General features: G+C 44.7%; 1 protein-coding gene across 1 annotated transcript; it reads left to right on the top strand.

The window, feature by feature from the left end:
• Positions 1–32,240: 32,240 nt before the first annotated feature.
• On the top strand, positions 32,241–141,616 carry LOC119164802 (orexin receptor type 2). Its single transcript, XM_037417008.2, has 6 exons — positions 32,241–32,431; positions 130,076–130,559; positions 132,105–132,297; positions 133,637–133,931; positions 139,980–140,092; positions 141,385–141,616. The coding sequence occupies exons 2-6, from the start codon at positions 130,164–130,166 to the stop codon at positions 141,489–141,491; spliced, it is 1,104 nt and encodes a 367-aa protein (XP_037272905.2). The 5' UTR covers positions 32,241–32,431; positions 130,076–130,163; the 3' UTR covers positions 141,492–141,616.
• Positions 141,617–144,179: the final 2,563 nt, after the last annotated feature.

The following is a 144,179-nucleotide window of genomic DNA, read 5'->3' as shown; positions in this document are numbered from 1 at the left end:
AGTAATATTTACTGAAGAATTAAGAAAATGTAGCAGCTGCAGTGAGAAATATCTGCATTGCTCCACAACAATGAAATGCGAAAAGAACAGAAATGAGCAAAAGGAACAACCTGGTGCTACCAGTACAGAAGGTACGTGTTTGTACCGGCAAAGGACACCACTAGAAGCCGAAGTATGCGGAGCAATAAGCGTCTCAATTGGTAGAGCATCGGAGAGAGCTATACTGCGCTCCAAGCCCACACCACCAGCACCACAAATGACTACGTCAACAACTACACAACAGCAAGTGCATAACTGTTTGCCACTGCATAGGCAATTAGCACATTTTCTTCGCTTTTTTTAAACATGGTAATACACAGCTCGCCGAGCATGCAAGGCACAGAAGGCAAGAACGGGTTGCTCACGGATTACGCAAACGTGAGAAGGGAAAAAAAAAATCAAGACAGCTTATCGTGCAATGGGTTGCCCCGTGGTTCTTTCGAACTCTCAGCGAACCCTTCTAACCTTAGATAAAAACACGCAGCGGCAAATTACCGCTGGCAGCAGCTGCCGAGGGGATTCGCGCTTGGAGATTCGCGCTTGCAACGTTGTTTACGGTGCCTCCCCACTGTAGCAGAGTACCAGGCAAGGAAACACTAATGCCTGTTCAGTGGTTTCGGCCCGGAAAATGAGCGCAACTACAACCATCGAGGATAATGGTAAACAGGGAGGCCCGTAAACATTAAAGAGGGAAATGTGGGGAACTGTGCCGTCGACGCATCAGAAACAGCGCTGTTGCTGCTCCAATCTACGTGCAAAGGGGGTGGGGGCTTCTGCTCATCGCGGAGAACAACACAACACGGTGTACTTTGGGAACATCGCAGTGATGAGTGTGAGGTATACCCACTAGCTGCTAATGGGTAAGATTTAATTAGGGCTGAAGCTGGCGACGTGATGCACTTGTATTATATACGAATCGATCGCATGCTTTGGTGGTCGAGTGTGGTAGTTTCATTCAATGCACTTGCGGGTTTGGTATCGTACTTCGTTTGTCTTTTCTTGCCTTGCCAATAAAAAAGTAAAGTTGTTGTTTTTTCTTGTTGATCAGTTAACATAATAGCCAATGAAATACAACCGTAACTTTACTCGACCTTGGCCATCATTCGAACCACAGCGGTGACTGCATGGTGGGAGCGTTTGCTTTCAATGTGGGATGTAACAGCTTTGATTCCCAGTGTCGACCGGGAACTCAGTGGTTTTTAAAAATGTGTAGAGGTGCACACCACCATGGCGCTCGGTTGTTTGAGTACTCATTCCGAAATGTAACCCTATAAGGTTCGGTGAAAAACCCTGGGCGTTAGGAGGAACCCGAGAATTGGGAGGGCACCGAACCAGTAAAAAATGTGCGGCATAGGAGGGCCAGGCCTAAAATTAAGATCAGCCGCCTTTTTTTTTTCTTATTCCAGAAGATACCCGCACGTTGAGGTATTCTGGCAACTGATAAAACAGATGAAAGTGCATGCAAAGGTCAACAGAACCAAAATTATGTGCGAACTTATTTCGCTAACTCTGATGCTTCTTAGCTGACAAAGAGACTTGCTTCCGAAGAAAAGGAGTGGAACCTTCCAAGACGTTATTCAGTTTTTCTTTACTTTAGCGAGCAACATCTCAGGACAGAACTCACATCTATATTTCAACATCTGGAAACTCTGTACCACAGTCTTCGACTATACAGTGCTTTTGCAAACAACCTAGGGTACCGCTTTGTTCAAGCCGAAAATTCGCATGGCAGTAACTGTGGCTCCGTAGAAATTGTTATGCATATTTTGTTTGAATGTCCCGCGTATTCCCATAGATAGGTGTGCACTCTCTGAACGTTTCACGCTTTCCTTCACCCAAAGAACTTCATGTATTGACTGTGTACTGGTCCGTTTATCGTGCCTTGCGCGAAAGAAACATATGATGAAACTAGTACTTAGCTATTTAGAGCATGTAGGTCAGCCCGACAATCTTTAGTGGAAGCTTGAAAGCACGTAGTAAGTCACTCTGTCAGCACACGTCCTTGCACAAAACACGTAGTTTGCGTATTTACTTCTGTTTCAATATATTTGAACTTTTTATATCGTTTTTGCTTTCTGTGTCTTTTGCTGTCTTACAGTCCATAATGCAGAGTAGCAAGTCAGTGATTCGCACACCGTGGCGAAAATTTCTTATCTTCAATACCGAGCTCTCTCTCTCCCTAGATGTATGTTACAAATTCACCACGGCCTCAGAACTCATTCTTATGCTATGTGATCTGCAATAAGGTAAAGTTACCTAACTTCAATCACAAGTATTGCACAAACCTCTGTCAACCCCGGTAGCATAATGGAACAGACTTCGGGTACAAACAAGACACCACGCAGACTCAGAAAACAAAATCGTTTCGAAACTTCGAAACCACATCTAAGAGATTGAAGGCGAAGGCGTTAGAAGAGTTGGGCAGCGTACAGACAGGAGATTGAGAAATGTAGGTGTGAATTTTTATCTTTTCATCAAAGCACTACGGCGAAGTATATTTCTCAAGCGACACTCCACGGCAAACACACAAGCGAACGAAAAAGTCCCACAAATAGAACAAGGATTAGTTCAAGAGCTTAAAGAAAAGCTCGACCAGCTTGACTCGCAACATAATAAGTGCTCGGGGGGAACGTTGCTCACTGCTGACGCGAGCGGCTTTTGCGATGCGATGGGAAGTATAGGAACAAAATTGAGAGCAGAACGGAAAATCTCATCTATTCTTAGACCTGACTAAGTGCGTAGCACGGGCACCTAGAGATTTTCGTTCGTAGAGATCCCACTGCTTCGTTTACCAAAACATCTATGAAGTCAGTGTTTCAGTTAAGCATGTGGGGTTTCCAATGAATGAGTAGAATCTTGTTGTAGAGGTTCGTAGACTCGGTGTGTGGCGTGCACGCTACTTTTTAAGACGGTAGTCTTTCTTGAGATACTTCAATGCAGGAATTCCAGTCTGTCTGTCTGTCTGTCCGTCTGTCCGTCCGTCCGTCCGTCTGTCTGTCTGTCTGTCTGTCTGTCTGCCTGTCTGTCTGCCTGTCTGTCTGCCTGTCTGTCTGTCTGTCTGTCTGTTGGTCTTCCAGTCCCACGATTCAGGCACCCGGCAAAAGTTTAACCCTTTGCTTTACTCCCACTCATTTTGATCTGGTGGCTGCGTTCGTGCTAGTAAAAAACTATCGATCAAAAAACAAATATAGCGCATGTTTGAGACACCACATCAATACGTAGGTATTGGGTAGTGTGTTCTTTAATAAGAAAATGCATGGATGCGTTATTCTAAATACCGCAGTGTTTATTACGCTGCGCTGACAATGCAACGCTATCAACGAAAAAGCACGTGTTACCTACGCTTCGCTGGATGGATGGATGGATGGATGGATGGATGGATGGATGAATTGATATGGCTGTACCCTTTAGATCGGGCGGTGGCTAACGCCACCAAGCCGTCATACTTAGTGAACCAAACACTAGATTTATTTTTTTTCTTTTTAAATAGTGAGGTTGAGGGCTCGTAATTTGCAGTGAAGGGTTTAATTTTCACTCGTGCCTTGACTTTAGCCACCAATCAGATAACCTCCTTCTAGTTAATTCTACCCTTTAAAGTCTATTTTGCCCTCCCTGTCCCTAAACCTAAGTGCTTTGAAGAACTCTGCGCCATCATCCTGAACTACAGGGTAAAGCCTTTTACAGAACATTATCAAGTGTTCGGCAGTTTCTTTTTCCTCTCCACAAGCACTGCATACCGTGTCTACCCTTTCGTATTTGGCCCGATATGTCTTCCTTCGCAATACTTCCGCTCTCGCCTCAAACAGTAGAGAACTACCCCGAATATATTCATAGATCCTTTTCTTGGCAATATCCTGCTTAAAAGTTCGAGAGATCTCTAGTGCGGACTTTTTAATCATGCCAATTCTCCACATATCGGTCTCAGCTTCCTTCACCTCCTTAGTAACCGATAATTCTTTTTAGTTTGGCCCCTGCTGTTTTTAAAGTATTTACCAGTCAATTTTTTGGTTCGCTTCTCCATTTTGTGTCGCCATTCTTCATATACAAGTAGCTGAATACCTTCCCAGCCCAACGCTCCTCCCCTCTTTCTCTCAATCGCTTCTCAAATTTTATCTTGCTGCTAGCTTCCCTGCCCTCAAATGATGTCCATCCCTTATCACATTGTACTCCTTGATTCGGTGTATTCCCGTGAGCTCCTAAGGCAGGCCTACCTATTCCACGTTGCTTAGTTTCTAATCTTGCTTGAACTTCTGATCTCATGCACAATACCGCAATGCCGAAAGTCAGACCAAGAACCATGACCCTTTTTCATATTCCTCTCACAACGTCATGCCTATTGTAGTTCCACAGTGACCTGTTTTTCATCACCGCTGCATTCCTGTTACCTTTATTCGTCACGTATATTTCGTGTTCAATTGTGTACTCAGCCCCATTCTTCATCAATACGCCCAGATATTTGTATTTATCTGTTATCTCTAGCGTGACCTCCTGTATTCTAAGCTCACTACCTTCATTATCATTACAAATCATGACTGCTGACTTTTATTTATTGAATCTTAAATCTAACCTCTGTTCCTCATAGCCACAGATGTCCATCAATCTCTGCAAATCTTCCTTGTTGTCGGCCATTAGTACTATATCATCTGCGTACACCAATGCTGGTAGTGCCTTTTCAATGAGTTTTCCTTGTTTTACGGAAGAGAGGTTGAAGCCCAGTCCACTTCTTTCTAATTTGGCCTCTAATACTTGTAGGTAAATCATGACTAACAAGGGTGACAGAGGACACCCCTGTCTAAGCCCCCGTTTTACTTCTGTAGGATTGGATACCTGTTTTTCCCACTTTATAACTGCCTTGTTACCTTCATAGATATCCTTTAAGAGATTAGTGACTCCATCTTTCACACCTAGTGTGTCTAATTTTCTCCACAAGTTCTGTTAAACCACGCTATCGTAAGCCCCCTTGATATCCAAAAACGCTAGCCACAAGGGCCTGTGTTTCTTTTCTGCTATTTCGATGCACTGCGTCTGTGAGAACAGATTGCCTTCCAACCTCCTGTGTTTCCGAAACCTATTCTGCAGTTCCCCCAGCACCCCTTCACCCTCTATCCATGCCCGCAGTCTTTTCTTTATAATCTGCATCGCCAGCCTGTAGACCACAAATGTCACTGTTATAGGACGGTTCTTGTTTATGTCAGCTTTGTCCCCTTTTCCTTTAGAGATCATGCTCATCCGGCTAAGTTTCCATCCATCGGGTACATCACCATCGATTAATATTTTGCTCACTGCCTCTCTGAAAGCCTGCTTAGACTTCGGACCTAATGTCTTTATCAGCATAATTGGAATGCCATCTGGGCCTGTTGATGTACTACTAGGAACCATCTTCTCAGCCCTTTCCCACTCTCGTTGTGAAAATGAAGCCATTGCGCCACTTGATTCATCCTTGTCTATTGTGGTGCATAAAACACTTCTTTGTTGAAATTTTTCTGTCACCCTTGTTCTTATGTATTCAATAGCTTCGTCCCCTTCAAGCCAAGCACCTTGAGCTGTAGTTATAAACCTCTGCTCTAGGCTCGTCTCATTTCTTAGGGAGTTAAGATGGTTCCGAAAATTCGCAGCTGCCTTTCTATCTTTTTATGTACTTTTGCCAGCCACTGAGCTCCCTTTCTTCTAATTTTTTGATTGATCAGACGGGATGCATCCCATCTACAGCTTAGAAGAATTTCCTATTTTCTTTCAACATCATCTGTCAGTTAACCCCGCTGCTAGCATGTCTGTGTTCCCTAGAGGCTTCTTGACGTTTTGCTATGGCTCTCTTAACTTACTCATCTCACCAACTCTTGGGTTTCTGTTTTCTTTCCTGGGGTGACTTGTCACGTGACTTAGCAAGCTCTAGCTCAAAGAGTCCAATTAGATTCATGTATGTCCACACTGTTTTATTATCCTCAGTGATTACTTTCCTAATTTGTTGACTAGCGATTTCTATTTGCCTTTCTCAATAAATCTTTTCCTGTAGTTGCTCATCTTGTCTCCTTCTCACTTTCACTGCTCTTCCAAACCTTAGCTTTATACATTTGTGATCACTACCCAGACTTCTGGAACCACCTTCATCTATGTGCATTCCCCTGAGCTAATCATACATCCTATGTGACATCAATGCATAATGTCTCGTCGACTGCAGCCGTCCTACCTCCCATGTTATTTGCCCTTCAAACTTCTCGGTACTGTTGCAAATGATCAAATCATGCCTTTCACACATATCCATGATCATTTTGCCTGTTGGGTCGGTATACCCATCTATATCTTCTATGTGCGCATTCACATCTTCTAGTATTATTAACTCGCCCTCTTTTCCTAAGTGCTCAATGCCCTTTAATATACACTCTACCATTGCCTGGTTTTCCTCTCTGGCCTTTGTTCCCGTCCACAAGTACACTGAACCAAGGACTGTCATTTGCCCTGCCCCTTTCCCTTTTAGCCATAAATGTTCCTTGCACTCCTGCTGCCCCCTTCCTATTCCCCCAGCGTAGGGTAGCAAACCGGGCACGTGCCTGGTTAACCCTCTGCCTTCCCTCTTGTTGTTTATCCCCCCCCCCTGCTTGACCCTTTGCCAGTCTGTACTTTTATGAATGAATGCCCCAATACCACCCCCCTTTCTGCTGCCTTCTGTTCTACTACAATATTCCCACGCGTAGTCCGGATATTTAGGAGGTTGTTCCATGTCCCTAAGATGTGTTTCTACCAAACCGTATACCGTCGGCCACTCTTCCCTTAGCTGTTCTTCTACCTCTTTCCACTTCAGTCTGTTCCTGCCAGCCTGCATGTTAATATACCCTATGTCTGATTGGCTCGGCGCTCGTGCCTACGTTCATTTCTGCCCCGGACTAACCTATCTTAGATACTGGCACCACTTTTATTCGTATCTGTCCATACCACCTGTCAAAGAGTCTCCCTGGTTGTTTTCCTCGTTAATAGCTATCCTGTACCACGAAGGGCCCGCGTGCCCCCCAAAAAAGCTACTGCGCGTCCTGCAAGTCGCCAACCCACCTCATGACCTAGCCGCCCATCGGAGTGAATTCTGCCTCGTTGAAAACCACCCCACCTATGCACCTCTGTTTATTTCCACCACCTCAAAATCTTTCTCTCGACTAATCCGCCATATCTCTTGGTTCGCGTTGACAACCGCTCTTGACAGGTTGCTATCACGCACCGGTACCTCTAGTATCGTGCATATCACTACCTGTACCTGAGGAGAAGTGGCGCGCATCTCATAGTCCCTTTTCGCCAGCGTGGTCGCTAGTCCTACAATATCTTCATTTAAGACACCGTTTTGACCACCTGAAATTATCACGAGGTTTCGTCTATCAGCTGTAGTTTTGAGTTTTGCACTTGCTTGTCTCATGACTGCTTCCAGCTTGTGTCCTGGGAATGTCCCTACTGCATTGTCCCCTCTTACCCTCTCTTTGATTGCTTCTGCGCATCGATTTAAATTCGAGTCCCCGGCGATTATCACATGCTGTGACTTTTCAGCTGGAGTGTCCTGCAGCTGGGGGTTATTTGCACCTGTGACGCTGGCTGCTTTGTCCCCTCCCAGCCCCACCACTACTTTGCTGAAGCTGGGCCTTGGGACAATTGTACCGGCTGAACCTGTTTTTTCCAAACTTGCTTGCTCTTTTGTCTCCGCCGTTCTGGTTGCCGGCGCCTTACTGTTCTCTCCATCGGCCGCTCCTTTGCTCACCTTGGCTAGTGCTTCATCTGCAGACTTCAGCCTTTCTCCCATTGCCCTAGTTTTCCTTGCTCGGCCGCCAACGCAGTCTCAAGCTCGGTGGTTCTCAACAGCAGTTCCCTCTGGGCAGCCATCATTTTCTCCATTTTTTCTTCGACCTCACATTGCCTACACTTCGCGCCAGCCTCCTCTCGATTTGCTTCTGCACTTGGGTCCATTTTCAAACTCACCCTGCGTCCTGAAAACTTTACAGTCTATTTAACCATGTTTTTATGACGCCAATTGTCCTTAATACTTGTCTCACTCAATATTTAGAAAACAGGGTCCCTGCCCTACGAAAAAGAGAAAGTCTAAGCTCTACTAAAGAAAAATTGCGTGTTCAATGTACGTGCACCTCCCTTACGGGGTGGCAAAAGAAAACACACACACACACGCACAAAGTAGTAAACACCTGGTGACTGACCCCCGAAAAGCCGTACACTGTAATAAGTGCTACAAAGATTTTAACTGCTGCATTATTAACTATAAAGGCAAGCTCAAAACATGCAAAACCACTTATCTGCGCATCGATTGGGAGCGCTCAAAAACACGTCCATCCACCGTGCCAGTCCGAACTGTCCTTAGGTTAGGTTAGGTTAGGACCCAATTCTTCCCAATGCTGCCACCTACCGGTGACTCTGCGTTCTAAAAACTTCCGTTTAATGACCTTACTGCCAGACGGCGTTTGTATCTCACGCAGCGCCTCCAGACAGAAGATTATCGTCTTTCGAAGTCCTTTGCAGAGAAGTAATCAGATACGCTGCCAGTATTTTCCTCGCACTTCCTCGACTTCCTCTTAGTGACGGCAGTTGTAATACTTGTCATTAAAAAGTTCCCTCAAGTTGGCTCCCCTTTGATATGTAGCGAAGAAGACGCCAGAGAAGCGCCGGTGGGAGGAGTAATTACACGCATGTCGAGGTGTTGGTGCTCTCTGGTTTGCGTAGCGGGTGACATACACAAGTTTCTCAAGCGTGTTTAGTTATAATAAGTTAATCCTAATGACTACACCTTAGTTATTTCTGGTAATTGTATGTTTTTATATGTTGCTCATTCATTTTTATATGGTTTCATCATCGGAAGCTGTGTTTCAGGTCTCCATTGACCAATTGTATTTAAACATGACCATGACATGTGTAATATACCGGTGGACGACACTCAACAAAAAAAAAAAGATCTGTGTAAAATGGGTGTCTTTTTGTCCGAAAACAAAACCATAGTCCGACTTTCTTGTGCTCCCTTCCTTGAAAACTGAACGTTCGCTACTTCCTTATCAAGAAAGCTATGTCACGCTCATAACACAAATGCCATTCATGAACTGAAAGTGGCGGGCACATGGCGAGAGTGGGATGAAGAAAACGCAAGCTAGATGACGATTATTGTTGAGGAATAAAATAACCCCACATCAATTAAACGCTTCATTAACTTCTCCAGACTCAAGACTACCGTCTTTCTATGACATTTGCAGTGAAACACGCAGATATGGGGCTCACTTTTTCTTTTAGTAAGTTCGTACACCTAAACTGCTACGCTCTTGAAACTACGCTGCTTTGACAACCGATGATTCCTTGTTCTAGTTTGATGTTCCGTGTCGATGGTCTTTGTTATGGATGTTAAAATCAAAACAGCCACAACTTCAGACTGCTCCATACAGGTCCTTGCTCACGAGTTTCTTGACGGTAGGAGGGAGGGTTAAAGGAGAGGACACAATAACGTATCTTTTTTCCCTCAGAAAATCGAAGGCATTCAAAGGCTGAAGTAGAAAACTCTTGCCTGTTTTAACTTGCAATTCCTAAACTTGGTTCAAAAAGGGTATAACACAAAACGTAATTTAGTATTTCTAATGACATGATAACCTAGTCGATTAGGTGCTGAAACGCTTAGGTCTAGATTGTAGGTTCGGTACCAACAGCACCAGCCCCACTTTTATGAAGGGGACCTTAAATCCACCTTTATACTTTAAATTTAGCCGCTTACATGAGATAAACCTTACTGCAAAAAGTAGACAGTTTTATAATTGGGCGCCCCAAGACACTGGTTCCTCAATTCTCTGCGCAACACACTGTACGCAAGTTGTAATGCGTATAGGTTGCTTTTGCATTCGAAGGATGAGCAGAGTTTGAGATTTAAGTCAAGCGTAAAAGCCATTGGGTCATATATTTCCTAAAAAGCTAAAGGGGACCCTGTCGCTGCGATCGTTCAACGATCGCCAGGAATGATGGGTATAGTACACGGATTTGCCCAGTTTTTGCACTTGTGGGTGGCAAATTGCGCTTTTGGCTTCGTTTATTGCTTTGTGTTGGTTTTGTTTCTAATGAAAGAACAGACACTTTTGAACTTCATGATCTGATTTGAAATGGCAAGCTTAAAAGAATGCGGTGGTGAGACGCAACCACTGAATATTTGCTGATTTTCGTTTCGTGGGAAAACAGCTCCGAGCCACACGAAGCCAGATAAGACAAATCTGTGTACTACCCATCATTTCTATGCTCACTGAAGCGCCATGCGTTGCAGCTCCCTTAGAAACTAGCGCCAGAGTTTTCTCTGGTGTATATTTAGTGAACCCCATGGTTGGGTAATGGCCTCCGAGATTTCGGGCGCGCGGCGTGGTTCTCTCTGGCCGTCCCAATCACCGCGCTCCCCAGCAAAACCAGCGAGTATCGCCTCACAAACTTGACTACCCCGAGGAGTCGCGTTTAATGTGGGTTCATAGAGTGGCGGAGACCACGGCAGAAAGCCGAGCGCACAGGTTTTCAGCGTGCACAAGTTCTTTTTTATCTTCTCTCGCGTGTGATCAATTTTTACCGACAAATCTTCTGGCTATCCTGAAGGAAAGTATTTTTTTTCTGTTACTGCTTTTATTTTTGTCCAATTGGCGAAAAAAAGCATGTCAACCACTAAACTTTTCTTATATAGATGATTGCAAGGAGGTATTATTTCGTCTGTGACAGAGCCATTCCAGCATTCCTCCTTTATGGAGACACGTATGTGTTTGAACACTAGGCTAGCTATTGTCGTTGAATCTCAATGTCCTCCTAAGGTTATAGATGGTATTACTATTTTATCGCGTAGTGATATTTGTCAGGTGGTCAACCGAATTTTCCTAAGGTTCTAGATAATTAAGTGCGCTGATCGTGCCACTTATTCATGGGATAAGTATCTTTGCAGAATATTGTGAAAGGCCATGATTAGCCAACCTACATTTACTCCCTAGGTCCTTCACAGTGAAAGTGCTTGAGTTATCAACGTCTCCTTTTTTCATCATCTGTATTTTGACTACGTTTTAGTAGCACACTTGCAATATTAGTATTGTGTTTATTTACAGTTATCTCTACTGCATTCAAATCAAAGGGTCGCACTTGCGGCCGAACGGCGTCTTTCATAAAACCAAGTATTCGTCAAGGTAGACTACTGAAGAATAAAAAGTGCGAATTGTCACTGCTATGTAACTCGCAGTGCTTCATAGCAGATAAACAGAACTCTGAACGTGTGCGGCGTTTTTCAACATGCAAAAGATTTCGATGTTCGTTCTTACATTCCCTAACATATCCACTGAACACGATAGAACTCACAGTGCGAATGGCCGACCATAACTGACCAAAGAGCGCCTGTAACCAGCCCGTGGTCATGGCATAGCCGGTTACGTTCAGTCTAGACGTAGTCTAGACCTCCTCCTTGTCACCTGCTTCTGTGGCGCCATGGGAGGTAGTTCGGAATAGAAACTGGGGAAGCTTAGCGAGCAAGTGCGAAGCGTTATACGCATTGAGAGCACGGATTTCGCGCCAGACATGACGGTGTCGGCACATTGCGAGGAGAGAGCAAGACAGTTGCTGATGCTGAGGGCCGAGTTAGGTCAGCTCAGCGACCATTCCTCTCCAGTGAGTGTTATGTCTTCATAGCGCTCTCATGCTGCGGCGTTCACGTGGTTATCTTGCGTGCGTGCGTCGCTGGCATTCTGCATAGAGGACATAAAATTTTGGAGTAGAAGTTAAAAGGAATGTTTCATTCAGTAGTAGCGATTTACAAAGTTGCCGACTGGTTACGCTTCATACAACTGATGCTAAGTCAGTCCTGTTGTTTTTTTTTGTTTGCAAGAGAAAGTGACGCCAGGTCTTGTTTCTTAAATTTAATTTCATGATTATGTCGTACTGCTGGGTGCCCTTCTGCACGTCAGATAGGAAAAAAAAATAGCAGCATATCCACGGGGTGAATGATGCAGAGCGGGACGAAGCATCCGTCCATCCATTCATTCTTGCTTCCATCCGTCCATGCGTCCATCTGTGTGAACGTCCGTGCGTCCATCCGCCTGCCTGTGCATGCGTCTGTTCGTGCGTCCAAACGTCCATCCATGCGTCCATCCCTGCGTTCGTCCATGCATCCGCCCCTGCATCCGTCCATGCGTCCATTCGTCCATGCAGCCATCCACGCGTCCGTCCATGCATCTGTCTGTGTGTTCGTTCGTCCATGTAGTCAACACTCCAAGTACCCCCATCTCGCATCTATTCATCATATATTCCGCATATAAAAGCACCGCCATCCAGCAGACATTCCATAGACTAAACGAGAGGTGGCACACGCACACTTTCTTACGGCTCGCGCTTCGTGTCTACTTCCTACTTTTGACCACCTCGATTTCACAGTATATACTCGTCCACTGTATTCATGGCACTGCGGCCCGACGCTCACTAAACCTTTCTAAAACCTAGGAGGTTACGCCCAGCGAGTATAACGTAGCCACCTTTTCCTATCAGATAGTGCTCAATGTACATGCCGATGGCTGCTAATGGGGAATGAGAGACAGGAGAATTCACTTTTTAGTTAACGCGCACACTGCAATTTTTTTATTGTTCAGCAACGCACATGAGAAATCTCCCACCGGCACTTTCTTGCAGGTCAAAGCGTAAGACATGTTACGTACTACGACGAGGGACGAACGGGTGCCACTTTAAAGGGCCATTCACCAGGTTTCACACTTTTGAGCTGACAAGCGCAATGCTTAGACGAGGCGTTCATGATCACGTCTGCCAAGATTTGCAACGCTACGTACCGCGGAAATGGCTCAAATTTCAAGATGAAAGCTGAACCCTCTCCCCTCTGCCAGCGCTCGCGTAGAGAATGAGGGCATGACGTAGGCGTAGGAATGCCCCTACGTACACGGCAAATGCAGTGACGTTGGTCCTCTACGTAGACGATTCTGCTCTGACGTTGTCAACAGTATACCACGCGACATGGCAAAAATTATTGGACACAACATGCGTAGTTCATGTATTTGTTGGTTTAAGAGATGAATAAAACTTGAAATGAATAATGAGATTCAATAAGAAATTGTGTGCGTTTTTTTTGCATTTTTTCCGTGAAATCCTACGAGATGCGGGGCTAATTTGCCAGCGTTTCGCATGCGTTCGGGTCCCCACGGTCAGCGCATTGAGCAGACGACCGACGTGAAACGCTCCTACGCGTTCGCTCACTCATTGTGCTCATCTACTCTGCCGCTTCTAAGCCAGCGTTTCCAAACAATCCCGTAGAAACAGGCAGAAGACCACAAAATAACGCTGGCCAACAAAGCAACGCCGTTCGCGTGCACGGGGGCTGGGCTTGTTCGTGCACGTCATGCGCACGTCACCTTTTGGTCGTATGCCGGAGAGTGTAGGGAAGAGATTTGGCTTGCGAAGGGTACGCGGAGGAGCGGCAAGGGTTTCGAGATCGCCTCCTCTCACCCTCGTTTCACGACGCTTCAAAAAACCTGTTCTCCGCTCGTAATGAACCAATTCGAGAAAATTTTTGTGGCAAACGTTCCTCATCGGACACCAAACAACTTCCACTGGCTAACGAAAATTCGGTATGGGGCCTGGTGAGCGGCCCTTTAAGGAGCTTCGCCCCTAAAAAAAACTTGGGCACGAGACGGCAGCATGCGCAATGGTTGTGTCAATGGCTCCACACACGCCAAATTCGCGAGTATGGGTGACTATAAAATGCTCCACATTTAATAAAAACTGACAGCCCAGTCGACAAGCTAAATCAGAATACCACATTCTGTGCTCACGGGTTACATGCAAATAAATGGGTCACTTTCTTGTTCCTTTCGTGGAACTACCCCTGATTTTGATTGTAACGCTGTTTAGAGAATGATTACAGGCGCACTGACGTAATCACAGCTGCGACGAGTAGCGCGGCGTGTTGTATTGCTTTTAGGAACAAATCTGTTTATAGCCTTATAGAAAATAAGAGAAAAGTAAGCCCCGTATCTGTTTGCATCAGAGTGCGACACCTCAACAATAGCTCCCAGAGATGGGGTAAGGAGGGATTAAAAGGATAGGATTAAATGTATAGAGTTAGGGAGAGGAAGGAGAGAACGAGGTGCAGGGACAGATAACGACAGATAAGGACAGAAATAAAGAGGAGATAGGAAAGATGAACACGGTTGCAGGAGTCCAAGAACGGGGCACCAATCAGCGAGAGCTCTTGTCGGCGGCAGGAGATGACGTAGGCTGAGCCAGTCAGCCAGAGCGGCGCTGTAGTCGGAGATCGTGGGAGCACAACCTGTAGGCACGAAATTCAGAGAGCGAGTCTCTTCATAGCACCACTTGGTTCGTCGTCCTTCTAGCCAGCGTAGCCAGCATGTCCACGGAGTGAATGATGGGATGAGTGTGGTCAAGCGTCGGTCCGTCTGATGCGTGCTGTAGTGTGATAAGAGTCGACGGATGCATGTACGAACGAATGGACATAAGGACGGACAGATCGACGGACGCTTACCCCCCTAATCATTTATTTCATGCATATATGCCGTGATTTTGTTTATTTATTCCTCGCGCGCCGAACAGCGTTTTGCTACTCGTTGAGAAGTCTTACTGAACGTGCATCATCTACACGGGAAGTCTGACTAGTTGTGGTGTGGCTAGCTACAAGGGAGACAAGTTGTGGCTGGCACGGCTGCACGGCAGGCGTGCCAGCCTATAAGAAAAGAAGAACACTTTTAAAAAGCAATAAAACTACGTCGTGGCGCAGCTGTGATTACATCACGACGTCTGCGGGAATTCTCGAAACAGAGTTACATTGACAAGCACCGCTAGTTCAGTGAGACCAAAAGAATCCCTCTAGTCGAGTGTAAAAACCAATCAATGGACGTCGAACACAGCACACTTCTGCCCTCGCTTGCGGATCGGGCTGCCATTTTAAATGCGAAGCATTTCTTAGCGAACTTCGGCGATTTTGAGCGTATCTATCTATCTATCTATCTATCTATCTATCTATCTATCTATCTATCTATCTATCTATCTATCCGCGTAGGACTTTTAGCTCTCCTGACCGTTTCGATAATGGTATCGATACCAAGCTTGGTATGACACAACATGACTGTATGAGGAGCATATATGACTAGTCATAACATGAAAATCATGATATACAATGAATGTCATAATTTACCTTTCATGGTCTTGCTGCTGTTTCGGTGGTCTCGTTCACATGACATATTGCAAAACTGGTATGGTATGACCTGATTGCATGGCAAACACAAGCGCCAGACCCTAATGTTGGAATCATGCCATGCATGTCATGTAAGTCATGAGTCATGAATGACCACAGGCCACGCTCATGATGCGCTCGCAGTCGTCTCGCTAGCTTCACATATACCAAATTTGGCGTTACGTGATGCGAATGGATGACGAAGGTATGCGACTGGTGCAAACATGATAATCATGAGATGCGTGTCATGTGACTGTCACAGAACGAGCGCTAAACAAGAGCGCGCCGCCAAATCCTTGCGACAACGGGCGGCAGAAACGCCGCGAGGTAAAAAGAAAAAAAAAGAAAGCAAAAATCCAGGGCTCCCGGGCGCGCGCTCTCCCCGCAGAAGCACGGCTTCGCAGACGATCCTCCTCACCCCACCTCGGCGGCCAGCAAGACCGCGATTTTTCTAGAACGAAGGAGGCGGGGTCAGACCGAGTGAATCATCCTCGGGAGAGGGCAGTCGAACCGTCTCGTGCCTCTCCCCAGCCTTCGCTGCGTATCGCGCCGACGAAATGACGAGAAACATCTGGAAAGTCGCGCGCAAGGTATTTAACCAAGCAGCCGAGACGAGAAATCAGGAGGAGACGGAAAGTTAGCGCCGGAGCGCGTAGGAATTCCGCCGTGTAGTCGGCGAAGGTTCTGCCCGTAGTGACAGAACAGGAGGAGACGGAAGTGAGCGCCAGAGTGCGTAGAGAGTCCGCCGTGTAGTCGGCGAAGTTTGTGGTCCGTAGGGACGGCTCGAGCTACAGGCAAGAGTGTGTGTGTTTACCGCTATCGAGCGAAGACCCGTGGCAACCGCTGCGAGTGTGAAGCCGACGTGTTCCGGCGAAGAAGTTGAAGTTTGAAGAGTGGCCAATTGAAGACGGGAGGTTTCCTGGAAGAGAACTTCGAGAGCTGCGGAACGACAACAACGCTGGACTTTGAGTGAGTGATTCTCGGAAGAGTATCATTCAGACTTTTGTTCCAAGGACTTTGGACTGAATAGGTTTTATATCTCTTTAGTCTTTAAGTGTCTTGGTTGTTCATTGCATGCGACTGCATTGTAGTGCGTATTGTTGTCTGTGTCCGTTGTTTCAAGTGTGGTTGATTGTACTGCGTAGTACATTGTCTGTTTGGTGACGTATTGTATGTAACTATTGTGGAGTGTGCATACGTGTGTATTGTTTTTGATCTGCCGTTAATGAGAATATAATTTTGTTTGTTTATCAACTCTCGGCTCTGTCTTGTTCTTTGGACCACAGCCGGCGTCCGCTGGCGCACCAATAAGGACCACTTCTAAATTGTCCACGCTTTCGTGGTGCGGTTCGGGGGGCCGATACTTCGGCTCTTGGAATTAGCCCGGCGATCGCCTCCCTAATAAACGGGACAGGTGTGACAGTGACATTATGACTACAAACCACACTCATGATGCCCTCGCAGCCATTTCGCTAGCTTCACATACACCAAATTTGGTATTACGGGACTTGAATGAACGACAAAGGGGTGGGACTGGTGCAAGCATGATAATCATGTGGTGCGTGTAATGTAACAACATGACTACACGCTACGCTCATGATACGCTCGCGGCCATCTCGCTAGCTTTCCATGTACCAAATTCAGGATTAGGTGACGCAAACGGGCGACGTATGTAAATGAGATGTTCAAACATGATAATCATGACATGTGCGTCATGCAACAAACAACGACTACATGCTGCACTCATAATGTGCTCGGGGCCGTATCGCTAGATTCATATATGCCTAATTTGGTATTACGTCATGTGAATGGATGACGAAGGTATGGGACTGTTGCAAATATAATAATTAAGAGACGTGTGTCATGTAAGAGCATGACTACATGCCACACTCAAGGCGCCAATACACTTAGACGTGACCCGGTGTGCGTGTGCTCCAGCGTTCGTTTCGTCGCGTCATGCCGGCGATTCCACGCCAGGTGCTGATCTACCTGGCATATACTCGCAGGCACGCGCCGCACTGCGTTGCTTTGACGCATGCGCGTTTGAACACGCCCGGCGTCCTTTCGTCAGAAACTAGGCTGACGCGGTGCATTCTGGGTAACGTTGTCGGTGTGAAAAGCAGCATGTCGCATTTCGCACCGGTTGCTGCCGGACTGCGCTGACAGACGCTGGTCGCGTCTGGCGTCAGACTATAGAGTGTTCACGTTTCGCTAGCGTAGCGTCGCTGCGCCCATAGAGTTTCCCACAATATTTACTAGAGGGAACTCTGGCGCTAGTGTCTATGGGAGCTGCAACGCACGGCGCTTCAGCGAGCATGGTAATGATGGGTAGTACACACATTTGTCTAATATTCGTACTTCTGGCCTGACTTTGGCTCCGTGGGTGTTCGTGTGGCTTGGAGCTGTTTTCTTAGGAAACAAGTATTAGCAAATGTTCAGCGGTTGTGCTTCACCATTTTATTTTTTAGTCTTACTTTCCAAATTGGCTCACGAAGTTCAAAAGCATTCAATCTTTCTTTCAAAACAAAACTGAAACACAGAAATAAACGAAGCCGCAAGTACGATTCGCCGCCCGCAAGTACGAAGACTAGGCAAATGTGTGTACTAACCATCATTCCCATGGTCGCTGAACGATCGCAGCGCCAGAGTGCCCTCTAGTTAATTTTGAGAAACTCTATGGCTGCGCCCAGCGTGCGCTCGTCAACGTTACGTCGCAGTACTATGGACCCTTCATGATGCTGTCCACGCCGTTTCGCTAGCTTCACACATTCCAAGTTTGGTATTACGGGACGGGAATGGACGACGAAGGTATGTGACTGGTACAAACATGATAATCATGACATGCGTGTCATGTAACAACACAACCACATGCCACGCTCATGCTTCGCTCGCGGTTGTTCTTCTAGTTTCACATATACCAAATTGGTATTGCATGACGTCAATTGACAGCGAAGTTGAATGACACGTCCGAACATAATCATGATATGCGTGTCATGTAAAACATGACAACATGCTACGCTCATCGCACGGTCAAGGCCGTTTCGCTAGCTCCACATATACCAAATTTTGTATCAGATGGCGTGAATAGATGGTGTAGGTAAATGACACGGTCAAACATAATAATTATGACAGGGAACTTATGTACGTCATAATTTAACTCCGCCTCGTAACGTTGTTCTGATTTTAAGCTGGCAAATAAACCTTCCTCATTCGTGCTTCGCATATCATTGATTCCCTCTGTACGTGGGATCTGCCAATTTTTTTTTCTTTCTTTTTCGCCAGTGCCGCGCCACCCCCCCCCCCCCCCCCTACTGTACAGCCCGCAAACTTCGAAATATAGTTTTGAGCACATGCGGATTTTTCGCAGAGGCATTGCAATTTTAAGTGTTCTAATATGGGTGGTGCCATTCTACAGCAGAATAAAAACCCCCACTTAAAAATAAAACGCCCCAGTGCTAACTTTGCCTCTCGTACTCCTTGCCCGACATTTCTAAACGAACGCAAAGTTGTATAAAAGCACAAATGCAATGTTTTCTCGCCACATTGAAGCTTCGCCAACAGCGCGGCAGCCTTTTCGACCGAAAGAAAGGGCACCGCGGTGCGGAGAAAAGAGCGAGCCATGCCCACCTTTGGAAACACGCACTCTTGGTCTGATTCGGACGACCGGAGAGAAACCCGCCGTGCGCCCGCAATCTCAGAGGCTATGGTTGGGTCAAACGCAAAGGGTGTCACATGTGGCTTAATTAATGGTATGCGTGAGGCCAGCCATACGCACCTTGGCACGCACTGCGTGCGCTTCGTCGCCCTGGCTACCAAAAATGCTTCGGGGGCCCACGCTAGTTTTCGACTTTTGGGACATGGGCTGTGGTCCTGGGTCCAAAAGAACGCAGGAATTCAAGTTTGGCTTCGGTTCTGCGAATTTGCCCTGGAGGGTCGAGAACTTGATTGATTGATATGTGGGGTTTACCGTCCGCAAGCCACCTTATGATTATGGAAGAATCCGTAGTGGAGGGCTACGGAAATTTCGACCAGCTTGGGTTATTTAACGTGCGCCCTAATCTGAGCACACGGGCATGCAGAGTTTTCGCCTCGTCCGGAAATGTAGCTGCCGCAGCCGGAAGTCGATCCCGCGACCTGCGGGTCAGCAGCCGAGTTCCATAGCCACTAGACCACGTCGGCGGGTGCTTCAACTATTTGTGGCCCCAATTCTCAAACTCTCATACATTCACATCCCAAAACACCCCATAAGAAACGCCGTACAGCAGGGCTTCGGAAATGTTACCATCTCGTGTTCTTTGACGCGCACTGACAACGTACAGTACACAGGCCTCTACAATTTCGCTTTTACCGAAACGAGAGCGCTCCGACCGAGATCAAACCCATGTCCTTGGAGTCAGCAGCTAAACACCGTAGCTACCATTCCACCGAGTTGGGCGAGATACAACGTGCTACAGAATTATTCTGGTATGTCCCACAATGGCATAGATTGTACTAAACTAGTATTTATACGTACGTAAAAGTGAAATATTTGTTCTCAAGTTAACCTCAATTTCAGGTCACAAAAACCCCATTTGAGTGCATGACAGTTAAATGACATTTTAGCAAACACCAGCATCAGTATGGTAGTTTAGTTACAAGTGCTTTGTTTTACTAAGGACAATTGAAAACCTGCTAAGGTGCAGCTAAACAACATTGCGGGCTACGTATTGCGTTTCCTTTTTATAAATCGTGGCGCATCCCAAGAAACACGTTCGACACTACACCTTTATTTTCATACATTCATCCACTAATTTAGCTAACAAAACACCAAGTACAATATTCCTATTATCACAGAGTGACAATAATCAATATATCTCTCTCTTTCAACTTATTTGCATAATATATATGAGCCACGAGTCAGGAAGGGCTATAGAAAACAACACCTACATATGCACCGTTCAATGCCAGCCTTGCTGGCGACTGGAGGAATAAGCCACAATTGGAGCTAAGCCTACGAGACAGGTTGGGGCACTCTGAAACTTTCATTAGCTACAGCTGGTTGAGTGACAGACTACTTCCTCCGCCATGCTGCTGTAGGGGCGGGCCACGTTGTGTGACCTGGCACGTTCGCGCTGGTTGTTCTGTGTACGCATTATTTATACCCGTCAGCAGTACAGAACAATTGTAGTGAACCTTTACCTGGTTGACAAGTGCATGATAGGGCGCATTATGTCACTGCAGTTGGTGGGATCGTGACGACAGGGCACCGCTGACGGGGTCCGGGCCAGCCCCTTCTCGAATTTGTCTGTTTTATATCGTAGGGAAATATCCATTGAGTGAAATGGGGCAACAATACTTAGGTCTTTCGAAGTGTGAACTAGCAGGTAGAAGGAAGAAAAAAAGAGAAGGTGTGAGAGAGAGAAGGGGAAAGTAAATTAAAGGTACTTGTAGGACGCTCCATCTTTGGCTTTAAGGTAGAACGCGATAGAGTGACTGGCTCTGTGCGCAGAGTTCTCAATGGCTAGACTTACCTGTCTTTCGTTTTCGATTTTTCCCCTCCCATTTCCCCTTCCCCCGAGCAAGGTACCAAACCAGGTTCAATCAGGTTAATCCGCCTCCCGTTCGTTCGCTTTTCTTTCTCTTTCTCTGGCTCCAATTCTCGGTGAATGTATCAACCCTGCCGTAAGAAAAACGAACAACTATGCTCATGACCACGGCCATTTCAAAGTAGGCTAGAATGCTTTATGCAAGTACACTTGTTAAGTGTTTAATTGAGTGTCCGCTTAAGGTAAATGCACTGGACACTTGTTAAGTATTCAGTGCAGGGCCCACTACCCATGCGCAAGGCAATCCGCGGACCTATGACAATGCCTGACCTTTGGTAATAACTATGGCAGTACGCGAAGTGTTGGAAACACCGCATGCGAATGTGGTGAGGCAGTATGGTAGCGTTCCTATTTTCCCACTCGTTGGGCTTTTGCCGCATTTAACTCCATAGCGACCGTGTTTCCCCGAACTACAGGTGTCTCATCCACGAGAATGACAACAATGAGGCATGAAAAGCCTACTGGGATTTTTGACAAAAACATTTTTTCTTATGGGGCTTTCCTCACTAGCACATTGCCAATGACCGGTGAAGAAGTAGCCCTGCCATACGGCAGTGGATTTGCGTACTGTACTTATGTAACTTGGTATACCTTTGTAATGCCATTGCTGCTGGTGATGAATAGATATGTAGGATTTCGAAGGGCTTTTCAAACACCCAGTATATGAGCAATTCACATAATCTGACAGCCTCAGTGACTTTATGCCTCTACCAAGCATGTTACATGAGTTTAAAAGAGTCCTACTCATATGGCGGGTTTTATTGAACACAAAAGTGTTTTATGACGCGGTTCCGCCGACGTACTTCCGTCATGGAAGTGACGTTGAAAATTGTATGCCAAGAGATCGCGAAGAAAAAAAAAGCAGAAGTAAAGCACCTGTCACGCATAATCGAGCCAGCAACCTCTCGAATCTCAACGTGCGGCGCTAACCACTACTTTTCAAAACGTGCGTTGTTTGCTGCGCCAAAGGCAAGTCATTTATATACAGCATACACGATTTGGAAGTTCTCAGAGCTTCAAAAATTAAGAGCGTTTTCACCATCAGTGCGATATGGCACGACGGACTCGTGTTAAGCGCGCTCTGAAAATTGTCGCCTCCACGACGTGGCACCGCCAGAGAGCGTGGTTTTTTCGGAAGCAGTTTCAAACAGAAGCATCGCGCTACTGTAGAACAACTCCATGCACGCAGGTGATCTGGGTTCAAGTTGGATTCGAACCACATATATTTAAAAATAATTTCATTTGAATCTTTTTCAACATTTTAGTCACCGACAAGATGATTTGTCGGTCACGATCAATAACGCTGGCGCCAATGCCAGCCCCAAAATTTCTTTAACACGAACTCGTTAACACTATTGCATTAAAAGGAAGAGGCCAGGGTAGTTGACCAGATACTTATGTCTGGATGGCTGCTCTACACTGAGGAGCTGGAAGAAAATGATCACAAAAAAAAGAGAGGCAAGCCGCAATAACTGCGCTGGCACGTATGCGTCCGCTGCACTCTACAAAAGTCACAGGAGTACACAGGGCCTGTCCTATTTCAAAAAGAACAAGCGCTTTTAGGGGCGAAGCACCTTATGGCATGTGTAATAAAAACCGACTTTGTGTGCACGTCAAAAAAATATAAGGCAGTACAATGGATGATCACCAGTGCCATCCATCTGTCCACTCCTCTGTGCACCTGTCCGTCCATCATGCGTCCACCCATCTATTCACCTGTCCGTCCATCTTTTGCGCAAAATGGCGACTTTAGCGTAGGCATTAGACACCTTAAGACCTAGCTTTGCCCACTCGTCATCATGCAACTCCTGGAGATATGTGTTTATTAAACTGCCTTTTGAGCCGAGAGAGATGAGAACGGTGATCCAACAGTATCTCAACGAACAGCGTTCAATGTAACAACTATCGCAGCTTGTCAGAAAATTGTCACCTTCAGGAAGAAAACTGAGAGCAGCGCCATATGCATGTCTACATAGGTGCCACATACCCCGAATACCACTTTGTCGATAGTAGAATTAGTGCTCCGTTATCCCGCTACTTTCCACTGCTGCAATATAATAATAATAATAATAATAATAATAATAATAATAATAATAATAATAATAATAATAATAATAATAATAATAATAATAATAATAATAATAATAATAATAATAATAATAATAATAATAATAATAATAATAATAATAATAAGTTGAGTTCATGTCCCAAAAACCCTATCAGATTATGACAGAGGCCGCAGTGGAGAGCTCCAGACATTTTGACCATCTGGTGTTCTTTAACGACAACACAGAGTACACGGTCCTCTACCATGTCGCTTCTTTCGAAGTGCGACAGCCGCAGCCAGGAATGAACCCGTGACCATCGGCATAAATAGGAGAGTCGACAACACTAAAGAGACGCGTGGGCAACAGGAATAGGGCATATGAAACTAATCACTACTGCTCCTCTGAAATAAAGGGAACACATGAGCGGGAAATGTAATTAATAATCCTGAACAGACATACGCAATAGTCAAAGAAGACCTTAGTGAACCGTCTAGATTAACCCAGAAAAAAATAGAGGAATAAACTGAGGCCATACGTTAACTCAGTTGTTTAACTAAGTGCAATCAGAGCTCGGACAGAGCTTTTTTTTTTTTAAGGTGAACTGATTTAGTAAATGATTCCTTGTCTTTTTTTTTCTTGTGATGAAGTTTATCTTCTTTTTCTTGTCCGGTAAACTCGTTAACTCGGCCGGATATGCCGCACAGCAAATGGGATGCTCCACTACCGAGTAAAAGGGAAACCAGGTTTGATCGCATGGACAAGTCCCGCCGATCGTGCAAAAATCCACTAAGCTGGAACGCGTGTTCTTCGTCGTCTTCTTCTTCATCTTTGACCAGGCTCTAAGATTGAGTGCGATCATTTTCCCGGCCTTGAATGCAATATCTCGAGTTGGCAAGATAACGAGTACAAATCGAGAGGAAGCAATAAAAAAAATAGGGAAAGACAGAGATAGAAAAACATAAATGAAAAAATAGAGGGAAATAAAGAAATAATAATGTAGAATGATATAATAAAAAGATATAATAATAATGAACTATATGATAAAATGAATGGAAAGAAACAGACAAACAATAAAAACACAGCGAAAAAAAACAAAATGTCGAGAAACAAGGAACAAGAGAGAAGGAAAAGAAAAGAAAAAGGTAGAAATAAAGATACAGCGAGGATTATAGACAGAAAAGGAGGGACGAAAGAACAAAATGGAAAGATCAAGACACAGAAAGAAATAGATGACGAGATAAAGAAAGGAATGAAAAAAAAACAGTGATAAAAACAATAAAAACTAAGGAGAAATTCAAAAAAGAGCAGAAAAAAGGAGTAAAAACAAGCAAGGCCACCCTACTCCACTCTTCCATCAAGGGCCACTCAACAGGCTTTCCAAATGCAAAAAAAAAAAAAACCCACAGCACATTCACAGAGTCAATGATGACGAATGGGGCGAAGCTTCGCGGGCTTTCGACTCAACTCGTCCGTCTGCCCATTCAGCGGCCTCTCTGTCTCTCTGTTCAACAGTCCGTCCGTACGTATCTCTGTCCACCATCCTATCAAACCCCTATAAAACTAAAACACACGCAACACTCGTCCACGCCATCCAGTGATCGCTTCACCTACTGCAGCAATTCAGCGCCATCTAGTGAACAGTGTGAGAAGTGAGGGGTGTTTACTACAGAGGATGGACTGAAAAACAGCGTAAAGATCTTCACCCCTGAACGAGCGCGATTTTCTCTCCTGATACTTTTTTACATTTCTTCTTGTGCAGTACTGTGACGCAGACTGTAGCTGTTGTGACGTCCTAGTGCGCATGCTCTCGACCGGTTCATTATCACAAAATAAGAGACGTGATTTGTCTCTTGCACTGCATCGCCATGTAGCCTCACATTTGTTGTTTCTTGTTTCACATGAACACCGTGCGGAATCAACCGATCACATTTTGTATGTTTACAACTGCGCAAGTGTAGATAGCAGCGTGTAGACCAGAAGTGCCAAATCCTGATAGGCACCAGTGCTGAGTGCTCACGTTTCCCACGTGCTTAAAATAACTAGGGCCGAGGCGGATGCATGGCATGTGCGAAAGGTAGCGAAGTAGAGGAGAAAACCACCCCCTCCCCTTTGAACGCCTGGTGGTGACGGGCCTTTTGAGGTCTGGCATCTCTAGTACGAAGCTTTCTGTTTGTTTGTTTATTTGGTTGGTTGGGTGTATAACCGGCTGATGTTTTGATTGATTGATATGTGTGGTTTAACGTCCCAAAGCCGCCATATGTATACGAGAGACCTCGTAGTGGAGAGCTACGGAAATTCGGACTACCTGGGGTTCTTTACCATGCACCCATATCTCAGCACACGGGCCCACAGCATTTTCGCCTCCATCGAAAATGCAGCCGCCGCAGCCAGGCTTCGATCCCGCGACAAAAGGATCAGCAGCCGAGTACCTTAACCACTTGGCCACCGTGGCGGAGCCGGGCCGATGTTTTTGCTAGATAGCTGAAGAACACAATTAAACCGTTCCCAATCAAACGGGTTTTTTTTTGGGGGTGAGCATTGGAAGTGTTGTGGCTGTACTCCCGAATTTTAATGCGCATAGTTTCTTTGAGATATTCATGGGGAAAGACAACGCTGAGCGAAATATTGTGGAAAGTTTTTCATCCATAAAGCAAGTACAACTGTGTTAGCAGGCCTTCCATCGTTTCATCAGACGCTAAGGTTGATCATCGCGAAGGCTCTATTTATTATTCGGTTTTACTGGCACACCTTCGTCTCAGACGTCTGCTAATTTTGTCGTCATGTTCATAGTTTTTTTTCCAAAGTGTCCTCCTGTGCTGACGTCTTTTGTTTTACTTCTTATGGTGCTCTTTGATTCCTGCACGCATGCTTCATGTAGATTTCTCTGCCAGCAAAAGAAATAGTTACGATTGTTTTCATTCTCTTTTGTTAAGTTCAATCAAAACGTGATTGTCACAGTAATTTTCGAACAATAATGACACACATATGTATACCCTGAAGAAGGCAATAGAGTCACTTGTCAGCACCTTTCGCGTTTACTGCGGGTTTTCTGTTCACTTGTTTCGTAGCGGTGTACCCCGAAAGTTTGACTGTGGTGGAAGGCTCCTGACTCTTTCACTATCTGACGTTTCTTAAACTGCCTTGACATGGCACAGAACAGGCCTCCAGCATTTCGCTTAAATTGAAATGAGACTACTGCGGCTGTGATCGAATCTGGGGCCTTCGGGTCAGTGTCCAAGCATTTTGACCCCTACGCCACAAGGACGGGTAAGCGTTAGTGCAGGCTTCATAAAAGTAAAAGTGGTAAGACAACGTTTCTTAAGTTTTCTTGTGTTCTAACATATAGACACCAAGCACCTTTCCAGGACTATTAGGCGAAGAGTGGTGAGCAAAATTGCATGAACTTTGCGTAACCACAAAATGATGACAAAAAGATCGTGGCGAACTTCTGTAAGTGGAGGAGGGGTCGTAGAACACCAAGAAATAATTTATTTAATTCAAAAACTCGCCAACTGCTAACACTAAACGATGCTGGTAGTATACGAGCTAGTTTAGTAGCATTCACATGAGCCAGATCTTTTTGTTCGAACGTTAACCATTTTTTCAAATGATTGTTTAGTCCTGACTACAGATCGCTAGAGTAATTCCAAGTTCTTTGCGTCACATAATTCATACTAGTTTGATACCAGTTTTCACTCGCAAAGCGTTTCACTAACTGAAAAAAAAAACTGTTTTCGAAACAACAATTTCTTTTCCACAGACTACTTCGTATTTCGAAACGCAGCGCCCAAAAAATGCAACATAAAAATGTGCTCCACGAAAAGTTGGACCAGATAGCAACGACGAATTGCCGGTTCATGGAGCGGCACACTGATCGATACGCGACCCTCATAACACCACAGACTCCGTTTCATACAACCACTGACGGGAAAGAAAAATATTGGCCAAGTGCGGTCGTTCGCTTCGGCTGTGCTACGCATCGACCATCTCCAAGGCCATTGCCAAAGGCCCTCAGTACTCATTTTTTCAATGAAGATGGCACCAGAAATAGGCTCACTGCCTGCCCCAAAGGAGCGAAATGCATTGAAAAGCTTCAACCAACAAAAACGACGTGCATGGCTATATAAATGCAGCAAGGTAGTCACAAAAACAAACTAAACTAGGGTGTATTATTTGTCAAATTCACGATGTAGCAAAACCATACAGTCCTGCTGGATTTTGACAAAAGCGGTTAATTAGCAGGTAACTGAACACGACTGGCCTTGTAATTCGACTCCACCCATTTGCAGCCGCCCTGTACGAAGATAGATCACGTGCTCTCGAGATTAGTGGGAAAGCACACTCGGCCGACAAGTGGCCATAACAGGAAAGGTATTAACAGGCAAGGCTAAAACAGTTACGGTAAGGCTGGTATCTTTCATCACATGTTTCACCGTTTTTATGAAGGCGAAAGCTTTAAATGCCTCATCAAACACAAAATCTGACCATCGGCCTGTCATGGCGTCAGGAATGAGCAACGCCAATAATCGTCATCACGATCATCGAGAAAATGGAGAATAACACTAGGTGCAGAAAGGTTTAGGAGAGTGGCAGGGCAGCACCATTGGATTGGCTGAGAGCAAACAAAGGTATTAGCTTTTGCCTTCGAGTAATCCTAAGTGAATTCAGAACCCGACGAGTTTAGTTTTTTGCTTGATCTCGCAAATGGGCGAGAAACACAGAAGAGAGTAAGAAAGGGAAGAAAAGGTGATGAGGACATTTTTAACCAACACGCCCAACTGTCCTTGCTAATTCAGGGAGGGGAGAGAATGCAATAATGACGACGAGAAAAATGAGTACGAGAAGAAGTAAAAGAACAAGTAAAGCATAACACGGACAAAATGCTAAGAAGGAAAATAGTGTGAAATAAATAGACAAACAGAAAAACAGAGTGACACAGAGACAAAGATAAAAATAATAAACTGAAGGAGCAGGTACACAGAGAAAGAAAGAAAATAAGATAGAGAGAGACAAGTTAACAAAAATGGCAGATCCCACGTACTGTGGGAATCAATAATATGCGTAGCACGTATGAAAAATTTTGATATGTCACTTTAGAATCATAACAACGTTACGAGATGGAGGTAAATGATGCCGTACATGACTTCCGGGTCATGATTATTATGTTCGAATGTGTTCATTGCCTTCGTCATCTATTCACGTCACGTGATACCAAATTTAGTATATGTGGAGCTAGTGAAACGTCCGCGAGCACGTCTTGAGAGGGGTATGCTGCCATGTTCTTACATGACGCGTGTGTCAGGATTATCATTTTTGCACCAGTCATATATTTCGTCATCCATTGACGTCACGGAACACCGAATTTGGTATATGTGCAGCTAGAAAAACGGCCGCGAATGCATCATGAAGGGCCCAATATACTCCAATGTATTGGCACCTTGACTGTGGCATGCTGTAATGTTTTCACATGACACGCATCTCATTATTATCATGTTCGCACCAGCCACATACCTTCGTCATTCATTGGCATCACGTAATACCAAATTTGGCATACGTGAAGCTAGCGAAACGACCATAAGCGCGTCATCAGTGTGACATGTAGTAATGTTGTTACATGACACGCATGTTGTGATTATCATGTTTGGATGTGTCAATTGCTTAAGTCGTCACTTCGCATCACGTAATACCAAGTTTGGTACATGTGAAGCGAGCGAAACCGCCACGAGCACATCATGAGCGTAGCATGTAGTCATGTTGTTACATGACACGCATCTCTTGTTTATCATGTTTGCACCAGTCACATACCTTTCTCATCCACTCACGTCCCATAATATCAAATGTGGTGTAATTGAAGCTAGCGAAACGGCAGTGAGCGCATCATTAGTGTGGCATGTAGTCAAGTTGTTACGTGGCACACATGTCACGATTTTCATGTTAGGGTCTGTCGCTTGTGCTCGCTATGCAATCACGCCATACCATACCAGTTTTGCAACATGCCATGTGAAGAAAACCACCGCAGGAGCTGATGAACCGTGAAATGTAAATTATGACATTCTTGACATACATATCATGATTTTCATGTTATGACTAGTGAAATATGTTCTTTTTACAGTCATGTTATGACATACCAAGTTTGGTATTGATACCATTATCGAAACAGCCAGGAGAGCTAAAAGTAGTTGGTGGCCAGACAGATAGATAGATAGATACACTCAAAGTCACTGAAGTTTGCTAAGAAAGGCTTCGCGTTTAATTAACTAAAGAAATAATAGAAATCAACGTAAAAACAGACGAAAATGAGCGAAAAAGAAAACAGAGCGGAAGGAAGAATTCTTTCTTTATTGTCTATGTAATTACGTAGGCGCCTTTGCGGTAACCACTGCTTCAAGTTTTATTGGCTCGGTTCCATCTCAGTATTCCCTAATGCATTCGTCGTTCCACGTGATGGTAAACAGCATGCTGTAGCAGCACTCATTAAGTTGTTTTTGCCACACAAACGTGACGCTTGCAGTGATGCACTCTTTACACGAACACATGCGCTTGGCATGACTACCGCAAAGCTTGTTTAATTGTTTTTGTTGTCTATTTATTCGTTATGCGCGTTCACGGTTACCTTCGCTTCAACTTTTGTTGGCACCGTTTCATCTCAGTATTTGATCAAGCAGTCGTCATTCCGCCTGACGGTAATCAACGTCTTAACGCAGAGCTCGGGAAGTTGTTTTTGCCACATAAAGCCTATGCCCACAGTAATGCATTCTTTAGAGTAACACTTGTGCTAGATTCAAGTACACGCGGAGCATGAAGCACTTGATTTTTAACGGCGGAAAAAAGCCCAGCAACGTTGTTTCATATGAATATCAGTAGCCATTTTACAGTCAGCTGTAAAGATGACGTTACTGATAATAGTAGTCCTATACGTCTGGGTTTGCGTCAGTTACAAAAAAAAAAAAAAAGATCACTCTTTTCGTTAGTGGGGTCTGATCCCGCAACATTCGTATATTACCGAAAAAAAAAACGCCAATTTTTCATCCACTTCATTGCTTTGAAGCTTTCTTATAAATCATTACAGTACATTAAACAAAACATAAGTAACGGTCCTATGATTTATTTGATGTTGTGTGTTTAGAAAAAGTGGTTAACGATTTAGAGTACTTAGTACTCTACAAAGAGCTTAGGCTCGATGTTCCAAGTATACAATTGCTATCACGCACTGTGTGTTTGTTCCATTACATGCGTATAACACAAAAAAAACTCAGGTGTTAAGTACGGATATGCACTTTACTAAGAAGTTGATGATGAGGCGCTTTTCATCGCAGCTAAAACTCAAATGCTGGAGCATCTGATACGTAATTCACTGCTTGTGGGCTCTGATCCTATGAGAAATAAAGGTGAATATCATGTTCTTTAATTCATTAGTACTTGAGGAGGTACTGAAACGAAATTTTCTACCTATTAATCTTTGTGTCAAATGATATGCCAATCCTGCGAGAATGTAAAAAGAAAATGTACCGGTAAGCGGGAGTGTGCCATGAAAAACTAATAACAGAATTTTTTTTAAAACTAGTTTGGTTCCTACCGTACCCCGACGTTATGACATAGTATGAATAGCGCCACCATATGGTAGTATGCGCATGCGCAAGTTTTCTTGGCGTAGCCGCATCCACGCGTCTCTTCTTTGAACAATTCCTGTGCCCTCTGATAAGCGTATATCTTGTATTGGCGCACATAGAGTCAGCGAAATCTTTACCTATCGTAGAGAAGCGACAGTTTTAGGCGCGAAGCTTCTTAAGCCGTGGGTCTGTACATTCTTGTCTCTCTTGGTACATAACCGCCTAGTTCACTCAGCAGGTGTAGATGAACGGACGGATGGATGGACGGATGGACGGACGGACGGACAGACAGACAGACAGACAGACAGACAGACAGACAGACAGACAGACAGACAGACAGACAGACAGACGATGGACGCACAGATGGACAGACGATTCACGGTTTACCGATAAAACCTTCCAAAACTTCGCCCCACTCCGCATCATTCACTCCATTGATACGCAGCAATTTTTTTGCAGCGAAAGCTATTATGAGATCACAACTCGGGTCACGCGAAATTGTCCACCGCCGTCGCCTGTGTCCGTAACCACAACGCAAGAAATTAGCAAAATAAAAACCTAGCACCGAAAACACTGTGGAGCTCGAAACCCGGGTCTGCTGAGTCCCATTCGCTGGCACCCAGTATAGCGAATACCGGCCTACTACCCAAAAGTTTATGATTAATGCTCTTGTGGCTATCAATCAAGTGCGCTTGCAGTAGTTACCCAATGGGCGCTTTGAAAAGGCTCTGAACGGCTCTTCTAGCATTCGCCGTGACTGTGCTGCGCCTTTCGCGCAGGCCCGGTGTTTTTCTGTGTATCGTTGTCATACGACTAAATTAAGTTCCAGTTGACTTAAGCTCAAAGTTATGCCCATAAAGCTCATATAACGGAGCAATATTTTGTAACATTGTTCCCTAATATGGCGCTGACCGACAAAAAAGTCGCCGCTGTACACAAGAGCTGAAGTTTCGACCGACTGTACGCTGATTTGTATGGTAGAGTAAACTTGCTTTCGAAAGATAGGAGTCAGTACCTTTCCAAGTGCCTATCTCTGTCATTTCACCTCTATCGAATTGCGGCCGCCGCCAGCGGGAATCGCTCTCGCAATCTTCAAACACTAGTCGGTCACCGTAACGACAATACCATCTTGGGAGGTTACCATCACCATCTTGAGATTTAGCACTGAAAAGAACGTTAGGTTTAGCAACATCCTGTTCAAAACTTGTGAAAATCATCACTTTTCTTTCATTCGTTTTTTTCGCTCCCCCACCCCCTTCCCGCCACGGGTCGCGTCACATGCGAGACACCAGGCAGACACGCAGAAGGCGCAGGCCTGATTTAAAATGGCTGCGCTGTTTCAAAAAATAAGATAAATGTAAGGGATTGTGAAAGCAAAAGAACAGGGTACCAGCATTGAAAAAAAGTGATATTGAGTGTGGGCGCGGGCGTGCGCGCGAGAGAGAAGAGGGAGAAAGTGAAGGGAAGACAGAATGCGCGTTGAAACAAGGGGAGAAAGGGAGAGCCTAGGCTCCGCCTCCCGGCGTTGAGGGAAACGGCCGTCGAACTGCGCGCTCCCGGCTCGCCCAGAGCGGGCTCCAAAAGTTGAGCGCGCGGCAGCGTCTGCTCTTCTCCCGGTGTCCAAGTCGGCGTGACGCTCAGGGTGCTCTGCCGAAAGTGAAGAGTCTGCTCTTGAAAGTTTTGCGAGCTTCAGAAAAAAAAAATACGCTGGTGCTGTCGTGGGAAGACCAAGAAGAAGAAATGGGAGAAGGAAAGTGCTAAACACCTTGGTTTGTTTTATAAACCTAAAGCCCCGTCAAGTTTGGGACTGTACGTTGACTTCTCAGATTCTGTGACTATACCCGTGGAGTTTGAGTGTTTCGCTAGACGACTTACTCTGGGAAAGCACCGCAAGAAGAAGGAAACGCTTCTTGGGTCGACCGGAGAAAGGTAAGATTTCTTTGTGTTTTTATAATAAATAGCGGTCGATTTCGTTCACTTCGAAAAAGTAAGAAAATGTGTGATGCATGGAGTGATAATCTGTAATGCAACGTTCACAGTCGCTTAATCAGAACAAAAAAAAAAAAGCGGGAGCCGTACTGTAGGGAAATACTTGCAGACTCTAATTATGGAAAAAGCTCTCTATAGTCTTTTGATGGCCCCTTTAACTCGTCAATGATAGGATATGATAAGCTACAGTTACCGCCTCATGCAATCTGCATCTTTGAATCATGCGGCTATTTATTGAAAAGCTCGTTTTTATGTCAGTAAATTTTCTCGTGCGCATACACTGCAAAAAAGACGACCATATTTCTGTTATTGATGTTTGTTTATTATTATTAGTAGTACTATTAGTATTGTTATTATAATTTTATTGTATTGCGAGACTATTATGTTAAGCTTTGCAAGTGTGGTTGCGCATTAAGGAATATACCTGAAAAAGTGTGCATAAGGCAAAATCAAGACAAAGGAATTTATCATACAACTATTTACAAATAAATCTAACGACATACAAAGACTTGTATAGCAATATGCAAGTTACGCACGAAGAAAAAAAACACGATATTGCGCATGCATTCTTTTTTTTGGAAACTGCTTCAAGTATGCGCACCAACATCTTTTCACGTTTGGTTATCTCACGTGTTAGATAAATGAATAGTTCTGGTGAGTTTGATTTTTTTGTTTCATGAATAAAAAGTGTTAAAACAAGCCGAGCATTTACATGTGAGGTGCATGAAAAAACGCGTCCACAAGCGACACGTCTGTAAGTGAGGCTGGGTTCAACGCTACAGCCATAAATAGCTCGTTTTTCAAGAATTTCGAAGTCGGTGTACTTCGTTGTAAGCGAACAATTTTTGTCTTGTTCATAACCAAAAAAGTGAGGAAGATGCAAATGAAATAAATAAACAAACTTTAAGTACGAGCTGAAATCACACCCAGGCTGTCTGTGTGGTGAGCAGGTAATTTACCACAGAGCCGCGATATTACCAGAACCTTCCACGGGGAAAAATTTATATGTATGGTATGAAGTGGAATGTAATGGGTAGTCCTCTAAAAGGTCCCCTTGTGATGCAACGCACATGTTTTGACATCTAAGGAGATTTTATTATTCTGCCACGCAACAATACAACCGTTAAAGGGACCATAACGGATATCTTACCGGTTGTAATATTGTGTTTCAGAGGCATATTATCGCACCAGACATCAAAACACGTGAATCACACCATGAGTTAGTGTTATAAAGGCCCACCTATTACAAAGTGCTCTGACATAATAATCAACAGCTGCTAAAGTGTCGAGAAAGTGGGCAGGTTGACGCGTTTTTTGCCCTTTTCGCAAAGTGAAGATATACGGCTCAGTAGGCTATTAAATAAGTTGTTATTGCCCACTTCGCCACGCAAACAATATTCTAAAATGCCAACTGCAAGTACATATCTATATTTGCAGTAGACATTCAGTAATACTTTGAAACTGCTAATGTTACGTGCACAATCGTCCTGTTTCTTACGACACTAAAGTACTCTAAACACTAAAGTCTAAAGTACTCGGCTGCTGACCCTCTGGTCGCGGGATCGAATCCCGGCTGCGGCGGCTGCATTTCCAATGGAGGCGGAAATGGTGTAGGCCCGTGTGCTCAGATTTGGGTGCACGTTAAAGAACCCCAGGTGGTCAAAATTTCCGGAGCCCTCCGCTACGGCGTCTCTCCTAATCATATGGTAGTTTTCGGACGTTAAACGCACATATCACCAAACTCTCCTAATGTAACTTTTACAAGCACACTGTCTGGGCACCCACTGAGCCATAAATAATCATAATTATATTTAATTCAGTAGGTCAGCATTTATTATGCGATCCTTCGTCATTTTCGGGAGAAGCGTGGTATCCGCTACACACTTGCTAGGAATTTCGTGAAATGCTTTTATCCAGTTGCTGACGACGATAAAAAATTATGCCCAAGTGGATATGCGCCATAGTTATTAGGTGATCTAATGTTTTAAGTTTTTTTTATTGGGTTGGAGCTTATAACGACCCACTCCTCAAGCAATTCGCATTTTGTGACGCTTGATTGTTCCTTTGATGTTCCGAAACGCCTTAGTACTCATATTTACGCCAATCTTTCCCGAAATCAAGCATGCTTAAGGTCAGTTTAGAAAATAATTTCCAGCTGCGGTGCGGCTCAGTGGTAGAATACTGGGCTGGCACGCAGTGGAAGTGGGCTCGAATACCATTGTGTCCTTGGTGTGTTATAATTGCTATGTTTTTTTTTCTTATTTCTTGCGGTACTGGTTACGTACACCGGCGGCAGCAGCGCCATCTACGGCACCGCACGTGAGCCGTGTTTTGATCTCGTAACAGCTTTCGCTGTAATTGAGAGCCCTTTCACTGCTGCGAATATGACTCTGAGGGGTGAATGGTATACAGCATATTGCGCTAGTAACTTTATATGCTTTCGTTACTTATCATAATGAGGAATCAAAAAGCCACATACTCAACGATCCTCGCTTTTATGTTGCGCATTGACTATGCTATCACACCGGCAGGAACCGAACGAGCTCTAAAAATTAAATGCTGTATTACACAAGAAACGCGCTTGTTTCGAAACTACAAAAACTGGCGTGATGTTTCCTTTCTATGCAAACGGTGTCACCTTTGAGGCAAAATTGTTCAAGTCATTCTGCCATTTATACGAATTATTATGCCTTTTTTCCTTTACGCCCTCATTAAAACCAGTGCATGCAAGAAAGTTTGTCTTTTAGAAAAATTTGTATACGATTCAGAGTAATTACTATTCAGGGTTTACGATTCAGAGTAAGTATACCCCACAAGCGCTGTCTGTGTGTTTAGAAAAAGTGGGTAACGATTCAGAGTACATAGGTACTCTACTATTAGTTTTTGTAAAAGGTTCTTTCGAAGTACGTCTTCTGGTTTAAGAGAATTTTATTTCCAGATATATCTTGCATAGCTTATGTGCAAACAGAAAGATAGACAATGATAATCATGCATATGTACAGTGCCAGCTGTTATATACAGCAAAAATAACTTGTGTTTAGAAAAAAAATTTTAGCATATCCACGGGGGGAATGATAGAAAGTGGGGCGAAGAATCCATTCGTCTGTTCGTCCTTGCTTCCATTCGTCCATGTGTCCGTCTGTGTTACCAGCCATGCATCCATCCACCCGTCCGTGCGTGCGTCTGTTCGTGCATTCGCACGTCCATCCGTGTGTCCATCCCTGCGTTCGTCCATGCATCCGCCGCTGCGTCCGTTTATGCGTCCATCCATCTGTGCAGCCATCAGTGCCTCCGTCCTTGCAACTGTCTGTTTTGTCCGTTTTCCATCCAGTCAACACTCCAAGTACCACCATCTTGCCATGTTTTCATCAAATATTCCGCATATGAAAGAACCCCCACGCAGATGACATTCGAAGAACTAAACAAGAGGTGGCACACGCAGACTTTTTTACGGCTTACGCTTCTTGTCTACTTCCCCCCTTTAACCACCTCGAGTTCATGGTATATAATAGTTCACTGCATTCATGGCACTGGGGCCCAACGCTCGCTAAACCTTTCTAAAACCAAGGAGGTTACGCCCAGCGAATATAACGCAGCACCCTTTCTTGTCAGATAGTGCTCAATGTACATGCCGATGGCTGATAACGGCGAATGAGAGACAGGAGAATTCGGCTTTTAGTTAACTCGCGCGCTGCGAATTTTTAATTGTTCAACAACGCACAGGAGAACTCTCCCACTGGCACCACCTTGCAGGTCAAAGCATAAGACTGGTTACGCCCTACGACTACGACTAGGGACGAACGGGTGCCGCTTTAAGAAGTTTCGCCCCTAAAAATGTTTAATGATTTCAAGTACTTCGTACTCATGTATGGGAAAGCACTGAGCTGTCCCGCTAAAATACCAATGCCGCATATAGCGGATAGAACTAGGCGCGGACTAGAATGAGACTGTGTTTAGAGATAAGTGGTCAACGATTTCGACTACTTCGTACTCTATGGGAGAGCAGTGATTTAAGAGAATTTCATTTCCGGATATATCTTACACAGCTTATGTGCACACAGAAAAATGGACAATGCTAATCAATGCGTATGTACAATGCAAGCTGTTATATACAGCGAAAAGAACTTATAGCGTATGCAGTGACGTACAATGCGAAAATTGTACAACAAAGGCAGGACATTGATGACGTCGAGATGATTAAACCTAAATATACAGTAAGGCTACATGGACAAACAAGGGGGGGGGGTCATTCACAGTGTAGGGTGATGTTTTGCATTCACCTGTGGGGACAGTTTGCTCTCGCGCTCAAGAACAATATTGCACAAAAAGGACATGTTTCTAAAGAAGAAAAGGAAAATACGCACTGTAATGTCACAGTGGTACAAGCTCTAGCCCACCTCCTCAATAGGGGAGGGAAGGCATGGACACTCTGTTGTTTTTTACGATAATAAATCGCGTAGACCAGCGTCGGAGGAAAGCCTCCTCTCCCAGCATGACTAGTTCTGCGTTGAGATGCATAAGCATTACGTTTCTGAGCCGATGTAGCAGAGGAATCACTTCTCTCTGAGGGCGTCCCCTCAGATGGGCCAGTCCCCTCCGCTTCCAAAAGACGAAGGCTCCGATAGCCACTAAGATTTCGACGAAGTTATCCCTGTGGCTAGACTTCCACTACATACTTATTTGGAACATTCTGGTAACCATGCGCCAAATGCTGCGCGCTACTATACCTTCATGGAATACATCGTTCAGCGTTTCGACGCGACCGCATTGAGGCCTTGTGGTGGAGGGCACCACGCCGCAAGGCGGTCGGCCGTTGGTAAAGCCTCCCATTCGCTAAGCCAGCTTAGGTCACGGACCTCGGAGAGACGTGTTTGTAAGAGTCTAACATATTTTCGCCCGGCACTTCCGGTGTTGTTCTTCAGATAGGCTTTTCAATGCTTCAGATTCGCTCATGTCGGTGAGGGACATTTCCATAAGTTCTTGAACTGGAAAATCATTTTGCCACTGTTGCAAAGATTTTATAACATGTGTGCAATACGCCGGTGGCTGTTCGGCAGCTGGTCCCATGTCGTTTGCTAAACCAAAAAAAATGTTCTATAGGTTCCTAGCAGATACACTAGGAGTCTCCTGCCTCGATACGATGAGTTCCCTAAGAGTGCCCAAGGTGTTTTTGAGAGCCAACATGCGGCACATTACAACTAGGTTGGGTATGCTGAGCCCTCCCAATTTTACTGGTAGGCAGACCAAGGCTCTAAGAGAGCAGTGAGACTTATCAACTGAAGGCAGTGACAATTTCTAATCACCCCCCCAATGAAGGTTCTAATCATGTCTCTTGTATATGCGAAACCTCGCAAACAGTGCAAGTTAATGACTGCAGGATTATACACTTCATTTCAACACCCTATTGCTTCAAATGATCATACACTCATACACCTTATTATCAGACACCTGACATCATATCCTTATTATCAAACAGCCCATTATTTCAAATGCTTCTCCGGTATCACAGGTACGCTTGTCCATGTGCCAGTTCACTACAGCATTTTATTTCAGCTCCACAGCATAACCACACAGCCGGCCACATAGGCAGTGCAAAGCAATACTACAGTTCAGTCATGCCAAGTTTTCGTATCTACAAGACACCAGATTAGAAGCTTGGCGAGGGGTAAGTGATACAAGTTCATTCGGTCTACAGTGGACGCGAGTAAACTCAACGTCACCGGGCAAAGCCCACCCTAGGACCATCAGGTCAAAGCTGACGGCCTTTGCACAGGCCCTCTGGATGGACAGGGTTTAAGATGTTAGGTCCTGTGCGTTGATGAGTTTCTTCATTTTTTGAGCGAAACAAGGAATAGATAAGGCGTAGCTCTGGAGGACGCGCTCAAAGTCAGCACAAGCACACCGAAAGGGGCAGCCTGGACTTCAGACGCTTGGTGCGGGGTGGTAATGTTTTGTCAGCTCGTCCTTTCTGTTTTATATATCACGTGTTTTGTTTTGTTCAATTTGAAGGTGGTAGACTGCGCTTGTGACGTGTATTTTTTTTTTTCAATTCGTGTCTAGTGTGTGATGACCGGAACAAGTACGTTCCAACTTGTCAACTTTTCTGCGTTGTCTCTACGCCCTGTACAGTTTTTTTTTTTTACGCGAAGATACCAGATTACTAAATTTTATCCGCACGCTACAAGTACTTCCTTATTGCGTCCATTTTTTTGTGTAGCTGATCCTCTGGAACCCAGACGTTAAAGAGCTTCGCTTCAATATTTCTAATTAGACAAATTTATGAGAAAAAGCGTTCTGTGCCCAAGCAATTTTCCGGAAAATGCACGACCAACGCAAAGTCCGTGCTCCCCAACTCAACTCCGGTAAAGCCTAGAAGTGTCGGTTTAGAAAAAAAATGAATAACGATTTAAAGTATTGAGTACCCTACTATAGGAGAGCATTAAGCCATTCCGTGAGCCTCGAAGTGTGTTTGGAAAAAGTTTTTAACAATTTAGAGCACTCGGTACTCTACTACGGGAGAGCAAAAAGCCGTCCCTCGACAGAAATTGCTGAGCTCTAGGAGAGCGGACGTCCAAAGTGGTCTTGCCACTTCCACATGCTTAGTCTTTCGCATTATACATTTATGCTCGAGTAAGAATAAAAGTGATGGCACGCAGGAATATTTACGTACTTGCATATTTTCATGGGCATTAATAACTAAAAAAATATGTGCAGGAAATTGTCGTCTTTTTAACAAATTTTCACTCCTCTCCGAGTACATCACACCAATAAAATATTAAAAGATTTGCAGTTGCTATGCCTGCAACATTTGCTGGCAGAAAAATTCATGAACAAGTGAAGTTTCAAGTACTCTAAGTAATATACTAATAAACCGAAGATGTGTTTCCTAGTAGGTATCTATGGCTGTGGTCAACATACACAACGTTCTATCTAATACTAGCGTCCTAGGCCACCGGTATTTAAGGTAATAGGCTTCCTTTATATAGCATCGCACGCCTAGTTAGAAAAGCTAGACCCCCCCCACCCCTCATTCAGGAGCTGCATATTCTTAGGCAATCGCTAGAGTGGTTCCCTCATATTGCTACAGAATTGAAATTATTCACTTCTTAGATTAGTCGAAGTTAATGACTTTAAAGCACAATAAAAGAAAGCTTTTCCTCGTCTGGTTATGAGACGTTGCATTTCCTTGTTTTTTACTGATACTCGTCGTAGCCTTCGTAATTTTTTTTCATTCCTAATCTTCTTTCCTCTTTCTTCCCACTAATCTTTGTTTCCTCTGTTTCTTCCCTCCTCCCGGAAGAGTGAGCAGGCGTTGTGCCCCTCAAGATGGCAGTTGCCAGCATGCTCTCTCCCTCTTTCCTCGGTATTCTTGTGTATCTGTGTATAATGTATACAAATCAAATAAATAAATAAATAAATAAATAAATAAATAAATGAAGAAATACGAGCTCATATACCTCGCCCTGATACGCTTGAATAATTAGCAGTGCGTAAACAGCCACGGGCTGTAAGAGAAAGGCCGCCGTAGCCTTGTACAGCCAAACTCGAAAAGCTGAAAGGCCTTTTATTCCTCTTTAGTTTCTCTTGCGGTTGGTGTCTGCCTTTTTAATAACTAACGTTTTATGCTGACCATACCAGCTTCCGTGGATTCCTCGACTTCATCCACAAACAACAGATATAAACGAGTATACCTGGCCTCTAATAAACTTGGTATGCCTGCTATCAACCGCCTCCCCCCCCCCTAATCCTGTGATTAGTGATTTGAATAAACAATTTTGACTTAATCCATCTCTACATGTTATTTTATTCTCATACTTAACTAAGGCCTTGGTACTGATGAACTCGACATTAAAATATTAATACCAGGTGAAGACGGCCGCATTCAGAATGAAATGCAAAGGAATAAAGAAAGTAAGAAAAGAAAAACATCAAGGAAAAAAATGTAGAGGGAAAGAAAGTAAAGACAGAAAAAGAAAGAAGGAAAGAAAGAAACGCACCAGTGTACTAAAGCGCATGTTATCGCCACTTAGCTGTGAAAATAAGTGTAGAAATTTCTGGAATGAACTGCCTCTTTTAGCTAAAGTATAACTGAATACATTATAACTTTCCTTTCTAGTTTAATCATGCGGGTTAGCTCAGTGGCTGAGAAGTGGCGTTGGTATACTAGAGAACGCAGGCTGGATTCCCAGCCGGGGCGGCACCTTTTCAGCTGAGGCAGAATTTGGGAGAACACGTGCCCTTAGATTTAGGTGCAGGTTTAAAGGTTGCCAGAAAGTAAATCTTAATACGCAGGCCCTCACTAAGACCAGACTCGTAATCATATCCCGGTCAAAGAAAGGAATCCCCTCCGAAATGAAAAAAAAAATGTTAATAGTTGAAGCTTTAAAAATTACCGTTCTTCAGTTCAAAGCCTAATCTTGATCGATATATGGAGTTTAGCGTCTTGAAATCCCCATATAATTATGAGAGACGCTGTAGTCTAGGACTCTAGAAACTTCGACGGTCTGGGTTTTTAACGTCACCCAAATCTGAGCGCAGGGGCCTACACTATTTTCACCTTCATCGAAAATGCAGCCGCCGCAGACAAGCTTCGATCCCACGAAAGCTTAACCTTGGTTTCTGTGTTTTAAAAGATAACTTAAGATTAAGTGCTGACAGTAGTAAAATCTTGACAGAATTGTTCCGGCGTGTATGCCGGAATTTCCAACACATGTTCGTTCTTTTTTCTTTTTCGAAAGCGTCAATAACGAGTTCACAAATACGAAATAGACTAAGCGGCACTGATTCTGAACTAAGAAATTGCAAACACAGTAAATTATAAAAAAATTTCGCATCAAAATCATCAGGCCTTTTTTGAAATTATTAGACCCCAAGAAAACTACCATTCAATTGTTAGCACTATAAAATTATCGTAGAGAGCTACAGAACATTAGCATAACTTATCTAATATGTGTTATTTAGCGGTGAATGGAATGGAATGAAAAAAAATTGCCCGCAGCTTCCCTCGGGGGAACACTGAGGAGGATGCGGAGCGTAACTCACGCTAGCCGAGGGAACTCGACCGGCAATCAACGACTGCTTGCACGTAGCACACACGACGTAGTCGGCATAGTCGGTGCCCTTTCCAAACGTATCGCAAAGAACCGACAACGCTTTGGAGTTGTTCTGAATGTTGCCGATCCGAGTTAAGTTGTTATCGAACCAAAGACGATCACACACCTTGCAGGTATGGCCGAAGCTTCGGACGAGGAAGTCGCGCTTGAAGCGAGCGTTGGGCGTGGCATACTGCTTGGCGCGCCACGCCGCTACCTCGGCGCGCTTGCGCTCGCGGGCAGCATCGGGATCGGCCTCTCGTCGCCTACGCTTGCACTCGGCTTCCCGTTTTCAAAAGTCCGGGTCCTCTTGTCGACGCTTACGTTTCAAAGCGGCCGAATCTGGTGCTGCTGCTCGACGCTGACGTCTCTCAGCGGCTTCACGTTCTCTCAGTTGAGCATTTTCCGCTCGACGCCGACGTTTACGTTCGGCGTCGCGAGCTCTTCTCCGTGCTGCCTTGTCTTCGGGCGACAAGTTGGTTGCGGTTCCGCCAACACTTTGGCCGGCGCTGGTCGAAGGGACGTCGATCATTGCGACCTCGGTCGTCGACGCGCCGTACAAACCAACCGACGAGCGGCAACTGAGCGAGCGAGCACCTACCTTGAGTATATATACAGCGCGACGGCGCATGCACTGTCAGCTATCGAATGTTCGAGAAGGGGGAGAAGCGCAACGGCGCATCGCGCGCGTCAGCTGCCGATGTTCTCGAAGCGCGACGGCGCATGCGCGCGCGTCAGCTGCCGGCACGCGGTGTGTAGAGGAGGAAGAGTGCACAGATGGTGGAGGAGTGAAGCGCGCGCGGTGTGTAGAGGAGGAAGGGATGCACAGATGGTGGAAGAAGGAGGAGGAAGCTTGCGGACGGCGCCGCACTACAAGCCTCGAGTATTAGATGCTCCGCATCTAAAAACTTTATTTGAGTCCTGCAGGACGCGCTTAGCGCGTAGCGGGCGTCTCCCACGTAGGGACCGACAGGGAGTACCTGGCGGCCGCTTCGTGGGCCTGCTGGACGGCGGTGAAATATTATCTTTTACGATCAGTATCATAAGATGAAGTATTTCTTTTGTAATGTTCTTTCCCGGATATAGATATAATGTGCCTTCCTTTAGAACAGGGCTCTGGAGGACGGCTCTGGAGGTGGTTCGGGTGCAACATAAGGTGACATGACGGGGTGTTTTGGTGCAGACATCATTAGCGTAGATGAGGCAACATCAAGAGGCTCCGGAATCGTCAGTGGCCCCAGTGGGTCTTTGAGTACTGTGATGGGTGCCGCGTGCTGGTCTCGACTTTTAAGAAAGTAGTGCGTGTCAGGCAGAAAAAGAACTGGCACCTCGGTGTTCACACGCGCTGCTAGTCATCGAGGGCATGTCATTGACAGTTATTACTGGACGAAGGTCGTGTTCTCCGGCGAGGAACAATACTCGTGGCCAGTGTTGCTGTGTGCTGCGTAGCCTTCTTCGACGCTCTCTGTTCGGAAGCTGCAGGGCACAACTGTGCCTTCTAAGTGGCTTGCGTTGCAGCTCGCATTCGTGGTGAAGCGAGTGCCGGAGGAGATAGCGTCACAGAAAAGAAGAGGAAATAGGTTTGTGAGCCTGGTACGCGATTTAGTCCAAGATTGCTGATTAGTGCCTTCGTAAGCATGCCATGCCTGGGCGGCATCGCGAGGGTGGTCGATGGCAACGATTCACTTGCAATATTCTGGCAGAGCGAGGAGGATGCCGAGAATTTCATGGTCTCGACTAACAGGAAAACGCCGCCCAGGGTGCCGCAGAACACTGTTACTGCCCAAACAGTCAACAACGGTGAAGGGGCCAATTAAAAACCGGAGTTCACCGACGGCACGTTGCGGACTGGACACAATAGATCTGTAGGCCCATGCCTGAATTCCGCACAGCTTACCGGTTCAGGCACCCGACGAGTCCTCGGGGGTTCATCGGGGAGTGCACGGTGGTCCCCTTGCTCCATGTGGCTACATCCTTAGCTGAGGACACGCAGGCGACGTCCCTTGTAAACAGGTGCGGCAGCAATTGTGCGGAACTGCTGAGGTGGCCTAGACGCCGTCCGCAAATGGTGGTGGCAGTGCGGGCAGGTGAGCAGGTGCTGAGAAGGCTGAGACGTGATCCTCAAATTGCGCTTACTACGGCTGCACGCCGGTGGGTTCCGTCGATCAGGAATCGAAGATGCAGGACTTCGTTTTCAGCGACTGCATCATTGTAAACGAACGACACAGAGACATAGTTAGAGTGTCTGTTCACTACATCGATTGTTCCTTTATCTGCCTTTCTGCCTTCATTCGCCTCTTATTTTCACTAACCGTGTTCATGCCAGTGCAGCAGCACCAATCTTCTGTCATTACAATATATATATATATATATATATATATATATATATATATATATATATATATATATATATATATATATATATATATATATATATATATATATATATATATATATATATATATATGTATATATTTATTTATTTATATATATATATATATATATATATATATATATATATATATATATATATATATATATATATATATATATATATATATATATATATATATATATATATATATATATATATATATATATATATATATATATATATATATATATATATATATATATATATATATATATATATATATATATATATATATATATATATATATATATATATATATATATATATATATATATATATATATATATATATATATATATATATATATATATATATATATATATATATATATATATATATATATATATATATATATATATATATATATATATATATATATATATATATATATATATATATATATATATATATATATATATATATATATATTTTCTCCATGTCATACCTTCTTACATCGCATACTTTACGTCTATTAATCAACTTCGAAAGCTCTGTCAGTTCTATTTCGTCTGTTGTACTTGACACTTTCATGGTTGAACGCTTCTTAATTAGGTTCTTCGTTTTCTGGGAAAGCTTGCCGGTGTCCTGTCTAACTACCCTGCCTCCAACTTCCACTGCACACTCCGTAATGATACTCGTCAGATTATCATTCATTGTATCTACGCTAAGGTTTGTTTCCTCACTAAGAGCCGAGTACCTTTTCTGCAGCGACACTCTGAATTCCTGTACTTTCCCTCTCAGTGCTAGCTCATTGATTGGCTTCCTGTTTACGAGGCACCCTGTTTATTGGCACCCTGTTTACGAGGTGTCTCCTGACGGGAAGGGTACCAGAGTCTTGGAAGAACGCTAGCATCATCTTAATACATAAGAAAGGAGATGACAAGGACTTGAAGAATTACAGGCCGATCAGCTTGCTCTCTGTAGTGTACAAGCTATTTACAAAGGTAATTGCTAACAGAGTAAAGAAAACATTAGAATTCAATCAACCAAAGGAACAAGCAGGATTTCGAACAGGCTACTCAACAATTGACCACATTCATACTATCTATCAGGTAATAGAGAAATGCTCAGAGTATAACCAACCACTATACATAGCCTTCATAGATTACGAGAAGGGGTTTGATTCAGTAGAAATATCAGCCGTCATGCAGACACTGCGGAATCAGGGCGTAGATGAAGTATATATAAACATTCTGGAAGAAATTTACAGGGGATCAACTGCTACCATAGTGCTTCATAAAGATAGCAACAGAATACCAATCAAGAAGGGTGTAAGGCAGGGGGACACAATCTCCCCAATGCTATTTACCGCGGGCTTACAGGAGGTTTTCAGAAGCCTAGAATGGGAGGAGTTAGGGATAAGAGTTAATGGAGAATACCTTAGTAACCTGCGCTTCGCCGATGACATTGCATTGCTGAGTAACTCAGGGGACGAATGGCAACTCATGATTACGGAGTTACACAGGGAGAGCAGAAAGGTGGGTCTTAAAATTAATCTGCAAAAAACGAAAGTAATGTACAACAACCTCGGAAAGGAACAGCGCTTCGAGATAGGTAATAGTGCACTTGAAGTTGTAAAAGATTATGTCTACTTAGGGCACGTAATAACCGCAGAGCCTAACCACGAGATTGAAGTAACTAGAAGAATAAGAATGGGGTGGAGCACATTCGGCAAGCACTCTCAAATTATGACAGGTAGATTGCCACTATCCCTCTAGAGGAAGGTATATAACAGCTGTATCTTGCCGGTACTTAGCTACGGAGCAGAAACCTGGAGACTCACAAAGAGGGTTCAGCTTAAATTGAGGACGACGCAGCAAGCAATGGAAAGAAAAATGGTAGGTGTAACCTTGAGAAACAAGAAGAGAGTGGAGTGGATTAGGGGACAAACGGGGGTTAAGGATATCATAGCTGAAATCAAGAAGAGGAAATGGACATGGACCGGGCATGTAGCGCGTAGACAGGATAACCGCTGGTCATTAAGAGTAATTAACTGGATTCCCAGAGAAGGAAAGCGGGTTAGGGGGAGACAGAAGATTAGGTGGGCAGATGAAATTAAGAAGTTTGCGGGTATAAATTGGCAGCAGCAAGCCCAAGACCGGGTTAACTGGCGGAACATGGCAGAGGCCTTTGTCCTGCAGTGGACGTAGCCAGGCTGATGATGATATATATATATATATATATATATATATATATATATATATATATATATATATATATATATATATATTGTTACACGCAAGAAGTACACGAAAAGGTTGAAAAACAGGCGAGCCTGGATGGTTCGCGTTTACTTCCACAAGGGGTCTCGAGACAGCACACCCAACGTCGTCTTCCTTCTTCACCTTTTGTCTGAATGTTCATTCGCGCTGTATGCGCCGTGCATTGCAACCGCTCGTGACATTTCCCCGTTGGCAGACGAAGCCCGCCGGGCGAGTCACTCAGTGGTTCGTGCATTGCATAGCTTCATGCGAGCGACGTGCGCCACTTCTGTTTTAGCCGAGCGCCGTCCAGTGCTTGTGAGCCGTGCTATGCGGTAGTTGACCTCACTGAGGCGTTCGAGGATAACGTAGGGCCCGACATAGTGAGCGAGAAATTTCTGGTACAGGCCACGTTTCCGTAAAGGCGTCCAGAGCCACACCTGATCTCCAGGATTGAAGTGAACATGTCGGTGACGGTCGTCATAGCGGATCTTTGACCGGTCTTGCGAGGTGACGGTGCGTAGCCGAGCGAGGCGTCGCGCTTCTTCTGCTCTACAGAGAATCTCGTTGATCGGCTCACTGTGATGAGCAGAGTAGGGAAGCATAGTGTCAAGATTATAGCGTGGTGGACGAGCATAAAGGAGAAAGAATGGTGAGTAACCAGTGGTCTCATGTCTTGCGGTGTTGAAAGCATAGGTGATGAAAGGCAAAATTGTGTCCCAGTTTTTGTGCGCGGAGTCGATGTACATGGACAGCATGTTGGCAAGCGTTCGGTTCGTGCGTTCCACTAGACCATTAGTCTGTGGATGGTATGGAGTGGAATGGCGGAAGCTTGATGAGCACAGACGAAGGGTCTCTTCGACAACATCCGCGGTAAATTGCCGCCCACGGTCACTGATTACGATGCGAGGAGGTCCGTGTCTGAGGATAACTTGAAACAGCAAGAAGATGGAAACGTCTTTTGCTGTGGCCGACGGCAGTGCTGCCGTCTCACAATAACGGGTTAAGTGGTCTACGCAAACGATGACCCAACGATTGCCGTCTGTGGATCGCGGAAAAGGGCCCAGAAGATCTATACCAACTTGCTCAAAGGGGGTGCTAGGAGGCGAAACAGGCTGAAGGCGACCAGACGGCGCGTCAGTTGGTCGCTTGTAACGCTGACATTGGGTGCAGCTGGCGACGTACCGTTCGGTATCATTGCGCATCCGGGGCCAATAAAAGCGTTCCTGAGCACGGTAGAGTGTTCTTGTGCATCCAAGATGTCCGGAAGTTGGTTCGTCGTGCATGGCAGATAATACGTGACTGCGAAGGCTCATGGGGACAACCAAAAGGTAGCGCGCACCGGTAGCCGAGAAGTTCGTCTTATATAGGGCGCCGTCACGTAAGCGAAAACGATTGTCTGCAGCGGACTCCCGCGCGGCCGCGAATAGCGGCTGTAAGCTGTCGTCTTTCCTCTGCTCTGATATGAAGGTATCCATATCCGGAAATCCCGTGGACACAAAAGCGATGTATTCATCAAAGTTGTCCGCGTCACATTCAGTCGTTGGGAGTGGCAGGCGAGAGAGACAATCAGCATCAGCGTGTCGCCGGCCGCTCTTGTAGGAAACAACGAAATCATACTCCTGCAGACGGAGCGCCCAGCGTGCTAGTCGACCAGAGGGATCCCGAAGATTCACAAGCCAGCATAGAGAGTGATGATCCGTGACGACAGTAAAGGGGCGCCCGTAGAGATACGATCGAAACCGTTGCACAGCGAAGACGACCGCCAGACCCTCTTGTTCGGTGACAGTGTAGTTGCGCTCGGGGCGACTCAATGAGCGGCTAGCGTACGATATCACATGCTCGCTGTCGCCGACACGCTGAACTAGTACGGCGCCAATGCCAACACCACTAGCATCGGTATGAACTTCTGTCGGTGATGACGGATTGAAGTGGCGAAGAATAGGCTGGGACGTCAACAGTAGCTTTAGCTGCCGAAACGATGAGTCGCATTCCGAGCTCCACTCGAAAGGAACACCTTTTTGGAGAAGGCATGTGAGCGGATGAGCTATGTCAGCAAATTTGGGAATGAAACGGCGAAAGTAGGAGCATAACCCTAAAAAACTTCGTAGCTGCTTCACAGAGCGAGGTGCCTCGAATGCCTCCACAGCTGTTGTCTTTTGTGGATCTGGTCGTATACCTTCTTTGTCGATCAGGTGTCCCAGCACAAGTGTCTGTCGTTCACCAAAATGGCACTTTTTAGAATTAAGCACAAGGCCGGCCTTCCTCAAGCAGTTCAGTACCAAGTCCAGGCGCTCGTTATGCTCACGAAATGTTCGGCCGAAGATCACAACGTCGTCTAGGTAGCACATACAAACTTCCCACTTCAAACCGCGAAGTATAGTGTCCATGAACCTTTCAAACGTTGCGGGGGCGTTACAAAGCCCGAAAGGCATCACGTTGAATTCAAATAGTCCATCGGGCGTTACAAAAGCGGTCTTCTCTCTGTCATCCGGGTGCATAGGGATTTGCCAGTAACCTGATCGTAAATCCACAGAAGAGAAGTAAGAAGCCGCAAAGAGGCAATCGATGGCGTCGTCAATTCGTGGGAGTGGGTATACGTCTTTCCTAGTAACGGCATTTAGGCGACGGTAATCGACACAGAATCGCCACGTGCCGTCTTTCTTCTTCACCAGTATCACTGGAGCTGCCCAAGGGCTAGACGATTCCCGAATTACTCCTTTACCCATCATTTCTTCGACTTGAGCGCTGATGATCTTTCGCTCCGCAGAGGACACACGATATGGTTTTTGACGAATCGGTTCAGCGGATCCTGTGTTGATGCGATGGCGAGTACGGGATGCAGGAATCGATGTGGGGCCGTCGTGCTGTGCAAAGTCGAATATTGAAGAGTGTTTCGAGAGCAGGGCCATCAAAACACGACGTTCATGGTCACTGAGCGATGTAGCTACCATTCCGAGCATGTGTTCGTTTGCGGTGTGCGAGACACTGGTTTGTGCTGTATCCGGTAGTTCTGTAAGCACTGCCATAGGTATAAATGACTCTCCCTGAAACGTAGCAAGTTTTAGGCCTTGAGACAGCACTACGGCTTCAGTGGAGCAATTTAGCGTCCATAGCCCTGCGCATCCATCGGTAACTGAAACCATACAATACGGAACCAACACATTTTTCTTAAGACAGTTTCTATGGACCGGTTCCACCGCAACATCGAACGAAGTACTAACAGAAGACGAACAAACAACAGGAACGCGCATCGCGGATAAAGCGGGCACAACAGTGTCTTCAGAAACACAAAACACACTCTCTTGCTGGGATGATTCTTCTAAGAGCGCAGAGGACACACTTCCGCAAATACTGAGTTCTCCTGTTCGGCAGTCAACATTGGCGCCACACAATTTCAAAAAGTCAATGCCGAGAATTACATCGTGTGTGGAACGCGGAAGCACGGTAAACTCAGTGTTAAAGGTTTGACCACCCAAGGAGACATCCACGTTACACACACCAACCGGGTATAATGAGTCCCCACTCACTCCACGAAAGCTTGTGCTGTGGTCCCAATGAAACATAACCTTGCGTCCCAGCAGATTTTTGAACACCACACTCATGACAGAAACAGTTGCTCCCGTGTCGACTAAAGCCATGGTAGAAACGCCATCAATAAGTACATTAACCTTATTCTTCAGCATGAAGATAGGTGGAGGTATCCGAGTCGGCAGCAAAGATTTTCCAGCGACCTCACCTCCATCGGCCGCGCTGGCTAGTTTCCCGGCGGTGGTGACGCGAAGCGGCGTCGAGGAGATGATGACGTCACACGCCGTCTGGGAGATGGAGATCGAGACGCTCGGAAAGCTGGTGGTGGTGTCAGAGTACGTTCGGAGGCAGGAGAGCGGTAACGGTTTCGATACCTTTCTTGTTCTCCAGAATAGCTGTCCAGAGGGAAGTGACGGCTTCCTTCTTCTCGGAAGTAGCCTTCAAAAGTGGTGTTTCCTGGCCTATTAGTGTCCATTGCACGACCACCGTGTTGCATAAACGATCCCGACTGTCCATTGCTGAATGCCCGACGTCGGTTACAATACCTAGCTATGTGGCCAGGCGTGCCACAGTTGTAACACACGGGCAGAGGGCGAACTTCCGGACGCTGATTGAAATATTCCACAGCGGCCACAGGCTGAGAGTAACTCATCCCCTCCCCTTGGATGTCGTAGGCAGTGCTGGGTCTTCGTGGGCGAACGTCGCGTGGATGCTGATCAAAACGCCGATCAATCGAGTCGTAATGGCGTTGTTCGGTCTGGCCATAATGCGGGTCGTGTCGGTAGCTGTTACAATCCGCAGCATTCACCGAATGCTGCCAAGTAGCCGGAGGAGATGCGCAGACGGCGTCTCGGAAAGCGACGGAGGCGCAACGCGGCACCGCATAACGCGTTTGTTCTTCGTGCCGCAGGAGCTCCTCACGGACAATCTGCCGAATGGTAGCTGAGAGGTCTGTCTGCGGACTCGCGTCAACGCTGGCCACAGTCGTGACATTGGCTAGCCGTCCAAACTTCGGCGTGATTCGGCGAGTTTTCAGCGCCTCGAATGTGCGGCAGTGCCGAATCACGTCTGATACGGTGTTCAGGTTGTCTTTTCCAATGAGGAAGTTATAGACGTCTTCCGCAATACCTTTTAAAAGGTGTCCCACTTTATCTTCCTCGGGCATTCGAGAGTCGATGGTCTTACACAGCTTGAGAACTTCTTCAATATATGTCGTGCAAGTCTCGCCGATCACCTGAGCTCTCTGAGCTAAAGCTGTTTCCGCTCGTTTCTTCTTAGTGTCCGAGTCGCTAAAGCACTTCTTCATTTCTTCAATAAGACTGCTCCATGTAGTAAGCGTGTCGGCGTGGTTTTCATACCAAACCAGGGCCGTGTCCGTCAAATAAAAAACGACATGCCTGAGCTGGCTGGCCGGGTTCCAGTTGTTGCATTGGCTTACCCTTTCGTAATGGGTCAGCCATTCATCGAAGTCTTCCCCTGGCTTTGCTGAGAACGGCCGTGGCTCTCGGTAATGCTGATACAGCGGTGGTCTTGCCGAGGCATTGCTGAGGGGGTCATTTTGCTCCAGAGACATGTCGGGGCGCGATGGCGAAAGTCCGGCAAGGCGACGGCTTCTACGAAGTTCTGGTGCTGACGGCTCCGTCGTAGGTCGTGGGAGGTACCCAGCACAGCTCCACCAAATGTTACACGCAAGAAGTACACGAAAAGGTTGAAAAACAGGCGAGCCTGGATGGTTCGCGTTTACTTCCACAAGGGGTCTCGAGACAGCACACCCAACGTCGTCTTCCTTCTTCACCTTTTGTCTGAATGTTCATTCGCGCTGTATGCGCCGTGCATTGCAACCGCTCGTGACAATATATATATATATATATATATTTTTTTTTATGGGGAAGAATTGTATACTTAAGGGCTCGTTTTTCGGTGTTTGACAATCACATATAAGCCCAATAAAGGGGCTGGGGGGATGATTGTCGTGGTAGCTCAGTGGTAGAGCATCGAAAGCGTTATTCGAAGGTCACAAGTTCGGTTACTGCTCACGGAAAGTTATTTTTTCACCCACTTTGCTTTGTTTACATTTACATTACAATAGGGTCTAATAACTTCCCCTACACATTCCTTGGCATTATTGTCTGTTAGATCTCACATACACACACACACAGATGTAAATATATATATATATATATATATATATATATATATATATATATATATATATATATATATATATATATATATATATATATATATATATATATATAAATATATATATATATATATATATATATATAGCTTCCCAGGAAACGAAGAATCTCATTAAGAAGCATCAAATCATGAAAGTCTCAAGTACAACAGACAAAATAGAACTGGCAGAGCTTTCGAAGCTGATTAATAGGCGTAACGTATCCGATGTAAGAAGGTATAACATGGAGAGAATTGAACACGCTCTGAAAAACGGAGGAAGCGTCAAAGCAGTGAAGAGGAAACTTGGGACAGGCAAAAATCGGATGTGTGCATTAAGGGACACAGAAGGCAAAATAACTACCAATATGAATAGGATAGTTAAAATAGCGGAGGAGGTTTACAGAGATCTGTACAGAAGCCGGGACAACCACGACTTTAATACTATAAGAACTAGCAGTAACCCAGATGACACCCCAGCAGTAATGATAGAAGTCAGAAAAGCTTTGGAGAGCATGCAAAGAGGGAAAGCTGCTGGTGAGGATCAGGTAACATCAGATCTGCTGAAAGATGGAGGACAAATTGTGTTAGAAAAACTAGCCACCCTGTTTACGAGGTGTCTCCTGACGGGAAGGGTACCAGCGTCTTGGGAGAATGCTAACATCATCTTAATACATAAGAAAGGAGATGACAAGGACTTGAAGAATTACAGGCCGATCAGCTTGCTCTCTGTAGTATACAAGCTATTTACAAACGTAATTGCTAACGGAGTAAAGAAAACATTAGAATTCAATCAACTAAAGGAACAAGCAGGATTTCGAACAGGCTACTCAACAATCGACCACATTCATACTATCAATCAGGTAATAAAGAAATGCTCAGAATATAACCAACCACAATATATAGCCTTCATAGATTACGAGAAGGTGTTTGATTCAGTAGAAATATCAGCCGTCATGCAGACACTGCGGAATCAGGGCGTCGATGAAGTATATATAAACATCCCGGAAGAAATATACAGGGGATCAACTGCTATCATAGTGCTTCATAAAGAAAGCAACAGAATATCAATCAAGAAGGGTGTAAGGCAGGGGGACACAATCTCCCCAATGCTATTTACCGCCTGCTTACAGGAGGTTTTCAGAAGCCTAGAATGGGAACAGTTAGGGATAAGAGTTAATGGAGAGTACCTTGTAACCTGCGCTTCGCCGATGACATTGCATTACTGAGTAACTCTGGGGACGAATTGCAACTCATGATTACGGAGTTAGACAAGGAGAGCAGAAAGGTGGGTCCTAAAATGAATCTTCATAAAACGAAAGTAATGTATAACCTCGGAAAAGAGCAGCGCTTCGAGATAGGTAATAGTGCACTTCAAGTTGTAAAAGACTATGTCTACTTAAGCAGGTAATAACCACGGAGCCGAACCACGAGATTGAAGTAACTAGAAGAATAAGAATGGGGTGGAGCACATTTGGCAAGCACTCTCAAATTATGACAGGTAGATTGCCACTATCCCTCTAGAGGAAGGTATATAACAGCTGTATCTTGCCGGTACTTAGCTACGGAGCAAAAACTTGGAGACTTACAAAGAGGGTTCAGCTTAAATTGAGGACGACGCAGCAAGCAATGGAAAGAAAAATGGTAGGTGTAACCTTAAGAGACAAGAAGAGAGCAGAGTGGATTAGGGAACAAACGGGGGTTAAGGATATCATAGCTGAAATCAAGAAGAAGAAATGGACATGGGCCGGGCATGTAGCGCGTAGACACGATAACCGCTGGTCGTTAAGGGTAACTAACTGGATTACAAGAGAAGGCAAGCGGGTTAGGGGGAGTCAGAAGGTTAGCTGGACAGATGAGATTAAGAAGTTTGCGGGTATAAATTGGCAGCAGCAAGCACAAGACCGGGTTAACTGGCGGAACATGGAAAAGGCCTTTGTCCTGCAGTGGATGTAGTCAGGCTGACGATGATGACGATGAATATATATATATATATATACATATATAAGAAAAGAAGTGCATACTTAAGGGCTCGTTTTTCCGTCTTTTTACACAATATTATTGAGATCTAACAGAAAATAATGCCAAGAAAAGTATAGGGAAGATATTAGACCAAGTTGTAATGGGAATATGAAGAAAAGTGGGTGAAATGATAACTTGCCGTGGGCAGGATCCGAACCTGCGACCTTTGAATGACGCGTTTGATGCTCTACCACTGAGCTACCATGACAGCTATCCCCCTAGCCACTCTATAGGATTTATATGTAAATTAAACGTGGGAGTGTCAGTCAGCGCCACCAGTAGCCATGGCGGTGTTATGACCGGCACAGCGGGGAGGTGGCTTGCGGGGGACGCTCATCGGCGTAGCAGTGAAACGCTGTCCACGTCCTGCAGGAAACGCGGGAGGCGTCTGTGTGCGCCGCAGGAAACGCACATCAGCGTCGCTGGGACACACAGCCTGCGTCTGAGAAGATGCACGTGCATGGACAAGGGATATAAAAAGCGTCTCGCGTGTGCGGTCAGAGCTCTCTCTCTCTGGACTTCGCTGGCCCGCTCGTCTCGAGTGCGCTCTGCGCCCTTGCGATGGAAAGGCGCGTCAGTACGCTCTCGTTGCAATGTACTTTTCTTACAAATATGTAAATAAACGCATCTCCTACTTGTTCGTGAGACGCGTCGCAAGAGTCGTTCTTCGCCGGATCCTGGGTGGCAGCCTCAACCCCTCCCCGGGCATATCAGCGGCGAGTTTGGCACACTTTTTTGAGCCTGTTTGGCGTCGTGTAGCACGTGAACTATATATATATATATATATATATATATATATATATATATATATATATATATATAGGCATGGTGGCGAAAATGGCCGTAGCGTTGCAATAAGTCAAGTAGATCCTCCAAGAGAACGGTAACAACGGAAGTGTTTAATTCGACAGTTTCGGCCAGAGTCTGGCCTTCATCAGGAGTCATGGTACATTCTGTTTGCGCTCACATTTATAGTATTTTGGGTAAAAAATGAGAGAGAAGGAACGAAAAAAAAAAAAAAAAAAAAAAAAAACAGAAAGAAAGAAAGAGTTTGAAAAACGAGAGAGGAAAGGATATCCAGAAAGTTCCAGGTTCCACTGTGCTTCGCGAGTGGCGTCGTCAGTGTGTATTTTCTTAGTATTGCGTTCAGTGCAGTTTGGTGGCGGTCCCTTTATTGTAGACGGGGCCTGGCTAAGGTAAGGGCTTGCGTGTCGCGAAAAATGCTTTTTTATTATTATTTTTTATTTTTTATTTTTTAAAGACCGTCACTAATTCGGCGTCGGGGACAGCGTTCCGAGGCTCCAGGAAGTCGGCGCGGGAGAAAATGTTTCTTAAGGCGCTGTCTGTCGTTTTGAATGCTATTTTGCTCTGCGAATCCGCGTTTGGGGGTTTTAATTGTGTATGGGGTGGCCCTTCTATATGTCGGGCTTTGTTGTCGAAATGCGGGAAGGGTTTCCAAACTGCGAGAAAGGACGTTTGAAGTGATTTCCAAACGCGATCGCAGTTTGGAAACCCTTCCCGCATTTCGACAACAAAGCCCGACATATAGAAGGGCCACCCCATACACAATTAAAACCCCCAAACGCGGATTCGCAGAGCAAAATAGCATTCAAAACGACAGACAGCGCCTTAAGAAACATTTTCTCCCGCGCCGACTTCCTGGAGCCTCGGAACGCTGTCCCCGACGCCGAATTAGTGACGGTCTTTAAAAAATAAAAAATAAAAAATAATAATAAAAAAAGCATTTTTCGCGACACGCAAGCCCTTACCTTAGCCAGGCCCCGTCTACAATAAAGGGACCGCCACCAAACTGCACTGAACGCAATACTAAGAAAATACACACTGACGACGCCACTCGCGAAGCACAGTGGAACCTGGAACTTTCTGGATATCCTTTCCTCTCTCGTTTTTCAAACTCTTTCTTTCTTTCTGTTTTTTTTTTTTTTTTTTTTTTTTTTTTCGTTCCTTCTCTCTCATTTTTTACCCAAAATACTATAAATGTGAGCGCAAACAGAATGTACCATGACTCCTGATGAAGGCCAGACTCTGGCCGAAACTGTCGAATTAAACACTTCCGTTGTTACCGTTCTCTTGGAGGATCTACTTGACTTATATATATATATATATATATATATATATATATATATATATATATATATATATATATATATATATATATATATATATATATATCTGTGTGTGTGTGTGTGTGTTTGTGTGAGTAGACGCATAGCTACGCGTATATAGCATGCCCAATAGAAAGCGAAAACTCGTTGATTCAGATTTTCCCGCATATAAAAAAATTTTAGAATTAAGAGATTGCAGACCTATTGAATATATCAAGAGAAAGATAAAAAATTGCCTATTACCACAAAGCGTTTTTATTCCCGTAATGAATACTTAAATCTTGTGTACACATTTTCTCAGCACACCCATCCCTATTTCGTCTATCTGTGAAGCTGACTTTGTGCCCCCCACCCTTCTTATTTTAAGGAAGGTGACCACCCTCTTTGCCTCCGTCCCTGTCCCCCCCCCTCCTCTCCACTTGGGAGCCCGCCTATGTCAGCTGTCGTTTAGATTATTCTACAACACCGTTACCACTCATTTAAGTCACGCACTTGCAGTGGCTGATGCTTCACCCCAACTGGCAAGGATGAATGGATGGATGGAGGAAGTTTATTTGTAGTTCCGGTTGAAACGCGACTAGCACGCAGCGGGGTTCTCCCAGATTGAGACGGGCAGACCAAGCCTGACCGCCGCATGGTGGGCTCTCTGGATGGCTGATTCTCCATGTTGGTGGGGAGAGAATCCTCCCAATTAAGTGGCTTGCGCCCAATTTTGATCGAATCGACGAAAACTTGATGGTATTGAACAATGTGTAGTTTGACTGGGAATACAGAACCTGTGCAAAGTATGTCGTGCGAATCACAAAGGGGCAAATCAAAAAGTTTTCAGAGTAATTTCTGTCACACAAGAATGGAATGTCAAATTATTGTCCACAGATAGAGAACGCTTTCATGGCTGCGTGTAACGCCTGTAGTAATTTGTCCTTATTATTTTTGTATGGGCATATCTGTGAATATTTAACTAAAAAAACTTCCGTTGCAGACGGAAACGCATTTCCGGGATGTGTTCAACAATTGCATTTCCCACATACAGATTTTTAATTTTTAATATATCCGGAGAGCTTCGCAGAGCAATTTACACGGCTACGTTCGAGCACATTCATTGTGGGCCGTAGGACATCGGTCGGTGTTGATTGTTTAGACAGTTGATGAATATCCTCAGGTTATTGAAACAGCTTTTTATTTGTCATAAGCGCTCATCGCTGCAGATATTTGCAATGAATCCTTTAAATGGGGAGGATTCTATAGTTGCACCTACTCGCAAATTAAGCCTCGGCCCCCACTCTAAGCACGTCACGTGTCAACTGAGGAGTCTATACGATGGTATTCAAAGTACTCCAACTCATCTAGTACGGCAAAAGTCACTCAAGTTAGGAATCTCAGCTAAGGGTCTCCTGTGGTTAATTTACAAGAGAGCACTCTTTCTCATCGACGCTTGAAACATCCTTGTGTGCTTATATTAGATAAATTCTTTGGATAATATGTTCCTAATGATGCCTGACATCGCACAGCTCAGGCATCTCTATAATTTCACCTCATTCGGAATGCTGCCAGCGCATCTCAAATCAAACACACCACTCTCGAGTGAGTAACCATGCACCATAACTGTGACCCTAACGTGTCTAAGTCAGGTGTTTCATGAATGCTAACCTAGGGCTGCAGTACTTAGAGTGACGCTACAGTTTGCCAGAACAGCTAAAATCCTAAAAAGAAAGAGCGGTCTGTCCTACATTTTTAGTATTTATTCAAAAGAGCAAGCAAATATTCTTCCAGGGGTTGCATCGTGCAGTTGCTGCTGGTAAGAAGATGTGCACAAATTGTTCCTAATGAATTCTCGGTTAGTTATCTTATGCCCCTACTAAAAGTCGTAAACATAATGAAAAATGCTTAAAGTTGCATCAGTCTACATCACGCTCAAAATAATACATAGGCCGCTCTTATTTTGGAGAAATCTTGCTCGGCAAGAAATAAAGCAAAAAATACAATAATAAAACAGGGCGCGAAGAGATGATTAATTATTATGTGTCCATTAGAATGTTTTGACCTTGTCAATTTCTACAAGATCTCTTGATATATCGTTTGTTATTTTGCTCAGATATACCAATCGATTGTATTTTCAGGGAGCATAACGTTTACTCTACCACAAACATTCACATATCAAGCGTAGCATTTTAGTTAGTTAGCTAAGAAGAGCTATTTAACCACGCATTAAAATAAATGTAAAGAAAATGTTCTTTCCTTAAGATTGTGAACTTGATATCTCACTTTCTGCTAAGCTGAGTGTACATCACTGGCGAGACGTCAGCCATTAGTTATAGAATTTCGTAATAATCATGCCTACGTCGCTAACACAAGTTTGGCTGCAAATCAACAGTAGAAAAACTTGGGGGGGGGGGGGGAGGGTCAGCTAGGTATATTGAATGTTTAGTTGTTCTATCAGCTGTGTGCAGCACTTACTTAACAAAAGAGGGTGCCGTTGCATTCCTCGAGTGTCTCTAACACAATGGCCATACCACAACAAGTCAAGTAAATGTGAACTCTTACTTTCCTTCTCTGCCAAAAGGTTACAGGAAGTACCTTAACAAATCGCATTGCAGGATTAAGTTAGGGTGGCTTAGGCATGCACCGCTGGTGACTCGACAGAGTTACGTCAGTGCAGCTAGATCAGTGAAGACTTTTAGAGCTTCTTTTGTCAAAGTGTCGTGCATTACATTAGCCTCTAAGGCTTCTCCCATTTTAAGTTCAAATAATTATTGGGAATACAACAGTTCAACTCCACGAAGTTTGATGACATGAGCGTACCAATTATAATGAAATGGGACTCATTTACTGCCGTTTTTGCCTGCTGATTTGAATAAGATATATATTTCAAATATAGGAATTATTTGCTGCTCATATAAAGAAGAGATATTTCGAAATATAGAAAGACGACCACGAAGGGGAATATTTACAGCATGTATGTTCCTGGCATGTAGCTATACACAAAGAGGGCCAAAACGAGCTAAACATAGAGGAATCTTGCTACCTGAGTGAATATGTGGCCCGGTTCGTGATTCGAACACAAGACCAGTAGGTTTCAGAGGCTGTGGTGCCAGAGGGTGAGCTAAGCAGTCGGATAGGACAGTGCAGAGTGTGGGTGACTTAACCAACAACTGTAACCGTAAAAAGACTGGGCAATGACTGTCAGCATTTTTTCCCCGAAACCTCAGAATACATTTGGCGTGAGCTGTCTCCTTTTTGCGACCTCGCACCTCGTCCTCAAGCCCGACCTTAACTAGAATATATTCTCCCACTGCAGCAGTTGGATAAGAGCGTAGCTCTTTGACATTTTTTTTGTTTCTATGGCGCCTCATTAAAATGCACCAGTCTGTTCTTCCGAGTGAGCCGATGCCATTCATATTCTGAGTAGAAGTGTAGCACTCTTGTTGAGTGGCGCATTCTTCTACATCTGGGGAAGTTAGGTTTTGTTTGGACAGGGAAGTGCAAGAGAATATAAGTGTAAGAAATGTAGAAAAAGAGGTCATCTTTTCCTAACTTTTTATCTTGCACTGACCGAAACATGAGTGCCCAAGAACACACATTTCGCAATGAACTATTTTGTAAAGCGAATCGCTGTTTTATCTCTCAGCTGGCTTTTTTCCCCCAGACTTTCCAACTCAACGCCAAGTGCCACAGACAGCGGAGTCCGAGGAACTGTCTTATTTCGCTCCAGAAGACCGAGCAAAAGAAGTCACTCTGAGAAGTGGTCGAGTACGGCGTTCTTATCTCTCCGGGGCTCCCTGTTTTTTTTTTTTTTTGCCTCTACCCCTTTTGTTATCTCTCGCGTGCTTGTTTCTTTCTCTTTTGATTCTACGCACTGCCCGGAACACGACGTCAGAGCATGCTTCATTCGCAAGCCACAAAGCGACAACGATTCTTTCACATATTGTTAGCTTTTTCCTTTTTTTTCTGCTAAGAGCCGCAAAGGTGAAAATCAACCTCTCCGCTTTTTGCGTGCCAAATATGCGACCTGAACCCGATGCAGCATGCAGTGGGATGTCCGTCGCGGTGCTGTATTGGCTTCAGTGCTTGGCTGGTCGCCCAGAGGTCGCAGGATTGAACACCGCCAGTGACGGTCGAATTGCCATGGCGCCAAATTGCGAGAAGCTTATGTACTAGTACTGTGCGATGGCAGTGAATGTTAAAGAACACCGTATAGTCGGATAGTCAATAATTTTGTTGAGCCCTCTACTACGGCGTCCTCAATAGCCATATCTTGAATCCAGCACGTAATACACAATATATATATATATATATATATTGGCAGTTGCACACTCATTCTGAACTACAAGAAATTAACACGTGTCATATATCGCCATGCTCTCGTAACGTTGGAGTGTACAGTACTTGAACCAAAAAGAGTTGAATTCTGTGTTCGCAGAAGTTGTGCCCTACTAAAGAAGTAACTATGACACCGGAGCGATAGCAGTGATCACAATAGCCGTCGTCGAAAAATCAATGACTGCCAGAACACATCGTCTTTTACGTTTGAGTGACAGAAAAGTCCAGCCCTGTCAATTCTGTTTTCGTAAGCTCTTCAACAAAGTCGAGTGTAGTTGCGTCATGCGCTGATATTTGTGGAATCAGTAAAAAAAACTACTCCGAAGTTTTCTGAAACATTGCTTTGTTGCTTGAGTCGAGTGCTGCTTTTTTTCACGGCTATAGGCCCAGTCGCAAAAAAAGTAAAGGTGTAGCACTTTTCAATAATATATTATTTATTGCGTGAGTATCTTCTTTTACAGCGGTATACATCGGACCGAATATATTAAAAGCATTAAATAGGCACTTAAGGAAAGAAATGTTCGCATCAAACTAGGAAGTTATTCCTTCACAATTTCAGAATCACCACTCTCATCAAAAGGAGACAGATTTAGAGAGCACATGCTAAGTACTACGCTATTCATAATCAGTACAAATGAAGTTCACAATTCTGAGAGGGGGCCGTGGAATTCACATACCAAGTTTCAGAAAATTTTATTCAGCCTTAAGACATGAAAAAAAGCCCATTGAGATGCGTAACGACAGACGTGGATAAAACGGCATGAATTTTAAACATGGATTTTCAACCTTCCTTTCCTATAATAATAAAACCACAGGGATAAATTATGGATATTAGAGCTTTTATAGCAACATATATTGGTATAAACCAATTGATTGCTTCATTTTAGTGTAAGCGTGTGATGTCAATGCGTGTCACAGAGATATATTTTAGTACTTACGAAGGACTGTTGGAACGTTCGAGGGAATTTTGATTCATTCGAAGCAATTTTCTTCTTGGAATGTTATTCCTTTCACCGTTCTCAACTGTGAGAACATTAGAAGAAATATGTAAATTACTCAATGATTAATATGCGTCCATATCATCGACATTGAATCTGTTTAAGCTAGCTGTAAAACGTCAACCTTGCTGAAAAGATCGGGAAATCCCTACGCTTCGCCTTTAAGAGTTGAACGCGATAGCAATATTCTGCCCCAAGTGCGCACTTGAAACACATATACTCACTACCTCACTACGTGGCCTTCAGGAATAGGTGCAGTAACGTGAGTGCCTTTTGTAGTGGGTGACTGGCTTTAAACCACAAAGTCGTTATGATAATCACGTGTTCTGACGCCTGACGGCAATGCACGCTTGTGCGATGCATTACTACTGCAATATTTCATGCTGTGTCATGAAGCATGTATGCAGGACACAAGTGTTTGTAAAGCATTAAAGCTACTTTCACTGCATCTCCAAGCAGAGAAAGTTCTTTACTCTGTATTTACAAAAATACGCGTGGCCATGTGATAGAACATCCACTTGCCTCGCAAACAATCCAGTTTCTAATTCTATTCAATCCTGGAATTTTCAATTGTTTTATTTGCATCCTTCACAATTTTCTCGTCACGCACGATATTTTTTGCTCCCAACTAACGACACCGGAATTCCGGCGAAAGAGCACATTGAATCTATCGCGTTAAATCTGTCACCATCATAACCGAGTATGTGCTAAAAGATTGGGTGAATCGCACATACTCCCTACTGGTACTGCAAAATTGAAGAATCAACAGTTAGCCCAATAAATGGCTGCGAAGCGACTTCGGCGAGCCGAAGACCCCGGGTGCGCGCGTGTTGCCTCCTCCATTGAAAAGGGTGTGACCCTGCCGCTCCTCTAGTCCGGCTGTGGAGGTGGCCACTTAGTACTACGACGACTACATACATCGCGGACGCACAACCCACGGCATCGGAAGCTTCGCCCCCAATAAGCCAGCGCCACGCACCGAAAAACTATCAACATTTTACAAACAACTAGATTAGGTTTCATAATCGTCCAGGTTCCCTGTTTCGTGACTTACCCGTCTTTATTGCAAGCTTCGCCTTTTTTTTGTGTGTGTTTTTATAGTGACTGCTATGAGCTAATACTCGCGATAATCATTACTTGTAGCAAGAAATCTGGGAACTAAAGGTAAACTAACTGTAGACACTGCAAATAAGAACACGTGAATTGCGTAGCCATCTATTTTCTGTAGATGTGGAAGTGCTCACAGTGCAATCACTCGAGAGAACAATTCATAAATGCTACATATTGGAGGTGCTCACCTAAAGGCCAGAAACATGGAGGCTTACAAAGTGGGTTCCGTTTAAACTGACGAGGACGCAACGAGCAAGGTGTAAAGGAAAACGATAAGTGTAAATTTAGGAATCAAGAAGATAGCAGGGTAGATCAGGCAACAAACGGGAATAGTAGTGATGACGAAAGAGAAACCATTGTCTCGCCTTGAACTCGGCGTGGTTCAGGGAATCTGTAGGGGCCTACATATTATGACGGTGGATCAGGCAACAAATGGCGGTTAAGGACATCGTCATCGAAATCAAAAGAAATAGGCATGGGCAAGGCACTAAGCGTGTAGGCAATATATTCACTGATCATTACGAGTAACTGACTAAATTTAAAGGGAAGGCATCAGGATTGCAGGAGAAATTAGAAAATATTTCGGTTATAGCATGGCTACAACAAGCTTATGACCGAGTTCAGTGGTGGAACATAAGAGAGGCCTTTGTCCTGCAGTGCAGAACAGGAGGAGGAAAAGTGCTCATCGGTCGAACATTACAAAATGCTGGCAGTGGTGGTGCCATTTACGTGAAAGTATGAGCCTACAGGTACGCGTAAAGAACAAAAACGCTCGCTTAAAGGCACTATCTTTTCCTGCACGATATGTTAATTTATCATACCTAACTATACGTCTATGTGACGTTGTTCGCAAGCGACATTAGTTCCTTAGTTTTCCTATTGTTACGTCCTAACTTACGGTCAAGGCAAGTCAAGGTTCCGATGGTAAAGAAGTTATCTGACATTTCTACGACTCGAAGCTAATTTGAACATAATAATGAAGCTTACTCACAGGACGTCGTACAAGATACTTATATAATTCAGTGAAAATTCAATGAGTTATCAATAAAAAAGTTCAGGCTGGTGATACTTATACATGAAGGTCTGTCTAAAATAGATACAGTGTTATTGAAAGCGGATGTTCATTTTGATCAGACGTTGTTTCCGTTACTTTAACGAAGTACGCCTAGAAAAAGAAAATTGGGTGACAGGATCCTGTTATAGTTTTTATAGTACAGTTGTCAATTGAAGCTCATTGGTCACGTAATAAAAGAATATTAACCCGAGGACAACTATTCGTCAATGTTTCCGACAATAAAGGTGCAGCTGCGGCTTGTGCAGGCGTTCACTCCGATCTCACATCTTTCTTAACTCGGCAATGAGTGCAGTCTGAAAAAAAAAATGGTATCTTCGTTAAAGGATCCTGTTCAATCAGAATAATGTATTGCAAACAAGCCAGCTTTATTAGTCAAACAATATTAGGACGCCGTAGACCTGGCTATATTTTTACTCAATATTTCACTAAATGACATGCACCACGTGCTTGAAAAATTGTCAGATTGAAATGCTGATGCACTTTGGCATATCAACGTGTTTCCTTAGTGTCACTTCACCTTTATCGGCTTAGGGCAGCACCTTTTATTCTCACAGTTTTGAACCAACTAGATGGGCAACAATTTTTTTTTCAGATCACTCTAAGCAGTTTAAAATTATACACACTTCCCGTTAAACTCCATCATTCCTCCCATATAAGAAGGCGAACCAGCTCGGTATGGAGGCACGAATGTTTGCATACTATTCCGCACTGAAAAGCAGCTATAACTAACGAAATTCGCGTATTTGGTCCACCACGTAAATGTTTTTTGTCATGTGCGTACAAGAAAAAAAAAAGTCGTTTTAGAGAAAAGTTCACCTGCTTCAAACTAAAGATATAGTAGAAGAATGCTTGTTGATTGCATCGATCTTAGTATCGCGTTTTAAAAATGAGAGTATTATCTGGGGTTTTGCATACCATGACCAAGATATTATTTTTAGGCCCAGCGTAGTGGAGGTGTTATCACCATCGGGTGTTATCGATAGTGTGCACAGACAACGCACATTACACAGACCTCTCATGTATTGCCAGCACCAAAACGTGACCACCACGACCAGCACCATAATTGTATATTGCTTTATTATTGTTGTGTGTATATTACTTTAATATTGTTACTTTGTTGTGTGAATATCACATATTGCTTCCTTACACTTTTTGAGATGTTCAAGGTGTTATTACTTTTGAGCTATGCTGTACTAATTAGACACTCTCTTTTTTCGTTTATTTTTCATTTCAAAGCACTGTGTGTAAATATCTAGCCCTTACAAGTACGTTCTTGCCCCTCCTACTAGGGCCCATGAAGGGCCTGCAGTATCTGTAAAATAAATAAATAAATACATCACACGTGGCATTTGGGTCAGCAGCCCAGCACTGTAACCCAAAATAACCCACGGCAAACTCTTCCCTTATTAAATATTGATGACGAAAATCCCCTTTCTTGCACTGAACAAACACGAACAAATCCGAAAACAATGAAAAAGCATAAACATTGTAAAACCAGTTCTTTGATTAAAAACAATCAAAGAAATGACCGTTGATACAGGTTCCAGCGCTCCACTCATTTCGTATTTGGTCCCCGAGAGATGCAGGCCCCAATATTTCCTGCTTGCGCCACACCCTCTTCCCACGTAAGAATACTGGAAAGATGGCAGTCCAAAAAGGAACATCGCAAAAACTACGAGTAATTTCTTATCGGCATTGCACACGGCCTCAAAAATGGCTACATCCGTAATGCATTTCAGAACCAAAGTGTGATGTAATATTGGGGTTTTTGTTGGGCCCAGGACCGCCAGTCAAGGAATTTCAATCGATTTAAGAGGGCACACAAAGAAACAAAAATTTGTTCCAGTATACTGAAAATGCTAATGACGCATAATTAAAGTTAGGCTGTCCCGTGCAGTCCTATGCTTTACAGAGTGAGCGGCGACCAAGAAACGACGGGCAAACACGGCGAGAGAATTCCACTCGCGCATTTAGAAAGGACTGCACGGGACAGTCTGACTTTACTTATGCGTTATTAGCATTTGCATAAGTTATTGTAAATCTATTTATGTTCGTGTGCGTGCACTCTTTCTTGGATCAAATAATTCCTTGGCTTGTAGCTCTGGGCCCAACAAAAACCCTGATTTTATATTCCACAAAAAAAGCTCTGTGGGTCAATATATATATATATATATATATATATATATATATATATATATATATATATATATATATATATATATATATCCTGCCCACGGCAATTTGTCTTTTCACCCACTTTTCTTCATATTAAGATTATAATTCGGTGTAATATCTTCCCCTACAACTTCCTTGGCATTATTGTCTGTTAGATCTAATTATTATTGTGTAAGTGTAAAACACGGAAAAACGAGCCCTTAAGTATACACTTCCTTCTTTATTATATATATATATATATATATATATATATATATATATATATATATATATATATATATATATATATATATATATATATCTGTGTTTTACACTTACACAATGATAATTAGATATATATTAGATATATATATATATAATTTCTTTTGCGCCCTGTTTTGTTTCGTATTTCTCACTCGTACTCGTTCTGCTTTCCTTGCTTACTCTCACTAATGACAAAGTAACTTTGAGGGCGAGAAGGACACGACAGGAAGCAAGTTAGACCTTTGACATTAGTTTAATTCCTCCCCTGACGAAGAGGATGAATTACGTTTAATGTGAGAGGAAGAAACAGATCCCCCGGTCGTGCTGAGTTTTAAATGCGAATGTATTGCTTAGTCGGGCTATGTAAGGCGTCCGTCGGGATCCGTTTACCACCTCTCTCAAAACAACAGCAGCGGGCGAGCACGCTTACCCTAGCTTTGAAACGTGCAAACTTGGGCAAGTTGATAGGACATAACTCTATATACGAACAGCAAAACTTATAAGTAGGTACAGCGTAACTACGGAAGCGAAATACAAAATTAGAAAAAAGCGCCATTAAGAACAGCGCTCTTTTGTATCTTTGTCTTTTCGCTTCCGTAGTTAAGCTGTATATACTTCTAAGTTGCGCTGTTCATATGTTCAATTAACCTAGCCCCTAGCAACGGGAGCATGAGGTGTGAGAGAGTGTACGAAAGGTAGTTGCAGTGCATCGCCTCTTCTTCTCTCGCGGTTCAATCTCTCTTTTCTCTGCGCCCCACTTTCTCGCGCGCTCGCGCCTCACTTTCGACCGTTAAGTGGCTGGGCGTCTCTCAAAAACATCTGGAAATGTGCGCTCGAGAAGCCGCTGTGGAACGCCAACGCCGAAGTGACAACGTTGTTTGTTTTGTTCACTTCATGATATTTTTTAACAGTGCACGCTATCTACTAGAGCTGGAAAGACATACCGCGTTTCTCGTGACAGAAAAATGCCGCGTGCGGAGAATTACACTATTTGTTGCACGGTGTAAGCAAAAAATTGGCAGATCCCACGTACAGTGAGAATAGGTGATATGCGAAGCGCAAATAAGGAAGCTTGATTGAGTGATATGTGGGGTTTAACGTCCCAAAACCACCATATGATTATGAGAGACGCCATAGTGGAAGGCTCCGGAGGTTTTGACCACCTGGGGTTCTTTAACATGCGCCCAAATCTGAGCACACGGGCCTACACCATTTTCTCCTCCATAGGAAATGCAGCCACCGCAGCCGGGATTCGAACCCGCGACCTGCGGGTCAGCAGCCGAGTACCTTAGCCACTAGACCACCGCAGTTCTTTGGGGCAAATGAGGAAGGTTGATATATTATCCCTTTAAGATCGCCACAACGTTACGAGGTAGAGGTTAATTATGCCGTACATGACTTCCGTGCCATGATTATCATGTTTAGATTTGTCGTTTACCTTCGTCATCTATTCACGTCACGTGATTCCAAATTTAGTATATGTGAAGCTAGCAAAACGGCCGCGAGCACGCTATGAACGTGGTATGCTGTCATGCTCTTACATGACACGCGTGTCATGAATATGATGTTTGCACCAGTCAGATGCCTTCGTCATCTATGAACGTCCCGTAACACCAAATTTGGTGTGTCCGGAGCAAGCAAAACGCCCACGATTGAGTCGTGAAGGGCCCAATATACTCCAACGTAGCGTTGACGCGCGCGCACGCTGGGAACAGTGACGCTACGTTAGCAGAACGCAAGCACTATAGTATAGTCCAACGTTAGGCGCGAACGGCGCGACCAGCGTCCGTCGGAGTGGCCCGATGGCAACCGGCGCGAAATGCGACATGCTGCTTTTCACGCCGATGCGTTACTCAGACACCACTGCGTCACATAACACCTGACTGCGTCTGCCGCTTTTTGTGAAGAAGGAATGCTGGATGCACTGACACGCGCATGCGTCAAAGCAACGCAGCACGGTGCCTGTCATGGCAACGCCAGCGTGACGCGACGAAACGAACGCCCTCGCGCACGCAAGCCGTGTCACGTCGAAGTGCATTGCCACCTTGATTGTGGCATGTTCGTGTTTTCACATGACACGCATATTATGATTATCATGTTTGCACCAGTCACATACCTTTGTCATCCATTGGCGTCACGTAATACCGAATTTGGTACATGTGAAGCTAGCAAAATGGCCGCGAGCGCCTTATGAGCGTAGCTCGTAGTCATGTGTTTATATGACACGCATTTCATGCTTATCATCTTTGCACCCGTCTCATACCTTCGTCATCCATTCACGTCCCGTAATACCAAATTTGGCGTATGTGGAGCTAGCGAAATGTCTGCGAGCGCATAATCAGTGTAGCATGTAGTCATGTTACATGACACACATGTCAGGATTTTTATGTTAGGGTCTGTCGCTTGTGTTCGCCATGCAATCAAGCCATACCATACCAGTTTTGCAACATGTCATGTGAACGAAACCACCGCAAGAGCTGCAGGACCATCAATTATAAATCGTGACATTCATGTCATACATGTCATGATTTTCATGTTTTGAAAAGTCAAATATGTTTTTCATACAGTCATGTTATGCCATACCAAGTTTGTTATTGATACCGTTATCGAAACCACCAGGAGAGCTAAAAGTCGTAGGCGGCTAGATAGATAGATAGATAGATAGATAGATAGATAGATAGATAGATAGATAGATAGATAGATAGATAGATAGATAGATAGATAGAGATAGATAGATAGATAGATAGATAGATAGAGAGATAGATAGATAGATAGATAGATAGATAGATAGATAGATAGATAGATAGATAGATAGATAGATAGATAGGTTTTGTCTACCCTAGGTTTTCACTAGGTTTTGTCTACCGTACTACTTCACAACGTGCTGTTGCCACTACCAAGTGTTTCACTTTTGCCCATTTTCATACTTGCTCGCATCTGTAGTGGTTCGTGACACTATTCTTTGTTTGAATTAGTTTTTGTGATTTCTTCTATCTGACTTTGTTAAAATTATTTATCATTTACGTTTGTGATTGTCGTGGTTGGCTTTTCTATTACTGACTTACATTTACTTTTTATTACTAAAGCAATAAAAATTATATAATATGAACGACTCACTGTTCTCCTAGTTTCCTGTAAACCCCCCTTTACGTTTTGTTAGGAGATCCCCCCGACAGTTTTCACTCCGGGACCTCTGAAGTTGGCCTTCTTGTCTACCTTGTAATCTTGTCAAATTTTATCAAATAATTAGTGTATCCCTGCTTCTCAAGCACTTTTTGCGACTCCATTGTTACGCCGTGTTTACGTTGAGGGATACTGTAAATAGCTGGGTGGATGGATAGATAGATGCATGAACTTAATCGGGTCCTTCGGAACGTGCTTTATTACGTCGCGGGCTTCTCCCATGCCAGAACATGAAGACCAAGTGTCTCTGATGCGTCACGGGCTCGTTGGATTATAAACTTTTACTATAAAAACCTTGCGAAAATAACAGCTATAACGTTTCTGACAAGTCAGCAGAACCATTCATGCCTAATAAACCAGACACGTCCTGAAGAGCAGTGATCGGATGTCTCAGTGATGGACATATCTTTTCGCAGGCTATGTCTGGAATAATTTCTGTTATACAAAAAAAATTTGCTACTTGAAATGAAGCTGTGTGAAGGAGGACTTTTTGCTGATGAAAATCTCAATTCTGCTTTTACATCTCTTTCTATAGCGACCCATATTTATAAAAAAGAGCAATACATGACCTCTTAATACTTGAACTTGTTTTTTTTAAGCGAAAGGAGTCTCCAATTTAACGACCAATGTTCTCTTGTTCTTGTTTTCGTCGTGTGCAACCATTCCCGAACGGCTCCCCAAGTTGTCTACGTTGTTATGGCAAGATAAGAAAATGCTTATACATGCGAAAAAAAAATCGCTTCGCGTCAATATTATTTTACCCAGGGGCACGGAAATTTCAAGTGAGGGACGGCCAAACAAGATATCGCTAAAAAAGGACGATTGAAGCGGACTTCAGATTTCCAGATGTCACAAACATATGGCACAGTGAATAGTACTTGTTTTCCGCTTGACACGGGGCAGATGACAAAGCCTCTTAGTAGTGCAGTCGTGGTATGAAAAGGACAAAAGAAGAAGAAACTAAAAAGAAAATGCATTACTGGAACGCAAGCCACACATTCTATTTAAGTCTTTTTTTTCCATTCGAGAATGAAGTACAGACAAAACGCATCTTATGACAAACATTTCATTTTCCAGCTTAAGCCATTCGCTGTTTCCATAGCAACCGCCACTACAATGGTGTGAAGCTTTATCCTCGGAGCAAATTTGCGAGATGGAAAAAGGAGCCTTTAGGTTGCCGTCGAGTGTGGGCTATTATCGACCTAGGGCGGCACCACATTTCTTCAAATGGCAATACTACAAATATATTGCTGCCACCACATTTTTTTTTCTTTCATCGTAGTGAACGTCTTATATACCTCGCGAAATGCGGAAAATGTCAGCTTGAGCGTCAAAAGGACTGGCGAAAAATCTTTTCCGATGATGTTACCAATAATCCTTATATCATGACGTCATCCTATGAAGTTGTCGCTAGGACAGAGACAGGCCCTTCACAGGGGCCATGTGAAAAAACTTGGCTGATTCCTTTTTTTTATGATTCGGTATAACACGAAAGAGAAACGTGGGTTCATGGAGGCAGTTGAGCGTTTGATTGCCCCTACTTTGCTATGAGGGCAAAGGGATGAATGATACAGCAATAGATTGCATACGCGAAACGCTGAAAGCAGCTCGATACTTGCAGAGCCCACCCGACGCAGAAGGCAAGCAAAATATGAGAATGGGCAGAACGAGCACGGACCAACAACTGTCGCAGCTGACCACTTAAAGTGCGCTGTTCAAACAGAAAGACGCCCGAAACGAACGCACAAGCATAGTTTCCCAAAATTAACTAGAGGACACTCTGGCGCTGCGATCGTTCAGCGACCATGGGAATGATGGGTAGTACACACATTTGCCTAGTCTTCGTACTTGCGGGCGGTGAATCGTACCTGCGGCTTCGTTCATTGCTGGTAACGGTTTTGTTTTGAAAGAATAAATGAACCTTTTCAAACTTAGTGACTTGATTCGCCATGGTAAGCTTAAAAGAATAAGGTTGTGAATAGTATACGGTGAATATTTGCTAACTTATGTTTTCGTGAAAAAACAGCTCCAAGCCACACGAACACACTCGGAGCCAGAAGCAGGCCAGAAGTACGAAAATTAGACATGTGTGTGTACTACCCATCATTCCCATGCTCGCTGAAGCGCCGTGTGTTGCAGCTCTCATACACTAGCGCCAGAGTTCCGTGTGGTGTATATGAGAAACTCTATGCGCACAAGTATACGCATAACAAAGGCGAACAACTGTCACAATTCTGGTGCATTCATGTGTGAGCAGCGTACTCTATCCGGGAACGCGGCCGTGGCAGCGAGTGAAGTGATATTCATGTTTTCCCCAACATCATGGTATCTCCTGCGCCCGAACTCAGCAAGGACCACGCTCCTGGAGGCGGCGACTCATCTAAACACGAAGCCGACGACTTTTGGAGCGCCCCAAAGTGAGCCCTTTGCGCGATCTCGCTGCTGATCACGAAATTGCGCCGAAGTTGATAATGTTCGAGCACAACGAAACAGTATAAGGTGTATATAAATATGTTTACTGTTAGCAATCTTGAGATCGTACGCTTCGTGGCCTATAGTGGTCAGCGCCGCGCACGGCAGAACGAAAAGTCGCTCGTTCAGCACTCCGCGAGAGAACATTACCTTCGTTTTTTCGCTATGTGTTAGCATATAATTTAAAACGGCATATCCGTGACGGAAATGCGTCCGCAGAGCCGTGGTGTATTCTGGCATAAAACACTTTCGTTGTAAAACTAGGTGACGTACTAATATGATGCAACGTCTGCGTTCGGGAAGCAGTATGAAATTCTGTTAGGCGCAGAAGTCTTACGGATGGGTGCTGGGGAGCACTAACACATCGAATAACAAGAATAGCAACAAAAAAGTAAAAGAGATGGGTTTCACCTTAGTGTTAACCGAGGGAACTCGTAAGGAGCCCAGCGATATTTTTCAAATGATAGACAGGAGAGGTTGGTGCCTGTTGTGGCAGAAACTACCACTACTATTTTTCGCCAAGAAAACTTTGTATACAATACTATAAATAAAACTGAAAGGGTGTGATATGCATCACACAGTAGACAGAAGTGTTGCACAAGGCGTCATACAGTAGACAAAGACGTGCACGCAAAGGTGTGCATGCACAGCACAATCAAACAGCACACGAGTGACAACTAGTCGAACATGAAGTCAAGTTGGCAAAATAAGTACACATTACACTTGCAAAGGCAGTTGTCTCATTGGCTTCACGTACACAAGAGAACGCGCGAACATTAATTGTTATCGTCGAAGCTCCATGAGGCTCCGCGGAGCTTAACTCTTGGCGACCAAACCTGGGCGACCCAGCATGCCCATGAGGCGGCGTCGAGGCAAGCCTTGACGTCCCCTCATGGGAGGCCTAGACGCAGCCACCTAAACCAGCTGGTTTCTTATAATAAATTTTGTTCCTCTTGCCTCACATAGCCTAAACGTTATGATCCCAATATTATACAGTTCTGAATATATACAATGATATGTACTGCTTTTTGCTTTCACCATAAAAAGTAGCTTTATATTAAATATATGCTTTCAAGAATTTAAATTCTCTCTTTTTTTCCTAGAATCTAATGAGTCGAAGCGAAGTTTTATATCAGTAGGTGAAGCACGTGAGGTTTTATAGGAGCTGTGGCAGTTCACCGCATGGAGCGGTAGTCACATGACGCAGATAAGAAATTAAAGGTAAAGCTTATGCTAACGCAGGTCTAGTTTGGATCAGATAAAAATTAAGGTTGCATGGGAATCAGGAAAAATTGCTTCCCAGGAGATAAAAAGAAAACTGGTTCCTTACGCAACGCCCACACAGGAGAGTTCAGCGAGTGTACGCTTTTTTATGTCATATATATATTTCCTTCCTTTCAGTTGAGAAGAATTGGGTGTGTTAGCAACACATCGCCGCGTTACGCGGTGGACAGGGCCTCGTCAAGTATGAGGCCCAAGGGACGGCTATATGCTCTCCCGTGGTAGAACAAGCACTCTAAATTGTTAACCACATTTTCTGAGCACACATAACTGCACTCTGAGGCATTTTATTTTAGACCAGTGAGGCATTCCCCGAGATAGTGCGTGGGCTTGCGTTGCGGGAAGGTGTGTTTGCGTAGTACGCTGCAGTTAGGTGAACGAAAGCTCATTTCGAGCGAATTCATTGCATTACGGTTCTGCCGCAATTCGCGGTAGAATTTATTTTGGTTTTTTCTGGTTTTGGGTGGCACTTAACAATTATGCTTCTGATTTTCTCTGTCGTTCTCGTCCCGCGATTCTTAATACGTCCGCTGGAAACCATGGCAACGGCGTGTTTTTGTCGTGTTTGGAAACGACGACGCAAAGGGTAGAACAGAAGGTGTTCAGGTGACTTCGCTAGAACAGGATTTTGTGCTTGTAAGAGTGCGTCTACCACGATGTGAGAAACTTCAGTTTTGCCCGTGAATTAGGAATGAAAGTTTAGCGATGCGTAATGTTTCTGTGATCTCTGTTCTTTTATTTTTTAGAAGGCGAAGAGAGTGATTGCTGTTCACTCACTGGGAACTGGGTGAGATGATGGAGCCTGTTTCGACCATGCAACAGATATCTTTCTCCTTGCTTCTTCACCCCACCCGCCCCCCTACCTTTTCTCTATAACTGCGTTACCTCTGATAGCTAGCTTTATGGTGCAGGTGTTTTATTAGCGTCCTGTAGCCATAAAGAACAGGGAAATATTTTCCTAAACTGACTCCGATATCATTGAATATAAAAAAATAGAAAACCGAACAAAGATAAGAAAATTTACGCCGCTTCTTCTTTTGTAGCTAGTTGATGCGTAAGCGATTCGCTTTCTGTCTCACGAAGACTCGTGTTGTAGAATTCAAGATAGCGTTCATCTTTCACCTTTACCTCGGCTAGCCGCAGGCACCAAAGGTAGCTGTGTGTGTGAAGCACGTCTTGACTTTATCTCCAATTTTGCATCCATTTCGGATCTCGTTTTCCTAGAAAACCAACGAACGGGAGACAATGCAATAAAACTTACTCTTCCCCCCTCCTCTGCGCACTCATGTGACACTTACTAACGAGATTCATCAAGAGATCCATTACGATGACACGTGGTTTTCTAGTGTTTTTGGCTTTATATTTTGGAGTTCTCCGTTTCGGTAGTTTAAGACAGAAAACACCCACCGACGATCGCAATAGTTGACAAGCGTCCTTCCTAACACCTTAGTTTGAACGAGATGAAGATTCATTATCTGCACACTCTGAAAGGTAGCTGTTTTGCGTACATGAGCGTCTTTCCTATTTTCTCCCAACCCTGACAAAAGCCAGAACACAGGGTTGCCTGGAGACCGGAAACGCGCTCCAGGACTTGGCATTCAAAGGTTTGCCAGTATTATTTCCGAAACTATTCGGAACTAGAACGCAGAACACTGCCCCTTCCTTTTTGTCTTTATAATTTCGTTTATCAGGCCACAAGCGGCTCGCCATTCGGGCGTGTTATCTATCTTCCACTAGCTCCTTTGCTTTCTTTTCACGGCGCAGTCAGTGCGTGTTTGTCTGACAGGACAGAGAGATAAATCATACCAAACCACGGCTATGCTAGATGAGAAACGCGCCCGTCGACTCTCCCTTCTAGTCTAGCCATGGCAAAACAAAAAGGTGTTATACAGGCAAAGATGTGCTGTTATAAAACAATGCGTGTTCTTGGAACAAGAATGAAGCAGCGTTTGAGGGTTGGGTGGAGGCACGATCTAGAACGCGTTCTTGCGAGGAATTTGCCTTCATGTCAGCATTTTCTCGTTGGGTATAGACGCGGAACAACGCCCACCTGATAAAGAGAAATCATGGCTATGGATGTGTGGTATGAGTTAGATGCATTCCAAATGAGGTTAACGTCAGGGTTTTTCACTGCCTCTATTGCATTCCAGTATGGCTTAGCTTCTTCAAGGGGAGCGTCAAAATGTGTTATTGAACTCGGTGAGAAAAGCGTATTACATTGCTGAGCTCTTTAGATAAATGTGAACGCAATCGAACCATGTAAATCTTTCCAGATAGGTACGCAAGTTGTCTCGTAATCTTCAAATAAATTAGCATCCTCAAACTGTTATGCTGTACCTAGTTTTTAGCACTTATCGGCATACGTGAAACGTAGAAATCTGGTTCCATGTCGATACCTGGAGTAAGTGTAGCAGAAGTGCCAAGAATTTATGCTTTCTCTGAAGCAGTTGCGTGCAAAGTGAATTCGAATGTAAAGCTGCCCGCGTGATTTTTTTAAAGAAAATTTCAAGATTTTAAGTACTTGACACCGTAGGGTCACAGGCTGTCGTTTCATGCCTTCGATTGGCGTCCCAATCAATGTAACAAAATAGTTTAAAAGAGGCGCTACAGATCAAACCACCATCAAAAGCTATGAGCAGATAGCACCACAGTATCACAAATGAAGGTTTTCTTACACGGCATGGGCGCCAAGTTTAGTGTACATTCGGAAGGCTACTGCACGCTTGCATCTGAGCATCTTTGTCGAGGAAAGAAGAATTCGTCTGTACAAGTCAGAAAAGCGATAGCAAAACGCCAGCGCCCGAAAGTAGATGCAGATGGATGGAAGAGACGACGGGAGGTGAAACAAAAATATCGCATTAGAGTGCAAAAAAATGGCAGCATATGCACGGGGTGAATGATGGAGAGTGGGGAGAAGCATCCGTCCGTCCATTCGTTCTTGCTTCCATCCATCTATGCGTCCGTCTGTGTGATCGTCTGTGCGTCCATCTACCCGTCCATGCATGTGTCTGTTCGTACGTCCGCACGTCCAGCCGTGCGTCCATCCGTGCGTTCGTCCATTCATCCGCCCCTCCATCCGTTCATGTGTCCATCCGTAAAATTCGCTGCCGGGTTGCCTCCCTCAACTTTTACCTGCATAGAGCATGTCAAGCATTGTCTCCTTTGTGTATCTTCTGTAAGGAGGAAGAAACAATCAGTCGTTACTTTCTATCCTGTTACCACTATACGTCATTGAGAAGAAAATTCTTAGCACCACATCTTCAAAACTTGGGTCTGAAAATATCCGAATCAGTTGTTCTATCATTCGGTGCCTCTACTCTGGGCTACAGTCACAGGGATGTTTACTACGCAATAGAGAAATTTATCACTCACACTAAAAGAATATAGAGCTAAATTCTTCATTTTTTAAACCTTTATATTATTATTCATAAATTATTTCTGGTGAAACCTATCCCAAGAGTATACGAGTAGTATTGCAAAAAAAACGAAAAACAAATCACCTAACCCTTGGCCAATCCTTTGCATTCAAATCCCGGCTGCGGCGGCTGCATTTCCAATTGAGGCGGAAATGTTTTAGGCTTGTGTGCTAATATTTGGGTGCACGTTAAAGAACCCCAGGTGGTCAGAATTTCTGGAGCCCTCCACTACGGTGTCTCTCATAATCATATGGTGATTTTGGGGCGTTAAACCCCACATATAAATCAATCAACTTATTTTTTGCACTTCACAGATTCTAAAAACTTCTGCAGTGATCGATTCATGAAGCAATTACTTCTTCAATGAATCCAGTTACCTCTTAACTTGCCAAGTTGAAGCTCTGTGTAGTTTTTTTTTGTATACGTACATCGACATTTTTTTACTTCGACGACCATCTACTGTGCCGCACAAGCGTCGTTGCCCAACGTATTGACACCAGTGACGACAGTCTCTAACAAACACCCTTACCGAATGTTGCACGCTGTGCGCCAATTTATCCAGGTGCAGGTAGAGAAAATCTTAAAAAAAGACGTCATAGAGCCTGCTTTCAGCTCTCGGACATCACTTGTGGTGCTTGTCAAAAGAAGAATAACAGCTGGCACTTTTACATTGACTATCGCCATCTCAATCAAATCAATAAAAAACAAAAAAAACGTCCATCCTCCACATTGGATAGATGACGCGCTCGAGTGCTTCAGTGGTGCCAAGTATTTCTCCTAACTTCATCTTCAATCTGGATAGTGGAAATTTCAGTAGAAGACCGTGACCATGAGAACACAGCATTCATCAAACACGATAGTCATTACCAGTTTAAAGTCGTGTTTTTTTTTTTTGGTGGTGCAATGCTCCTGAAACTTTTGAACGCATAACAGACTGTTTCAAATGATGAACCTGCCTTTGCTATTTAGACGATGTCATCGTGTTCTCACTCCTTCCTCGTCTGTCGGCCATTTTTCGGCGTTTTTCGTCGTGCTGGCCTGCAGCTCAATTTGTCAAAGTGCACTTGTCGGCACCGTCAAGTTAAGCTACGTGGCCACCTTGTCGACGCCATTGGAGTCCAAGCCAACCCCAAAAATGTCCGCGTTGATATATATATATATATATATCCGACAACTTCGCCGATATTGCTTGACCTCTCTCACATTTTCTGAAAAAGAACATAGCTTTTTCCTGGTTGTTTCTTAAGAAAGTGTATCGGGTCGGGACCCATCTAAAAAGTTTTGAGAACATTTGTTTAAGACACCAGAATATAGTGGACACGAATGGGCAGACTGAAGGTATATAAAATTATACCGAAGCTAGCACTCCCAAGCCCACTCTACTTACCAATATAGCACTCTGAAACGCGGTTATGAAAACACAGCGTGGTTTATTAATGCATCTCCGCCATTGTTCCAACAACTACTTCCTCTTTTCTCCTCAGCAGACTACCTACTACTAGCTTATGTCCTAAGTGTGTCGTGCCAAAAGAAGAAGAAAAGTATGCTACAGATAGACCCCCCCCTGCAGACAAGTGGCCGTGGGCACTTGAAGAAAAAAAAATGATCAGATGGAGCTTGTCAGAATGAGTGCCAACTTGATCCTTTCAATGTTCGGATCACGTCCAGGTCACCAATAAATATAGCACTCTGAAACGCGGTTCCGAAAACAAAGCGCGGTTTATTAATGCATCTCCGCCATTGTTCCAACTACTTACTTTTTTCACCTCAGCAGACTACCCACTACTACCTTATGTCCTAAGTGTGTCGTGCCAGAAGAAGAAGAAAAGTATGCCACACCGTAAACGATCGCTCCCGTCGGCCATTCAGAGTTTATAAAGTAGGCGCCTGAAGCTGTTACTTTAAAACCAATGTTTTAATTTGTTGCAATTATTCAAAATAAGTGCGGAGGAGGTGAAGAGAGGACGGTTGGAATGGGAATACTCGTGGGCTTGTCTTTCGGGACACTTAGCTTTAAACGAACACCTGCGCTTCTCATGGTGTAGTTGCATAAGCATCGCAGAATGGACGACGCCGCGTGCAACAGCTTAGGCTCCGTAATTAATCTCGAACACTGGGCAGGGTATCTACGTCCTAAAACGCCGACATAGCCAGAAAAAAAAAAGGGGGATCCGGGTGGTTCAAGTCCTTTCTTTACTGCCAAATTTTTCATGTTTGGGTACACGCGCATGCATGAAAACTTGCGCATAAATATGCACAAAATTGTGGTTGAAACGCCTTCTACCCAAAAGAAAAAAAAATTCTCGCTACACCTCTACCTTAAAATGTATGTTTATATCTCAGTACCTACGTTAATATTTCCCCATTTTGCGCATTTGCATAATGTGTCGCACATGTTTTGCACCCCACCGTGGAGGTCTAGTGGCTAAGGTACTCGGCCGCTGACCCACAGGTCACGGGATCCGATTATGGCTGCGGCGGCTGCATTTTTGATGAAGGCGAAAAGACTGTAGGCTTGTTTGCTCAGATTTGGGAGCACGTTCAAAGCGCGTTCATAGAAATTTCGGCCAGGTGGTCGAAATTTCCCGAGCCCTCCACTACGGCGTCTCTCCTAATCATATGGCGGTTTTAGAACGTTAAACCACACACACCAATCAATCAATCAATCAATCAATCAATCAATCAATCAATCAATCAATCAATCAATCAATCAATCATTCAATCAATCAATCAATCAATCAATAGATCGATTGATTGATCGATCAATCAATCACTTGTTTTGCGTATGCTGGACATTTCGCAACCTGCCATAGAGTAACAAATTTAACACTAATCGTAGTGGCTCCACGCAACAAAACCACCTTATAACTATAAGGCACGCCATATGGGAGGGCGTCAGACTAAATTAGACCACGTAAGGTTCTTTAGCGTACACCTAAATCAAAGTCTGTGGTGTGTTTTCTCACTTTCCCAAACACTTTCGAGAAGGTGTTACCGTTGCCTGGAATCGTACTCATGTCTTCCAGATTAACGAGGTGACGCTGTACAGTCTGAGACAGTCATTTGACTCAATTTGGGAAGTTTTAGCTTGTCCCATTCATTCCTTTTTTTGTGACACAAGAACTTCCTTAGGAGTTTATTGAACTTTCGTGGGAGTCAAGTAATTCACAAAGCAGTGAACGGGTCACTTTAAAGGGCCATTCACCACCCTGATTTTAAATACGGGGGGTGGTTTACTCATCTCCTTTGCTACCCTACCCCCCCCCCTTCGTGATGCATCCTCCTCGCCCCTTTGTTTAAAAAAAAAAGCACGTTAAGAGCAACAGCACCAACCGTTATCAGTATTTCGAGCTTCTCCGTCACACGCTGTTATTGCCGCTTGCGCAGCTGTAAACATACAAAATAAAGTGTGATCGGTTGATCGTGCAACATGTTTATGCGAGACATCAAAAAACAAATGGGTGGCTGCATGGCTAAGCAGTGCAGGAGACCAACGACATTTGATCTTCCACGTGTATGGACCAATCAAGAGCGTGCACACTAAAGACGTCAAGGGAACTACTATCTGCGTCACAGGATTGCGCGAGGAGGACAAGAAATATCAAGGGAGAATATTGCACTCCTTTTTTGCATTGTGAGAGACTGGTTAGTGGCCCTTTAAAGGGAGTTTCACAAACGGCACGCCAGAACTCACCAAAAAGAATAACATGCACTTTATCAAAACGAAAATCTTATATTCCTTGCTAAATGCAAACGTTGATGACCGGCGTAAACACAAGTGATGCAAAGATTATCGCGTGACTATGTAACTGTACGGAATCATAATGACGTCACGCACTACCAAAATGTGCAATTGTATGACAACGCCGTATGATTACAATATCTTGTGACATCGTAGCCAATTTAGAGGTAAACCAACCGTGGAAGAATCGCAAACCCAGAAGAGAGAGAGAGGGGGGGGGAATTAGTAATAGAAGAAAGCCAGGCAGGTAAGCATGAGTGGAGTTCGGCAGGCTACCCTGCACTGAGAAAAGGGCTGGGGGAAGGAAAGATTGGAGAATAGGAGAGAAAACTGACTGTTTGAGCCGAATCGAAAGTTCTGCGTTTGGTGTCGTAAACGGCGGAACATATCAGCCGTCTTGAGGAAACGCCACAGCTTATTTGCGATGCCTGTGATCCTGGAAGCGTGGCGAAAACTTTCGAAGGGGAGGGGTGCCGTGAATACATTGGCTTAGAAAAAAAAGGATGTGGCTCTCCCCTTAAAGTCGTGTCAGGAGAATGCACAAAAGACCACAATAGTTTTGTTTTCTCAGAGAATGCACCAGCCAGAGTTTCATGAAATTCATCAACAGCTTGCGATGCAGCGAAAGTACAACCGGTATTCAAAGAGCTAGTGGACATTTTGTTCATCGCTGTTCAAAACAGTGAACGGCTATAGAGCTGACGACGTTAGGACAGCGGAACAGCAACATGACCCAGCATTCGCAGTAAGACGACGCTGGACGTAAACATCATCAATTCGTATACTGCAACACACACTGCCGCTTTCAGCGACGAATCGCTGCACTTTCGTTGCGGCCCCGTACACACCGCTATCTGGCTCCTACTCCTTCGGTCGTGCCTGTCTTCTCATAGTCAGATTGCGACGTGCTTACGCCCGCAATTTCCGCCTCAGCGTCATCTCGTATTCGTCGAGCACGCAGTCACTGGCCCGGTGTCGACGTAGGCAGGGCCCTAAATGATTGATGGCGCCGCGCAGCGAGAAACGCTACGGCTGCCTCCGTTTGTGCTACCGCCTTCATCCCCGAACGCTCAAGAGCGGCACGCGCACGTCATGACAATCAGACGTGCGAAAGAATGAAGACAGCGTTGTCCCTCGACACGATGGTGTTCAGCAAAGACTGAAGCTTTTGCATATGGACTTTTGTCCGGCGCATAGTGGTTGCTAGGAGGAACGGCAATTTACTACGTAAGGTTCACTAACATAGCATAGTCCTGGCTTTGTTTACTGCTGACCACCATGGCGATACAGTGACTGCTCTGCTCAAGAACTGCTGACCAGTAGATTCCGGGTACGATCCCTCGCAGTCTCTCCCTCTCTCATTCATATATATATATATATATATATATGCACTGCATGTAATGTATACACTGATCACAATATGTACAATGTACATGATGATATATGTATAGAATTTACAAGACTTTGTGAAGACGTTAGCAAGTATATACAACAGGTATTGAGATTCGTGAAAATTTTATAATTTACAGCGTTAGAATAGATCGCACATGTACAACAACTCACACCCATATGGGGCACACACAAACACATAGAAAGAGTAAACACATACAGATTACGTCCACTAATCAGACATTGAAAGGTGACCTGGCTATAGAAACCAGGCTAGGCGGAAGACTAATCAAACACGTCTGTCAACTACGGAGAGAAAGCGGCACGACCATTGTCGTAGAAATTCGTCCTCCGCAAGGAAGAACGGTTCCCCCGACATAAGCGATAGAAGTTCAGGGTATAAGCGTTCCAGAATCGGAAAGAGAGCACGATGACGATTACCTGCCGCAACAGGCTTGCACCGGTTACGCCACAAACAAAAAGATCCCGCATCTATTAGAAGGCGCGCAAAGCGACTACGCGAGCAGCGACCAGATGCAACAAAGCGAACACCTAGGCCATGAAAATCATTGTTAACGGCCTTCCAAAACACCTTTGCAATGGCACATTGCTGCCACATATGCTGGTTAGAATTCTGTAGCGGGCAGTTACGACAAGTGGAATATAGGACCATGTCCCACTTCTCTGGTCTGTCCCATGTTGGGAGTACTCTCCATCCAAGACGCCACATGAAGTCACGGAGTTGACCAGGCGAATACGGGGACGTTATCGCACTCCATGAGACATGTCTCGATCGTGCTAGACGGGCTGGAGGAACCAGAGAAAGCAGAAGAGCCGCTGTTGTATCTACAATGCGGTTTTCGAGAATGCCCACATCGGGACAAACCTGCTGCGCATGTCAATAAAATGCTACTGCCGTTGAGTAAAATGCAGGCACGTTAAGTTTTTGTGGTACAAAATTAAGCCGTACGTCTGGTAGTAAATAACGTATCTTGGTGCCTAGGAAATCGCAGGCAAGATCACGTGCGGGGCACGGATCACCGTGCAACAACCGAAGTAAGAAGAATCGCAGGGCAGGCAGCCGGCGACGAACAGCGAATCTACCTGACCAGAAAAATGAACCAATGGAGGATTGCACTGACCTAGTGATTCGTAATGGGAGCTCTACGACATGAGATATGTACCATGCATGGCATGTGTATTTGGTAAAAGTTGATTTAGAGTGCCTGGTACTCTACTACCGACCCAAGGAATAAGTAGAATGGCGAAAGGTTTACTTTTCCTCTAACGCCTTCGCAGTGGTCTTGGGGTTAACCTTTTCCTAACTGACCACCTGTCTTGATCTGCTTTTACCCTTCATACGTGCTGACATTGACACTAAAAACACAAATATTACGCATATTTTGGCGCAGTATAAGCAAGGGATTATTAGGTAGTGTGTTACTTTATTTCTAAAATGAATATATACGTAAATATAAGCACCACATTGCTAAATACCCGGAGTTGGCAACGCGATGCTATGACCGCAGAAAAGGGTGTCTCTTACGCTTCACGAAAACTACGTGGCGCTGTCAACTAACAGTGACGTTGCATTCTAGCAAAACTTCGTTTCTTCAGGTAACTGCTAGATGGCGCCCATATCTCACGCAGCACCTATTCGCCAATTTTCTTGCGCAGAACGCCAAATGAACGTTTTTATTTTCTCTCTCTCAAGACAGAAGACCATCATGTTACGATGACGTTTGCCAGCAAAGCACGCAGATTCGCCGCCATTAATTTTTCTATAAGCGAGAAAAAACAAATTGATGGTTATGGCTGTCTGAACTAAGCTTATTATTACACAAAATGATTCTTTTTTCCTGAATAGAGCAAAAATATTATTTATAAAACTACCCATTGATATAGAGTTTCCTAAAGTTAACAAGAGGGTACTCTGGCACTGCGATCTCTCAGACACCATGGAAATGATAGGTAGTACACGGATTTGCCTAGCCTTCATACTTGCGGGTGGCGAAACGCACTTGTGGCTTCGTTTAATTGCTGTGTTTTGGTTTTGTTTCGAAAGAAAGAATGAACCCTTTTGAACTTCGTGACCCAATTTATATTGGCAAGCCTAAAAAAATAAGTGGTGAAGCGCAATCACTGAACGTTTGCTGATTTTTGTTTCGTTAGAAAACAGCTTCAAGACACACGAACACACACGAAGCCAGATGTACGAAGATTCGACAAATTCATGTACTACCCATTATTCCCATGCCAGATGAAGCGCTGTGCATTGCAGCTGCCATAGACACTAGCGCCAGAGTTTTCTCTAGTGTATATTTAGCAAACTCTATGCCTATTACCAAATATACTGACCGCATGAACAAATTCATTCGTATAACAAGGCACCGCCCACTTCATGGCCAATCCACAACGGCGGGTTGTGCCATATTCATAAGGGTCAACCAATCCACCAACCAACTATTCTCTGTCGCATCTCCACAGGGCTGGTCGCACGGATTGCCAGCGGAGTTTAGATCTTGCGACTCGGACCCACCAACGAAAAACACAACAATCGAAAAAGCAACGCGATGAGCAGCTAGGAGAAGTCTAATGCGCATAATTTATCTCCCCGAGTGTGCTCGTGATTGTGTGCACCTTCTCATCTTTCTGCAACCTATTTTCTCCCCTTTATCCCTTCCCCAGTGCAGGGTAGCAAACCGGATGTGCGTCTGGTTAACCTCCCTGCCTTTCCTTGCATCTTTATCTCTCTCTCTATTATCCTACTCCTGCGAAAAAACAACTAGAGACAGTGTTTGTCGCTAAAGGCCCGAAGGACGCAGGCTCCCGATTGGAATGACCACATCATAAATGAAGACATATCAAAGCAACACCAGTGGAAGTTTTCCCTCAAGACGCGGTAAACAAGGTCAGTTGATGGTATTTTTTATTGGGAGGTCACGAGATGTCCTGCCAAAGTCGATTGATATGCGGCGAGAAGGGTCGTGTCTGGGGAATGCCTCGTTTGGGAAAATGACTTTTATCTTGTTCTTGTGTGCGATGCCTACTGGCAGTTAGGCGCATTCGCCCTTGTATTCACTCACACCGCTCTGGTGTCAATAACGAAGTCGGACCTCAGTTACTCCTATTCGTTGCCCCCACGAAAGATCGCTAATGAGGCACTCAAACCACGCACAAAAAAGACATTTCTGATTAAGGTGGCAAAAGAGCATCCCCCCAGCCCACTTAAAGGGACACCAATGAGAAAGAATGACTTCGTTTGATTGGCATATTGCACTAAGATAACACTGTCACATATTTCTCTATCATAAGTTCATTATAAATGGAGAAAATGAAGGTTGATGTTTCGCTTTCAAACTTCGCGCTGGAATTCCGCACGTGGCGTGAAAAATTTCAAATGTATTTTTCGTTATTTTGTGATATTGGGATGATGAAATTTAGCCTCTTTTTACGCATGCAAAGTTATGATCTCTTGATCCTACGTTAAGTTTACGGCTTCCAACAAAACTTCGACGAGGTGACGCGACTGCTCTGTGCAGACTATGGTTCGGAGTTGCGTTTACCCGTGCGTACGCATTCCGAATAGAGATGGCCGACACCGCCGCCTGTGCACGCTGCGGAGATGAAGAGACAATTCGGCACATCCTGTGTGACTGTCCGGAGTATAATCTAGAAAGACAATGACTTTCTAATGCACTAAACAATTTAGATGATTAGCCGCTGTCAGAAGAAAATATACTGTGTCATCGTCATGACTCATCATCACAGAAGGCCGTGCAAGCACTACTGGGCATCTTGCGAATTACTGGCCTGTCGGAACGCCTCTGAGTGGACTGATTTTGTGTGTGCGTGTGTGTCTGTGTTTCGGTCTCACCTATTTTTTAACTCTCTCTCTCTCTCTTTCGACCCCGTATTCCCCACCACCAGTGTAGGGTGGCATACCCAATACTAGCATCTGGTTAACCTCCCTGCCTTCCTTTATTTCTCGTTTCTCTTTCTCTCCGAAACATCGTAAGCTAGGTCTATAGCACCCACATATGACAGCGTACTTATGTTTTGACGATTGTAAGCCACGTGAGATCCAGTAGGCACCTTCAAAGCTATGACGTCAGGGTGTTTGGTGAAGAAGTGTCGAGATGGCGTCTGCACCCACATTATCTTTTTGTGCGCGTTTTCCCGCTCACCAAACGTCGCGTCACGGTAAAAGTAGTGTCTTCGGGATTGTATATAATTGTACTTTACTAACATGCGAAAAACTATTTGGCTTTTCAGTTTCCCTTTCATGATGTCCCCGCCTCCACTCCTATGCGGTCAAGCTAATGCTGTCATACCTTCGGTTCCGAAAGGGCTGAAATACAAAAAACGAGAAACCTGTAGATAATATAATATTCGGATATATATGGGTGTCCTGACATAATGGCCCCCGGACGTCCGTCTATGTGAATCAGATTATTGACTGGCTCGCCATCTCAAAGTGAATTACAAGCGTCATGTTTCACTCGCTTGGTAGAGCGACCACATTGTAAAATGTGTTGGCCCCGAGTACACTCTGCCGACACCAATAACTTCTGCCTCAACTACGACACTTTGCTCTTAAAAGCACCTATCATTTTCCGAATTAGATGTGGTAAAAAACAAAGCTGGTAGATACCAATATTGGTAGACACCAATACTGTCTGTTCAAGTTAAGAAACAGATTCGATGACTTCAATGTCAGACCGTAAGTTTTCCTATGATAAAAACAGAAGAATTATCAGAACAATAAGTCAAAAATAACTGCTTGTGCTAAATAAAAGTGCAGATGCTTTCCTTGTGACCAGTTAGAGTGGTTACGACATGGTTATTTCTATATATACACTATAGAGGGAACTCTGGAGCTAGTGTCTAAGGGAGCTGTAAGGCACGGCGCTTCAGCGAGCATGGGAATTATGGGTAGTACATGGATTGCCTGGTCTTCGTACTTTACGTTCCTTTTGGCTTCACATGGTATGAAGCTGCTTTGTTACCAAACAACAATCGGCTAATTTCCAGCAGTTGCACTTCCACACCCTAATCTTTTAGTCTTACCATATAAAATCGGGCCACGAAGTTCAAAAGCCTTCGTTCATTCCTTCAAAACGAAACCGAAGCACACCAACAAAAGCAGCCACAAGTGCGATTCACCGCCTTCTAGTACGAAGGCTATGCAAATCCGTGTACTACCCATCATTCCCATGCTCGCCGAACGATTGCAGCACCAGAGTCCCCTCTAGTTCAATTTAGGAAACTCTATGGGTTACGGCATCTGTAGAAACACATCTCAAACCACGCGTTTCATGGCAAGTTGCCTAAGTGATTCGTTTCAGCAGCGTGAATAGACACTAAATTTGCCAGGCCACATGAACATCAGAGTCCTTGCGAAACCTGTCTTTTGAGTGAATGTTCGCAGCCACATCTCAATTGTTTCTTTTTTTTTTAACACGAAAGTGTTTCATGCCGGGGTTCTTCAGGTACTCAATACCGCATTTATGTCACACTTCAAAGAAACTCGCATGATCAAGTGGCAAAGAAAAAGCTGCATCAATGGAAGTCGAACACATTAGCTTTTAGTCGAAGCTAAAGATTACCGAGCACGCTGTCCACTTCGCCACGTGGGTGACATGATTTTCATGCAACTAACAACGTGACAATACCGTCATTTTTTGTTTCAAAATTTTCTTACCGGCTAGTACCAATTTTGGTCTGCGACAAGGTGAGGTGGTGATTACTAAAGCACCGAGACGTGGGGGGCTGGATATACACGTAGATATAAACGCGCAAAGCGCCCTAGGTACAATGGGAAATGCCCGGCTTTTAGAGGCGACAGCTGCGAATTTATATGGGTAGTTATCAGCCTGACCACGCCCACCAAAAAGCAAACGCCTCTCCCACAATCCGCCAATCAACCCGGTCTTGTGCTTTCTGCTGCCCTGTTATACCTGTGACCTTTTAAATCTCATAGGCCCTTCCAACGTTCGGTCTCCCCTTCGTACGTTTGTCTTCTCTGGGATTTCAGCCAGTTACCCTTAATGAGCAACGACTATCCTGCCTACGTGCTACGTGCCCTGGCCCATGTCTATTTCTTCTTCGTGATTTCAACTATGATATTCTTAACCTCGGTTTGTTCCCTGACCAACTCTGCTCTCTTCTTGTCTCTTAAAGTTACACCTATCATTTTCCTTTTATTTCACCTTATGTGGGTAGTGTTGTAGAACAAATCGGTCGGCAGAGAAAGCGAACTCCGCAAGAAAAACCATGAATTACTCGAGTGGAATATCGTCCTCTCAACTTTAATCGCTACATGTTGCTTCACAATAAGTTTGTGCTATTGCCTCATTACCCAAACCCTTTAAACATGAAGAATGCCCTCCACGCTTACGCAAGCGAACGCTAAATGAGGAGGTGCGCGTGTTACTCGAAACAACCTTAACTGAAAGGCAAGCCAGATCCGCAGCTGAAGCGGGCTTTCAGTAAGTTCATTACTTCATAATAGGGGTCGAAGTACCTCCTCACATAGTAAGACAAACAATGACAGCGAGATTTACGGTTGTCAAATGGTGGTGGTGTCATATGCGAATGCGTGGGTTGCAACAAAATGTCACGTGCAAATCGCTAAATGTGGTGCGTTTTCGCACAGTCCGAAAGCTCTCGCATTTGATTAACATCGTCGCATGTCTAATTTATGACACTAACGATAGAGACCATAAAAGATATCCATGTTTACGCGCAGTGCGTGTTTGTGCTACTTTCATTCATTTTACTTGACATTGTGTAATCGGAGTAGTTGATGTAGAGAAAATGTTGATGGTAATGAACGCGTTGTTAAAATGCGTCCACATCACTGCTGTCACAGGCTCTGTCGCCATTATATCAACGCGTTTGCATGTTTCTGCGATATTGGAAAAAATAAGTAATTAATTAAAAAGATGACGATGTTGATTGCAAGAGTCCTTACTAAATCTTACCTAATTAACAAAATGAATAATGAAGACGTACTTACTGTTTGAAGTATTAAGATATCCTTCATGACAATACTGGTCCATTAAGAATGAATAAGGCAACAGTTGGTTCGAAGAGACAGAGAAATAAATAAAAAGAAGAGACAGGGAGGTTAACCTTGAAGAACTGGTTTGCTATCCTGTACGGGGGTGGGGAAAAGGGTCGGAAAGAGGGTAGAGATAGAGACATATAAAATAAATTAGATAAAAATTCACATGCGAACACATTAAGGGAGTTTCGATCACATTCGTGTGGACAGGTTGGTTGAACGCAAAAAGCGAAGGAGCATCTTCACAGCCTTCTTCTGCGACAAAATGTCCTGTTGGTAGCGCAGGATTCTTTCTTCCGAAAGAGTCTGGTTGTCCAGTTCCCCTAGTGCATTGAAGAGTGACTGTCTCTGCGAGCAGTATTGTGGCCAGTGACATAGAACGTGCCCAGTTGTTTCGTCACTGCCGGAATGGTCGCATGCAGCGTCAGCCATTCCTATGCGGAACGCCTAAGCATTGGTAAATGCGACGCCGAACCATAATCTGCACAGCATAGTAGCGTCTCGTCGGCGAAGTTCCGGAGAAATTCGCAGACTGAGAGTTGGGTCTAAGGTACATAACCATGCATGGATGAAATGTGACTCGTTCAACTGTGACGTGGTGCGCTTGCGAGCAAGCATGCGGAGTTTCCATGCAGCGTCAGTTCTGGAGAGCGGAATTGATATTTGATTGCTTTCAGTATGAGCAAAACGGGCCGCTCGATCGGCCCGTTCATTATCAATTATTCCACAATAACTTGGAAGCCATTCAAAGGCTATTTCATGTTCTTTTTCAATGAATTAGTGAGTCTTTTCTGCAATCTCGAATACCAGCTGTTCGTACGAGCCGTGGCGTAAAGGTGATAGAAGGGAATGCAGTGCCGCCACTGAGTCACTGAAAATTCTCCATTTTTGTGGCTGTTTATCGCTGATTCGAAAATGGCTGCGAAGCAAGGATGGTGAGCTAAAGAACATACGTGTGTACCGCGGCAGAAAGCTAGAAAACGGGAAAAGCAGCGGCGACAGCAAGAAAACAGCGCAGCGATGGAAGGCCTTTGCCAACGACAAACACGGCTGCAAATTCATGACATGAGCGAACGCTCGGTTTGAGCGCGAGTTAGACTGTTTTTGGACTTTGTACATCCATGGCACATCTCTGACTGTCTCTGATTAAACTAGAAGCCATCTGCTCTGAAACGTAGCAACAACCATAGCATCATCTAGATAAAGCCTAGGAATGACACAGAGGGAATGAGTTAAAACTAGAATGTACTACTCTCTGTGCATAAGATGACCGTCCAATGGGGACCTCTCTTTCATATGTGAAAAAGCAAAAAAAGCGGCAAAGTTCGCATTAATTTAAGCCACGCAAGGAAGGAAGGAAAATAGGAGGAAAAGAACGGCAGGGAGGTTAACCAGCCTACAGGCAGCCGGTTCGCTATCCTGCGCATGGGAGGGGGATGGGAGAGATGAAAGATAGGGAGAAGAGAGGGAAGAGAATAAACACAGCACATTAGGCAGCACACGTGCGCACACTCAGTCATAGTCCAGTCTTGTCTTTCGTGGTGTGTTACATTGCTGTTACAGCCGCTTTTCAAGTCCGTGTCACGTAAGAATTTCAACAGTGCTTTTGTCGCCTTCTGTTGCAATGTCTTCTCTCTCGCACTTGAAAGAATAGTGTCCACAGACATTTGGCTGTTGTCGATGCGCACAAGAGCGGACGCCAGTGACAGCCTCTGAATGTCATACAACAGACAGTCGCACAGGATGTGGTGTAGCGTTTCTTCACAATGACAGGCATCGCAAAGAGCGTTGTCGGCCATTCCTATGACAAATGAATAAGATTTTGTAAATGCCGCCCCTAGCCATAAGCAATGAAGAATGGTGGCTTCTCTTTGGTTGAGCCTAGTGGGCATGCGGAGAGCCATCAAAGAGGAGAGGTGGTGTTGACGATTCACCTCGTTGCTTGGTGGGCGCCATAGTGAAAACGTGATTTCACGCGCAAGTCGTCGAAGATTATTGGCAGCATCGGTCCGTGAAAGTGATATGGTTTCTCATGTTCCTTCAAGAGCTGTCTGTGTGGCAGTATCAGCATGTTCGTTCCCTATGACGGCGCAGTGACTTGGAAGTTACTGAAACGTCACATGATGCCCTTCCTCGTGTGAAGTGTGGAGAAGGCATCGAATTTCGAAAACAAGCTGTTCGTACGGCCCCCGACGCAGTGCTGAGAGCACAAATTGTAGGGCAGCCCTTGAGTCACTGAAAATTGACCATTGTTGCGGTGGTTCCCGACTGACCACACAAAGTGCAGCGCGCAAAGCTGCTAGTTTCGCTGGTGTAGATGCCGTGGAGTGGTCAGTCTTAAAGCTGATGGTAACACCTTTCGCTAGGACAACTACTGCACCTGACGAATACTGGCGGTTCGTGGAGTGATCTGAACACTGTCGGAATATTTCTCGTGCAAAAGATGAAGAGACAGTTGTTTCAGCACGAACGATGAACGCTCAGATTTCCTCCGGATCCCTGGTACACTGAGATGCACTGTGGGTCGAATAACACATCAAAGTGTATCGATGGTTTGGATGCAGGAGTGAAGCCCGAGGAAAGTTTCTCGTTGTACTTCACAATCATTTTAGCGAACGATGCTTGGCGCATCTCTGAAGGCTACAGTGCAAGGTGATGACAGGGAGCACGTGCGAAGTGTCTGATGTGCGTTCTCAGGACCTCTACAACAATGTGAGTTTGTATCGGATGGTCACCAGTGATTGCCATTGTTGCCTCTGTTGTCGTACATCTGGGCAGACCAAGGCACACTCTCTGTGCTTGGGCTTGTACTGCTTGTAGAACAGGAACATTGGTCTTGCAGGTATTGCTCAGCATGGGCAAGCTATATCTCAGAAAACCGAGAAACAGCGGAACCGGATGAATCTGAAGACTAACCTGGGTGCTTTTGTGTTGTTTGTATACGCCTTAGCAAGGCGATAAAGGTTATTTCTAGGTTGCTTTTAGGTCGTTCGTAGGCTTTCTATAGAGGGTGCTAGGTAGTTCGTACGTTGATTCTCAGCGCAGAGAAGTTCAAGTTAAACCACAGACAGCTATCGACACGACGCGAACACGTCCTCATCGACGTAGGGTCTTCTGTTTCTTCGACCTCTTCTCACAGCCAGCATTGCCTGTCCCGCTCCCTAGTATTTCCTCGTTGTCCATTCTCGGTGTCGTCGGCTCACCGCCGTCACCTTTGTTGGGTTGACCTTATTTTTTAGTGACCTTGCCTGTCATGGCATATACCTAAGCTCTTTGGCACATACCCCAATATGACTATGATAGATTTCTATTATGACTCGTGCTCACTTGCTTGGCTAACTTGATTTTTTTCAATGAACATCTATTTGAAATACACAAAAAATAAATAATTATTTAAATAAATAAATAAAAGTGGTGAGACTTACCCGACTTCTTTGGCGCATGTTCGTTTTTCAAGATAGCTTTTTGTACGGGCTGAGTAAGAGACAATTTGCTAGACATCAACGCTGTTAAAGTGTACGATCGAGTGTTTTGCTGAGAGCAGACGTCATCAATAAAAGAAGTAGCTGACTCACACTCACCTCAGTATTGTATTTTGCTCTCGGTGCTTACTCGTACAATGACTCACCACTGCGTTCCACAACTTAACTCTCTTAAACACAGATTCACTGATATTTTCCTTATGCGCACTCACTCGAACTCCAACTCCGCAAGATATTACTCCCCTGGGCTCAGTCAGACTCTGACCCACTACCCGATTTGAGTCTGAGGGAGTTTGCCGACTTGGGACTGAGACGAGGGGCGAGACACCGCTACAGTGGGAGCCGCGATCCTGAGTGTCTTGCCATGTTGGTTTCTTCCGCAAGATGATTTCCACACCGTTAGGCACACGTAGCTTAGCGTCACTCTAGCCAATCGTCATAAGATGCTGTAGATGGTTGTGGTTGGAGCTGTTCTGTAGTAAAGCGAAGTGGCAGCAGCAACTCGCAACGCTATACGTGTTACCTGCATCGCTTGGGAACACCAATGAGGATCACAACAGTTTGTTTGTGAAGATGTGGACGCACTCGAGAAAAAAAAGTGCCGTGAGGCTTTGAGGCTTGAGCTTTTTTTTCTGTTATGTTGCGCCCATCCATAGACTGCTTTGGCAAGTGTGTTTCTAGGCAGCTGGAAAGCCGCAGCAGAAAGTAACAACGCAGCCGAGTGAAAATTTCGTGAGCACTCTGGTGATTGTCTCTCAACTACAAAGGCTTTCCCTTGTGTTTCGTTCAGTTTCAGCTAAACGAGCTGACGGTATTTTTTTTTCTAAAGTCAGATCAGCAGGTTGTTATTCTGAAGTTGTAAAATCAGTCTCATTAGGTTAGGAAAGAAAAACGATACTTTTACTTAATGAATCCCGGGTGAAGGGTAGACTGTAGATCTTCCGACAATGTCTTGCCCTTCTGCCATAACTCCTCTGAGCCTTTATTTTATTGCTTCACCGGAAAACTTCCTTGCCGCCGCCTAACAATCGCGCGGGGTAACCTGAACTCACGATTCGTGATCGTTTTCATCGTTAAGACCTTAAAGCACGAAGACCGTAGCAAACAATACCACGAAATCGGTAATGGAGCTGCCCTCTGAAGCTGAAGTTTAAAGTGTATCATTACTTAAACAATTCTTGTTGCATCTATATTCATTCTGCACTTATGAATCTGCTTTTATTTTTCTAAAGTACAAAGCTACCAGCGACTATGGAAATGAGCGTTAGAGGAAGCAGTGTCACATCAATAAAATGGAAGCGTTCAAACTGTAAAACTATATTGTAGTGTTTCGGTAAAGCCAACTGTTACACGACAGAGATATGATCTTCATTCATAAAACCTAACATAAGAGCATCAGCCTCGCATGCAAGAGGTGCGTGGTTCGAATTCCTGTGCCGCGCAGTTCTCAACCAGATAAAAACAAATCTGCGTGGTGAAGGAACTGCAATAATAGGCCTGGGGTTCAGCCTCACCTATGACCATTGCTGGTGACGCACTTCCTCACCAGAGGATTGGCCACCCTGTTGCAGTATCTGGCCACATTCTCCCACATGCGTACGTCAGTTAACTCATGGCCCTCAGTCACCAGCGGCTGAAAAGCAATAGATCCAGGCGGCGGTCAGATCTGCAACCCAGCAGAGGGTGCTATGAATCTCTGGATCCGGACCGGCCGTCATAGGAACCTGAGATTGGCAACATTTAACGCTAGAACCTCATCTAGTGAGGCAAGTCTAGCTGTACTATTTGAGGAGATAGAGGGTGTTAAATGGGATGTGATAGGGCTCAGTGAAATTAGGAGGACAGAGTGGGCATGTCCCTTCTTATCGGAGCTTGGCTGATAGAATAGAACTGGGAATTGGGTTCCTTATTCAGAGGAACATGGCTGGCAACATAGAGGAATACTAAAGCATTAATGAAAGGGTGGTAGGTACTGTAATAAAACTCGATAAAAGATACAAGATGAAGGTGGTAAAGTCTTACACGGCCACATTCAGCCATGATGACGCGTCAGTTGAAAGCTACTATGAAGACGTGGAATCGGCAATGAGTAAGGTAAAAACACAGTATACTATATGATGGGAGACTTCAATGCAAAGGTAGGGAAGAAGCAGGCTTGAGACCAGGCAGTAGAAGATTATGGCATCAGTACTAGAAATGCCAGAGCGGAGCTACTAGTATAGTTCGCAGAACGCAATAATTTACGGATTTTGAATACCTTCTATTGAAAACGAGGGAACCGTAAGTGGAGATGGAGGAGCCCCATTGGCGAAAATAAGAATGAAATAGACTTCATACTGAAAGCACACCTAGGCATAGTGCAGGATGTGGAAGTGCTTGGCAAGGTACGATGCAGTGACCATAGAACGGTACGGTCTGAAATTCGCCTAGACTTGAAGACAGAACGACAGAAATTAATACGCTAGAAGCTAATCGATGAGCCTTTAACTGAGAGGGAAAATATAGGAATTCAAAGTCTCGCTTCAGGGCAGGTACTCGGCTCTTCTTGAGGAAACCAACCTCAGCGTTGACGCAACGAATGAAAATCTGACGAGTATTATTACGGAGTGTGCAGTGAAAGTTGGAGGTTCAGTACTTAGACAGGACACTGGTGAGCTGTCCCAGAAAGCGAAGAATATCATTAAGAAGCGCCAAAGCATGAAAGCCTCAGTACAACAGAGAAAATAGAGTTGGTAGAGTTTTCGAAGTTGATTAATAAGCGTAAGGCATCCAATGTAAGGATGTATAACCTGGAGAGAATTGAACACGCTCTGAAGAACGGAGGAAGTGTCAAAGCAGTGAAAAGGAAAGTTGTGATAGGCAGAAATCGGATGTATGCCGTAAGAGACAAGCAAGGCAAAATAACTACCAATATGGATAGGAAGGCAAGCTGATGAAATCATCAGCTTTCGTTTTTATGGTGTTTGCAAAGTGGAGCTGGTCGTTTTTTAAGGCGAGTTCAAGCAAACGAGGCATTTTCGATTCCATGTCAAAACAGTTCTTTTTGTTTTTTACTGGCACATGCACCGTGGGACACACTCTTTTTTGCTCAAAGCGCTTCCGATATAGCACTTCCTTCCGGTTAACCAAGCTTACGGAAAATGTCCCGCAAAAAAAGAATAAAAGTGGTACAAAATTACCGAGGGTTCTGTTTGAAATCATAATGATATCGTACATATAAGTTATCGAAACCTAAGAAGAAAAGCAGAGCACATTTAAGAGCTCGTTGTCTTTGTTGGACATAATAACAATGAGATCTAACAGAGAATCTGCCAAGCAACTCTTGGCACAACTGTCTGTTATATCTCATTGATATCGAACCACACGGCCACTTGGGCTAAGGTCTGGCTAATTGTCAGAATAAGTAACGTAGTTTAGTTAAACGAGGTCACTGATAGGGCAGACGTTTCTTTTTGACTACAGCTGTGATCGTTGGGGCGCCTAGCGGGGCGGATCTAAACAACGTGCCACCCGCCACGAGGCTTCTTTGATTAGCTTCAGTAGTTGAACGAAACACGAACTTGACCCGGGGAACGCACCAGGACAAACTAACACCGACATGTGAGGGTGCCTACCAGACAATCAAAGGGACATTGAAGAGCAAAACAAGTACAGTTTCGTGATCTCGAAAACACCACTATTACCTTGAAGGACGCTTGGTAGGCCAGAAAACGCGCGTAAACAAAAGCTGGGTGGAGATGTCACATTGAGTTGCCGCACCAAATGTCAATACGTTTTGGAATTTGAAGGCGTCTACTGGGTCCTTCGTAGCTTATAATCAATAAAATAAAAACAATTTGTAATCTATGGGTGCCAAAGGCGTTGCATACAAAGTATAAGAAAATTTCATCCAGCCAATGTAGCCAAAAGAGGAAAGATATATTTTGATATTTTTGACGTGACGCGTGTCAATTTCGGTGCAAAATATAAAAGTGAAACTTCAACGCTGATTTTCGCCACTACTAATGGAACTATTATAGGAAAACAAATGTTATTAGGTTTATCAAAGTGTAGTTTGTCAATCTAAACTAAGTGAGTGTTTCTATTCATTGCCCTTTCGGCCAAGTATTGGGGTCGCAACCGATTCTGCCTAGTCATTGCTTTTGTTTACTGTAAATTATACACGACAGTTCTGGATACAATAACTTCTAGCTATCTGAATAAATATACAGTTGTCGCTGCGTCGTCTTGTCTTTTGTGTGTGCCTTCACTTGCATCCTCTCAGTTCGCGCTAACTCAATCGCCCTTATTCTGGACTTAAATAAACACGTTTTTTATGAAGAATATATGCGCAATCACGCCGTCTTGGGAGCACTTGCTCCCAATTTCGATTGCGGAGGTGTGCCAGGTTCTATGCAACGGGGAAGACACATAAATTTCTTGATCAGCAATTTACGTGGGCAATTCCGCATGTGAGATTGCTTCATTATAGACGAACTTTGGTATGTGTCTACGCAGCATTAATTACAGATAGGACGTCTGCTCACGTCTCACCAGGCCTTAATTAGCTTGAGATGAGGGTTTTAATGATTCTAATGCTTGAAAACGGAGGAACTAACTTGCGAGACGAGGCAATCTCGCGTTATACCGGGTGTTCAAAATTAAGCTTTATGATTTTTTTAAAATTAGGCGCTCGAAGGCACGTGAGAACCACTTGTGCAAATAAGTTAAGCGGCCAGGGGGACAGAAAGTTAGATGATAATTATCGCTGTCAGCAGCCCAATTAACTAAAATTTAATAATTAACTTTTTACTGGCTGCGGTAAGTTGGCATGTTTATATTGAAAAAATGTAGGCAGTGGTGTTTGTACACAGTTTCAGTTGGAAGATTTTTTCTAGCACGCCTGTGTTCCGAGATATCCGGCTCCAAAGTTTAATTGTCTTTCGCACGATTACGCATGCAAGAGGGTGAGGGTCCGCGCAAAGCTCCTCCCTAAAGTGACGCATCTGTTGCGTGTGGTGTTTGGTGTGTGAAGAGGGTGGAAGCGTAGGCATAGGTGATAGCAATTACCCTTGCCCTCTTCGGCCGTCGAAATCAAAAATCGAAGAACGCTTGCAACCAGTGTCGTAACACGCAACTGCAGAGCCTCTAACGATAGTGGCAGATACCATGCCGAGATAATGGTGCGAGCGGAGAATCTGGATGCCAGTGCGCGTGCGTAATAATCACTAGAGAAGCATGCGTGGTCGTTGCCTGGGCTACGCGAATAGCGTGACTGCTGATGTCCGAGTACTGTAACTTTTATTGAAACAAGAGCAACAACTCCACCAATAATAACTGAAACAGTTTTATCCTTGCTAACGCATATTTCCTGCTGCTACATAAGCATATTTCGGTCATGCACAAATCTCATCGAAACTCTTCACCTCTCAAGACGTCAATGCCCCAAAAAGTGTTCAAAATGCCTGCCTTCGGCAGCAACGCAAAGCATGAACCGCTGTCGCGTCGACTCGATGACTCGGCGCAGTACTTCTGCAGGAATACTCGCACAGGCAGATGTTATCCTGTCCTTCATGTCATTAACATCGCTGGGCTCTGTTACGTAAACTCGATCTTTAACGTAGCCCCAAAGGAAAAAGTCGAGCGGAGAAAGGTCAGGTGATCTTGGTGGCCAAAACATCGCTCCTGCGCGCCCAATCCACTGTTGTGGAAAACGTCTGTCCAACCAGTTCTTCGCCCTGGTAGAAAAATGTGGTGGTGCTCCATCGTGCTGAAACCATACTTGGCGCAGGTCATTCAGGGAAAGACTGCAGACAAGATCATCAATGACAACACCTAATATTTCTTCTGTGTACATCTTTCCGTTCAAGTTGTCCTCAAAAAAGTGAGGTCCGATGATCCTGTCCCCGAGTATGCCGCACCACACATTCACACTCCAGCGAACTTGATGCTTGTGCTGCCTCAGCCAGTGTGGGTTTTCTTGTGCCCAATAATGGGCGTTGTGAAGATTAACACTTCCATTTCGGCAAAACCGAGCTTCATCAGTCCAAATTATTCTGTGCAAAAAGTCATTTTCTTGATCAGTTTTGATGAGGCCCCAATTGCAGAAGTCAACTCGCCTTTCAAAGTCCGCCTCATTTAGGTCCTGATGAAGGTAAACGTGATATGGATGGAACTTGTGCTTTCTTAAAACATTTGTGACTGTTCCGATGCTGCGACCGCACTGATCGGCAATCTGTCGGATGCTGAGCTCTGGCATCGAGGTTACGCACGCGACAACGTCGATTTCAAAGTCTTCATCGACGATTGCCTTCCTGGTCCGTCTCGGAAGGTGGACAGAGCCTGTTGTGCAGAAGCGTCGAAACAGGTTTGTGAAAGTGGGCCTTGTTGGAAGGGGACGGTGTGGGTGGCGAGACGCGTAAAGCTCCATTGCTAACGAAGCGTTGCCATTCATTTCAGCCATTGCAAGCACCACGTCTACTTTTACTTTGGTAGAATACCTCACGCCAGAAGCAGCCATATTAGCTCGAAAGGACTCCACGTGGATTTCCTTGGTAGACCTTCAATGCAGAGACGCTGTGCTCTAACCGGAGGCACCCTAGTGCAGGACGGTCCTGCTAACGCGTTCACAAGATGTCTCAGTGTGATCTAAAGTCACGAAAAAACGTCGCGAAAAATGGTCTCCTGTTATCGCGTTCATCAGGATCATGCGTAAGGCTCATGGCGCACCGCGCTGTCACATTTTGATTTCGCCGGCCGAAGAGGGCAAGGGTAATTGCTATCACCTATGCCTACGCTTCCACCCTCTTCACACACTAAACACCACACGCAACAGATGCGTCACTTTAGGGAGGAGCTTTGCGCGGACCCTCACCCTCTTGCATGCGTAATCGTGCGAAAGACAATTAAACTTTGGAGCCGGATATCTCGGAACACAGGCGTGCTAGAAAAAATCTTCCAACTGAAACTGTGTACAAACACCACTGCCTACATTTTTTCAATATAAACATGCCAACTTACCGCAGCCAGTAAAAAGTTAATTATTAAATTTTAGTTAATTGGGCTGCTGACAGCGATAATTATCATCTAACTTTCTGTCCCCCTGGCCGCTTAACTTATTTGCACAAGTGGTTCTCACGTGCCTTCGAGCGCCTAATTTTAAAAAAATCATAAAGCTTAATTTTGAACACCCGGTAGGTCTGTGTTCATGCACTGTCGGGCTTGCAGAGAAGGTGCATACGCTTTCAACATATAAGGCGCTGGGAACACCTGCTCACATTTCGCCACAGTTTCACCAGGACTCCGTGCTGCGCAGTTTTTGAGTGCCACCATGCTATTTATAAATCGAAAGCTCGCTCTTCTCCGTAGCGATGCTTGTTAGATTCTCCGCAGAAACACCCCTTCATTAAGGCACAGATGCACGTTTGACTTCTCCGCAGAAACGCCCCTTTAGTAAGACACATATGCGCCGCGTTAAGAGCCCCTAATAATTTTATCGTGGCCGTAATTGTGAACTATAGCTGACAAAAGTCGATGAGTAGCCATAATACAATAACTAGGTAGCCATCGATGGCCGATAAGTAGCCGTATGACAGTAAGTCATTGAGTGTTTAGATGACAATTGTCGACGAGTAGCAAACCAAGGTTGATAAGTTATAGCCGTTAGAGAAGTAATCGGGAAGCAAGAGGTGGACAAGAAGCGCAGGAAAAAAAAACAAGCTAAAATTATAAGAAGCCAAAACTAGCCTAAAAGCATGTAGCCGAGGTCACATATGGGCAGCTTCTCGAATGCCACTGCTGAAAAAAAAAAGACACCAGTTTCAAGTAGTTTCTTAGCTTGTAAATTACGGATGCACGTAGATGTATAGATGTTTCCCATATTTATTGCAAGAAAAAAAAACCACCAATATATTCTGGAAAGAAGAAACACTTAGAATACACACCAAGCAATGAGCAGTCAACGAAAAAGTCGCAGCTACATGCAAAGAGTAAATAAAACTGAGACCAATGGGAATAATAAAAAAACTAAATATTTTTTCTCATCGTAGTTGTGTTACGCATGAGCAACTTCGGGTGTGAAAATGTGAAAGAAGCATTGACCATGACCTTCAAGAACCGTCCGTGCAGTTCTAACAAGCGATAATGTTCCACATGGCGTAAAATGGAATGAAATAAAGCGAGCGACTTTTCAATTAAGCTCCCTCGTTGAAAAATACGTGTACGTTTGAGCGGTGAAGAAATTCCTAGTTTACGTCAACAACAGACGAACAATATGAAAAGGCTGGTAGTCATAAAACCGGGCAACTCGGGTCACATTCACTTTAAAGAGAACCTTAATATCTTCCTCTACTAAGCTTCCTCGCCTTTGTTTACAGCCAGCTGTTTCACCAAAGTAGCCAGCCTAATTATTCCGCGTAGCCATGTGAATTACTCTTGTAGAAACAAGCTACGCACAAAGAAACCAGCGCCGAAACGGGCAGCGACCCTTAGCAAGTTTCAAACCGAACTCTGTCAGTACGCTACCGATAATGGGTCAATCCCGGGAGACCGGGGACCGACAACTCAACTACAGTTTCAAACTTTCGGTGAGCAGGGCATTAAGTTACCCTACACTGGGATTAAGGCTTCATACCACGGGGGCATCGGCTGGGTGGGGCTATAGGCCATATCACTTTAACCCGGACCGGTAGAGGGACGGGGGAGTTCTAGAAAGGGTGCTGAGCCGAAACTACACTGAGACCAGCCAAACACTATGTGCACATAGGAAACGGGATTCTGCGGTGCACTCCTAGCTGCCTCGCGACTCAGCTGTACGTGACCGGTTGGGCTTGTTGGCGTTCCCTTTGCATATCTGCTTCGGGGAAGATGGAGGGAGACCTTACAAGGATGTTCGTGAATGACTTCTCTAAGAGGAGGACGCTGATTAAGCCTGGCCAGTTCTTTCCTCTTGTTAGGTTTTGTTTGGCGGTGCTGCCCGGTGTTTTCGTCCTCTATAGAGAGCCGCGAAGGAGCGTGTTTGCGGGATCTCGCAAGACGCGAAGGCGCCGTTAGAAGTGGCGGGACTCCACGATAAGGCATCGGTGTTCTTGGGCGGTCGATCTCTCTTGGCGTCAAAGAAAGTGCCGGACATGGCAGGCAGCAGGAGTAGTAGTGGCCTTCCAGGAATGCCGTTTCCTTTGAAGAGAACGTTGGTATATAGGTTTTGTTTCTGGACCCGCGCTGCCAATATGACTACTTGAATATTGGGTTTTCGTGGAAGTGTCTCACGTTTCTGCCTCCAGAAAGACGCCTGGGAGTCTTTCTGCAGAATATACCAAATTTACAAAGTACAGAGGATACACAGAATATACAAAATACAGTGCTTTTTCTTAAATTCCACATCTTTCACGCTCTAAGTCACGATGAATCTTTAGCAACCCTCCCAGTTTTCTATCTTGCTGTAAGGAAGTCCTAATCTCCTAGAGACCGAATTTCTTTTTCTCCTTAAGGAAATCATTAGGGGGCTGTTAAAAACGCTTATATAGGATCAATCAATAGCACTAATCATTCTCTCAATACGTCTTTGTTGTGATTAGAATATACAAAATGCAGAAAGTCAAACGATGTGTTTGTGGTGCAGTATGTCGTTACATTTGAATTAGCGAGGCTTGCTGAGCAAGCTGGTGATTTGCGACATTGAGAAAAGAGCGAACATAGTGCACAAGGTGACGAAAGAACACAAACAGTTCTCGTGTAGTCGTGTGTGCCCCTTCATATTCATGTGCTATTATGTTCGCGCTGTTCTTAGCCTGAGGACTGCATGTGCTTCCACTGAACAAGTTTAGACTTGGTGGCTAAACTGGTCTACAACTACACGGCCAGGCTGAAGAGGTTATTATTCCAGGAATATTATTTTCAATTTAGAGGCCTGGATCGCCACATTCATAGGAGTTTTTGTGTGTGTGTGTTTGCCTTTCTTGGAAGTTTCCTGCAGAATCATGACATGAATGACATATATATATATATATATATATATATATATATATATATATATATGGGAGGCGGCCAATCGCTGCTTCCTCCTGGCTGACCTGGTTCTCTTGACTGACCAGCTGACCAGGCTGACCAGGAAGGAGCCGACAGGCATGACCTGGCGGTCCTCCCGTGGGAATAACCCACTGTGCGCTAAGGCGCCTCTCATAGGGCGTTTTCAGTGTTATCTTGATCAAATGTCATATTCCGCAGCAGAAACCGCAGAAATGCTCCACATGACCGGATAGACAGCAGTAGTAGTAGCTTCGTCGGTTGTTTGGTGTGCACCAAAGGTTGTTCGGAAGGGTGGCAGGATGTCAGTAAAGCGGAACGAGTGGGCCTGCCGGCATAGGTGGCGGGTAGAGTGCATTTGTGGTATGAGCAAAGTCCGTGCCACGCGCCAGCCCATGTGACGGCCTTCTTGCGACGTCAGCGTAGGTCAAGGGTGCGGATGCAGGCGTTGGCTTGTGCGTGGGCGGAAGAGCTTCAGATACTAGTTCCTCAATGGTTTGTTGCAGCGGCTAGGGTATGCCAAGCCAATGTCTATCACCAGAGAGATAGGGTGCGAGAGACAATTTCGCGCAACTTCCTCGTGGATGAACTGCTGAATTTCATGTGTCAATACAATTGAGTCCGGAGAGATGGTGCCTCCGGTTATTGTGGACATTTATTTTTTTATTCATGACACCTTACAGGTTACCGTAGGGACATTGAGGAAGGGGGGCGAGAAAAGTAAACACAAAGTATAACAGAAGGAACGGAGTACAAAACATTACAATGTGGTAATATAACATAACTTACAGAGGAAGGGCATGCAAAAACAATGTAGTTACAATGGTGGTGTCTAATACAAAGTTGAATAAACGGCAGGTACTCCAAATAAATGGTGCCAAAACATGAGTACGAGGAACAAAGTCAGAGCACATTTGCAGATATGTACATGTATACAGAGGTACATTTTTATGGAAAGTAATGCCGGTACACTTGGTTGCGGAATAGTGTATGGTCAGTGGTTGGAACTATTGTGTTAGAAAGATCATTCCATAGAGTTACGGCTGTGGGCCGTGTCGGCACTCGAACTTCGCGTGGAAATGGGCTGCTTGCGCAAGTTGTCGTGATTCTGGCCGTCCAGAATGACCTCTTGAGTCTGAGAGATCTTCGCCACAAGCACATTGAATGCATCGTCCTAGAAGCCCTACATGATATGGCTCATGATACGACATAATATAAAGCAGTTGTGTTCATGACACGATACGAAGCGGCGACAGTGGCCTACGATGTCCTCAATATACGTGATGTAAAACTTTCGCGAGACTGTTGAGCGCGATCACGCAAGCGCTGCTTACTGCTGATCTTGTGCACTGTCGGTCCGCTAAATGCATTCACGAACGTCGCTTAGAAAGAAACCCGGGTAGTAATTTCAACCTCCTTGCTATCGAACCAAAGCTCCCGTACTCCTCAAAGGTAGAACTGGACGCGGCCAAGTTTGCCGTTGTAGCATGCATTCCTGGCTGCGCGCTATACATTCTACAATTTAATAAACAATAATGAAAGAAATAAATATATAAATTTCATTATTTAATTAATTATTTCATTTTTAACCAATCGATGAGCCATCCAATCAGTGAATCAATCTATAAATCAGCTTAAACCATTAGAATGAGTCTAAAAATAAACTGTCAAGTCAAGTCTTTTTTTTTTTTAAAAAACTGCTTTTCAAGAATCCGAAATAAAGCTTCATTTGACAGTGCCTCAGCACAGACAAGATTAACTTCTATATTGGAATGGTCAGAAATTAATTAGGCATTTACGTCTCAGAGGAGAATTTTTTATACATTCTTCGAAATCAGTGTACTCCAAGAGCAACTAGAGCGGAAAAAGAACAAAGCAGTAGTGAAGTATTGTAATTACTGCTCTTGTGTGTGTGTGTGTGTGTGTGTGTGTGTTTGCATTTGTGTGTTTGTGCGCGCGCATTTGTATGTGTGTTTATGCGTGTGTGTGCGTGTTTGTGCGTGCAATTGTGTGCGCATAGTTTTTAATGGGGTTTAACGTCATCACGGTATAATTACTAGGGGCGCTGTATAGTGGTAAGCTCTGGAAATTTCGGCCACCTGCAGAGTTTTCTAACGTGCACCTAAATCTAAGCACACAGGCTTCCAGCACCTTCAACTAAAAAAAAATGCGGCCGCCACGGCCAGGATTCAATCCCGCCATCTGCGCGTCAGCAGTCGTACACCATAACCGACACCGGGGAGGGTCTCGGATAGAGATCGATGGTAGTTTGCCACTACAAAAAACAATAGAAGTTCGTTTGGCAAACTGCAACCAACAAGCACTTGAGAGCTACAAAAAGCGGCCAGTAAAACTCCTGAAAACAGTTAGCATTTGTGCACAATGTAAAATAAGTTTCTTCCTGGAGATTGTAGCGTTGACATCTTTCTATGCTTCATCACTCCTGATCACGCTTCAATTATCTCGGCTCTTATAGGCTCAGCATACCGCAATTTAAAGGTGTGGGTGTATAAGCAAACAGAGATTTAGCCCTTCCTATCATAATGAAAGGCCTGAGAGTATAAGCGGACCTGTAGCTTATGAGCGACTGTGCAGATTCCCAGCACTTGGATTCGATTATTGTCACCGAAGGTCTTTTGCGCCAAGCTATGATAAGTTATTAATTTATACAATCACCTAGACAGATCTGTAACGATGGGGAATCATTGCTGCCACCCGAATTTAGGACGGTTCAGTACAGCGACTCTTGTGAATTGAAACAAATCGCGTTTTGTTAAAAAAATGTTTATTACAGCGGTTAGTAGTGCACTGCAAATGCTTGACTTTTGTTGATTGAGGCACTGTTGTCTTGGCCATATTTTATTAAGGGTATTTTTAGTAGTTTGGCCAGCCAGGTAAAACATATTTGTCGTTGTAACAAAGTTGTAAAACGACATTAGCCTCTGGAAAATTGTGAATTTGAGAACCACAAAAAAAAATCTCTAGTCTTTTTGCAACCGGGTAAATGGGGAAAGCAAACCTCGACGAGCGCGGGTCACATCCATGAAATTTATTTATTTACTTATTTATTTATTTTTTCTATTTAACGAGACGACTCGTTCAATGAGCTTACAAACCTCCCAAAGTCACGTTTGTTGCATGCATTTTCAGGCTATTATCCTGTTACTGCCCTGGTTCACGTGAATGGTCCTTTCATCCACAACACCCGGGTGATTGTTTCTGCCGAGACACAAGATGTATAGATTGAAAAAGGAAAAACCATGGGAGAGTGTAAGAATTGACACATAGTTAAAGAGAGCTGAGCTGGCACAATGCCCTCACGATACTGACTAAAATCTACGCCTGGCGGTTGCCATAGTTTCGTGTGAACACACCCAGGCCATGAGGTTTACTGGGTAAACTAGGGCATCACTTCAAACGCCACAGATCCTCCAAAGCAATTTAGCTAAACCACTTACCCGTTGGCTACAAAGTTTGCATCGGGCAGGCTCAAACACCCGAGACACGGTGTTAGCAGCCCTGAATATTTTGAGCTTAGTCTTCACAAAATAAATTGTTCGACTTCACACGTTAGCTGACTTATCAGGTTATGGTCAGTCCAAAGGAATACTGTCACCTTGTTCTTGTTTGCGCGAGCGCTTTGAGAAGATATACAAGTTCAATACGGGCATAGAAAGTGTTGAACGAAAGTGTTGACAAACTCGAACACTTTGAAGAGAGAGAGTTAAGGTCGCATGATTGGACGTTTGTAAGTGGTTGACTCCCACGTTATTCCTAGCTATCTCTCTGTCTTTTATTTTTAAGTGAAGACAGATACGTTAGAAGCAGTGTTTTCGAACGTCGTACGTACAATCGTGACAACTAAGAATGAAAAGCAGGGGGGGGGGGGGGGTGTAGACGGTGCTTAGTAAACGCCTGGTGTTTGTTTATAAAGTATCAGTGCTGTGGAGGATGGACCTTACTTTTTTTTTTCTTACGTAAAACTGCATGGCGAAACACAATTAGAAAAAAACATAAAGAGACGTCTAATACAACCCTTTTCTTTGTTGTATGCCATTCTTTAGCTCAGTTTGACAAAGGAGAACGCGTACTGGTTTGCCAAAGTTTCTATGATGCATTCCTAACCATTTATGAAAACTCGACAATAGAGATGGGACTGCACTGAATGAAACAGAAAAATAACACACGTGCACATGTTTAATCTTTTTTGGGGACAGAAATAAGAGAGGGCAACACCGCCTCCGAACAACGTCTCTGTCGCTGGCGATTTTATGAATGCCAAGCCAGCGACGTCGCCGAATCGAGACATTAGTTCCGCACGGATGACACCGCCTGCGCTATTGATTTCGAGTAAGGTATCTCCCGATGTAACTATGGCCACTGTTTATTTATTATCAGTTAAGCGTAAAAGGTCGCCCGTATCATAGCAAACGAAAAATTTCTTAGTCTCGATGATGAACCCACAACTGGAGGGAACAATCATTCTCCGCAGCTCAGTTGCTTGAGCGAAATAAACTTGTCATTGGTAACGCATCGCTCATTTATTAAGGCTGGTGTGAGTGAGCAATGAACGCCCCTATTATAATTAACAAGAATGACACGACGAGTAAAGAGAAAATTAAAGCAGGTTTGGCCTAAGTGCGCCAAGCATGCAGGATATGCGAAGTTCAGAAGCTTTTTGTTTTGTTTTGTTTTTCACGTTCTTTTTTCTCGCTTTTTTTCTTTTTCACAGGCTTTCTGCGTTCCTTTTTTTCATTTTGCCTTATTTCTATTATCGGCAAGGTGCTCGAACCATGAGAGGAACAAGACTTTTCTTTTGCGTGAGCGCGCTCTCGAATGGTTTTGCCTCGGTGGCATATAAGTTGGAAAAGCAAGCGAAACAATAAGACAACCCGGTCACCTTGAAGGGATCTGTGCATAAAAGTCCAACATACTGGCATACCGTTAACGTGAAGCTTTACTGAAACACTGTCGTGATTCCGGGAGAATTCCAGGGTGCTGTAGAGAGGAGAGAAAAACAAACTGTTTAGGAAGTAAACTACGACCGAAGATAACCGCAACTTGCAGGCCTTGTTGTCATTATAGGGTATGATGAAATCAGGCGCAGGTTAGTGAACTAGCTTGCTTTCTGTATAACGACGTTTTGCATGCGATTTGAAGACAAGTACTAATATAGGACGAGATACAGTGCGACTTACTTTCATTCTTTCTTTCTTTCTTTCTTTCTTTCTTTCTTTCTTTCTTTCTTTCTTTCTTTCTTTCTTCCTTTCTGTCTTTTTCTTTCTTTCTTGCTTTCTTTTTCTTTCTTTGTTTCTTTCTAACTATTCCACCGTATTCAAGCACACTGAAGTAATTTCACATGATAAAAAAGCAAGAGTGTGCGATAAAGCTTCAAAAGGTAAAGTAACCACGTATGCTTGCGTTTAGTACCATGGAGTACACGATTTCCTTCGCATGCTTTTGATTTGTCAACGAGTTTTTTATATATTTTATTTTTCCCCATAAATAAATACGCTCAGACAAATACGGCAGTGGCGCGAATCTGGAGAGTTCAACGTCATTCACATCACAAAAGGTTGGAACCTAAAAGCACGTAGCTTGAATATTTTGTGTTAGTGGCCTTATTCAGTTATAACGTTTCATTTTACCTCACTCGGCAAATTGATGTAGAAGCTTTAGGTGAAAAGTAATAATTTTTTGTCTGTTCACACGAAGGTGGTGCTCCGTTAAATACGCCCCTGTAGTGTTTTCAAAAAATTTACAAGCATGTTATGCACTCCCAGAATAAACTCAGCCTTCCCGGGTCGGACCTTATTCAACCCTTCTGATTTCATCACAATTCAAATTCCGAAACAACGCAGCTCTTCCAATACCCGAGTATTCTACGGACTCCTGATCAAACTTAAGTGCGTGCTTCCGGAGGAAATCGCATGAAGACAGCATAATGTCTCTATGTGGCAATTTATACCGTATTGTGGGGGGTCGAGCTCAAGCTAATGAAGCATTAAACACGATTGGAAAAAGACTGGTGACTGGGGTGTTCGTTATTACTTTACTGTTAGTCAGACATTTAGTGAAAGCTGGAGATATTCCCTGTATCACACATAATACTGATATTTAACTACATTTTGTGATGCTACAGGCGTACTCTCATTCAGTGAAACCCCAGCAAGGACATACGCTTGAGCTGGGGTTACAGGTGTACTGAATTAGGTGATCTACTCGTAAACGTCTGGAAAGGTGTCTTTTTGTAATGAAATTACTATTAGTTACGCTGATTGTTCTTGAACGTCCCTAAATCCACATTTACAATAAACGTTACAGCAGGAGAAGTTGGCTAAATACAGTCAGGGACAAATAGCTATTTGTCAAGGTGGTATTTTTCCTTGTCTTTTTAGGTGAGGTCTAATTTTGTTCGCATATGTCTGCTTTGTTTCGAAATGGTAAACTTTAGAAAATGCTAATTATCAAACCATTCTAAAAGGCAGAGCAGTTCTGAAAAAATTATCACATGGCAGCAACGTATGCAGCAGTTATTGACATGTAATGAATAACAATATTGGCATAGCATTGAAAAGTGAAGATCACAATTAACATCTAATCTCTCTAACATAAAGAAATAGTACCTACATAGTTCACACAATGCATCTAGATTACAACATAGTTCGTGCTATGTTTATTAGAGCTTTGCGCAGACACAAGACCAAGAATGTCAAACAGCACCTCATACCTATCTAAAGACGAGGTTGTTTGTCTCGCAAAAGCTGCTGTATAAAAATATTTCGACCTAAGTATGATGTGATAGGGTCTATTATTATTTGAGAAGGAAAGACTTGTTTAATTAACAAGTGGTACCAAGCAAAAACAAGAATTACAAACGATGTAACAAGTAAGCACCAATCATAGCAATAAATTACACACGGGAGGCATGCTCGGCGAACACTTGTCTCGAAAAGCAAGGCCAGGTAAATCAATTGCTCATTTAGTGTATCAGATGTTATGGTGACACCTTTATTACCCGCTTCGGTTAGCTGTAGGCTCGTCGCGCACAGAAGTTCTAAATCCGAGAGAAAGAACAACTAAAAAACGGTTAAGTCATTGCGGATGCTTGGAGGAATACGAAACTTATGAGGCGCTTCAAGGATGACTCAGATGAGGAGAAGACCAAGAGAAGGTCTCGGAAAAGACAACGAAGCTATGATGAAGGCGGCGACACTGGACAACAGCAGAGCACACTGGACCGCGCGCTTCCAAAAGGCAGCGTTCGTGTGCAACACCCACAAAGACTCCCGAACGCCTCGCCGAGGTCATCTTAGATGTACTGAAGGAGACCCGAGCGCCTAATGAAATTACTGGACAAAACAAAGCGATCTCCACTTTGTTATGTACGAGCACGCCTTGCTATAGCTGGCTGTCACGCATAGACAGATGCTTCGATCGACCATATGCACTCTGTTACCATCATACCCGGCAACGCTCAGCGTGAGTTACTTGGAATCAAGAGGAGCCTGTACACGTTGTCGTAGACAACCGGTCGATAGCGAGTGGTGCGTCACTTCCTTTTTTTCTTGCCGAGTGCGATACGCGACCTCGAAGGAGATCTACAGGAACACCCCATATACAAGTGTCACACATGTTTATTATTATTATTTTGTTTCACGCAACGTAAATAGCTAGAAAAGCAAGGCAGCATGCTTCGACTGAGGTGCAAGACACTTGACGATTTCCCGTTTTTGAGTGGATGTTCTCCTTGCAAGGAAACCAGACTGATTTGTGACCTGCTATGTTATTGATCGTGAAAACGCGCACGACAGCACACCATAGACCACAAACCCATATCGTTTCAGTTGAAAGCCTAACTGAATCTGAACGCATAATAAGGGAAATATGCAAATGTTCCATACCCGTTAACCTTGGTTAAGCTCGTTGTTAAGATAAAAAAAATTTGAAGGCATCATCTGCAGAAAAAAGTCTTCATTAAACAAGCCTACTTTTTTATCTTTTACTGATTCAACTCACCTCTAACCCTCAATCTCTCCGTGCCCTGTTTCCAATTCAATATTTCACCAACCCCGAATCTGGGTAGCAAGCCGGATTCTATCATTTGGCTATCCTAAATTCATTTCTCTACTGTCTTCCTATTCATCTCGAAAGTGACTTGGCTCTATAGTTTGTAGAACATTTCCGTTTTTTTTTCGCACTCCTCGTCTGCTGCTCTTTACGTTTCATGTATATTTTATTTTCAATTTCTAGGCTCTCTGCTTCCCCTCCTCTTCTTTTCCTCCATCTCATCCCGAATGAATGCGAAGAAGTTTGCCTCAAACACCGCAGGGAGGGATGCCTAAAGGAGAAAGAGGGAGGGGCGTAGGAGAGCACAGATATGGAGGGTATGCGCTTGCGCAGCAAGAAAGATCACGCCGCACACTAGATTCAGCTCGACCATAAGACACCTCTCATCTGAAAAACGCTTCTGCTAGGCCGGCTGAGTTAAGGAAGTAAGTACGCAAATGGCCTAGCAAAAGCGGGGAGTCTATAGGACCACTGAACCTAAACGGTTTCGAAGTGTACGTCGCTGCTAACTGTTTTGCCACGCATTTCTTATGGCTTATAGGCCCTGTGAGTAGCCCTGAGATTGGACTAGAGCCCAATGTAATTAGCACACGTAGTGGTCTATGGCTGCATGAAAATATTCTCTGCTCATGCATTAGGTGCTTAAGTCCTTCTTTATTATGCGGCGCAGATGGCGTACCCACCACCATATTTAAACTCCCAATTTGGTCTAGGCTGGGTGTTCCTGTGTACTGCTCTTAGGTGGGACCAGAGTCACACGGATACTCCGCTATGCTTAAAGGTGGCTTACGCGGAAACTGTTCTTGCGGCATACAATTTTAATGAACCGTCATTTTATAGTCAAGCGTATCTACACACAATACGTGTAATGCTTCCTGTACGAGTGTTGTTTGGATTTTACGTCGGCAAACTACAATATCATTAAGAGAGTCGCCATAGGGGAGGTCTGTGAATGTTTCGACTACCTTGAGTTGTTTTTTTTTACATGCACATAAATCAAAGTACAGTGGGCTGTAGCATTCAGTTTTCATCAATGTGCGGCAGCCATGACCTATATTTGTTACTGTTACTATCCGATCAGAGAGAGAGAGAGAGAGAGAATTATTTTAATGGGAAGCTGGAGAGGTTTGCCTGGTTTTTCACCTGACAGGCTACTCCAGTTGCCGGGTGATGACAGTGATATATACAATGATAAACACACAACACATACACACACGCATAACAGTCACATAACAAATAACGTCTCTCACACGCACTGCACAATTTGCAACTTTTCGTTCAAGCCTGTGGCCCGTAAGAACGTCAGTAGCGCTTTTGTAGAGTCTAACGCACTGTATGTGTTCTGCCATGGGCCTAGAATGTGTTTTAACTCTAAATTTGTGTTCTGTTGCAGTTTTAAGCCCATCTTCAGAGACTGTCTCTCTGATGCGTATGTGGTACACTCAGAGAGGACATGTCTGATGTCTACAATGACGTTACACATTGGGCACTATCCGATCAGTCTAAGAGCATCATAACCACTTAACCACCAAAGTGGGTAATGCTGCCTAAACGGCCTATCAGACAAAGTCTTATCTGTAGCGACGGTTGCTTTGAGTCACTAGTGATAGTTACTTGAAATACATGCATTTTACGGAGTTCACGAAAAAGAAAACAAAAACAGTGCAGCCGCTTCCGACCGTGCTGTTTCTCCGATGAGCAGGCCATACCAATTGGCCGTGGTTGGTTAGCATAGTTACTTGCCCATCAATGCGGCACCTAACAAAATTCGTTAAGGCAATGCCAATTCTTCGACTGATCCGGTACGAAAAAAAAAATGTGCGCTTGAACCGGGGAGGCGAGATAAGACGAAGATATGGTCGGCGTGTCATCACGTCCGAGTTGGTTCCCACTATTGCGCGGGTTGAGATATTAGGTTAGCCGCTCGAACTCCGCTGATGGCCTCACGTTGGGAACAACACGCTGCTCGCATTTCTATAGTACGCGCGAGGATGACCGGGTCGTCGTCCCACGGGTAATCAGGGCTGTTGTGTGGAACATCGCGGAACACCATGACCTACATATATATACGCCCTTTTACGACAACGACGAAATAAACCCTCCCCCTCCCTTCCTTACCTCCCTGACAAGCTCATTGTGAGTGGCGCTGCTTTCACACGGAATGCTGTCACGGCACTCGCCATTCAACCCACACGAGCGACGAGACCAGCGTGACGGCTTAGCGGTTCGCCCATAGGATCGACCCATCAGCACTATAACTTTTGTTACTTAGTCTATTTTTGTTTTATAGGTATACTTCCTGCTCCGTGAATGATTCATGCGTGTTGAAAAGCTACTGCAGTATAGTCTACAAGGCTTCCATGCTAACATGGTAGGTTGAAAGCGTTTTTATTTATGTGTATTCATTTTATTCTATTGTTCTTTGTTTTCAGGTACACGAAAGTCACCCAGGCTTTTCGTTCTCCAAAGAAAAAAGGAGTACTATCAGGATTTCATTTTTTTAGTGTGAAACTGTGTCCGGAAGGTTACCAAATATAATAAATGGAAATAATCGCCAGTAGCTTGGAAACATTTTAATTCTCCTTTATAAAGGGTGGCCGAAAGGGTTTGATTGTGTAAAACATTTCTTACTCTCTCTATTCTTTATTTTCTGTTAGAAAAGTTATATCACGCAATGTGACTCGAGGGGGTTTTGGTACAAAAAAAAAGACTAATTACCTGCGACCACCGTTTGACATCATCAAATGGGCGCAGTAGGCTGAAATGTGGGGCTATAATGTTCGAAGTTTCATTTGCTGGCGGAAACCATTTTCTTCGTATCCTTGGATACTGGTTACAGTTACTGAGCACTCAGCGCATATGCTTAAATGGAATAGCAGCAAAACAAAGCATAATGAACGCAGTATAATTCTAGCGCAATAAAACGAACACGTCGCACTCATTCGCACCTTATACGGTGAACTCACAGTAAGCGATCGATGCGTGCATTGTATCGCAGTACCTCGAAACGTTGTTACCAGGTCGAAAAAAAAGTGCTTTAGGGTGCGAATATTTCTGCCGCTTCCGTCGTACCTAATGCGTGACGTTGCGACGGAGGCTATAGCATTATCGATGACCGTGGTTCGTCCCGGCCCATATTTCTCACAATGGGTGAATCAAAACCATCGACGATCACGTGGGCTATTTTATTTTGTTACTTTTTTGAACACGCAAAACACTGATGCAGACCGTAAGCAAGCCTTGCTCGTTTTTGTTTTTTTACGCACGGACGTAGGAGTACTCACGCTTACATATCGTTATTCGAAGGTCGTAGGTTTGATTCCTGCTCACGGCAAGTTATTTTTTACCCACTTTTCTTTCTTCTTATTTACATATTTACATTACATTGATTTTAATACTTTCCCCTATACATTCATTGACATTATTGTCTGTTAGATCTTATTATTATTGTGCCAAAACACGAAAAAACGAGCCCTTTGGTATACACTACCTTCCCTTATATATATATATATATATATATATATATATATATATATATATATATATATATATATATATATTATATATATATCCTCGGTACTTTTGCTGCAGCTCCCGACAGCCTCGTGTTCTATAATAACTAGCTGAGTTAAAGATGCGTGCTCACGCTCCAGTATTTTCAGCACTATAAGTAGGGCAGCAACAAAACTCTAGTTTGCAAAATATATCACCTGGATGCCAGGATAAATTTTCGATTTCAGCAATTTTTATTGTGACCAACAAGTGGTCTTAACGTAGCTCAGTGGCCTGCTCGCTGAACAGTTATTCGCGTTTTCTTGTGTGGCACTTGCACTACCACATGGCTGGTGTTATGTAGTGCCTGCGTACAAAAATATTTACGTCATTGCGTTCTGTCTCGAGCGCCGAGAAGCAAAGTGGCGAAGCAAGCGCAGGGCAGAGAGGCCAACTAGAAAAGGATTCGTGCAGCTTTCTGAGGCCGGGGGAATCACAGCCGCACATAGAAATATTTAAATAAGAGATATGACGAATATGCTTTGTTTCATATAATATAATAATACTTTTTGTTGCCGATAGCGTTAAAAGTAATGCAAGTTTATCCTAGTATTTCTTTGAGCTCTTTTCTGAATTTTTATGGCCAGATGTCGCGAATTCGCGACATACCGAAAAACTTGGAGCGAGCAAGTCAAGAAATGCGTGACGCCTTTATTACCAGCTGTCAAGTACTCACAGGGTATGTAGCTTTCAGATTGAGAAGTCTAGCGCAGTTTCGTTCAAGCTATTCTAAGCGAGAGCCAATTGTATTAGAGCTCATAGAGAAAAGCACGATCGTGTTCAACAACTGTCACTTTTTTGTTTTTTTCTCGCCTTGGCGCCGTAAGTTCTATATCCAATAATTTGGTTTATTTGGTGTGTGTGCACTTAAGAGATGGTACACAACGTGTTACGCAGTCCTGAAGTACGTTTTTGTTGCTATTTCTTCGCTTCTTGCTAAATAAACTGAGGCTGAAACTGAAACAATTCACGACATACGCAAAAGTATGCATTAAAGTTCAATTTTGAATAATTTACCTGCGGAATCACATATAAGTTGCTACTTAAAGCTGAAAAGTGAAAACAGGTTTTATTTTGCTCGGCGGTTTCAAATTCAGGCATTAAAGGAATGAATTTAAAACGCTTACCTAAAAATTACCTTGATGTTAACTTTGTTTCATATACTGTTGTTGTTTGTCAGAGCAAAAATGTAGAATGTGATTCCAAACATGTATCCTCGATAATTTCTTCGAGGCAGCGCAGGTATGCTGCAAATCAATAAATGAACAAATAAATAAACAATGGGTCTGCTAAATTTGTTGCCACTCCCGAGACTTACGGTTTTAGGCATCAACATCGCGAGGCACGCCATAGTGATAGACTCCGCTTTTTTTTGACGCAGTGAAACTAGTTACAAAAGCGGCACAACCTGCTTGGACTGAGGTGTATGACACTCAACGATTTCCCGTTTCTGAGTGAATGTTCTCCTTCGAGACGCAGTCATGCTGATTCGTGACCTGCTAACTCATTGATCACAAAAACACACATGACCACGCCCAATATAGACCGTGGACCCATACCGTTCGCGTTGGAAGCCTTGAAACAGGCGCTTTCACCTAAACACATGGAGAGGTGAAATGTTCTGGTCATATAAACGTGAAGTTTATTATTTTGTGAGATTTTACACGCCGAAACCACGATGTAAATAGAGACGCCGTAGTAAAGAGCTCCAAAAAATTGGGTCAACACGCCCTCACTTCCCAGAGTATACATACCGGCCTCTATCATCGCGCCTCCATCCAAATGTGACCACCACGATCGTGATCGCACCCGCTACCTTCAGCCGATTACCTTGGCAGCGTAACTGCTACAACGCTACGTTGGAAGCTCCTCTGTCGTCTTAGCTAAGCACAGAGGCGGAAGTTATATAATTAGCAGAGAAACTTCAGCACACTAGTTTAGTGCTTTATTTGCACTCCTTGCCGTAAGACCTCGTGGCAAATCACCCCACCGCGGTGGCCTAGTGGCTAAAATACTCGGCTTCTGACCCGCCGGTTTAAGTATCAAATCCCGGCGGTGGCGGCTGGATTTGCGATGAAGGCAAAAATACTGTATGTTCGTGTGCTCGGATTTGGGTGCACGTTAAAGAACCTCAGGTGGTCAAAATTTCCGGAGCCCTCCACTATATGGCGTCTCTCGTAATCTTGTGGTGGTTTTGGGACGTTAAACCCCACGCATGAATCATCAATCATCGTGGCGATTCGCCCAGTTCGTGAAACAAATGGCTATCTCTACGTATTGGGCTCACGTCGGCTTTATGTATACTTCAAGGAGAACTATATACGGCGACGTAGCGCCACTCCCTCACTGCCATTATTCTGAAAGACGATACGTCGCCACACGAGTAAATGTTCGCCTAGAAGACTGCAAGTATACAGTGTCGACACAAAATAATGGCGAATATCCGAGGCACAACCAAGATTGCTTTTCCTCTGTGATTCCCCGCAGTGAAAGTGCACGAACATCTCTTTTCTATTTCCTGCTTACTATCTCGCTTGCGTGAAGCATGGAAAGGTGGGGCAGCCTCTCTTGTAACAGCAGACATCGCAAGCAAATCATTTTGGCGGATTCATCTTTCGGAGTCGTTGTTCAGCTCTCAGTGGGCACGAGGAGAATGACTCTCCGTAGGGCGCATACCGAAAAATAACACGAGCGCATAGTCTACACATCATTTTATGCCCTCGACGCGTACTGATGACCAGCGAGGTGGCTTTCTTGTTACTTACAAGACCACTGTTATCGCCTTTCATATCACATTCCGAATGGTGGATGGCTGATTGTTTGGTTGTTTTCTTGTTTTTTTTTTTGTTTTTCGCAGTGCAAAACTCATGATAAGAAATCAGTCAGACTTTGTGCAGTACTATGAGAGAAATGACGTATAGTTTTATACGTTGCTTTATTTCGATTTTACAACTGAAAGTTTTGATAAAGAACTTGGAGAAATTAAAGCTTGTTTAACAGGCCACAGCAGCAGATCAGTGATTTCGCTGCTCGGCAGCAGAACCGAAAGACACGGGTTTGATCCTTGCCACGGTGATCACATGTCGGTTGAGACAAAACGCTAAATACCAATAACCGCGTACTGCTGCGGATGTCAGCGCGCGTTAACGAACACCAGGTGGTCGACATTTCCGGACCCTCTTACTATGGTGTTGAGCCTTCAAGATGGCGTCACCACCCACCTGCTCTTTTTGCGTGTTTTTTCCTTACCAGTCATCATCACGTGGCAGCTGTGGTGTTCTTGGAGTTACGAAAGAATAATTTTCTATCATGAAATGAATTGTTTTTCTCTTCAGCCCCAGTCTCTTCAACAAATCGAACTCCAGGTGCAGGTAAATGTGCTTCCTAATCAATGTATCTTTATATTGCCGATTTAAAAAAAAAAAAACACTGGCTTACAGGACGCATCTAGAGTTCCAAGAAAGTACGAACGTGTTATATAAAGACGAGATAAAAAAAGCATGACATGGTCGAGTATATTCCGCCCCAGGGAAGACATCCGCGAAAACTTTAGAGAGTTGTTTACAAAAGCTCAATATTTTTATCGCAACCTTTAAAGTTTTTTCTTCTCCTGACGCTGGGTAGAGTTTCGTCGTGTCGCTCAACCAGGAGCATCGTGTTTGCGCAAGGAACTGCCGACATTGACAAATCGGAGTACGGCACCAGTACTCCGCTCAGGTAAACACCCACCTGCGAAAAACGCAGGCAAACAAGTCTTGTTTTCCACAGTACATTACGGTACACTGTTTACACAGAACATGTGTACGAATACGTCTTCTTGGGCGGAGATTTCCGGAGCGACTACGCACATACTTTCAGAAGGGAGCAAAAAAAGATAGATAGATAGATAGATAGATAGATAGATAGATAGAAAGATAGATAGATAGAAGGATAGATAGATAGATAGATAGATAGATAGACAAAAAAAAGAAAGAAAGGAATAAAGGTCACTGCAATAGAGCATTTTGGCAATGACATCAAAATTATTTACGAAGCTGGCACTGCGCGAGTGAACGGGGCCGTCATACATTCAAAACCAAAAGTGTGATGTAATAGTGTTACAACACATTTCTTTCATGTTTCCTGTTTCATATGGTGTGTCTTTCCTGCTTCGCAATATTTTTTTGTGGCGTACCATTCAATCAAAAGTTCCACAATTGCATGTCCACTGTAATCACGCTTTATTGCCGATTTCTCGAGTAATACATGCTGTGCAGGTAATAAAAAGCAACGGTTTTATATCATATCGATTGAGCAGAACACTGTGTAGTGCAAATATGATCATACAATGTAAACCACAATGTTTCGTGAAAGAGGTGTGGCATGTTTTTTTTTAAATAACTAATGAGTGTTAGTACAGTGATCTCAATACATATTGCGTAATATAGATGGTTCTAACGCTTTTTATCATTTTCACAGTAACCACGCTGAAGGCGGCGCTACCACTCTGTCTCAGTCGTACGCATATAAACGCTCTGTTATGCTTTTTTAGTTGTTATACACGATAGTGAATAATGTTTTCTTAAGCATTTTGAGGCGTACACATAGTTTTTTTTTTCACTGAACTTCATTTCCTCGTGTTGTTCAGCGCTGGCGTAATTTGCAGCATGGACATAGATGCAGAAAAGTCTATTTCTCAAGTTGTAAAGAGACCACACAAGCAGATGATGATGGTCACAAAAATCACAGCTAAGTTCATCTGGCATCCGTTCGTCCGCATAATGTTTAACAACTTGGTTGTCTCTAATGTGCACTTTGGTCTAAGCTCACGGCAGTAGATACATTTCACTCCCCAACCACTTGTGGCTGTATTAGCTGGGAAGAGAACCACTGTCCTGAAGCTTAACAGCATGGCTCCTCACCTGCCATAAGCATGCTCCTATTAAGTCGTTGGAGATCATAAGATGGCAAAAAATAATAAATTCACTCATAGTCACTAAAAACTTCTGCAGATGCCCCGCGCCATGGGAATCGATGTTGTGTTAACCATGAGGCGGAAACATGAAAGTGGAGTAATTTTACTGAGCAAAATATAACAAAATCACACTAATGATATACATATGTTGAACAGTGGCATGTTATATATGTAACCAGTTGTTTACAACTTGCGTAACGGTGGCAACCGCAACATGAGTATCATATAACACAACAATCGGTAAGCTGCTATGCAGTGCTCGTGCTTGGCAGGGTGATAGTCCTAGACAGGGCTGCGTAGACTGGCTTCACTGAGTCCCGCTTAGCTACATCTGACGCTAACTCGATGTCACAACTCTATCAGGGGAGTACATATGCAATGTCTTTTTAAAATTACGTGAACAGCACTGCAACCCCATTTGGCGATTCACCAACATCATGCCTGCATAGGTTTTTTTTTTTTCAAAGAAGTTTCGAGGCCTGGTGTGGCATGCTGACGTAGGATACTTGATCGCGCAGAATACTTGGGTTAGATTGCTGCAGGAACCCTGAATGTTATTCTCTGCATTCGTTTGTTCAGCGCTGCCTATGTTAGCTTTCAAAGGGTGTGCAGTTCACTAAAAGATTCCTCCCGTTTGAAAACTATATTATGCGCTTAAGGTTTACTCGGACTCAGACCCACTATTATATCCATCAATGCGACTCAGACTGACCAAACTTTTCTTTCAACTGGGCTTACTCAGACCTAGACTCACCACTCTATCTGTATTTAAGTTCGAGTGAGTTGCCTCAGGACACAGTTTCTCAATACATGTTTGAGGTACCCTTAACAATATCTTGATTGGACGTGGGCTTATCTTATACTAACTTTATCTTATCGCTCACTATATTCTCATTTGGATACCTGTCCCGTATTCAGTCCTGTGAATAGTATCCGGTCAGAAACACACTCGGCCGAGCATCCGCTGCATACCTTATCAGATATTCCATGCGGCTACGTCAAATATGGCCAATATTTACTGAGCGAGAGGTTGTCATCAAGAAAAGAGTGTGGAGGGGGTGGGCACGCAGAGGCGCCTATACCGCATATCACCAGCACTTCACTCGAGTGCATTGAAAAATGACAGGCCCTCATTCTCAAGGGCCTCAAAATTGGATGCGCATGCGAAAGTCGATGATGTTATTATTCGCCTGTGCGAAATAGATAAGAAACTTTGTATAAGACACCGACGCTGGCGTTTACTCAAGCTGCAAGGTTTATCAGCGCCGTATTGGTTATGTGGGCGGACTTTTTTTCTTTTATTTTTTTTCCTCGAGTGGTCGGATGGCGTGCTTTCAATGTGTCACCTCACTGCCGATAGGCGTCAAACTCCGTCTAAATTATAGTGGAAAAGCGGCATCAGCCCCATCAGCCCCATCAAGGAATGGCAACACCCTAAGCTAGGCTCACGGATTGAGGCCGTTAGTGAAAACTATTTTATTTATTTTTATTTTCAGTCAATTCTAATGGTCAAACCCAATTTAAAAGTTGTGATTTAGGATCCTAGTGACCTAAAAGGTGATTTTTTGTCCCCATTATTTATTCATTTGAATTTGGGGCACAATGACTAAACGAAAAGTTTAAAACCACAGTTGATGTCTCTTATGACTTCCATGTCCTAGCTCTCTGTTCAATTGCAGTGGTTGTGTCCAATAAGCTTAGAGTAGTTTTGAAGCAAAGAAAGGACAGACAGACGGACAGACAGACAGACAGACAGACAGACAGACAGACAGACAGACAGACAGACAGACAGACAGACAGAAAGACAGACGGACAGATAGATAGATAGATAGATAGATAGATAGATAGATAGATAGATAACAAAATCAAACGAAAGAAATTGAATGGAATCAAAAGATGGCAAGGTCTGTGCAGCACGCCGCAACCTGCCATCGTTTTCACCTGGCGCTTAATGAAGATCTACAAAAACCCGGGTAATGTCTTCATCTATGCACCTAAGATTTATCCCCGCGTACACTTTTAAGCCCTCAGGGTTGATCAAATGCTTCTGACATGAGCTTAGTGATTAATCGTCTTGTCCAGAGCGGCCACTCTAGCGACTGCATGACATCGTTCGCTCAGAAAGCGAGCGAACTCTAACGGAGGTTTTAAGGTGGCCTATGAATCATGCAGCGAAGCCTCCGTAATGATTTATGCAGAGCACAGTTTAGGCGAGGCTTCACTGCGTCTCCACTTTAGAGCTAAACTATGCGTGAAACTAAAAAAAAAATATTGCGTTGGACGAACCTACGGGCAGACATGAAGACGCCTCACTTTAGTTCCACTGTGGCATGGAGGCCTTAGTCTAGATATTTTCGTAGTTTTAGGGCTACTCGACACATTAAGTCAAGTGAAATATTTGCAAGGCGTTCCGTAAATTCAGGGCGTTTCGCTTCCGGTTTCATCGTTGACTTGACCTCTCTATATGAACAGATAGATTGATATGTGGGGTTTAACATCCCAAAACCACCATATGATTATGAGAGACGCCGTACTGGAGGGCTCCGGAAATTTTGATCGCCGGGGGTTCTTTAAGATGCACCCATATCTGTGCACACGGGCCTACTACATTTCCTACTCCATCGGAAATGCAGCCGCCGCAGCCGAGATTCAATCCCACGACCTTCGAATCAGCAGCCTAGTACCTTATATAGCCACTAGAGCACCGTGGCGGAGCTCTATATGAACAGGGGGGTGGTGGTATACACAGCTCTTGTAGAGTGAGCTTTTCGTAGTACGTATATCACGGTATTAACGGGGTGACGCTAAAGATAATGTTTCATGAAAATTTTAGTGTTGGCATCAGCGTCGTAGGCTGCGAGCGAAAAAACAACGTTGATCGTGAGAAAACAAAGTCAGATAGACGCTGTTAATGAACTGAAATAAAAAAGAAACACCTTTGAACAGAGTGAAACTCACGACTTTTGCGGGGCAAGCTGGTGTTCTATTACAGACGGACTCCCGTGCATGAAACTGTTTAGGATGAACGCCCTATATACGATATCATGTTGCGCAAGGAAAGTGATAATGCGTGTAATTAGGCAAGACAGCAGCGTGGAATCTTGCAAGGTAGCAATACACGTATATTGCAAAAAAGGTGATTGGTTTAGAGGCCTACCTACTGTTGAGCTTACAGAAATGAATTGTAATTGTCCGCATCAACAGTATTTATGAATAGACTGCTGCGCAGGTGTGGACGTCGGCTTGCGGATGCCTGTTTTATGTAAGTCATCAATTCTCAATATGAAGAATAATTTCGTGGTGAGAACTCGGCGACTTCATTTAAAGTAGGCATTCTCAGATTGTTTGAAGGAGGCTACATTGGGCATTTAGACGTTCTTTTTTTTTCCAGGAGAGTAAAGCTAGGCCGGGAAGCGAGGCCAAGCTTGCAATTTAGAAAGAGAGAGAACACAAAGAGAAAGGCAGGGAGGTTGACCAGGGCTGAGCCCCGGTAGGCTACCCTGCACTGGGGAAGGGGAGAGGGGGAAGGAAAGCTATAGAGGAGGAGAGAAAAGGTCACTGAAGTTTCCACTTTCGGCGCTTTTCTCGAGTTGTCTGTGGCATACCAATGTAGAAGGTTTCAGGAGGAACTATTGCGCGCACGCTCGGCGCCACGGCTGCGACGGGATGAACGACGTCACTCACAAGGCAGCCAATAGCGTACTTCCTTGCGTACGACACTGCGAACAATGTAACTGATAACACAGCCAATGGAGACCGCTCTTGAAAACTCTGCCGGACGGATTTTCGTTTCTCTTAGCTATGTGCAGCCTTCGCTGTAAACACAAAAATCAGGACCGTGATCTCGGTTCGAAATGCTTTAACGTGGAGGCTAACTACCGAAGCTGTCCCATTAATAAATGCACATAATGGTGATTTTTTGAGAGCACCAATCGGTATAATACAACGTCCATCCCCTCAACCGCAGACGACCCTGTAAAGCTTCCGGCGCTGCTACAGCGGTGACTACGGTCTACGACGCTGATCTTGAGGGCCGTGCTTGTTCGCGTTTCCCTAACCACGCCTATTTTGGCCTTGGCACCATATACAAGCTAATGAAAACTTTAACTGTTGCGCTGTTTAAGCTTAGTAGAACACAGAAATTCTTCACACAAAAACTTGAAGGACACTTGAGCTTCGCCTTGAAGAGTAGAACTCCATTGCGTAATCGTGCCCTTTGCGAATTGACATCGAAACTGATATACGAGCTTCTGTTTCCGGTGCATGCCTAAACCGTGTTAAAAAAAACAATGACGATGAGTGTCACATTGGTCGTTTGAAACTATCCTAGAATGCCTACTGCAAGTGGAGTTGTCAAAAAGCACCTTATGTCATAGCTCTTCCTTTTTTGCGAAACAGGGGAAGGTACACTACACGTCCGTAAGGCAACAGACAAGCCTGGGCAGCTGTTCATTGTGTTTAAGACATTGCAGCTGCTGACTATGAAATCTGTCTAGTAGCTTTATATGGGTGGGTCTTCAAAACACCCACTCGTTGCGCAATTTGCAAGCTTCAACACCTGGCGGTACTCTACGCTTTTTTACGCAATATTACAAACGTTAAAGAGATTCCTTCCGCTACATGACATTCGTATAGCACTTTTTTCCGAAGCGGTTTCAAGCAGTAGTGTAGTTGTGTAGTACAGCACATGCTCGGCTTGTGTACTAACTGTGTTCGACGCTCATTCGAAACGAAGGTATTTTTACTATTTATTTTCTCTGAATCTTTTTGCAAACAGTTGGTCAACGACCAGATGACTTTCTGCTTACAACCAATGACACCAACGCCGACACAAGCACCGGAATTTCTTCGAACCAATTGCTTAACACGACTCGCTGGATACGTGAGCAGTATCTACAGTTTGATGCCACGAGGTGTGGGTATACGTTGCTACACATGGTATTAACGTGCCCACAGTACACTGACACATCACACACACAAGATACGTGGTAGTCCCTTCTGCGTACCATCGACTCGGCACAGCAACGCCGGGTAATCCTATGCGCATTCGAGGCCGCTGTGTCCCGAGGATACCCGTTGACCTTCTCTAGGTAGCGTAACCGACCACTGGGTTGGTCCCCTCTTTTAGGAGAAATAAAGTTTTGATCATTATCATCATCATTAGATATGTGCCACAGACGGCACAAACATGCCAAGCAGCTCCTAGCGCAGGGTAGTGATGTTTGTTTATTTGATTTGTAAAATTTTGTCTGCCTTTGACAGCCCGTTACATGGATTTATATGTATATGCCAATAACAAGAGGATCTTGACATGTGTCAACAATTTCTGTTGGGTGATTACTCTTCTGCAGCAAGCAGCCACTAAGGCGTTTGTCTCGACGCAACCTTATTAAAATAAGCGTACATTGTACTCTTGAGATGTAGATATTGTGATGACGTTTATTCGAGCCGAGAAGTCGCAGCGAGGTCGCAACGGAAAGTGGGCGTACGGCAAGTCTGGCAGAGGCGGCACAAACTCTCGCGCAAGCAGAGCACGGGCTTTTTGTTGTCTTCCGAAGGCGCATACGCGTTGGTGCGTATGCTCCACTACAATACCCCCGGGGTGAAGGGTAGCCATCCTGGTGACTCAGGGAGTAGGCACAATGAGGGGGTCGTAGTAGGGCTTGAGACGGTCGACGTGTACGGTCTCGCGTCCTCGACGGCGCAAATCTGGTGATTGTGTTAACGGCTCGATGATGTAATTCACCGGGGAGGTCGCGTCAATGACATGGTACGGACCATGGTACCGGGCCAGAAGTTTAGAAGACAGGCCAGGAACGTGTGGGGGCACCCAAAGCCACACAAGGGAGCCAGCACGAAATGTAGGAGCTATGTGGTGAGCGTCGTCGTGTCGAGTCTTTTGTAGACCTTGAGCCTCACTTGTCAGAAACCGAGCCAACTGACGGCAGTCTTCAGCGTATCTGGCGACTTCCGAAAGCGGGAAGCACTCAGATGCATCAGGGCGGTACGGTAGTATAGTGTCGAGTGGGTGGGAAGGTTCGCGGCCGTACAATAGAAAGAACGGGGAAAAACCGGTAGTCGCTTGCGTCGCAGTGTTATAAGCGAAGGTAACAAAGGGCAATACAGCGTCCCAGTTAGTGTGGTCGGATGAGGTGTACATCCTCAGCATGTCGCCAAGTGTGCGGTTGAACCGCTCAGTAAGACCATTTGTCTGTGGATGGTATGCGGTAGATTTCCGGTGGATAATGTTGCATTCAGCGACGATAGCTTGGATGACCTCCGACAGGAACACTCGACCCCTATCACTGAGTAATTCCCGCGGAGGACCATTGCGTAGAATGAAGCTGCGGAGAATGAAGAGTGCGAATTCGTGGGCGGTCGCTGCCGGTAGAGCTGCAGTCTCAGCGTAGCGTGTCAGATGGTCGACTCCGACAATAATCCACCGGTTTCCAGATCTACTGTGTGGGAGGGGGCCATAGAGGTCTATACCCACGCGGTCGAATGGGCGAGCCGGGCACGGGAGCGGCTGTAACATGCCAGTAAGGTGCCGCGGAGGTGTTTTGTTCTGTTGGCAAGTGGTGCAAGACTGAACGTATTTCTGCACAAAACGATACATTCCTCGCCAGTAATAGCGTTGGCGCTGCCTTTCGTAGGTTTTCAGGACACCTGCGTGAGCACTTTGGGGATCTGCATGAAAATTCATGCAGATGTCAGAGCGCATATGAGTTGGGACAGCAAGGAGCCACTTCCGATCACCAGGCGTGTAGTTGCGGTGGTACAGAATGTTGTCACGTAAGGAAAAGTGGGCTGCTTGCCGGCGCAGCGCTCTCGTGGAAGGGACAGAAGACGGATCGGTAAGGTAGTCGACTAACAAAGCAAGGTATGGGTCTTTACGCTGCTCCGAAAGCATGTCAGTGCTGTCGAGTGGTGACAAGGTGGTAAAAGGGGGTGACAGAGAAGCCACATCTGGTGTTAATGGCGATCGGGAAAGTGCATCGGCGTCCGCATGCTTGCGACCGGAACGATATACGACACGGATGTCGTACTCCTGCAATCGAAGTGCCCAACGGCCCAGACGTCCGGGCGGGTCTTTCAAGGTGGACAGCCAACATAGAGCGTGGTGGTCTGTGACCACGTCGAAAGGACGGCCGTAAAGGTACGGGCGAAACTTCGTAAGCGCCCAGATTATGGCCAAACACTCCTTCTCTGTCACGGAGTAATTCAATTCAGCCTTCTTAAGAGTGCGACTTGCATAAGCGACTACGTATTCGGTTTGGGTGCCTTTCCGTTGTGCCAAAACTGCGCCAAGACCAACGCCGCTTGCATCAGTGTGAACTTCTGTGGCAGCAGTGGGGTCGTAGTGGCGAAGAATAGGTGGCGAGGTCAGCAGGCGGCGCAGCTGGTGAAATGCGTCATCACATGCAGGTGACCATGCAGATATACCTTTGCTGTCGGAAAGCAGACTAGTCAGAGGTGCAATGATGGACGCGAAGTTGCGCACGAAGCGACGAAAGTAAGAGCAAAGACCAACGAAACTTCTTAGGGCTTTCAGTGATGTGGGCATTGGGAAGTCAGCGACAGCTCGAAGCTTATCAGGGTCCGGAAGAACACCGTCTCTTGTGATGACGTGTCCCAAGATGGTTAGTTTCCGGGCTGCGAAGTGGCACTTATTGGTGTTAAGTTTTAGGCCTGCAGAAGCTAGACACGTCAGAATCTCGTGGAGACGACGAAGATGTGTCGGGAAATCAGCTGAAAAGACTACGATGTCATCTAAGTAACACAAGCAAGTTTTCCACTTGTGGGCCCGCAATATGGTATCTATCATGCGTTCAAACGTCGCAGGCGCGTTGCAGAGCCCAAATGGCATGACTTTGAACTCATACAGGCCATCCGGCGTTACAAAGGCTGTTTTAGGGCGATCACATTCAGCCATTGGCACCTGCCAATACCCAGAACGCAGATCCAAGGATGTAAAGTACTCGGCGCCTTGTAAACAGTCAAGAGCATCGTCTATTCGTGGTAGCGGGTAGACATCTTTCTTCGTAATCTTGTTTAAGCGGCGATAGTCTACGCAAAATCGTACGGTGCCATCTTTTTTTCTTTACCAGAACCACAGGTGATGACCAAGCGCTTTGAGAAGGCTGTATGACTCCACGTTTAAGCATGTCATCTACTTGCTCCGTAATGACGCGGCGCTCTTCGGCGGAAACGCGGTAAGGACGCTGTCGCAGAGGCGATTGTGAGCCGGTGTCAATAGTATGAGTGACAGTCGTGGTGCGGCCCAAAGCAGGTTTCTGAAAGTCGAAAGAAGAGCGAAACTTGTTAACGAGAGCAACAAGTTGGCTGCGATGCGAGGGTGGAAGGTCTGCGTCAATAGCATTGTCGAACGCTGGTGAGCTTGATGGCTCAGACGCCTGAGTGATTGCGGCAATCTGACATGGCGTTTCGTCGGGAAGAATAATATCATTGATATGGTCGACAGGTTGCACATATCCTAACGTTTCACCACGAAGCAAGCCAATGGGGTAGTTGCAGTGGTTGGTAACCAGCATTACGCTTAAACCAGACGCAATCGTAAGAACGGCAAATGGGAGCACGATGCCCTTGCGTTCAGTAAAAACAGGGGATGGCGTAAACACCACCGTAGCGTCAGGTTGCGCCACACATGAAAGGCTAATAGGGACTGAAGCTTCCGGAGGCAAGGTGATGTCGTCGTCAGCGATGAGTTTGCAGAGCAGTGGTGAATGGTCGGGCGGTGGAAATTCACAACTTGGCACTAGGGACACTTCCGCACGGCAACAATCGATGATAGCTTCATGACCTGATAAGAAATCCCAACCCAGGATGAGGTCATGAGAGCAAGATGGTAGTACAAAAAATTGGACGATGTACAAAACGTCTTGGATTACGACGCGCGCCGTACACACAGACGAGGGCTGAATGCGTTGCGCGCTAGCCGTGGACAGCACGATGCCACAGAGAGATGTGGTCACTTTCTTCAGTTTGCGACAAAATTTTGCGTTCATCACAGAAACGGCGGCCCCAGTATCAATTAACGCTTGTGTGGCGACTCCCTCAACATTGACATCAACAACATTTCGCGGCGAAAATGGAGGCATTGATAATTGCGCAGAAGTTGCAGTTCTTGCCTCTGGAACTGCACTGATTAGTTTCCCTCCTCTACGACGCATAGGAGATGGCGATCGGCGACGAGGAGATGGGAAACGAGAAGTTGATGGGCGACGATCCGAGTCAGAGTGCCTCTGTTCGTATGCAGACGTGGTGGCCTGCTGCGACGCATAGGTAGGAGTTCCAAAGGAGGCGTACGCAGGTGTGGGACGGCGGTGGCAGTAGCGTGCAATGTGGCCAGCGATGCCACACGCGAAGCAGATAGGACGGTTGTCATGGGTGCGCCACTCATTAGATGGACGGAAAAAGCGAGGTGAGGGCCTGTAAACCGAAAGCGCTGCCGGAGGAGGTGGAGCCGATGAGGATACTGGATTCGGTGGGGGTCGCGCAACCACAGCTGCGTAGCTGAGAGGTGAAGATGGTACAGGTGGTGCGTAGCTGACAGCTGAGAGATTAGATGCTGCTGAAGTGCATGCGTAAGGGGCCTGCATTGTAGGTAGGACATCGCAAATTTCAGTGCGTATGGCCTGCTGCAGTGTCGAAGGCAGACTTGCGGTGGGCACGTCGCTATGCGGCAGCAGGGAGAGCTGTCGGGCGACTTCCTCCCTGATGAAGTCTTTGATCTGGTTGGACAGTCTTTCTTGGCGCACGTTGACATTTGCGAGTGCGACAGCCGAGATCGAATCTGGTGGCGAGACACTCTGTCGGGCGATGGAACGCTGACGGCGTAATTCATCGAAGCTCTGGCACAGGCTTACGAGGATTGCCACCGAGGTCGGGCTTTTCGCTAGCAACATCTGGAATGCGCCATCCTCAATGCCCTTGAGAATCTGCCGAATTTTCTCTTCTTCGGGCATAGATGGGTTAACACGCCTGCAGAGGTCAAGCACATCCTCAATGTAACTCGTAAACGTTTCGCCAGGCTGCTGGGCTCTGTGGCGCAGACGCTGGTCAGCGCGGAGCTTGCGGACCTCTGGTCGGCCGAACGCTTCTGTTACGAGGGTCTTAAAGGAGGACCAGTTGGCGATGGCAGTTTCGCGGTTGGTAAACCAAAGCTTAGCTACGTCTGCCAAGTAAGAGATAACGTAAGCAAGTTTAGAGTAATCGTCCCACTTGTTGCTGACGCTTACGCGTTCGTACAAGGAAAGCCAGTCTTCGACGTCTTGCTCACCACTTCCGCTGAAGATTGGTGGGTCCCGCTGGCGAGTAGCGCCGGGGCAGGTAGACGGGGCAGCCGATGGTGCTGGTTGGGCTGGGACGGGCTGGTTCGCGACTGCGTCAGTCATGTTTCGCGGTAGTCTTTCAGGCAACTTGCGAGAGCGGAGCTCCAGGTCTTCTTGGGGATCTCAGCAGCCTCCACCAAATGTGATGACGTTTATTCGAGCCGAGAAGTCGCAGCGAGGTCGCAACGGAAAGTGGGCGTATGGCAAGCCTGGCAGAGGCGGCACAAACTCTCGCGCAAGCAGAGCACGGGCTTTTTGTTGTCTTCCGAAGGCGCATACGCGTTGGTGCGTATGCTCCACTACAATATATTCGACATGTATAGCCTTCGGTCATCTGTGCCGTCTCTCTATAACCATACAAACTTCAGTAATTTGGCTAATATGATAAGTCAGTACAGCATCCTAAACAGAAACACTATGGATAGTGCTAGCTGGGATAACCAGCAAATACGTGCATCATTTCCCGAACGAAGCGATCATTTTGTTGCTTGAAGTCTTTACTTGCTCAACACTTTGCGTGCTATTAGAGTGAAAGAAAACTTTGCGCATCTCTTTTTAGGTAGATGGGGGCGCATTTCGTGCTCCATGTGAGGTCCGTGAATTTTCAAAACTCCCACTTTATAAGCTGTTTCACAAGACTCTATATTCCTACGTGAAATTTTAAGAGATATTATACAATGACGTCAACATTGTCGTTGTCTAATATCATTACGCGAATATGATCATCACGTATACATGGGCACACTAGTCATCCTTGCAATTACCAAGCCTACGTTAGGCAAGATTAGCAGTCATGTATTCGTGTTTAGCAAGTACTAGCCTATGGCTAGCTACACATATTCGTTGTTTAGTCAACCAAATCATTACCCCACAGGTACGAATGCTTGAGCGTAGCAGGGACAGAATATTTAGTTTGTACTAGTCTTTTTCTCATTTCCTGTCAGTGCGCGGTTCCAGAGAAAATATTCCAACAATTCATCTGGCTGTAGTCTCTAGCATTATTGTATTGTTTCCAAGTTTACTTTCTACTCGTGTTCGTATTTTCTTGTACATTTCGAAGGTCCAGACATTGCGTTAACTGAGGGATCTTCTGGTGTGTTTTTTAACTAATGCAGGTCTTGAACTTTTCGGCAATGTGTACCAAGAACGAACGGGCAAAGCGGTAGTGTAACGTCGGTGACGTTCAGCTCAGAAAATTGAGACATGGACGACCTGGATCCCGCACCTCTGAACGAGACTGCTGGTGGAGTCGGCCTCCAGGTACACGGGAACGGCTCCTCTTGCGTCAATGAACTGTGCGTCTCGGAGGCCGAGTATCTGGACCTTCTGGAAGAGTACATCTTTCCTTCCTCGTACGAGTGGGGTCTTATCGGCCTTCACGTGGCCGTCTTCGTGGTAGGGCTGGTCGGCAACTGTCTGGTGTGCGTCGCCGTCTACCGCAACCAGACCATGCGCACGGTGACGAACTATTTCATCGTGAACCTGGCCGTCGCCGATTTCCTCGTGATCTTGGTCTGCCTACCACCGACGGTGCTCTGGGACGTGACGGAAACGTGGTTCTTTGGGGCTGCTCTCTGCAAGATTGTCCTTTACCTTCAGGTATGGCAAATATACTTTTCAGTTCAGGTATGAGAAAAGTAATAATTGTGGAGCTTTTGCGGCCCAAAAGCATATGATATTGATGGATGCTGTAGGAGAAAGCTCCGAAAATGTGTACCACTTGTGTTTTTTTCCAACGAACACCAAAATCTAATTCAGAGGCACGAATTCTGCAAAACGTTATGACCAGATGGTGACGTAACCTTACGACGTCCTCATGACGTCACATTATGACATAATTCAATGACACTGTCGACTGGTCAAAATAGGTTCTGCCACTGAGTCTGCGCAAGACTAGTGAGATTTTAAAGAATGATAAAGTTTTGATTCTGATAAGAGTAAAATAATGCGTTAGGTGCGGATAGCTTTCGGTCGAGTGCTGAGGAAGAGGAATGCTTCGAAAGTGAATAAAAAAAAGATGGATTTGGCTCACTAGTCAACTTAGGCAAACGGTAAAGGGACCCTGCGTATTTCTTTATTTGCTTCTGATTTAGAGTTTACGCGTGTTTCATTTCACTTCTTTAACGTTAAAAAACCGTGGTCTGTGCTTTGCATGATCTGCTGCTGTGATCCACGTTTTTTGGAGGCGAAGATCCCGTTCTCGGCTGTTTTCCTGGTGAAGCAACTGTTCGCGTAGGACATAAAAGTAATGAGTTTCATGCCAAATAAAACAGGTCGCAGTGCTGCGCAGTCTTTTTTCTTCTACTGTAGGCAATTGTTTTATGCCGGGCCCTGATGTTGTGTCAGGTATGTCTTGTAACAAGTATTGTCTCTGGCTGTATAATGCAGGCTATCAAACTCTCTTCTCCTTGCGAGTCACAGTCGCAAATGTCAGTCGCACCAGTCATTTATGAAGGAGATTTGGTGTCAGGATTTGACAAAGATAAATTGATGCTAATTTCCACAACGACTAAAATATGAATGTTAATTCTGAAATATGGACCCTTGTTTTGACTGTGATGTTTATATTCGCAGCAAACGCATAGATTGCCTCGCAAAAATAAATGAAATACTTGATATGAGAGCAGTCTCTGTAGTTGACCTGAACAAAAAGCTACTAATTTCAATGGGCAAGGAAGTCATGTCAGTACTATTAGCAAAGTCCAAACATTTTACTCAGAGTCAAGCCGCAGGCCGCGTCTGTCCCGGGTATGCATGTACAATACATAGTCAAGACATAGACTTAGGCCCCTGGTACCAGACATAGGAACCTTGTAGTCGAGTTTTCATGTGTGACTGCAGTGCCAAAACGCACAGCCTTGGGGCATGGTCGCAAGAAAAATATACCTTGTTGCGCACGTCTTCCCCTATGCACAAGTGTACAGACTATGGTTGAGCTAGAAACGGTAAAGCGTTCGTGCATCTGTTTTCTGCATGCGCTTTGGTGCCAGTGTCGGCGAACTTGAGAGTACCCACAGCCAGAAACGCAGCTCCTTCTGGCCACTGAACGGTGTTTAGTGCCAAGTGTGCGCACCAATATTTCACCTTTAAGTGTTGCAGAGTGTAACATGCTGTTCAACTTCTTTGCAACTTACTTTCGTGCAGTGCGTGTCGGTGTCTGTATCGGTGCTGACGCTCACCTTCATATCCCTGGACCGGTGGCGCGCCATCTGCCGACCACTCCGCTCTCAAGGATCCACTGGACCACGCGTTGCCATTGGTTGCATCTGGATTGTGTCGTGTCTGGTCATGTTGCCCGAGCTCGTTGTTCTGGACACTCGCCGTGGTCCAGTCATAGGTTAGTGCACACTGCGTTGCATTACTGAGGCTTAACAACGTGTGCCACCAGCAGTTTCAAGTGACGTGTACATTGCAGATAAACAGTGCATCAATGACTAGAAAAATAGAAGCTCGGTGGGATAAAAAAAGAGCACCACCAAGTTAACCGCTCAGGAATACTCGCAAAGCCAAGAGTGATTAGGCGTTGGTTAAGAAGACGACCAACAGCCACATCTCTTTCTAGTTGGCAGGTGTGAAATTTACAGACACTGGCTACGCAGTGCTTACAGTGGAGAACCGTTATTATGTTCTAATTGCCTGATCAGTGCCAATAAATGCAAGCTATGTCAAGAATTGTAGAAGGATGATACGATTGCATTAGAAACACTTCCTGCGACACAGAGATGAAATGATTCAACGCCAGAAGAAGCCATCGCGGCGTATTTAACGCGATGACGGCAATAACGTTATGGCAGAAGATGTAACCGAAGGTTTGCCTGATTTCAAAACTTCGTCGAAGAGGCCGTTGAAGAAGCATGCAGAGAGAGTCCAGTAATAACTAAGCACCGAGTCAAGCAAGCATGGCTTAGTCTCGGGAAGATCACATTCAGAATTACAGCACCACACGTATTTAGGCTGTGACAGGGTTACAGTCTGCGTGAATAGTAAAAAACTCTGATAGTATGTCGGCTCCCAGCATCTCCTTATCTGTACTCTCTTGTATTTCAATACCACCACGCTACAGTGCATGGTAACGTAACGGTCTTTTGCTGAAGGGGGGGGGGGCTGTAAGACAACAAAAGACTCGTTTTCAACATTTATGGGCGCATGATGTACCTCTGTAGGCTTGATAGTCAGAAAAGGCAGGGTTAAAAGGCGAGTGAAAGAAAACTTTAAAGATAAGTAACATGATGGAGATGCTTACCTACACCACCCGGTTACCCCTTCTCTCTATCTAAGAACTGGCTATCCTCAGTGTCCTTCCAGTTATTTCTATCTTCCTTCTTTCCACTTTCCTATCTGCCCATAACCTTTTAGCAAAAAAAGGCCTCAATTTTCTGTCTCATTTCGGGGGGGGGGGGGGGTATCACAACAAACCCTTGGGAACAGGGGGTGGGGGGTATTAAATATCAAAGCTCATGAGGAGACGTGGTAGAAGTTATATCTAGAGCAAAGCAGCTTTTTTTTCGTGTTATATCTATTTTTTGCGCAGTAGGTTTCTTGAACTAACGGTAAAGCTAAAATAAGTGACAGGAAAAAGCCTCCAGCCCTGCAATGGACTAGGATTTGTCATTTACAGCACGATACTGTACCACTTCGTTGTTGACCAATCTTGAATCTTATTCCGCGACACGCAGGTGCTCTGTACCTGACGGACTGCGCCTACACGTGGCCCGCGGGTTACACGTCCGTGTACCAGCTGTGCCTGGTGGTGTTCCTGTACGTAGTGCCATGCCTGCTGATGTCCGCCGCCTACTACCAGATGGCGCGCGTGCTGTGGCGCATGCCCGCGCTGCACGAAACCGGCTCGCTCACGGGCACACAGCCACCGCCGCAGACGCTGGCACGACGCAAAGCGGCCAAGATGCTCATCGCCGTAGTCAGCCTGTTCGGACTCTGCTATTTGCCCGTGCACACGCTCAATCTGCTCAGGTGGGGCATCGCGAGGCCTCACTCACCCGCTATTTGACGCACAGTGGTATAGCCACGTATCGGTATTTCTTTAGGGGCGAAGCTCCTTAAGGTGTGAGCTGTGCGTCCCCTGTATGTTGCCACCATTCGTTTAGTTCTTGCAGTGTTTACTGGGTGGCGGTACCGTCCCCTGTATGTAGCCATCTCTTGTTTAGTGCTTGCAGCGTTCACTAGACGGCGATACTTCTAGTTGATGATGAAAGATGCGAGATGCTATAAAATAGGAATGATATCACAAATGACGCGTGTCATTGGTGGAAGGCAATTGTTCGCTTTATTGCGGCGACGTACGCTAGGGGAGCGTTGTAATAAAATCGAGTGGGCGAAATGTACAGAAGATTCATGGTTTACCAGGTTACCTCCGGAGCTTCGCCCACTCATTATCACTGACTTCGTGGATATGGCAGCACTTTTTTTTTCTTGAACGCACGAGCGTCAACCACAGAGTCTTTAAGCACCTCTCCCGAGCGTCCTGGTGTCCCGTCACAAAACAACGCAGGAGAAGACAGCTGCAGAGGACTGTTCATGGCAGGCATACACGTATTCTTGTTTCAATTTGCCTCTGTGCTTCGTTAAGCGCCGCATATCGACGAGGCGGTCGACGCCCGCGCGTCCACGTTAGAAAAATGGGTGACTGCATATTACTCATGTCTAGAATAACGAAGTCGAGCGCTCAGATGAGTGCAAGCGACATTTACAGTTCGAAATTGGCCACATGTGAACACGCATGGCATCGTTGAGGTGTCAGCCTTGCTATTTATTTCCTTGTCTACCACCACGGCCGCGATGATTGCTTTGCTTTGACAACCACCATGCTTATTTTTAGTGGCTTAGCTACTCGGCTGCTTACCCCCTCGTCGCGGGACTGAATCCCAACCACGGCAGCCGCATTTTTGACGCAGGTGAGCATGTTTGAGGCTGGTGTCTTAGATTTAGGTGCACGGTAAAAAACCCCAGGTGTTCAAAATTTGCGGAGCCCTCCACTAGGGCGTCTCTCATAATTGTATGGTGGGTTTGGTATGCTAAAACCAAACAATCATAGAGTTTTCCAAAATTAACTAGAGGGCACTCTGGTGCTGCGACCGTTCAGCGACCATGGGAAGGATGGGTAGTACACACATTTACCTAGTCTTCATACTAGCGGGTGGCGAATCGTACTTGCGGCTTCGTTTATTGCTCTGTTTCAGTTTTGTTTTCAAAGAAAAAACGAACCTTTTTCAACCTAGGGACTTGATTCGAAATGGTAATGCTAAAAGAATAAGGTTGTGAAGCGCAAACGGTGAACATTTGCTAATTTATGTTTTTGTGAAAAAACAGGTCCAAGCCACGCAAACACACACGGAGCCAGAAGGAGGTTAGAAGTACAAAAATTAGACAAATGTGTGTACTACCCATCATTCCCATGCTCGCTGAAGCGCCGTGTGTTGCAGCTCTCTTAGACACTAGCGCCAGAGTTCCCTCTAGTGCATATTGAGAAACTCTATGCCAACAACCATTATTATTTGTTTCAACTGTCGAAAGTGCTGTCAAACATATATTGCCGAAGCCACAGAAAAAATATTCATCAGGTAAGCAAATAAAAATCTGTTGCTGGGAAAATGATACACAAAAGGAGTATAAGCATGCAGCACAATTTGCATCGGGTGCACGAGAACGGCTCGCTTAATTTCTCTTGCTTGTTTTGTTGTTTTTTTTTGACGTAAACTTTTGACAGCAACTTCAACGGTCAAATTGGCTGCTGAATCAACGGTGATAAACAAGCATAAAGAAGGCAAGACAGATGCGTTATCGGCTACGCACATGTTCAAATGTGCTTTATGTATGGGGCAAGAAGCCGCTAGTGCTCTTCCGAGTGCGATTCTCGGTCGTTGAAGACATAAGTGGTGACCAATGTTTGCCCTTTAGTGTTTGCAGTGCTCAACATTTGAAACGTGAAAGCTCGGAGTGCGTGGCTGCTTGCGTTGAGAGTGTGAGCATTCGTAACACATGGTGACTGCACCAGCTAGATAACCGTTCAGTCTATGATTCTTGGTGGCACCAACGGTGTGCTTCTTGCAATGGTTTTAAGCGTACGTATACTCTCTAGCAGCTTAAAAACATGTGTAGTGAACGTGTGTTCGTGTTCCCATTCGCATTTTACGTGAAGCGGCAGCGATGCCTGCAGTCCCGATTTGTCTCGTTGCGTTTTATGCTTCGCAGTGACGTCATGCCCAGTTTAACATTAAATATTCAAGAGACGAGAAGAGAGCAGAGTGAATCAGGGAACAAACGGCGGTTAAGGATATCATAGTTGAAATTAAGAAGAGAAAATGGACATGGGCCGGGCATGTAGCGCGTAGACAGGATAACCGCTGGTCATTAAGGGTAACTAACTGGATTCCCAGAGAAGGAAAGCGAGTTAGAGGGAGATAGAAGATTAGGTGGGCAGATGAGATTAAGAAGTTTGCGGGTATAAATTGGCAGCAGCAAGCACAGGACCGGGTTAACTGGCGGAACATGGGAGAGGCCTTTGTCCTGCAGTGGACGTAGTCAGGCTCATGATGATGATGATGATTCGTTGTTTGCTTCTAATATCTCCTATCTGCCCCTGTCTCTCAGTTAATTACTATTCCTGAGCACCACTGGTAGACATGCGTGGCTCCACCTTGCGGCTAAGTTCCCGCAAGCTGCTTTGTCAATGGCATAATCCCTTGGATTGGCGCCTGAGATTTTACGCCACGCGTGCCACTGTTCAGACTTGGAGGCCATGTTTGATAATTCTTCGTGAGCAGATAAGGACGCCTCAATGGCGATGCTCGCTTCTGACTGGTTCTTATTTTGCGACTTGCCACAAAAAAATGTTCAGAAGCATTCGCCCGTTGCTGCAGCTCTTTCTAATTTCTGCCGCTTGCAACAGCGTTGCTTGCAGTTGTTATGCTCGGGAGCCCAAACCGAACTTCATTGCTTCTTCAAGATATTCAAACTGGTATCGTGTGACGCAGACTTGCTGATGAAGCCTGGTGGTTTTGGGATGTCATATCCCACATATGAATCAATGGCTGTTGCAGCCAGCGTGAAAATCTGTGAGCGAGCCAGGCTGATGCAATCAACGGCCTCTCTTGCGATGCGTCTTACGCAACGCGTACCAAGCTCCCCCAGCGAGAGTCTCATTCTAGCCAACGATCAGCGGTGGTTCCTAACTGGAGGCTTCGAATTATACCGACTGATGCAAGGGTTCCCCATCAGGGCATATAAAAAACAAAGCGTTGCGAAGTGAGACAGAGCGACTGAAGAAATTCCGGCTCGTTGTCACAGCTCAGTGCGAGCTCCTTAAGCTGTCGGCCTCAGAGCAAAATATGTAGCACCTCTGTTTATACTGCGCATAAATGATGCCTTAACTTGCCGTCGCCTTGCCCGCTCCGTCTATCAGCTGTGCGCAGATGCAGCCGCTAGCCGAGACACGCGATACGGAACACCTTACGCGGCGGGAGGCATGTGTTTTTCCCACATATGAGTATATACCGCGAAGGCCCAACCACACGCACGCAACTTCCGAGTGATAGTGACGAGCGACAGTCGCGGCGACATCTGTCACCACGTCGCTTGTCACGTCGTGGGCTTTTGGAAAACTAGAAAAAAATAACCTGACTCCCGGAAGCGAGCGTGACAATTTCTGGCCACAAGACAGCAGCCTAGATCCTCGCTAGGGTGGCTATCCTCACTTCGGTTGTGATTTGTTATCGATGTTTCTTCTCCATGCCTACTCTTACGACAGTAAGGTATAGTCTGCCTTCTCTACAGCCATATCTCGCACCTAGAGTGAGTCAGTGGCCGTATTTGTTGACGATCTTGTTATCGACGTTTTTTCCCCTGTTTTGGTAGCAGCTTGATGAAATAGTGGTAGCTGGCTGCAACGTCAACTTCGGCATGCAAAGTTTGCAGTAGCGTACGCTTCTGGGCACCCCATGTGGTCAAATCTTATTTTACTGTCACGGATACATGTAATTTTGTGGCAGAAGAAAGCCGCTAAAATCTTTTACAGAATTCCTTAACTAAGTCACTCAACACAGCAACATGTCGCCATGGATCAACTTTTTAACATTATTTCCGCAATTTATCGGCGTGCCATCAATAGTTTAGAATCAAGTAAGAACGTGAATTCATTCCAACATGGGGTGCCTCTCATCGCAACGTGACCGTGCGACGAAGCCCGCTGGTCACTGTCGCTTGTTGCCGTGACTCGAGAATCACTTGCATGTGGTTGGGACTACATAGACTGCGCTTACATGCTATACCATGTGAATCGGCTGCAGCAGGCCGACATGCGTCAAGAACGATTGCAGCGCTCAACCGGCGGCCCTGAGGAACACAGACTGAACGGCTGTTTACTTGATGCAGTCGTCATGCATACCTAACACTCTCGCGCTCACCATACCACACACTGACCACTGGCTGACACGTAGATGAGTTATCACGTTTTAGTTGCCGAGCGCGGCACATTGCCTGTAGTTGTAAGCAGTAGTAGTTGCAGACACATTGAGTGTACGTAGATAGATAAAACGTCTGGAGTTATATGGTAGATGTTACAAGCAATCTGAAAGAACGAGTCATCGCATCTTCTGCGTAAACCCACGTAGATGACTACTGCAATACGTTTCCATGGGCCGATTGATGAAGCAAAATTTGCTTCTTTTCGCTCTGAGAAAAACTGAAGGGAAAATATTTGGGCACGAAAACATTTCCTCACTATTTGCGTGACCCGTTTTCTAAAGAAGGATCCCACCAACAAGACACATTTATTGCTTTAGGCGCATACTACAGTGAAAGTATGAAGCAGTTTAGATGGATAAACTTTACTCTGAATTCTGCAATATTGCTAATGTGATCACTATAGACATGCTGATAAAGGAGCAAGTTACGCTCAAAGTTTCAATTCTGATTGATATGTGGGGTTTAACGTCCGAAAACCCCCATATGATTATGAGAGACGCCATAGTGAAGGGCTCGAGAAATTTAGACCGCCTGGGGTTTTTTAACGTGCACCCAAATCTGAGCACATGGGCGTATACAGCATTTTCGCCTCCATCGAAAATGCAGCCGCAACAGCCGGGATTCGATCCCGCGATAGCCACTAGACCGCAGTGGCGTGAACAAGGTTTCATTTTGAAATGTCTCACAGAATCTTCTCACTTGACGTCACGGCTTCCAAAGTAAGCTCACGGTTTTTTGGTGACTTCGTCTGAACAACATTCATTGAAGTTTAGCCTGTTAATTCTCTTGCCCTTTAAGAGAACAGTGTACGTATTTGTTACTAGTAATGAACTAAGCACACCCTAGTAGCCACCATAAATGTTTATATTGTCACGGCGTTTAGTGCATAAAATTGAAAGTGATGTACCCACTAGGAATATTCTGCGTGTTTGTTTTTCGCTTAGTGAGAGTATTCCCGCCGCCGCAATCATTTTGGGGTGAAGTGACCAAGAGCAATTGACTAATACGAGAAAAATTTTGTTTCTGTTCACAGCCCCTTTATTAGCCTCCTGCTTCTTCGAAGTAAAATGATTAAAACTGGGGCTACCTGGTAACAGCCTTTATGAAGCCCTGGTGCTATTAAATGCTCGTCCAAGCTGTAATGGCACCAGGGCTTCATAAAGCATTCACTGTATGAACTGAGGGAAGTTTGGTGGGTTAGTAAGAGTTGACGAACTAAACCAACCGAGGCATGAAAAGCTGAAACAAGCAAAGCTGAAGTAAATAAGACCAGCGGCGAACATCAAACTAAGTTTGTTAGCAAGGAAAGAGAATAAATTCAACTTCAAGCACAGCAATCGGACATCATTGTGTCGGCATTCTCTGTTTTTTTTAGCTGCCTTTCATGACACGGTTTCTCGATGCTGGAAATTGTACGGCGTTTGAGTAAACATTCACAAGCACCCTTGAAGCGGCATTCATCCAACGTAAAATTGCCGATCCAATGGAGATATGTGGTTGAGCGATGACTTAAGAGGGCTTGCTCGCTTTCAAACGCAGGTACACGACAGATCTTCCCCAGACGCCTCTCATGAGCGTCGCCTCCCTCCTCTCCCACTGGCTCTGCTACTTCAACTCGGCAATCAACCCGATCGTCTACAATTTCATGAGTGGTGAGTGAGGGAAACGTTTTTGTTTTGTTTTCGACAATAATATGTCCGTCATTTGTGGAAGTTCACGTATGCCCTCATCGACAATTGTGCAAATGGCCTTCATTTTACGTCACATGCTTACAATGTAATTGGATGGCTGTGCACACCAATACATAGGAACAAATGCTGTGAAAAAACATTGAAATGAAACTTGAAAAACTTCAAAATAAAACTTCAAAATGAAACTCGAAAATGAAACTTCAATGAAAACTTCAGTCAAAGTAAAATATTTTCTAAGTGTTGTCTGGCTCAGGTGCGCGAGGAGCGTTAATTGTGCGCACCACGGCAACAAAAAACATGGATTTTGGGGTGCGTAAAGGTGATGTGAGTGTACCTGTAGTTATGTCGTGCGTTAAGTGCTATATATAACCGCGATAATGGACTACTTCGATCTATTCTTTAAGCTATTGCTAACTCTTATTGTGGAAGTAGTAATAGAGCACATATTCGAAACAGCTCACCTAACATAACGTGGCTTTGTAAAAGTTGAGCTAACTGGTCTGACATACTCTTAGAACGAAGAGTGTTTGTTATTCCCTTTTTTTTGGAGTTCTGATCTGGCTCGTTTTACGTAGATGTTAAAGACACGTGAACTATTTCGAGTCCCCACGCTGTACGAATAGAGCTTGGTTGTTTTTAAAGAGATTACACGCGTCTCGTTACAAGAACTTCATGGCTGATTAGTGCTTAGGGTGCTCATCTTTTGGACCAAAGGGGTTCGAACGCGGCCGTGTTGGCTGCACGTTGATAGAGGCATGATGGTAGAAGCCCGGATACTTCACGAGGTGTTGAAGAACACCAGATATCCCAAATTCCCGGCGTCCTCCTTTCCGACATCTCTCATAATTGCGTCGTGGTCTGTTGACATGAACCGTGTTTAACAACTCTTAAAGGGCCAGTCAACAGTCTCCGAAACGCGCATTTTTCCTGCGGGCGACCGATCTCTTTATACACGCAGTGACGTCAACTCGGCGACTGGTGACGTGACGCAGCACGCAGTTCGTCGGTTGGTCTAAACAAGGCCTCAACAAACAGTAATGAGGTCAACGTCACTGATCACCGAGTTGACGTCACTGCGCGTATAAGGAGGTTGGTCACGCGCCGTGAAAATGCGCGAGCTTGTCCAGCGCATTTCGGAGCCTGTTGATTGGCCCTTCAAAAAACAGTCAAATACATTTCCTTTTTTTTGCTTAGGGTTTGTAAGCAACACGCCTTTTTCATTTTCTCGTTTTTTTTTCCTTTCCGCTCAACAGGCAAATTCCGCAAGGAGTACAACAAATCATTTCGCTGGCTGCTCAAGCGGGTCCTGCTGTGCGGGATCGGCCGGCGCAAGTCGAGCGCCGATGCGTCCGAGCTATAGCATACAGCTGGCCGGCTTCGAGTGAGTTCGAGGCTAGCCAAGATCAACCAGAGTACGCGACAGCGTTCGACCCGACAGAGCTCCTGCAAAAGCACCTCCGCCTGTACCGTCTGTGAACTCTAATTGAAGACCCCTTGTGCTGACTGGAATAGACTGAAAAAATGGAGTGGGGGAGGACCATTTTACACCAACGTGTTTTATGCCCGGTGCACGTTGAACTTGTGAGTTCGAGGACGTCAAGTACTTTAAGTGTGACAGTGTGGCCAGAGGTGTCTCTTCCTTTCTCGTTATTGTGACTGACTAAACAGCTGTTATTCTGTGCCCGAGTGTTGGCACACACTGCTGAGCCGTGAAGTGTTGGTGTATATGACTGAACCTTGTATTTCACCGTTTACCGTACGTGAATGCTATAAGCGTCAATATCAACCTAGAGCTCCTATGAAGAGTGGGAGAAAGTGGAGCGTCAGAGTTAGTGTGTGTGTGTGTGTGTCATTTGAGTACACTCCGGTCTCTGTGAGCTGTACACGTATCGTCGTATCCGCCTGGTACATAGCGATATCAAAGCTCATAACGTCCTCATAACTTTTATTCGCGTTGGAGCCGCCAAAACACCTGCTCTCACTGCCTTTCCCAGCCTACACTGCTAAAGAAGGTGACTTTGATTACGATGCTTCCTTTTTCTCGAACCTATTTTATTAGCTCTCACTGTTTGTCCGAAAATTACTGTAAATATCAACAGTGCATGTTGAAGAAAAGAGATGAAAAAAAATGTCTCTGACTTCTGAGTATATTTACTTTGTCTCAATCAACATCGTGTGACAGATCTGCTGTTCATTTGTTCATAGTGAAACGTAAAATTAGTGAGAGCTTTGACGATGTAATACACCCCCCCCCCCCCCATTTGGGTTTAAATGTGTACCATTAGCTTGAATAAAAGAAATTTCAAAACTTTCAGTTTCACTCTACAGACAAGCTATTTTGCAGTGATTTTTTTAAAATTCCCATTCGGGGCGGCATCCTTACAAAGATTCAATAAAACTTCTATTTACTGACAGCCATTTCTCAGAATACTTTAAAAGACATTTGGCATGATGTTTCAAAATAATCAGCCCGAATTCATGTGTAATATCGCATAGGTGCTTTTCACGCACTGAAATCGTTGTTACGCTCCCCAGTGCATATTCAGTGAATGACATACCCCAGCCATAGAGGTGCCCTATCAATGGCACGTGAAAAACAGGGTGCTACATAGCCCACAAACTGTATTTATTGACTGCAGTTTAAACAAAACTTACCCTTAAAAATGGCTTGTAAACACATCGATGCCAAATAGCACAAAATGTGGGGGATTTAAAGCCATTTAATTGTGTTGATTAGCTAAAAATAGGTAAATCCTACCATTTGATGCACCACACCATAAACCTTGCTCAAATTTAATGATTCAGGAGCTAACAGAGTTGCGTGTTTACGAAAGCACGTTTTTGGGCTAGTTCTTCAAGGATAAGGGTTGATTTTAACATATTGTCGATTTCTTGTCGATTTCGTTTGTGCCATACGAGACATGGGTGTGCTACTGTTCCCGTCAGAAACATTTTCTTTTTGTCAAGTCGCTACGACGCTCTTTAACGACGGTCGAATTGCGAACGCCTCGGCAAAATGTAATCATCCTTGCATATCTTGACGGAACTCTCATAAACCACGTACCATTGTTCCCGACAAGGACTGTTATGTGCGCAGTGCCAATAAGTGTCTATATTGTGCTCTTCATTCATTTTAGACCACTAATAAACATCGCTAATTGTGATAACATTCTATGACGGAAGCACACTATTTCTATCGTGTGTGCGTTCAATCCCCCATCGCCATCTTGACCTATCCCTGGAAAAAATGTTACGCTAAAATATTTCATATAAAAATGCATTATATTTTGAGAGACGACTGCTAAATCCTTATGCATTTCAACTCTGTGACTGCTTTTAACTCATATTGCAACGTAGCAACGACTGCTTAAGAAATTTTTTTTTCTGATTCTTTAGAATTTGATGTTTTTGCCCGAAACACTTTCCTTCAAGTCATGACACATATGTTGGCTGCTGGAAAAATAGCGGAGTTTCAAACAGGGTCGCATATTGTGCTTAACTTGTTGTTCCCCCAGCATGAACCCTGGACTTATGGTGTAAGTGTCCTTCCATCGTAACCCGACAGCTTAAATATCAGAGGCTTTCATATAGGAATGAAAGAACACGTAAGGCGAAATCTTATCTATGTATCTGACGTCAGTGATTTCTTGGGGCAGCTCTGCTATTTACATTTATCAAGCATACTGAAGACCCTAACAAATGGAGTAAATGTAAGGGAAAAGCAAAACATGTATGTCAGCTTTGCGAACCTATTATTTTATCAGGCGACAAAGGAGCAGTGACACCATTGCTTGCGGCAGTTAGAGCAGTAGTATAAACTGTGACTTCTTTAAGCACTCATATCATTTCGGTGTGTGTGTATTAGCTTACCGAAGCAACATGTGAAGTGCACAAACAGGTGTAATCAGTTATCACTTTCATAAAGTATTATCAATAACACACATGTGTTGTTTAGTCTACTGTTAAAAAAGTGCGCGATAAACATCAGCACGAGGAGTTTGGTGAGGTTAGATCAACACTGAACAGTTGCGTCAAGATTGAATTAAAG

This window comes from Rhipicephalus microplus, chromosome 9 (assembly GCF_043290135.1).
Source record: "Rhipicephalus microplus isolate Deutch F79 chromosome 9, USDA_Rmic, whole genome shotgun sequence".
NCBI classification, from domain to species: domain Eukaryota; kingdom Metazoa; phylum Arthropoda; class Arachnida; order Ixodida; family Ixodidae; genus Rhipicephalus; species Rhipicephalus microplus.
Note: the sequence above shows the minus strand (reverse complement) of the source record. Positions and strands in the feature narration are given on the sequence as shown.

Bases quoted from the DNA above. Each gene is read 5' to 3' on its own strand.
- LOC119164802 (XM_037417008.2), top strand. From the start codon at position 130,164: ATGGACGACCTGGATCCCGCACCTCTGAACGAGACTGCTGGTGGAGTC. The intron at 130,560-132,104 runs GTATGGCAAATA...ACTTTCGTGCAG, and splicing joins AGATTGTCCTTTACCTTCAG to TGCGTGTCGGTGTCTGTATC. The intron at 132,298-133,636 runs GTTAGTGCACAC...CGCGACACGCAG, and splicing joins TCGCCGTGGTCCAGTCATAG to GTGCTCTGTACCTGACGGAC.